The sequence below is a fragment of the Tenrec ecaudatus genome, chromosome 16 (assembly GCF_050624435.1).
Source record: "Tenrec ecaudatus isolate mTenEca1 chromosome 16, mTenEca1.hap1, whole genome shotgun sequence".
Taxonomy (NCBI): domain Eukaryota; kingdom Metazoa; phylum Chordata; class Mammalia; order Afrosoricida; family Tenrecidae; genus Tenrec; species Tenrec ecaudatus.
In genome coordinates this window covers 25600504-25717424 of record NC_134545.1, presented here as the reverse complement: position 1 = coordinate 25717424, position 116921 = coordinate 25600504, and the positions used below count along the sequence as shown (strand labels likewise).

The 116921-nt window shown below is 50.2% G+C and overlaps 4 protein-coding genes and 1 pseudogene across 6 annotated transcripts; 2 read left to right on the top strand and 3 right to left on the bottom strand.

The window, feature by feature from the left end:
• Nucleotides 1-17265: 17265 nt before the first annotated feature.
• Nucleotides 17266-25556, top strand: NEFH (neurofilament heavy chain). Its single transcript, XM_075534059.1, has 4 exons — nucleotides 17266-18145; nucleotides 19534-19733; nucleotides 21456-21580; nucleotides 23037-25556. Exons 1-4 carry the CDS (start codon nucleotides 17266-17268, stop codon nucleotides 25123-25125), a joined length of 3294 nt encoding a protein of 1097 aa, XP_075390174.1. The 3' UTR covers nucleotides 25126-25556.
• Nucleotides 25557-35195: 9639 nt separating this feature from the next.
• On the top strand, nucleotides 35196-35654 carry LOC142428724 (small ribosomal subunit protein uS8). The gene has a single exon (XM_075533506.1). The coding sequence runs from the start codon at nucleotides 35224-35226 to the stop codon at nucleotides 35614-35616; it is 393 nt and encodes a 130-aa protein (XP_075389621.1). The 5' UTR covers nucleotides 35196-35223; the 3' UTR covers nucleotides 35617-35654.
• A 15009-nt stretch (nucleotides 35655-50663) lies between these two features.
• On the bottom strand, nucleotides 50664-89461 carry THOC5 (THO complex subunit 5). 3 transcript variants are annotated; one of them, XM_075534071.1, is made up of 21 exons: nucleotides 89392-89461; nucleotides 86980-87147; nucleotides 85417-85482; nucleotides 84632-84775; nucleotides 77741-77854; nucleotides 77512-77609; nucleotides 74314-74460; nucleotides 72498-72612; nucleotides 69918-70050; nucleotides 66649-66726; nucleotides 65849-65889; nucleotides 65590-65689; nucleotides 63721-63829; nucleotides 59874-59975; nucleotides 59480-59576; nucleotides 58931-59045; nucleotides 57571-57674; nucleotides 57358-57445; nucleotides 54384-54499; nucleotides 53331-53521; nucleotides 50664-50774 (listed from the first exon to the last, which is right to left on the bottom strand). In XM_075534071.1, exons 2-21 carry the CDS (start codon nucleotides 87073-87075, stop codon nucleotides 50711-50713), a joined length of 2118 nt encoding a protein of 705 aa, XP_075390186.1. In that variant the 5' UTR covers nucleotides 87076-87147; nucleotides 89392-89461; the 3' UTR covers nucleotides 50664-50710. The 3 variants fall into 3 exon arrangements, with proteins under 3 accessions (XP_075390186.1, XP_075390187.1, XP_075390188.1); XM_075534072.1 differs by having other exon boundaries at nucleotides 86980-87152; nucleotides 89392-89437; XM_075534073.1 differs by lacking the exon at nucleotides 85417-85482.
• LOC142429089 (large ribosomal subunit protein eL13 pseudogene) lies at nucleotides 54508-57286 on the bottom strand (annotated as a pseudogene).
• A 1319-nt stretch (nucleotides 89462-90780) lies between the features above and the next one.
• On the bottom strand, nucleotides 90781-109766 carry NIPSNAP1 (nipsnap homolog 1). The gene is made up of 10 exons (XM_075534109.1): nucleotides 109617-109766; nucleotides 97604-97731; nucleotides 97443-97488; nucleotides 97122-97216; nucleotides 95684-95754; nucleotides 95433-95573; nucleotides 95173-95204; nucleotides 94748-94842; nucleotides 93611-93694; nucleotides 90781-91810 (listed from the first exon to the last, which is right to left on the bottom strand). Exons 1-10 carry the CDS (start codon nucleotides 109712-109714, stop codon nucleotides 91746-91748), a joined length of 855 nt encoding a protein of 284 aa, XP_075390224.1. The 5' UTR covers nucleotides 109715-109766; the 3' UTR covers nucleotides 90781-91745.
• Between the last annotated feature and the right edge of the window lie 7155 nt (nucleotides 109767-116921).

Sequence of the window (116921 nt, the reverse complement as noted above, 5' to 3'; positions counted from 1 at the left end):
TGCCCAGAGCCAGGCAGCTGCAGCACACTTGTCCTTAGCTTCCAAGTGCACTTCCAGGGCTGGGTTCCTCACCCCCTCACCCAAACCTATTCTTCCTGTGGCCTCTGAAAAACATGGGACTTGAGTCTGGATCTTTAAAAATTTGTAGGAGATTCACGGTCACGATCATTAAACAAGAGGCTCTCTTACACACACAAGACACAACTGTGCACAAAACTTTACCATCCATTTCTACCAGGTCGAGACCCTCTTGGCTTCCCCTTCCGCAGTCACAGTCTCATATGGTTAATGGTAAAAACAGACAATAAAACAAGTTGCTGAAGAGAATGCCTAGAATGGATAATGTAATGTCATCCTTTTGAAAAGTCAGTGTCAACACATCCAGACTTGCTTCTGCCCAGAAAATCTGGAGGAACATATAGACCCTGTGGGGACAGAGTGGGATCTCAGGGACAGCCATGCACATGTCAGACTTTTTGCTTGGTGAAGTATTTATATGTTTTAAATAATCATGTGTTTTTAGAGACCCTCCTCCTCCCCCTATTTAAATTGTGATCCTTGAAAGACCCTGACCATTAGTCACCCTTTAGGTCTGAAATCGAACTCACTCTGTGTTAGAATCATCAACCATTTAAAATCAGGACAAAGCTTGTCTGTATTCAGTCAATGCTCGTTACCCAAGGGCCAAGTTCAGAGGGTTAGGAAGGGAGGGGGAGGAAGGGGGATAAGTGACCGTGCACTGAAGGATGGCAATGGATGAGCTGAAATAAAATGCGTGTAAACTATTGAATGTCAAACTGGTGGTCTGCTCTGTAAACCACCAGATTCACAATTAAAAAGTTAAATATATATATATATATATATATATATATATATATATATATATTAGCTCTCTAATGTTATCACCAAGGATCTCAAATCTCCCAGTGATGCAGGATGTAATCAGGACTTGGGAGATAGGCCAATGGGATTTGAGCCAGGACTGGACACTTACCACTGGGTAACTATGAGCAATAGAGTTAACTCATGAGCTCTCTGTTTACCTTGAAAATTGGGCTAATGGTAGTTCCTATCCCTTAACTAACTGCCCTTGAGTCAATGCCAATTCATAGTGACCCCAGAGGGCAGGGTAGAACTGTCGCTTTGAGTTTCTGAGACTGTAACTGTTCATGGGAGTAGAAAGCATCCGTCTTTCTCCTTCCGACCCCTTAGAGGGGATCTTATTTTAGTAAAAAAATAATTATTATTATGAAAGCTTTTTTCTTTTTAAGACTCTTGAGGAAGAAAGACGACTGGGTCTCACTGATGGTGCCTGGTCTTCAAACCCCTTTCACTGGTTCCAGCCTACTTCTTTCTGGCTGCTGGGTCTCATAATAGACCCTAGAAGACCCTCCCAGGGCCAGAAGCCCAGAGAACAGTGTGGCTAATGGAGTCTGGCCTGGTCGCTTGTGTCTGGCATCAGTTCAGCGATAGGGATATAAAAAACCCAGACATCACCTCATCGCTGTCTCATCACAAAAGGAGACTTTCTACTGCATATCTCTGCAGAGGATAAATTCCTGCCGGGTGTGGCCTGGGAGGGAGCAGGAAGGGCAGAGGAAGGAACCTGGGTGGGGGTAGGGGGTGAGGTTCTCCCTTTCTCAAGGTCAGAGGGCAGCTGGGGTGATCAGAATAGTCCTGGGACTGTCCTCTTGGTAACCATGACTACATCAGTTCCCAGGCACTGTGTGGGCACCTGACAAGCATAGTGTCCTCCTTCCCTCATCACAGGGCTGGGAGAGAAGTGTTGGCTTCCCTTTCTAGCAAGAAGCAGCACACTGTGTGGCATGTAGGTATTTGTCCAAGGTCACTGACTACATCTGGGATTGGATCAGTTTTCAATCTGACTTCAGAGACACTTCTCTTAGACTCCTCCAGAAGGCGAAGGCCCAGCTCTCCTCCACGGTGACCCCGTGGCTACACGTTTAGCTGCTAACCAAAAGTTGGTGGTTCCAATCCCCCCAGCAGCTCCATGGAAGAAAACCCTGATGAGCCGTGTCCCTAAAGATTTCAGCCAAGGCAACCCTAGGGGGGCTGCCCTCCTAGGCCAGGACCGGCAGGCACCGGATGCCCCGGGGGCAGAGTGGGTACTCAGGCCCTGCTCACCAGCAGGCTAGCCGCTGGGAACCAGCGCTGATCCGTGGGAGGAGGAGGGTCTTTCTATGCCCACCGAGACTTACAGCCTCCGGAATCCACAAGGCAGTTAGTTCTCCCCTTTCCTAGAGAGTCTCTAGATGGGAACCAACTAGATGACAGTGAGCTGTGTTTGTGTGTTTTCTTTTGTTGGTAACAACAAACTAGTGATTTGATATGTGACCACAGACCGGTTCTCCAACCTTCCTCTGCTCTGCTCAGCAGCCCCAGGGACTGGCCCTCGCAAACCACACTTCCCAAGCTCCCTTGTAGATAATAGCTGTGGGTTGGGTGCAGCCGATGGAAGGAGCCATAAAGAGATTAGGGAATGGGAAGAGGCTAGCGTCTCCCCACATGCTGTGGCGTAGCTGGGTCTCCTCTGGAAGTCTGGTTCTCCACAAACAGTTCGTTCTTCTGTGGCTCTAGGTCACAGGATCAGTTACTCCCCTCCTCCTGCTAGCCTCCTGCTATTGTTAATCTCTGGACTGCCTCTCTGACCTCTGCTTGTCTTTTGAGCCTTTGAAGTGGTCCCTATTCAAATCCTCTAAACCCCCCCCCCCCAAAGGCTGAACCAAGATGGTATGGTGAGCCACATCAGCTTGGGGCTGCCAGCTTTTGCCCTCTGCTTTCCACCCTGCCATGCATTTCTCATCCTGAGCCGCCCAGACCTCCTTAATGCTCACAATCACCTCCGTCTCTCAGACGTGCCAGCTAGGGCCCAGCATAGCCATAGACAGAGACTTCAGCATCCCAACCCAGAGCTCTGTCCTGAAACCCATCCAGATTCCTCTTAGCTGCAAGTGAACCCAAACGCTGGTGACTATCATCAAATCTATGCACCCATCACTGTTGCCCTCGCCCACGCCACCCGAGGGTAAATGCCAGTTGTTGGTCTCTCCCACACAGTAGTGGGTGGGGAGGTCCTGAATCTTACCTGAGGTCTCTATACCTAAGGGATTCCCCTGACAGCAGGGGGGCACCGAATACAAGCCCTACCAACAACAGCAACAATAACCATACCACCTCGTCTTTACGTTGGCATTCCTGGGAGCACAGGTGGGCAAATGCTCAGCAATCGCCATAAGGTTGCATGTTTGAACCTACCCCGAAGAGCCTCCGAAGACAGGCCTGGCTTCCCAAACCTTAAAAACCCTGCAGAGAAATTTTAATCGGCCCCCATGCGTGGCCATGAATTGACTGAGTGGTAGCCAATAGCAATAGCACAGTGGTTCTCTTTTTAGGCCTTTTATTGTGAACGAGTGAAGGTTTACAGAACAAGTCGGTCTTCCAGGCAGCCGCTCTTACCCATGTTGTTCTGTGTCATTGATGGCCAGCCCTCGGTGGATCCTCCCTCGTATGTCCTCCTCCCCGGGTTTCCCGCTTCCATTTCTCCTTATTCCTAATCCTTCTGACCTTAGTCCTTGGGAAAATGCCACTCTTTTGCTCTCTCACACTTGGTTATTCTAAGACGAACCCGCTTCACTAGCGTTCCCTTTCCTTGACAGTCCCATCTACTGTTGGCTGAGAATTGAGCTTCCGGGGTGAATTCATTTCCAGACCTGCAGGATGACTGAGGGCCATAGTCACAGGGCTCTTACCAATCTCTGTCTGACAATAAGCCTGCTCCCACTCTGCCCAGGCTCCTCCTGATGCAGTCCCTCTTGCAGCCGGTAGTGGTAGTCGGGCACCATCTGGTCCTACTGGTCTCAGAGTTGTGGTGACTGACTGCATGGTCTGTGCCAGGACTCAGCAAACTTTTGAGCTAGTGGAGCCAAGCCTGCCCCTCACAACAGTTTAAAAATTATTTGAGAACTCTAAGTATAGTGTTCTTTCTTTTTGAGTATAGTTTTCATATGTACTAATTGATGTATGGATCTTTATAAGAGCTGTTAGAGTCCCCAGTAAAATGATTTATAGATTTTAAAGTATATTTTTACAAAAAGGAAAATTTTAAGTAAAATTAAAAATGAAACTATGATAGTTTATTTTCATTTGCAAGTTTACTTCAGAGCCACATGTATGGACTGAAAGAGCCACAGGTGGCTGGTGAGGTGCAGTTTGCCGACCACTGCTTTATGCCATTGAGATAATTACATAATCTTGTGTCAACTTTAGAGCTAAAGGGTGGAATTTAGCTTGTCAATCAAGTCACAGCTTGATGACCTCATATGGAGGTGCCACAGAAATAAATCGCTCACTGGAGGCCAGATACAAAACACTCCCTGCAAGTCACATGGAGCTAGGCTGATGGCATCCACATCCCTGGAGCTGGAGGAGCCACGTGGAGACCCACCCAGCACTGAAATGCTTCCACTGCAACTGGATCCACAAGACCTCCCACCCACTGGCCTGTGATCTTCCTGCACTCAGCGTCATTGCATGTGTTGCGTGAGTCTGAAGAGGAATTTACAGACTGGTATCGGCTATATGGGCTAATATCAGATTTATGATCTTGATCTGGACTGGGCTGGGATGTTTTCTTAATGTACAATTACGCTCGACTTAAAGTTCTTTCCTACACACATATGAGTGTCTATGAATTTGTTTCTCTAGTCTACCCTGACTAACGCAGCCATTAAGTCAATTCTGACTCAGAGAATCCCTGAAGGACAGAGTAGAGCTGCCCTTGTGGATTTCTGAGACTGTAACTCTTCACAACCCAACCAAAGTCACTGCCGTTGACTCGATGCTGACTCACAGCTACAGGGCACGGTAGAACCGCCCCTGTGAGATCCTGGGATGGTCACTGGTTGCGGGAGTAGGAAGCCCTGTCTCTCCCTCGGAGGGACTACTGGTTGCAAACTGTTGACCTTGCAATTACCAGCCCAATTTGCAACCACTATGCCACCAGTTCTGCCCTCTCCTTTGGGTCGCTGTGAGGGGAGCTGACTCAGTGGCAGGGAGTCTGGTTCGGGTTGATGAGTCTGTGGGACTCACTGCTTCCATGGCTCGTTGGTTTGCTTCCCTCTTCTTCCACCTGGACAGGGAGCAAACTGTGGCTGCATCTCAGCTTACTGCTCATGAGCTCTTAGAGTCCAGTCAAAGCAGGACGTAGACTATTACCTTTGGGGACTGCGTTTTATGAGTGGGCCTGGGGGTCCCCCAAGACCATGGTCCTGAACTCCTAGGCCCAGAACAGCTCAGGATGGCCTCATGCTTCAAAATGTGCCAAGGGCGGTCCTGTGCACATGCACCAATAGCCCTGCCTTCTGGCCTTCGGGGCTCAGAGAGAAAGAAGATTGAGGGGTGGGGATGAAGCAACCTACTTAGCTATCCCAGGAGCCCCGAGGGCTCAACAGTGTAGTGCTTGGCTGATAACCAAAAGGTAGGCGCTTCGAGCCAACCCAGACCCTTGACGTGAGGAGCTGGTGGCCTGGCCCTGCAAAGACGGCATCTGGGACACTCTCCACGGCAGTGCCACACCACGCGGTCACATGAGCTACAAGGAGTTGGACAGACTCTGAGGCACTCCACCTCGCAGCTGGCGTTTAGAGACCCCACAGCATTTATGTCCTGCCTCTCTGAGCCTCCTGGTGGCTCTGGGGAAACAAAACCCAGGGGAGAACCCCCGGGGGACCCTGGTGCTTCTACAGCAGGAAGGGGTGGAGCTGGTCCTCAAAAACGGTGGCACCACGGACACCCCGAACGCCCTCCCACACCACCCGCCTCCCAGACGGCCCAGAGCCCACTCTCTCACAGGCTGGCCTTCACCCAAGCTGCATATCCAGGCTGGGCCACCTGTCCGAGAGAAACAAAGAGGGGCTCAGACCGGCCGGCAGAGGACAGGGCTCTGCTGGGCAGGGCACTGAGCTGGAGACCAGGCGCTGCCGCAGCCTGAGGTATGGGGGGCAGACAGACAGCTCAGGCATGGCTCAGTGGGAAGTGGGGCCCTGGTTAGGGAGGCGCCTGGAATGGTGGGGAAAGGCCATCAGTAGCCTATACACCTGCCCTGCCCTGGGTGGCCGGCCATCTCACAGACCTGTGCTTGCCTCACTCCGACCAGCACGCATGGGTTTGTCTGTGAACACAGGGACCTGCTTGGAGTGGCTGGTGGCTTTGAACTGCTGACCTTGCATTTAGTGGCCCAACCTGTAACCCCTCATGCCACTAGGGCTCCTTAAGGAGAAGCAGGTCTGGAAAGGTCACAGCAAGCACTGGAAGCTGCAGGAGCGAAGGCCCAGAGGTGTGAGACCCAGCGGACTGTCCCAGAAAGAGCAGCACAGGGGCTAAGTCTCGAGGACAGGAAGTCAGTGAGGTGGACTTCAGGGGACGGCCTGGTTTCAGTCGTAGCCCTGTCACTTACCAGCTGAGTGTCCTTGGGCAAGTTACTGAACCTCTCTGTCCCAGATGAGGCCAGCAGTGCTTGGCCCACAGTGCCCCTAAGAGGCAAGTCAGAGAATACAGGGAAAAGTGCTTATTCATGGCCGGCACCTTCCACACACGGGAATGCTTCTGCCAGCTGCCTTTTCCACACTGGACAGCCGAGAGCCCTAGGAATCAGGCTGGGGGCTGGGCCGGGCCTCCAAGTGGATGTTAAACTCAATGTTAACAGTTCAAAGCTACCGGCAGCTCCTAGGGAGAAAGACGAGGCTGTCTACTCCAGTAAAGAGCTGCAGCCTGGGAAACCACTGGGCAGTTCTACCCGGTCCTCTGGGGGCGCCGCGTCAGATTGAGTGGATGGCAGTGGGGGTGCCATAGACAGGAAGGGTTCCATCTCCTGGGACTCAGGTTTGACTTGTTTCTGAAGGAGACAGAAGTTGGGGGTGGAAGTGAGGTGGGGGGTGAGTCACAGAACTGGCCGAGGGTCAGGGGGATGTCCTACCCAAAGTCACGGGCTCTGCACCGCACCCTTCGTCCACTGGACCTACTCTCACCTGCTTGTGGCCTGATTACCCAGGTCCCCTCTCCGACTCATCAGACCCAGTTCTGCGGTGAAAGACAGAACTACAGCCAGAATGGAGCAAAGGGTAGCAGGGGGTGGGAGGGTGGGGGCTGGAGGTCAGGTGGGGAGTCCAAAGCCACTGGAGATAACACCTTCCACCAAGTGGGTCCAGCAGTTACTCTAGGCTGCCAGCAGGGCTGGGATGGGACCCAGTCCTTGTTCTGCCCTACTATCTGAGATGCCTGGATAGGGGGTGCACCACAGGAGGAGTGGTCTGCAGGGAGTTTTGCGTCAGGCAGCAGCGCTGCTCTGCAGGCCCCCTGCCCACCACAGGATACTGCTGGCACCGTGGCCACTGCGGCCCTGGCTGAGGCCCCAGCTGGCTGTGGCTGCAGGTCTGTGCTGGGAAGAGGACATGCTGAGTCAGGCTCCCCTGCTGTTGCTGGGAGACTCTGCTACAGAGTGGCTCTGTGGGGTGGCCTGATAACCTGACCCTGCAGCTGGAGGAAAGGGGCCTGCAGGCCGGGGGCTCGGGCCAGGGCAAGGAGGAGCCCAGAGCAATGTAGAAGGAGCATCTTTCACCCCCAGAACAGAGCCGGAGGAGAGGGATGTGGAGGAGCTGGGGGGAGGGTGCCAGGAGGGGGAGAAGCCGGTCTAGAATGGGGCAGAATGCTGACACAATTCACAGCATGACAAGATGGCTGAGCTGAGGGGACAGAGGTGCCTGACAGTCAAGTGGGGTAATGACTTTGAGTCGTAGGTAAAGACACTGTGACAGTAGTAGTCACTGGGCCTTGGGCACAGCTCCACAAGCAAGTAGAGATGGGTCTGACCCTGAATTGCCCAGAGGGGACCAAGGGCAGCACTTGGAAACTACCATTTGCTCTGTGGGAGAAAGTTGGGGTTTTACTCAAGGGGCATTTGAGTCAAGACCTTATACCCTGTCCTATAGGGTCACTACGAGTGGGCATGGGTGCGAGGGCACTGAGTTTGGTTTGGGCTTTGGGTCTGACGCACCAGGCACACAGCATCTCATGGAATTCAGCGACATCTGGGGCCTGGGAACAGCTTTACCGAAATACAGTTCACATAACTTACAAATCAGTGTTTTCCAAATACATTTCACAGGTTTGTTTGTATTATGATTGCTACTTTTTAATCATGACCTCAGTGAAAGCTGACAGGGCACATCCATTTTCCATTCAGGAGTCCACGCACCTTTCGTTTCGTGACACGGGCCGCCGCCTTTACAATGCGCTCCTCCCCACTTCCGGCCCCTTCCCACGTCTGAGCTTCACACCGGGCCAAACGCGGCTTCTTGGGGCTCCTCTGACTGACTGTTTTCAGGAGTCCATACTGCACAAGCGCGGCCCCTGGCCCTGCTTGGCGCTCCCGCAGTTCCCGGACTCACCCCTCTACCACCACGTAGGCAACTAGACCCTTACCTGTTGGTGTTCCTGGGGGGTGCTGTGTGCAGGGCTAGACCAAAACAGGCCTCAGTCGGTGCTTGTTGAATGAATCATAGGATGGGAAGAAAGGCAGGGTGGAGTTTGGGGAGGGGGGCATCCACAGTCATGTACTATCAACGCAGTGGCTGAGGCCAGCACCCCACACCTGCAGGGTGCTCAGTCCATTTAGACTGGAGTCTCGGGTCGGATGAGTGGCTGATGTGCGCTCTGCTGACTGGCAGGTGGGAGGAGCGCGTCCACCCAGTGTTTCCTTGGAAGAAAGGCCTGGTGACCTCTCTCTGAAAGCACAGCTTCTGGAGGCCCTCTGGAACAGGGCTCGCTCGGACCGAAGAGCCAGCCAACACGATGGCAAACTCATATAATTACAAAAAAAGGAGCAACTTTCGGGGTTATCAGTGGTGCACTGTGTGACCTGATATGTCACTTTTAAAGGGATCTCACTCTTCTTTGAGCCTCAGCTTCCCCTTTGGTAAAATGAGAGGCTTCAATAGGAACTCCCTGTGGATTATCCAAACCTAACTCTCTGCCCTCCAGGCCATGCTGACTCATGACAACCCTGGAGGACAAGGGGGGAACTGCCTCTGGGGGTTCCTAGACTGTACCTCTTTTTTTCTTTTCCCTAGACTGTAACTCTTGACAGGAGCAGAAAGCCTCATCTTTCTCTGCCAGTGAGGCTGATGGCTTCAAACTGCCGACCTTGTGGCTAGCAGTCCAATGGGTGCCCCTGTGTTCCACTAGGGCTCCTCCACGGATTATAAATCCTGCTAAAAAGAAGAAAAAGACTCGTTATGCCTGTACGGGACAGAATAGACCCTCAACCATTTCCCGAGGATCTGGGGGGTCCAATGGGCTGCTAGCGGCAAAGTCAACCATTTGAAACCAAGGGAGAAAGACGAAGCTTTCTACTCCTATAGAGTGGCAGCCGGAAACCCACAGGAGGTCTGCCCTGTCCTGTAGGGTCATGTGAGTTGGTCTCGGCTGGATGGCAGTGAGTTTGGTGTGTTCTACACGCTTCCCATTTGTCAAGTGCAGAGACTGAGGTCTGGGGGGGTGGGGTATGGGACTGCCCAAGGGCACATGGTGGCCAGGATACAGGCTGACGGCTTCTTGCATCCTGTGCTAGCTGGTGGGAATGTTCCCAGGGAAGACCCCTCTCCAGTAACCCCTTCTTGTCTGCCCACACCTGAGCCTCTCTCAGGCTCAGCCCCAGCCTCCTTGTGACCCCTGAGTCGAGCACCTCGCCTGCCAGGCAATACAATGAAGAGATCCATCTCGGTTGAGGCTACTACCACCTTTCCAGGGTCCTCATAGATGCCCCTGGGCCTCGGGGGAGGTCAGGTCACAGCTGAAGGTAGAGCGCCCCACCTGTCTGAGCTTGGGACTTCAGGAGGGCACTGGGCAATCTTTGTGTACTTCCGGGGAGGCGAAGGGGCGGGGCTGGCATGGCCCGCGAGCTAGCCCAGTTCTGGAATCCAGGACCCATTTCCACCTCGGGGAAATAAGTACAGGAATAATGCCCACTTGTGAGGCCCCAAGAGGGCCTGAGACGTTTGCAAAAGAGATCGGGAGACACAGATTGATGAATAATAAAATGTTTAAATTTCGTCCATCTGTAAACAGGGAATGATGGCACCTTCCCCCTGTGGATACTGTGAGGACTGCAAACGTGTGGGGACACGGTAAAGGGCTTGGCATAGGCCTGGTACTTGGTGAATGGCAAGGATCGTGACAGTGAGCTAAGTGCCTGGCCCGGCCAGGGAACAACGTTCAAGTCTTGGTTCCTGTCCTAACGGGAACACCACAAACCCCACTGCGAGACAACGGCCAACTGCGGCAGAAACCTGGCACGGACCACTCGGCCCGACTTCCCCTCTGTATAAACAATGACCTCTCAGCCCGCTGAAGGAGTCCTACATGTTGGGCGGCTCATGGCACGGTCAGCAGTTCAAAACCACCAGGCACTCCTCAGGAGAGAGTGCTTTCTACTCCTGTAAAATATTGTCTCAGAAACCCGCAGGGGCAGTTCTGCCCTGTCCTAGAGTCAGTGGGCATTGCCTCGATGGCAGTGAGCGTGTTTTTATTGGTTCTAGAAGGCCCACTGAGCCGGGCTTTCTTGGGCTCCAGCGAGTGGAAGGCCACCCTGGGAGGACCAGATGCCCATCATGGAACAACAGTCTATGGGAAGTCACTGCCCACTGGCATTTACTCCTGTCACACTGCACCTGGCAGCTCTGGGTCCAGCCCTGCGGGTGCAACACGGAGGAGCCAGCTTTTCCCTTGTGAGCAGATCACATCCCTTTAGGAGACAGATGGAGTGCTGGTTAGGTCACAGCGTCGGTGCTAGACAGCTGGAGGGCCAGGGGAGAGGATATCAAGAGATTGGAGGTGGGGGAAGCTCCCTGGAAACGCCATTCTCCTGGAATTGTTGAAGGATAAGGAATTACATGAGTGCGGGCAGGGTTCCAGGCAGAGGACATTCCAGGGTGGGAATGAGCGTGTCAGAACCACAGGCATCCCATGGACGAGCCCGGATTAAACAGAAGGGGGTTGCGCAGAGAGCAAAGTGGGCAAGGCCAGACACCAGCCTCCTCAGCCATTGCGTCCAGCCCTGCCTTCTCCTGAGCCACCACCAGGGGGCTCGATTGCGTCCTCTGTCTGACTCCAGTGTCCACGACTTGGGCCATGTGTTCACCCGCTGCCCTGGGCCCCCGACCTTCAGGTTCCCACGCCCAGGAGCCTCTCTTGTTAGCCTTTCATTGTTTCTTTAAAGTTATTTTCACTTGTCCTAACTTGAATCGTGCTGTGTAACCATCCCCCGAAGCCACTGCTTCGTATCTGCCTCACTGGCACACCGAGGGCAAAGCGGGCCTGCCCCATAGGATTTCTTGTTTGGAGTCTGACTTGGGTCTATGTAACCTGGATCATGGCAACCAGGACTTTTAGATCTTAGGTAGCTCTTTTTGGTAGGCGCCCTGATAGTGTAGTGCTACACACTGGGCTGCAATCGCAAGGTCAGGAGTTTGAAGTCACCAGGCGCTCTGTGGAAGAAAGGTGGGATTTTCTACTCCCACAGTCTTACAATCTCAGAAGTGCACAGGGGCAGCTCTACCCTGTCCTAGAGAGTCACTATGTAGGTTGGTTTGTTTTGGGGTAGATTCCCCAGTTCCCCGTGCAAGCCTGAGGGCAAAAGCAGGCTTTATGGAGTTGTCATCTTCTTTCAAACACACTCCCCTTTGAGCAAAGCTGCCCCTCCCTAGTTTGCTGGGTACGTGTGAGCATGATTCACCAGTGTTGTGGGTGTAACGGTTCGGAAAGAACTCAGGTCAAAACTGGAAATGGAGCTAGGGCGCCCCTGCAGGCACCACAGCCTCTGCGGCTTGGTTTAGGGCAGAAACACGAATACATCAATGATCATTCCACACTGCTTTCGTTTTGTCCCTGGAGGCTCTGGGAGTCCATTCCATTTTCAGACTCCACTTTCCAGGAAGACAGTGCCACTTTCCAGCTCACCCTGAGAAACAGAGGAACCTGGGGTTTCCAGAGCCACTTTCAACTCTCCCTGCTTCTGCCCATGTGTCAGCAGGAAGGGGAGGATGGGAGATGGGGGTGGGGAGCCCGAAGCCAGAATGATGGGACAGGGACAGAGCTGAGTCCTGGTGGACTGTGGTGTCCTGGGGGCATGTAAGAGGAAGTGTCCCAGGGGGTGGTTGAGGCCCCGCTCCCACCTGACATGAGCATTTGCTTCCATTTTGCTACTTAGTCTCTTGTGCTAGGTAACTAGTGGTACCAGCTGGACTCTTGTGACTCACAAGCCCCACCCAGTCACCCAGTGAGGGTCCAGGAGTGACCGATGAGCCCACTCATTCCTATGTCTCCAGAATCCAAGAACCATCCACCCAAGATTGCCAGCAACTATACTGGGCATGGGGCAGGATGTGGCGCCGCCCACCAACCTCGAGCCAGCTCTCCCGCCAGCACAGGCCTCTGCTGTTCCTCAGCTGCAGGGAGCACCCCTAGTAGTGAAGGCATTGGGGGAATCCCGGACCCTCCTTAACTCTGTTTGTCCTGTTCACCATAGAATGACAGCAGGGACAGGGAGGCTGCTGCCCTGCACTTGAAATTCTATTTGAGCCCAGCCAAAAATAGGGCACCTCCGCAGAGGGGGAGGAAGGGGGGAGGAGAGAACAAAGGAGGGCAGGAGAAACCGGAGGGAAAGTGGGAGGAACAGAATAGAGGGAGGAGGGCAGGTGAGAGGCGATGTGGGGCCAGGTGGACACCAAAGGAGAACAAGAGGAAGAAATGATCAAGGCTTTATCACTCAGGCTAATTTCAATTCCCTGGGACCCGCTCGGTGGGTTTCCAAGAGTGTACATTTCTATGGGAGTAGAAAACCTTGTCTCTCTCCCGAAGAGCAGCTGGCAGGTTCAAACTGCTGACGTTGCAGCTAGCAGCCCACACGCTGCCACAGACACACTCAGACCATTTCTGGATGTAAAGGGGGAATTTTAAAATGGGGAGAGCTGGTCCTAGGCAACACTTCGGGAGGGAAGGCGCAGGATGTGAGCTTCAGGCACAGGTGCCCACATGATTGGCACTGGAAGACTGAGGGGCCACACGTTCGCGCCCACCCTCTGCAGTCCGCGGGCAGGCTCCCCAGACAAGTGTGGGTCCTGAAATGGCTAGTAGACTTAGTTTGCTGCTAAGCATCTGCCAGCCGCCCCAGCCACGCACTGGATAGTCTTGCCATTTTTTATAGAAAAGACAATAAGCCCTGCCCCTCAGGAGCTTGCATTCCAGTGGAAGTAGACCCATCAGAACTTATGTGCTACGGGGAGAAACAAATTGGGGAAAGAGAATGTGGAGTTTAGCAAATGCACCCCAAACCACAGCCACTGGCTATTCCTGCCATAGTGAACCAATGATGTGGGAGGTCCATGACAGGGCCAGGGGGGTGGGCCCAGGTAAAGGATGTGCTGACACTAGGTCAAGGGTCACAAGGACTCAGCTGGGCGACCTGCCAGGGGCCAGATCCCAAGTTCTGCCCCAGAAAGCTGTCTGTGCTCTCTTTGGGGACCTCTCCTCCCCCACTTTCAGGCCATCCGCACCTCTATTCCATAAGAGAAATGGAGCGTCCACCCTGAGACTCCTCACCTGCTCACACCTGGAAGGCTTGAGAAACTGGACTCCTCTTTGCTCTGTGACTGAGTCAACGCCACCCCCCCTTCCTCACTGTACCTCCCTTTACACAGCTAGGGACAATGGTCCTTGCCCAGTGGACAAGGCTTGAGGCACACCAAGGACAAAGTGATGGCTGAGTTCTTGCTCTTGGGCACCTCCCTCATGAGAGCCTCGTCCTTCCCTTCATGATAGCCCCCAGTGCTCACACAGGGTCTAACCCAGGAGAGACTGATAGAATAGACTGAGTGACAATGGCTGACCATCACAGGGAACTTGACCTTTCACTCTGAAGATATGTTCCTTAAGAGTCTTGGGGCCCACTGCACCCCTCAGGGCAGCCCAGGCTTGTTGCTGGGTGGCCCAGGATGACCAGGGCCATCAATCTCCCAGCTTGGGCCACTGGACCCTTCCTTGCCTGGGAAGACAGAGCAAGAAAGGCACACAGGACCCTACGCATAGCTGGATCCAGGAAGGTCCGTCGAGAAGCCCTGTTGGACTCCTATGACCCCGGAAGTTCCTCTTCTCCTGTCCTTTGAGGAGGAACAACTAGGGCCATCCAGAGGAAGGTGCCTTTGGGCACGCTGGACTGGAATTTGAGGAGGGTTTAAAAACCCCACTGAGACCGTCTGGGGGCTTATGGAACCGTGGTGGGATCTCAGGTTGCTAATAACAAGGTCAGCAGGCTTTCTACTGTAGAGTTAGTCACCCAAAACCAGAGGAGCAGTTCCCCTCCATCTTATAGGGTCACTGTGAGTCAGCATCGACTAGATGACAGTGAGTTTTTATGGAATTCTGGAATTCCAATGTCTAACACGTGCCTACATTTGATGGACGAATTCGAGGGATGCATGAGCAAATGGGTTGTCCCACTCATTTTCCAAATGCAAACACCATAGAAACAGAGAGGGGAAAGAGACTCAAGCCCCCAGGCTTTGGGGCCGAATCTAGATGACAAGTCAGGCTGGAGAACGAATGGAATTTCTTTATCTGTTCATTCACCCAGTGCCAGCAGAATGGAGGGTGGGATGCTGGGTATTAGAACTGGGGGTCATGGCCACCACAGGAGGAGTCGGCTCACTAAACAGGGGGCCAAAAGAGGCCAGGGAGGGGTCTTGAAGGTGAGCCTTCAGGATGCGCAGGTCCCCATCCTCCAGCTGCAGCCATCATCCTTGGGGCTTCTTGGGACCCACAGGCAGACAGAATCCAATGACTGTGGCCCTTGCTCTCAACAGAATCCGCATTGGCTCCCTCTCCTGTTACCCAGATCCCTCCCACCTCTCCCCCTCCCTGGCAACAGCTTGTCAGTTTCCCCAAGACCCACAGATGCAGGATCTGCATTCTTAACAGACCCAAGGGAACAGAGCTCTAATGGCAAACTTCCAGACAGAATGACAGCTATTTAGAGAGAGTTCTGGGAGAGCCCAGGACCCTGCCCAAGCCCCACACATGCCACTCAGGCATCTCAGGCCCAGCACTCACCTCCAATTGCCCCTCTGCCTCCTGCAAAGTGGACCATAACAGGATCTTTAAATGGATAGAAAAACTGCTTCATCATGTTCTGCTTCTCCATGCAAAACCAGAAACTCCCTGCCCCCTCTCCCCATCTCCCCAGAGCTCTCTCCATCCAGTAAACTCCCGTTAAAGGGACAGTACCCGAGCTGCTGCAGAGGCTCCAGCTCTGAGAGGTCCCTTAGACCAGGGGCGGCGAGATTAGGCAAAGTGCAAAAGAGACTGGCTCTGGTGGAGGGCTCTCCTGAAGGACCCCTCTGGTCCCATTCTAGGGATCCCACCAAAAGAAAACTACCATACACTGGGGGTGCAGTTGAGAGAACTTCCCAGGGCAGACTCATCTGGAGGGGGGCATCTACATGGACCTGGAGGGGTCTCAGGAACCCAGCATCTCCAGGGGTCCTTTCAGCTCCCACACCCAGAGCCTCCCTTTGTGTGTTGGGCAGCTTCAGCTGAAAGTCCAAGGGCCATGGCACCCAGTCCTCTTCAGTTCTCCATCTGCATAATACCAGGTCAGGTCTGCCTGCTGGGAGAACTAGGCAATCCCCTCACTCCCAAGGTGAGCCGGAGATTCACTCCTACCTTCCCAACAAGAGGCAGGCGCTGTCCCCAGTGCTGAAGCGTTACTGCAGAAAGAACTGAAAGACAGCCAAGGTTTCAACCTCTCCCTCCCCTCTCCGCGAAATGCCAGGGCTGGTCTCTATTAGGGCTCCGGGGATTGAGGGGACTTTGGTACCCACAAAGCATCCTACGACTGACCTGGGCGGCCATCCACTTATCTGTGGTGGGCTGGGGTGGAAGCTAGCAGATGATGCAGGGGAGGGGGAAGGGTTCTGAGTTTGGAGGAGACAGCGTCTGCTCCACAAGCAAGCATCTGAGTTCCCCTCGCCCCCACAATGCTTCAGTTAGACACCTCCAAATCCGAAACTGTTGGGGCATCGCAGCCCGTCTGCCAGGGCAAGACCCCCTCGTTGTCCAGATGAAACCCCCTGGGGGGGAGGGAGAAAGGACACGACTTGTCCAAGGTCACCCAACTGCAAAGCTGCCTGTATGTGTCCAGGCCGGGCCCGAGTGACTTCCAGCTCCTCACCCAGGGCTCAGCAAGGACTTTCCAAGTGCAGGTCCGACTTCCTGCTCAGTGGGGGCTGCAGTGCCCCCACTCCGGGTTCTCTGCCCTCCAGCCCCCATTCCCCCACCCCACCCCACCCTCTCACAACCCTCTGTCCTGTCAGTCCTGTCACTCTCGAGGGCCAGTTGGAGGGTATCCCCCAATCCCCTGGGGACCGATGTGGACCATTAGGGTAATGCTGTGGGGGCTCCCCCCCATCCTCTGCAGTTATCACCCACATTTCCATTCTGGGTGGCCTTGTCCCTTGTCATCTTCTCCATCCCTATGTCCCCCAACTCTGTTCCCAAGGCAGCTGCAGTTTCTCCTAAGCAGAGTACCCTTTAACTATTAGGGGAACCCTGTACTTCCCTCCAGGGGTGTCTGTCTCCATCCACTGTGCTGTCCACCATCCTGCAGTCAGGGGTGCTTGTCCCCCAGGTGCAGTGTCCTCTCTCTTTCTCTCTCTCTCTGGCTACAGCTGAAACCCACCGGGATCTGTCCTAAGCAGGGGTCCCCCTCCCACTGACTGCATTCTTCCATCCCACATACCAAGGGGACCCTTGCTCTTATCCCCATATTGATCCCCGGAGCTTCTCCCCATTTGGGGTCCCTCCCTGCCCTAAAGGACACTGCAGTAGGGTCTGCCCTGCAGGGGTTTGCGCTAGCCAACTCACGTCCTCCGCTGTCCTCTGCCACTCCCACAGTTCCCCTTCACTCTGGGGTCCCCCTGCCCCGCCCTTCTCACTGCAGCGGGCCAGGCCAGGGTGAGGGGGAGGAGCGGGAGGGCGGCGCCCAGCCTCCCTACACCCCCCACTGCCGAGGGGCCGGCCCGAGTTGGGCCGGCGGCTATAAAAGGGCTGGCGTCCCGGTGCTGCCGCAGTGCAGTCGGGTCTGGCCTGGCCCAGCTCTCTGGTCCTCCCGCCGGCCCGCCCGCACCTGCTCCGGCCATGATGAGCTTCGGCGGCGCGGATGCGCTGCTGGGCGCCCCGTTCGCGCCGCTGCCGGGCAGCGGCGGCTTCTTCTACTCAGCGGGCCGCAAGGGCGGCGCGCGCTCGGCGGCCGGCTCGTCCAGCGGCTTCCACTCGTGGACGCGGACGTCGGCCAGCTCCGTGTCCGCCTCGCCGAGCCGCTTCCGCGGCGGCACCGCCGCCGCCTCGAGCACCGACTCGCTGGACACCCTGAGCAACGGGCTGGAGGGCTGCGTGGTGGTGGCGGCGACGGCGGCGCGCAGCGAGAAGGAGCAGCTGCAGGTGCTGAACGACCGCTTCGCCGGCTACATCGACAAAGTGCGGCAGCTCGAGGCGCACAACCGCAGCCTGGAGGGCGAGGCGGCGGCGCTGCGGCAGCAGCAGGCGGGCCGCGCCGCCATGGGCGAGCTGTACGAGCGCGAGGTGCGTGAGATGCGCGGCGCCGTGCTGCGCCTGGGCGCGGCGCGCGGCCAGCTGCGGCTGGAGCAGGAGCACCTGCTGGAGGACATAGCGCACGTGCGCCAGCGGCTGGACGACGAGGCCCGGCTGCGCGAGGAGGCCGAGGCGGCGGCGCGCGCGCTGACGCGCTTCGCGCAGGAGGCCGAGGCGGCGCGCGCCGAGCTGCAGAAGAAGGCGCAGGCGCTGCAGGAGGAGTGCGGCTACCTGCGGCGCCGCCACCAAGAGGAGGTGGGCGAGCTGCTCGGCCAGGTCCAGGGCTGCGGCGCCGCGCAGGCGCAGGCGCAGGCCGAAGCGCGCGACGCGCTCAAGTGCGACGTGACGTCGGCCCTGCGGGAGATCCGCGCGCAACTTGAAGGCCACACGGTGCACAGCACGCTGCAGTCGGAGGAGTGGTTCCGAGGTGCCCTGCCTTTGATCCGGGAGGGGCGCGGCCGGAGGCGGGGGTGCTGGGGAGAGGGGAGCGGGCGGGGGAGAGAGGGTGGGGAGAGGGGCTGCTCTGTGTCCCCTGCAAAGCCCTCTTAGGAAGACCCAACCTTCAGCTCTAAAAGAATCCCGGTTAAGAATCCGCAGGTGCTGTGGACTCTGACCTCTGCAAAGTGGTTTGCCTTTGTGGCCCAAGGCTGCCCATCCCCCTTTCTTGCACACTGTGGGGGGCGGGGGGACCCAGTGCTCATCATCGCCAGTCCGGTGTAGGACATGGCAGTGACTGAGGCTACCGTTACTGATCTCTCCCTTCTTCCGGAAGCTGGAAGCTTCCCCAAGCCCCGAGCCTCCTGGTAGCTGCATGGGAGCTTTCCTCAGCAGCTGCAATGTGACCTTGAGCAGCGCTGGCCTCCCCTGCCATCATTCTGTGGGAGTTAAGAGAGAGGAGGAGTGAACTGGCCCTCTTCAATGGAGTTCATGCCCACCCTGGAAACTGTTTGGGAAAACTTTGTGCATTTGCACTTTTCAAACGGTTCCATGACCCCAAATCCTCCCAAGACTCCTCCCCTAGCTAGATGGTGCCTCAGCAGGGAGGCACCTGGGGGGGGGGGCCGAAAAACTAGGGCTTCCCATTCTCTTTCCATCCATAGCAGTATCACCCCGCTCCCCCGCCCCACTCCCACAGGCAGGAAGCCTCCTCCCAGATTTGTCCTTTATACAGGACTCCTGGCCACCAAGCTGTCCCCTGCCCTGCCCCCCCCAAGACTCAGAACCTTGACCATTGTCCAGTGATGCACTCCTCTGGGGGCCAGGAGCCCCTTGCTGGCTGAGGAGGTTAGGAGGGTTGACCTCGGTGGGCTCAGGAGCTCTTACACTAAAGACTGTGTAGCCAGGTGTAGGATGGGGCCAGAGGGACGGGCCACATAAGCTCCTGACTCTGCTGTGACCTTGGATTCTGCACAGAAACCTTCAGGGCAGGGGCTGTGACCACTTGGTGACCTGATGGCTTGAGATATCCATATCTGTAGAGGTCACAAGCCATGGATCAGGAACCATGGCACTGCCAGGCCTTGCTGGGGGCTGCTGAGCAGGCAGAACGGGGCATCCTCTGCCCAGCAAGGCTTATACATCCTGAGGTTGGGGAGGGGAAGCAGACACTTGTATTTAGAGTAAGACAGACCCGAGATTTCAATCCACCTCTGACACTTACTAGCTGGGTGGCCCTGGGCAGCAATCATATGCTTGTCATAGAAGGTGTGGTGAGTTAAGCACACAGCCCAAGGAGGGCACCTTCTGGCTCTGGGGGTTGGCACCCACATCCAGGTGAGTCTGATCCTGGGCCGCCTTGCCGCAATCTTCCCGCAGTGCGCCTGGACCGACTGTCAGAGGCAGCCAAGGTGAACACAGATGCCATGCGCTCTGCGCAGGAGGAGATCATCGAGTACCGGCGGCAGCTGCAGTCCAGGACCACGGAGCTGGAGGCCCTCAAAGGCACCAAGGACTCCCTGGAGAGGCAGCGCTCGGAGCTGGAGGATCGGCACCAGGCTGACATTGTGTCCTATCAGGTGCGTGGGACAGAGCAGAGGGCCAAACTGCTTCTGCTGGCTGGGTAGTCCTGGGCCAGTCACTGCCCTCTCTGAGCATGGGCCTTGGAATCAGATTTACCAGGGTTATTTTCTAGCTGTGTGACCCCAGGAAAGGTCTTCGCCTCTTGGAATTAGTTGCTTTCTCAGCATTAAAAACCAATCAGGAAAAGACTGCCTGCTGCGCAGGACCCTGAAGATGAAAGGGAGAAGTCCGCAAGTGTCAATGAGACGTCACTGTGGCACCTGTGTGCCAGGCAGTTCCCGAGAGGAAATGCCGCGTACAGAGAACCACTTCAAGTAAGATGCAGTGATTCCAGGTTACACGTTGGGCTGCTAACCAACCGCAAGGTCCGCAGTTCGAGACCACCAGTCCCTCCATGGGAGAAACACCAGGCTTGCTATTTCCATAGAGCTGCAGTCACAGAGACTCAACAGGGGCAGTTCTGCCTTGTCCTATAGGGCGGCTATGAGTCGGCATCGACTCCATGGCAGGAAAAATTTTTTAATTTCCAGCACCATTAGGGAAAGAAGAAAATTAAAATCACCTTCCTGGTTACAATGGCCTAATGGAGTGGGGAGGGGGTAGAAGTTTTCACTTGTGTGTGACATACTTTTAAAAATGGATTTAAAAAATGTTTTGTGTGGTTGGGGAGAAAATATACAAAGCAATTTCATTTTCCACCCACCAATTTATACACATGTTATTTTATAACATTGCTTACAATACCCTTAGTGTGACAGCACCCTCCCCACTTCCGCCCTGATTCCCGATTTCCCTCTCGCCTTCTGTCCCCGCCTTCCTGTCTTCTGAGCTCTGTGTGTGGGCAGTGGCTGCCCTTTGGGTCTCGTATGGTTGATGGTTCTGAGATGTACGGCCCTCGCAGGTATGACTGCTCACTTTCGAGGCCCGTCTGTTGTTTGGCTGCAAGCTGACCCCTGGGAGTGGGTGCAGCTCCAAGTTTGAAGGGGTTTTATGGGCCTCAGTCTCAGGGGTTCCACCAGACCAGTAAGCCTGGTCTTAAAACAAAATGATGTTGACTTTTGAGTATAACAGGCCTTTGTGTGTTGTCGCAGTCACCACCACCAAATACCATGCGACAGGCAGGCACGTTGGAGCATTGAGGGAACAGTGGGGAGCAATGGAAGGTGAGTTCCTGCTCCCCAAGAGCTTAACTTGGTTACTGACCATGTAAGAGATGGGTAAACAAAACAAAAACAAACCACAGTCATCACACCACCGCCCAGGGCGTCTGATTGTCAGCCTGTCTTTCTCCCGGTTGGGATTCTCTATAAAGGGCTTCACAGCCATTTGCAGAAAACTAGACAAGATCATGGAAGTTTTTCCCCAGGAACTTTTTGAAACCCTTCCCTCTTCACAGGAGCCCTTTCTTATCCCAAGTGGTTTCTGTGTCCCAAGTGGTTTCTGTGTCCCAAGTGGTTTCTGTGTCTGCAAATGAGAACCTGCTTCTGTGGCACCTTTGGCACCTGAATTCGCTCATGAAGTCCTTCCAACAGTTGGACGGTGGGCTACTGTTCCTTCCCCAGCGAAACAGGTGCTCTGAGAGCTAGGAGACTCAGGGACAGTGGCTCTGGCGAGCCCTGGCTGGGCACGACTGCGCTGGGCGTGCCCCTCCCACACCACCTTCCTCGTGCCGTGCCCAGGCTGTGGCTGCGTGTGATTTTCAAGTGCCTTCTCTGCAGGAAGCCGCCCAGCAGCTGGACTCGGAGCTGAGGAACACCAAGTGGGAGATGGCCGCACAGCTGCGGGAGTACCAGGACCTGCTCAACGTCAAGATGGCGCTGGACATCGAGATCGCCGCGTACAGGTACAGTGGGGTCCGGGGCCTCCGAGCCCTTAGAAGGAGCTTAGGCTTCTGATTTCAAGCCCAAGCAGCTTCTTGTTTTAGAGACAAAAATCTTGAAAGTGACTGATTTTCACCCTGACAGTGACCTTAGAGGACTAAGACCACCCACCCCACCCCCAGATTCTGTCAGCTAGAGGCCGGGTTTCGAGGGAAAGGAAGCCCATGCAGAGTCAGGCACCTCTGGAGCTGCTCAGCTCCCTGAGCAATTATTTCCCAAGGAGATAACAGGGGTGATTGGGAGGATCTTTCTGAGCTAATTTAGATCACAAAGGTACCACTGGACTGCCACTGAGAGCCATTGGGGCCACGCCCAAGGATGAGCCCTCCCAGTTTAGCTGCTTCCTGCCCGAGTGATTCAGCATTGACCCTTCACCCCTGACCCCTTGGCTGTAGTCTTGCTCTTTAAAGTTGGATTCCTGAACCAGCAGCACCTGGGAAAGGCAGACTCTCAAGCCCCACCTCACAGTCATTGGATCGGAACCAGAATCTGCATAAGGAGATCCCTGGTCACTAAACTTGGGAAGCACCGGTCTAGGGGTGACATCCTGACACAGCCTCAGGAAGATACTGCCAAGTCTCTTTGGTTCATTACCACTCCTAAACAGCCCTAGGTGGTAGGGCAGGAGCTGACACGTTGTGCTGCTAACTCCAAGGTCAGCAGCTGGAAACCACTAGCTGCTCTGTGTCAGAAGATAAGATGTTTAACTCCCGTAAAGACTGACAGTGTGGGAAACCCACCGGGCCAGTTCTAGTCTGTCCTGTAGGGTCGCAGTGAGTTGGAATCTATTCCAAGGCAGTGAGTTTGGAGTTTTTTTTTGGGGGGGGGGAGTGTTATGAGGTAGGAGAGCTTGTATGACCTTTCCCCAGTGAAGAATTTGAGTCGCTTGACCCCGATCCCCCATCTAGCGGCAGCAAAATTGCTACCACCATCCTCTTCCTGAAACCCCAAAAGGTGAGAAAATAAGGTAGCAGGAGGCCCTTGGCATTGAAATGAGAACATTGTAAAACCTCTTTAATCCAGACGGATAAGGGTGGAATTGCTTGCTGAGCCATCCAGCAGTCTCACGAAGCCCATCTCAACTGAGGAGCAACACAGTCAGTTTTGTTAATGCAGGAGCTCTCTCGTGCGGGTCATTGTTCAAGCGGGGTGTGTAGGGGTGAGTGTGTGTTGATTGGTTAATGAGTTGTAGCCTTAGTTGCATTAGACAGGACCACATCCATTGGGGTAAAGATTTTCGGTAGTCTGGGATTATCTGCTGTTCTCTAACCCCAAAGTGTCAACCATTCACATGAGTTCCTCAACCAATAGCCATATCATTGGACCCCATGGGCCTTCATGGTAATGTACTAAGACTCCAAAGTGACGATAAAATCTACAATGAGTTAACAGTAATGCCTTTCATTATCCTTTCTGCAGAAAACTCCTGGAGGGAGAAGAGTGCCGGATTGGCTTTGGACCCAGTCCTTTCTCCCTTTCGGAAGGACTCCCCAAAGTTCCCTCCATAGCTACCCACATAAAAGTCAAAAGTGAAGAGAAAATCAAGGTGGTAGAGAAGTCAGAGAAGGAAACTGTGATTGTAGAAGAACAGACAGAGGAGATCCAAGTAACTGAAGAAATGACCGAAGAAGAAGAAGAAAAAGAGGCCAAAGAGGAGGAAGGCAAGGAGGAAGAGGAGGAGGAAGAAGAAGCAGAAGGGGCAGATGAAGCTGTATCTCCAGAGAAGGAGGTTAAGTCCCCTGTGAAGGAAGACACACAATCGCCTGCTGAAGACAAATCCTCAGAAAAGGAAGAGGCCAGGTCGCCAGCTGAGGCTAAATCCCCAGAGAAGGCCAAGTCTCCTGGGAAGGAAGAAGCAACATCTCCAGTTGAGGTCAAGTCCCCAGAAAAACCCAAGTCTCCAGTGAAAGAAGAAGCCAAATCTCCAGCTGAAGTCAAGTCCCCAGTGGAGATCAAGTCCCCAGAGAAGGCTAAGTCCCCTGTGGAGATCAAGTCCCCAGAGAAGGCTAAGTCCCCAGTGGAGATCAAGTCCCCAGAGAAGGCTAAGTCCCCAGTGGAGATCAAGTCCCCGGAGAAGACTAAGTCCCCAGTGGAGATCAAGTCCCCAGAGAAGGCTAAGTCCCCTGTGGAGATCAAGTCCCCAGAGAAGGCTAAGTCCCCAGTGGAGATCAAGTCTCCGGAGAAGGCTAAGTCCCCAGTGGAAATCAAGTCCCCGGAGAAGGCTAAGTCCCCAGTGAAGGAAGAGGCCAAATCTCCAGCTGAGGTCAAGTCCCCAATGAAGGAGGAGGCCAAATCTCCAGCTGAGGTCAAGTCCCCAGTGAAGGCGGAGGCCAAATCTCCAGCTGAGGTCAAGTCCCCCGAGAAGGCCAAGTCCCCAATGAAGGAGGAGGCCAAATCTCCAGCTGAGGTCAAGTCCCCAGTGAAGGTGGAGGCCAAATCTCCAGCTGAGGTCAAGTCCCCCGAGAAGGCCAAGTCCCCAATGAAGGAAGAGGCCAAATCTCCAGCTGAAGTCAAGTCCCCAGTGAAGGCGGAGGCCAAATCTCCAGCTGAGGTCAAGTCCCCCGAGAAGGCCAAGTCCCCAATGAAGGAGGAGGCCAAATCTCCAGCTGAGGTCAAGTCCCCAGTGAAGGAGGCCAAATCTCCAGCTGAGGTCAAGTCCCCCGAGAAGGCCAAGTCCCCAGTGAAGGAGGAGGTCAAGTCCCCTGACAAGACCAAGACCCTTGAGGTGAAATCCTCAGAAGCCAAGACACCTATAAAGGAGGAAGTACGGTCTCCTGCAGATGTCAAGTCCCCCGAAAAGGCCAAAACTCCTATTAAGGAGGAGGTCAAGTCCCCAGAAAAGGTCAAGTCTCCTGAGAAGGAGATCCCAAAGAAAGAAGAGGTGAAGTCCCCCATGAAAGAGGAGGAAAAGCCCCAGGAGGTTAGAGGCAAAGAGCCCCCGAAGAAGGTGGAGGAAGAGAAAGCACCAGCTGCCCCCAAAACTGAGGAGAAGGACAGCAAGAAAGAGGGGCTCAAGAAGGAGACTGCAAAGCCTGAGGCTGAGGAGAAGGGACTTCTCCCAAAGAAGGAAGAGATGGAAGGAAAGAAAGAAGCGGCAGCCCCAGAGAAGGAAGCTCCTGCCAAGGTGGAGGTGAAGGAAGAGGCCCAGCCCAAAGAGAAGACTGACGTGGCCAAGAAGGAGCCGGGTGATGCCAAGGCCAAAGAGCCCAGCAAACCAGTAGAGAAGGAACCGGAGAAGCCAACAAAGGAGGAGGCACCAGCCGCACCGGAGAAAAAGCAGCCCAAGGAGGAGAAGACCCCAGAGGCCAAGAAGCCTGAGGAGAAACCCAAACTGGAGACCCCAGCCAAGGAGGAGGAGAAGACTGTGGACAAAGAGCCCAGCAAGGAGGCCCCCAAGCCCAGCAAACCCAAGACGGAAAAGGTCGAAAAGTCTTCCAGCACAGACCCAAAAGACAGCAGGCCTCCGGAGAAGTCCCCGGAGGAGAAAGCTGCCAAGGGGGAGAAGTAAGTCAAAAGGAGGAATGTTCTGGAGCAGCCAAAGAAACTCAGGAGGGGCAGGCGGGAGCTTGTGGGTCCGTGTAACGAGTTGTCATGTGAACTTGCTTTTCTTTACATCCCAAGACCCTCTGCTTAGATGGCGGGGCCCTCCGTCACCAAACGGGAATTTCTGTTAGCAATATGTTCCACAAGAAAGGGGACCCCCCAGCCCACCCTGAAAGCCTAGGCGACAGACAATTATGATAGCTTATGTAGCGAATGTGATCTTTGCCCCCTCCTTTCCAAATAAGTGCATTTATTATCCTGTATGTGCAACTGACAGCTGAGCGCAATCACGAAGGAGCAGTTAGAAACGCATTATGCTTGAGATGTCTTAACCTATTCCCGAATGCCTTCTGTTTTTTCCAAAGGAGTGGTTAGCCCGTGCCCAGAACGCTCCATCCCGGAAAAGCTGGAGCAGGCGGGGCCGGGCGCTGACCATTGAATCATGGCAGGGCGCACTTTTCCACTGAAGTCTACTTCCAATTGCTTCCGTGCAATAAAACCAAGTGCTTACAAAATGCACGTGCTGCCGGTGTGGTCTCTGCTCTTCCTCCGGGAAGGCTGGGGGTGAGGGGCTGGGGGAGGGGGTGCACATGTCAGACTCAAGGCTGCACCCGAAGGAGAATGCCAAGACTTCGCGGCAAGCAGACACTGTGGTTGCCTCAGACCCACAGTTGCATGACCTCTCTGGTGCCATTTCCCGGGCACAGATCAAGGCACTGGCCATGCCCTGGGTGCTTTGATCTCACGGCCTCCTGAAAGCAAACCTAGGGCATGGTTCCTGAGGTTCCAACCTCACATCACCTGTGAGCCCCAATAGTTCCACCCCAGCAACAAGAGTTGCCTGGGAAGCCGAGGGTTTTACCAACTCCCAGCTGGTTCTAATACACGGGTGAGGTGTGGGGGTGGGACTTTGTGTAATATGCTTTGGGCTCTGGGTATATCCTCGTGCCGAACAGGAAGGAGCCCCATGTAGCTGGTTACCCTGTACTGGAGACTACCAAAAACTCAACCCAAGCCACTGCATCCAGTCGATGTGCTCCCAGGAACCCTCCGTGACGGTAGACCTGTCCCCAGGGGTTTCTGAGGCTAAATCTTTATGGGAGCAGACAGTGTCCTCTCTCAGAGCAGCTGGTGGATTCCAACGGCTGACCTTGTGGCTAGCAGCTCAGGTTGCTATAGCACCAGCGTTCCCTAAGGAAGACTACACCGCCCACTATTAGGAAAACGTCAACTGTCACTCACGTGCTCTGGATGTGGGTTTGAAAGCTGCGGTTTGCTCCTGGATTTACTTGGAACCGACTGTAGTAAAGTCCTTGGTCAGTTTCTCACTTCAGCCCATTGACGGCAGCTCTTGTTCGCACCTTCCCCTTCATGGGTTTTGGTGAGGCACTCCATGTTAAAATTGCTCTCTCCATGATCAACAAGGTCAGCGGTTCGAAACCACCAGGAGTTCTTCAGGAAAAAGATGGGGCTTTCTACTCCCATAAACAGTTAGTCTCAGGAACCCTTAGGGATAGTTCTACCCTGGCCTATCAGGTATGGACATTGACTTTACTGCAGTGAATTTGATTTTTTTTTCTTTTATTACTGGCTGAAGAATGGCCGCCTAACTTCAGCCGAGCCACTCAGAGCTGTGTCCTGACGTACGGCCAGAATGTTCCTGAGAAGTGAGGCTAGCCGCGCTTCGTCTCACTACTTTGGACATGTTAGCAGAGGGACCAGTCCCTGGAGAATGACATTGTGTTTGCTCCAGGAGAGCATTAGTGGAAGAGAGGGAACCCTTAACCAGATGGATCGGCACCGTGATGGTACCCGAGAACTCAAGCGTAGCAGTGACTGTGAGGCTGGCGCAGGGCTGGGCGTGCTTCCTCCTGTTGTCCATAGGGTCGCTATGGGCCAGGACTGACCTGACAGCACCTCACAGCAGCATGCCCAACCTCCCAGACCTAATGACTCTGTGAAGCCTAAGCATCCCTTCTCAGCAACTCTCTCCCAGGGTAATTCATCAGGCATCTCTGAGCCCTGGCACAGGGCTGCAACATCTGAGGACCAGAGATCTGTGACCCACGGAAGAAACCTCTCCACAGGTCTGGTGTGAAAAAAAAAAAAAGCTAGAGTTGGCTGAGTTATGCAAATCCCTTATAAGGACAACTGGTTTTTGCTTGTTTTTAATCCTTTTATTGGGGGCTCATACAACTCTTATCACAATCCATACATACATCAATTGTGTAAAGCACATTTGTACATTTGTTACCCTGTTCATTCTCAAAACATTTGCTCTCCATGTAAGCCCCTGGTATCAGCTCCTCATTTTTCCCCTCCCTCTCCGCTCCCCCTTCCCCCATGAACCCTTGATAATTTATAAATTATTATTTTGTCATATCTTGCCCTGTCCAACGTCTCCCTTCACCCACTTTTCTGTTGTCCGTCCCCCAGGGAGGAGGGTATATGTAGATCCCTATAATTGGTTCCCATTTTCTACCCCACCCTCCTTCCACCCTCCTAGTATCGCTACTCTCACCACTGGTTCTAAGGGTAACTGTTATTGTCTGTTGGGATGATCATGTTTTTACTATATTTTTTCTACCGTCCACAAGGGAATTTCCCAAGGTGGTATTCTGATGCTGACTTGAAGTGTGAGATGAACTGTCATAGTCACATAGCTACTAAGTGGTAGGATTTGAACCCACAACGCCTGGAGTCATGACAACTCAGAAGAGGCTGCTCTAGAGCCCTTAAATAATGCAAGGCCCAGTCTACGCACGTCTTTATTTCAAACTTTTGGTCTCCAGAGCAGAGAGACTAAATTTCTGTTGTTTTAAGCCAACAAGTTCGTATTTGTTACAGCAGCCGCAGCGGATGGATGCATTCAGAAATAGTGAATGTGTAGGCCAGGCTGGATCCTGTGGGCATTCGTTCAAACAAAGGCTGAGAATTGAATCTCATTGGATCGTGTGCTGTCATGAAGTGATATTTCATAATATGACTCTTCTACTCAAGCCTCTGTAACTCACTCCAAGTGCCTGGGTGAGACTATGGAACTAGGGCATGTGTAACCCTAAGAGAACTGGTCCATTTTTATTACCAACCGCTGGCAAAAAAGGATAAGCCATCTTTGAAGCAGGAGCAGAGAGAAGAAACCCAGAGGACCTTGGACAATCTCTTTCAAGAGCTCTGTCTGAAGTGGTGGAGGATGCCAAGACCAGATCCGCCAGAGACCGTCATGTGCATGGGACCCCTGGGGAGCAGCACCAAGACTCGGGGGTAACTTCTCCTCATCTGGCCCAGAGCAATGGAACCATGGGACAGCAATAGGAGGGCTGCCTTCCCGGCCCATGGAGGCCAAGGTCAAGGGACCATGTGGCTCAAAGACTGAGGACCAACTAGACTTGTGTGTCCATCATTGCAGTCGCTTCCCCTTGCCCACCTTCCCCCTCCCCTCCTGGTATCCTTACTCCCATTTCTGTTCCTGAGGGGTTTGTCTGACCTGGATTCCATGTAGCAGTGTACATGTCCAGTCTAGCCTGAAGAGAAAGGCAGGACTGGGGTCAAGATAGTAGGGGGTGAGGAATCCTCAAGGAACAAATGGAATATTGTGTGTTTATCAGTGCTATACTGCACCCTGGTTGACTCCTCCCTTCCATGTGATCCTTCTGTGAAGGGATGTCCCATTGTCTACAGATGGACTTTGGGTCTCTGCTCCGAACCCCCTCGTTCTCAACAATGTGTTTAGTTTGTTTGTATGTTTGTGGTCTTCTGATGCCTGTTACCTGATCCCATCAAGTCTTCATGATCCCAAAGGCTGGTGTGCTTCTTCCACGTGGGCATGTTGCTTCTCTGCTAGATGGCCGCTTGTTTAACTTCAAGCCTTTAGGACCCCAGATGCTATAGCTTTTGATAGCCGGGCACCATCAGCTTTCTTCACCACATTTGCTTATGCACCCATTTGTCTTCAGCGATTGTATCATGGAGGTGAGCACACAATGATATGATTTTTTTGTTCTTTGATGCCTGATAACTGATCCCTTCAACACCTTGTGATCACACAGGCTGGTGTGTTTCTTCCATGTGGGTTTTGTTGCTTCTGAGCTAGATGGACGCTTGTTTAACTTCAAGCCTTTAGGACCCCAGACACTGTATCTTTTGATAGCCGGGAACCATCAGATTTCTTCATCACATTTGCTTGTGCACAAAAGGTCAGCTTTACCCAAGGACAAATATCAGAAGGATTAAGAAGGAAGAAAGCATGGAAACAGAATAAACAGGGAGGGAGTAAAATAAGTGGTGCTTCCATTGTGGCGATTGCTATCAAGAACATGAAAGCAAAATGTATTTGACTGTTGAGTGGAAAATTGATCTGCTCTGTAAACGTTCATCTGATTCACAAAACAGATTTAAAAACAGAATGACCGAGGACTTCATAAATGAAATCCAGGATAGGTAAATCTATAGAAACAGTAACTAATTACTAGCTTCTTAGGCTTATCACAAGGGGAGGTTGGGGGAAATGGGGAGCTAATAATAATGGATACAAGAATGAGAAAATGATCTAAAATTGGTCATGGTGATAATTGTACAACTCTTTTTAATAGATCTGAAACACTGAATTTTATGATACACAAATTATTTGTCAATAAAACATTAAGTACTAAAAAATAAATTTTAGTAGATATATAATTGTCAATTTGAGGATTAAGAGTGTATGGGTGAAATCTAGCTTGTCAATCAGTTCATAGCCAATGAGGCCTCTGTGTGGGCATGGCCTTCTCCTGAGAATTCTGGGAAATCCAGCATTTCCTCTTTGGAGGCAGGAGACACTTCTCTCTCTCTGCCACTACCTGGAAGACATTGCAGCTAACAAGACACAGTGGGTAGAAAGTCTTTGCAATGTCTGAAGAGGATTTTATAGATTGGTGTCGGGCATATGGGCTAGTATGGGACTTAGGGACTTGGCCTGGACTGGGTTGGGATGCTTTCTCAATGTTCAATTCCTCTTGTATATAAACCCCTTTTTTATACACATAAGAGTATCTCTATGAATTTGCTTCTCTAGTCTACTGGGACTAACACATAAATAAAACATTAAGTAAAAAAATAGTAAATTTTTCTAAAATATGACTGAGGAAAAAGAAATTTAACTTATAAATTACTTGATAAGATTATCCACATACAAAACTGAATTAAAAACCTATTTATGGAACTATAGGAGAGTGTGGAAAGATTTCAAAGAAAATGTAACTAATTATAAAATGGATAGCATTTATTAGCTTTAGACAAAATGAAAGTTACATATAAAAGCAAATGCCATTATAATACACTACTCAATTCAGCAGAGAATAATATTTATATTATAATAATAACAAAAGCAATGAATGCAGATTACACAAAATTAAGATAAGTATGTGAAAAAGATGAGAAGTGGAGTGTATAATTAATCATAAACATTCATTTCTCATAATGAAATTCTGGAGATAATTTATAATGAAGGTAATAAATTAAAAATCATAAGGAAGACTGAGAAATTATCACAGACTTTTAACTCTTTAACTCCCTGCCAACTCACAGCGACTGTATAGGGCAGAGTGAGTGTCTGAGATTGTAACTCTTTATGAGACCAGATAGCTGCAGCTGTGTCCTGTGGAGCAGCTGGTGGTCTCCTTGCGGATCGCAGCCCAAAGCATAACCACCATGCACCAACGGTGCTCTGACCACAGACTCAATGCCATCCGGTCAGTGCTGACTCATCGTGAGCCCCTGTGGGTTCCCAGACTGTCACTGTTTGGGGAGTGGAGAGCCCAGCCTTCCTGCCACGGAGCTGCTGGTGATTTCCAACTGCCGACCATGCGGATCACAGCCCAACATGTCACCACTACTCTACCATGGCTCCTTTGATTACCCGACTGACTAAATACATTGTGGTTTCAAGTTCTTAGGTTCCCCAAAGTCTGAGCTCTGCCGGTAACCAAAAGGTTGATGATTGTGTCTTAGAGGGGAAAGACCCCGAACTCAAGCATGTTGGGCTGCTTACTCCAAGGTTAGCAATTTGAGGCCACCAGCCCCTGCACGGGAGAAAGGTGAGATCCACACGGGCAGTTCTACCCTGTGCTATAGGGCGACCATAGACTATGAGTCCGAATCAATTTGATGGCAGTGAATGTGGTTAAGTCTTACAGAGGGCAAAACCAAAAACCCAAACTCAGTGCCATTGAGTCAATGCTGACCCATAGTGACACCCCCACCCCAAGGTTGGTTTCCAAAGACTGTAATTGTTTACGAGGATAAAAAGCCCAGTCTCTCTCCCAAGGAGTTGCTGGTGGTTTTGAACTGCCAACCATGAGAATCACCCACCAACATGCAACCACTTACATCACCAGGACTCTTGGGGGCCACAAAAAGACAAAGACAAAGCATCCAAAAGAGGAAGACCATCTGCATACGGTCTAAGGGCTCCGAAGACTGGCTATGTAGTTAATTACAGACAATCGAACACAAAGGAAATGGTCACCAAATCATGATTGGAGGCACATCAATCCATCACTGTTGCAATTGGAACGACAGAAATGGGGAAAGGACCATGATTCGGGCAGGTACAAAACTACAGATTACAAGAGTTTCTGGGCTAAGCTCAGGGGCCCTCTGACTACCTGGCTACTGTATTCAAGTTTAAATTCTAAAGCACTTGGTTTGTGGAAGGTTGAAGTTTACAGGGGTAAGTTTACAGAGTCTTGGCTCAAATCCAGGCCCAATCTGAGTTCATTTTGACCACAAACTGACAATATACAAAGCTTTACCTTCAGACAGAGTGTGTGTGAAAGCAGATTACAATTCCCCTGGGCAGCTCTGGGAATGAAAGCTTCACCCTCAGGGACCTGTCTGGGGGTGTCCTTCATAGAAATTGGGGTGAGTGTCCGTGAGTCATATAAATTCCCCATGTCACAAGACCAAGATGGTTGCAGGTCCCCAGAACCAATCCTGAAAATTTCCTTATTCCATGGTAGTGTCCACACCGAAACACGGTCCCTGTTGCCATTCATGATTTTGTAATGATTTCCTTTGTTTGTCCAGGTTCTGTCATGAGCGATGTGGCCATGAATCTCTTGGACGATGACCACAGGCTGGGGGTCTCCCTCGCTCAACTGATTTCCCTTGTCTCCGGGGTCTTTTTCCTCTAGGATGCTGCTGGATGAGCAGGGGATGACTCGTGCCCTCCAACTTCGAGCTGATAGGCATCTGTAAATCACTCCAGGCATGGCCAAGCAAAGGCCCTGAGGGCAACACTGCTCCTCCCTGGCCTGGCTCGGAATGCAAAAAACTCACTGTCAGTAGCTGAGCCCTCGCTCACTCGCTGCCATGAGTCAATGCTGACTCATAGTGGCCCCAAGTGGGTTTCCCAGGCTGTAATTGTTGGCGGAAGTGGAAAGTCTTTAGGAAGTTCTCCTCTCACACAAGAGGTCTCCTACATCGCAAAGCAAACACGAAAACAAAACCAACCACCACGAAGGCCATCTTCTGTCCCAGAATCCCCTCCAGGACCATGTGAATGGTTAACGTGGGTGGAGGGGTGATGGGTGGACTTTCTGTGTGACCTTTGCAACATTTCTGTAAATCTAAAATCATTTCCGTAGGGAAAAAATTTTTTTTTTAAGAATTATGTATCCCAGTCAGGGTGCAGTGTAGCAACGATGAAACATACAACTTTCCTCTAGTTCCTAAATGCTTCCTCCCCCCCCCACCCCCACTATCATGATCCCAGTTCTACCTTACAAATCCGGATAGACCAGAGGATGCACACTGATACAGATAGGAACTGGAAACACAGGGAATCCAGGGCAGATGATCCCTTCAGGACCAGTGGTGAGAGTGGCAACACCAGAGTGTGGAGGGAAGGTGGGGTAGAGAGGGGGAACCGATTATAAGGATCTACATATATCTTCCTCCCTAGGGGATGGACAACAGGAAAGTGAGTGAAGGGAGGGAGACACCATACAGTATAAGACATGAGAAAATAATAATTTATAAATTATCAAGGGTTCCTGAGGGAGGGGGGAGTGGGGAGGAAGGGGAAAAATGAGGAGCTGATACCAAAGGTTTATGTAGAAAGCAAATGTTATAAGAATGATGAGGACAACAAATGTACAGATATGCTTAACATACAATGGATGGATGGGTGGATTGTGATAAGAGTTGCATGAGCCCCCAATCAAATGATTTTTTTAAAAGAATCATGTATCAAGGATTATATTTGATTTAAAATGCAGAAGTAAATAAATCTACTGTTATTGAGCTGATTATGACTCATATTGACCCAACAGGACAGGATAGAACTTCTCTATAAGGTTTTCTGTAATCTTTACAGAAGCAGACACATAGCTTTTTCCTGTGGAGCCTCTTGGGATTGCAAGTGCCAGGCCTCGCGGTATGAGTTGAGCTATACAGAAGAATAAGGTGTGCTGGTGGCGCTGTCCTGAGTGTTGGTACAAGGTTGGTGGTTCAAACCCAGCAGCTGCTCATGGGGGAGAGATGTACAGCCTCAAAAACCCTGAGTGGGGACACTCTGAGTCTGAATCAACTCTGCGGCAGGAGGCAGTGGGCTCCATAAGAACCAAAGTGAATCCTCTCAGGCAGAGGAAACGAAACAAATTCTCAGTAGGCTTTGCACCAGAGTCAACCCGCTGGGTCCCCAATCAAACAGTCAATAGCAGGAGCCAGTCACCATCCACTCTTTATGGCCTCATGGTAAGTGAGGTCATTCCTGGAGGTGATTAGACCTATAAACTCTTTCATGAGTATTTTTTTATATATACATAAGGAATTTGAAATGTTCTCTTAAAATTGCCAGCAGGCTTTTCCTTATGAAACTTATATAGACTCAATGTTTTTCATCATGGCAAAGACATAACAGATATGTACAAACCATCTGAGAGGTTCTGTCTCAGGGGAGAATATAGGTCATCAGGATGGGCACCACTTAGGAATGTGAAGGAATTCAAAAGAACTAGGTGTTTGGCAGGAGAGGTTCCTGTCGAAGATGCAGGTCAGACCCTCTCTTTTATGTTTACTCTGTATTCTACCCCAGGCAGCCTAGAGGCACCCTCCTCCACACCTCCTGCTTCCTCTCCCTCGCAGCATGCTCCCAGGAAGATCTTCACTCTGGCTGGCTGTGGTAGTTACACAATCTGCTGTCAATTTGAGAGGATTAAGAGAGAAGGGGTGGAGTTTAGCCTGTCAATCAGACCCCAGCTTGATGACCTCATTAGGAGGCGCTAAGGAAATAAATAGCTCACTGGAGGCAGGACGCAGGCTCACTCTCTGGGAGACATTGCAGCTGACAAAACACATGGAGCTACGCTAGTGCCATGAGATGGAGGAGTCACGTGGAGACTCCTGCCAGCACTGAGATGCTTACAATGTCACTGGATCCACAAGACTTTCCACCCCCTGGCCTGTAATCTTCCTGCATTCGGTGTCATTGCATGTGTTTGGTGAGTCTGAAGAGGACTTTATAGACTGGTATCAGACATATGGGCTAATATCAGACTTATGGACTTGATCTGGACTGGGCTGGGATGTTTCCTCAATATTCAATTGTTCTTGTATATAAAGCTCTTTCTTATACACATATGAGACACACATTTATACAATATGGATTTTGTTTCTCTAGTCTACCCAGACTAACACTCTGGCTCAACAAAATATCCATACATTAAGCTATCTGATTAGAAAAATGTTTAAGGGTCTTGTGTTTATTAATCATGATTTTGTACCTGTCAACCAATCAGGATTTTCTTCTTCTAAGCTCTGGCTCCTCTATATTTAAGCTCTGTGAAAATTTCCTTTGGCTACAGGACTTTGATGTGCTGCCCGCTGCTAATTGTTTTCTTCCTTGGATAATCTCTTTCATTTTAGCAGAAGCTCCAGTTTGCTCTTTGACATCGAGTAAATGTCCATGACCAGGCCCTGGCCTAAGCATTTTTTGTCTACAGTCTAAAGGCACCATTCCAACAATAACTTATTAAAGGGGGGCACTTGCTTCCTCTTTCCGCCATCTTTCCATGCCACCATCATGGTGCGCATGAACGTCCTGGCCGACGCTCTCAAGAGCATCAATAATGCCGAGAAGAGAGGCAAGCGCCAGGTTCTCATTAGGCCATGCTCCAAGGTCATTGTCCGGTTTCTTACTGTGATGATGAAGCACGGCTACATTGGTGAATTTGAAATCATTGATGACCACAGAGCTGGGAAAATTGTAGTGAACCTCACGGGCAGATTAAACAAGTGCGGAGTGATCAGCCCTAGATTTGATGTGCAGCTCAAAGATCTAGAAAAGTGGCAGAACAACCTGCTCCCTTCCCGGCAGTTTGGTTTCATCGTGCTGACGACCTCCGCCGGCATCATGGACCACGAGGAAGCCAGGCGGAAACACACAGGAGGGAAAATCCTGGGCTTCTTTTTCTAGGGATGTAATGCATCGAAACAAATAAAACGCCGAATGGACTTCTGGCTTCCCCATCAAAAAAATAAATTAATAAAAATAAAAATAAAGGGGGGCACTACTGAACCTACATGCTTCAATCGAGGAAATCGATGCTCAGAGAAATGAATGACTTGCCCAAGCCTCACAGTCAGGCTTCGCTGAAGCCTGGATTAAAGCTTGGGTCTGAGTGTAGCCTCATGCGTTTCCTTGCTCTGTCCTCTCTTGGGACCTTTCATGTAGCCCCCCTCAAACAAGATGCTGGGAGTATTCGGGATGATAGACGTGCTAGGCTGAGTCAAGCCCTTCTCAGTAATGCCATTCTCATGGTGGCCCCAGGTGGCACAATCAGGGCAAAAGGGGGGTCTGGCCTGGCTCTCCTCTTCCCCCTCCTCCTCTACCCTAAGCAGACATGCTCTAACTGTTCTAGGAATGTGAGCTGACAACTCGCCATCCCAAACTGACTTTAACAATTGGCCCAACCAAGCCATCCTCCCCTGGGAGGAAGCAAACCATCAGGAAAAAACCCAACAGAATAATTTGCCAAGAAATTGCTCGTCCACTATTGGTCGGAGGACTGGGGGCCACAGCCTATATGTGGAAAGGCGCTGACTGGTTTAGGAATGTGTTCTTCCTGCGGTTCCTGTTGGATCAGCGGAAACATTTGGTTCGATGAAAACCATCCATCATTTTTCCCCAAGGGGAACTGTCTCAGAAAGACTCAGGTAGGTTATAAATGCAAACATATGCAACTCATATGGCTGCAAAGTCAACCTTATAAACATTCAAAACTGTCATTCATCAAAAGACTTTCCTTCTCCGCCCACCCCCACCTCCATGCCCCGCCTCCAATCCCCAGCCCCGGGGAAGAGAGTGCAAAGACAAACTGGGGGAATATCTTTGTAAAACACCTGATAAAAATCAAATAACCAAAAATATAGATATTTTCCCCTTTGGTATTTTCCTAGTTGTCTTGAGGATCAGTACAGAAAAATTATACACCATTTGTACATAATTATGTTGCCATTGCTGTTCAGGGACACAGTGGCGGTATCTCTGATATTTGGGGTTAATATTAGGTGTGCGAGGGCGGGCAGTGTGTCTACTCTGCTGCCGTCGGCTGAGGCGTCCTCAAAAATGGACTTAGCGTGGTATCCACAGCCAAGGGCAGAAGAGAGCTCTGCTCCGGATCTCCAGCCTGCTTCAGAAAAATAGAGATAACATTGACAACACCAAGAAGACAAAAGGGGCAAAGGACTTGAATAGACTTTTCGCCAAAGAGGACAATCAAATGACCACCAAACAGAGGAAAAGATGCTTAGCATCATGAGCCACCAGAGAGATGAAGATCAAAAACACAACAAGATGCCATTTTCACTCCCACCACACTAAAAGCAGCAGCAACAAAGACCAAGCAGGAGATAACACATATCGGTGAGGATGTGGGGAAATTGGAGCCCTTATTTATTATTGGTGCGAATATGAAATGGCCCCGCCCTGGTGCAAAACAGCGTGGCAGTTCCTCCAAACACTGAAAGCAGAACACCCACATGAGCCACAGGTACATACCCAAAAGACTCAAACCTGGAGACTCAAGAGAGAGGCACACGGATGTCTACTGCAGCGCCATTCACAATCGCCAAATGGGGCAAACACCGTTAAAGGCCCATCAACAAAGGACTCTGGAAATACAATGTGACACACACATAGCTGTCTCCCACATGTCTTGGCGCAGACAGTGAGGGAGTCCAGTGCTGCGTCAGCTTGCTAGAACATGCCGGGTGGTATTCCGCCAAAAGAGCGTTCACTTCAACGTAGAGTTGACTTTAACGACCTGGATGGAGCGATGCTTTCAGGACCTTTGCTTTGGCATGACTCAGAATGAGAAGAAACAGCTGGCCGCACCCCTAAATGCAGTGTACAGAGTATGAAGCCAGGAAAATGGAGAGTTGTAGAGAATGAAGTAAAACACATAAAGATTGAAATCCTAGACATTAATGAGGTCATTGATAGTGGCCATGACAGGCATATGGCCTACTATATCAGGCATGGCAAGTGGAAGAGAAATTGTGATTAAAAACAAAGAGACGTTTCATGTTCTTCTGTTGAGGATACTATCCATACACCGCCCAGGAAGACTAGTTACTTTGACTAACGTTCTACTCTGTGTACTAACCACTAAGGCCAAAGATGAGAAAGCTGAAGACTTTCCTAATCTCCACTATCTAAAACTGGTCAGCCATGCCCTCAAGATGCATTAGAATTACTGGCAATTCGAATGCAAAAGTTGGAACCCAAGTAAGAAAGATGGTCTTGGTAATGGAGATAACACCAGGCTTGCATAATGGAATTTTGCCAATGACTTCTTTGTTGCAAACACCTTTTTTTAAACAACGTAGATGGTGACTGTAAATGTAGATCTCACTAGATGGGATACACAGGAGTTGTCAACTACATCTGGATGATGGAGAAATCCAGTATCATTAGTCAGAAGGCGGCCCGGGACCGAGTGCTGACCAGAAAGAATTGGTTAATACGCAACCATTTCAGGAGGCCGAATATGATCAAGAACTGATAGCATTGAAGGAAAAGGTCCAAGATGCACTGAAATATTGGCAAAAAATAAGATTCCAGGAAGTGACAGGATACCAACTAGAAAGTTTGCCGAAAACATTAGAAGGAAAATTTGCCAAGAAAATGGAGGACTGTCACCTGGCTGACTGGAAGAGGTCCACATTTGTGCCTGATCCAAAGAAAAGTGATCCAACAGAATCACTGAATAATATCATAAAAAGACAGGAAGGAGATGCTAAGTCCCAGGTGTGGAGAGGCAGGTGGGGAAGGGCTGCAGTCTGGGTTGTGCCTCTGGGTCTCTAACTTGCAGGAAGGCCAAGGTCACCTCCAAATGAATAGGAAGTGGACCTCTCCTTTAGAACCAGTCCCTCTCCCTGAACCTGTCCCTCTCCCCGAACACCACCCCAGGCACAAATGGCTCAGTTCAGTAGCCCAAATGTGCTTGTTTCTCTCTCTCCGGCACCAGGCTTCTTTTGTTCAGCGGTGCTCCTTGCAAGTGGGGAACTCGCTCTGAGGGGTGCTGATGGCCCTCCTGCCAGCCCTCACAAGCTCTGTGCAGGTTTGTCCCTGCTTCTGGAGACCGGAGAGAGAGGAGCTTTTGTGCTGAGTCAGTTTGGCTGCCTTCCAGCCAAGCACAGACTCAGAAGCTGCAGTGCAGAGCCGTTAAAGGAGCTATTTTTAGGTCAAATTTCAATCTTATTCAGCAAGACCTGAAGGTGGCCAGACCAAAGGGAGTGCTGGCAGGGACACAGTCCCGGGAAATAGGACAGGGGAATGGCAAGGAGAGCTCCTTGTGTGGAGAAGCCCCCAGCGGCTCTGCTGTTGCCCCAGGTCCAGAAGGCATGAGAAGAGGGGCGCGGTGGGCAGGGTTCTCAGAGGAGTCGGGAGGAAAAGGAACAGAGGGAGGGAGGGCAGTCTGTTCCAAAGAGACTCATCAAGTAGCATCCAGGAAGCTTGTTAAATAAAAACACACCCTTGGCCCATCCCAAGGCCTCTGGGAATATTGAGAGAAGGGCTTGGGACTTTGTGTCTGACCAGCTCCCACGGTGGGTGTCTTATCTACTCTGTGGTGTTCCAGGACATCAGCCTGTGGGATTGGAGGACGGGGAGTGACACGATCCAATAATGACTAGCGGTCCCCTCCTACCAGCAAGGTTTTATACTGTGAGTCCGAGTGCTCCCAGGATAATCAGCACTAGGAGAATGACCAGTGAGTACTGCACATGCCCTGGGGACCAAAGCTTCAGATACCCTGTGAGCGGCTCAGCCAGGGAACATCAGCAAGTGACTGCAGATAGAGGTAGATGAAAATCGACCAAGGTTTCATTTGTTTTCCCTTTGGGTTCATTCTTAATTTGTTCTATTTTTGTTTTCTGCTTTCTTTTGGATTGAAAAAAAAATGCAATGTCATTGAACAAGAATAGAAAGTATTAAATGAAAACCTAATCTGTTATGTAAGCTTTCATGGAAACAATATAAACAATGAATGCACACATGAAAAACAAACTGTTGGGGGAAATCCAGTTTGGGGTATCTTGAAAAGTAAAGACATATTTCATTTTGTATTCAGCAAGCTTTGAGTTAGAATCAGCAAATAAAAATCAAACAACAGCTTAGCTTCATTAGTTATAAAGGTCTACCTCGAGCAGTGGTTCTCAACCTTCCTAATGCTGTGACCCTTTAATACAGTCCCTCATGTTGTGGTGACCCCTGATATAGTTAAAGTTTATTGTGCCAACCTGGTCAATAAACACATGTGGGGTTAATTGAAGGGCAGAGACATAAATGGCTCAGTGAGCCTCGCCTTTCTAGTTCTTGGGTCTCTTGCTTTGTGATGGTCAGACCAGGGTACAGTTGTCTTAGCCAGTTTCCTGCTTCAGCTGGCAAGGCTCACTTCCTGCAAGACATCCCTGAGAGTAGGGAACCAGTCGAGAGGTCTCGGGGGCCGGCCTCACTCCCAACTACTAAATGGACACCTGCCCCTCCCCCCAGAAGAATTTATTTCAAAGGATGGCATTGAATCTGCAGCTCTGAGAGTGGGATATATCTCATTGGAGCACACAGGAGCAGACGAAGGGGGAGGAGGAGAGAATGGAGCATATCCTGGTCCACCAGGCCGTGAAGGCAATGTTCCCAATGAGAGCAGCCAGTCCACAGAGAGGACCACATGGCCAGTCCCACTAGGAGACATGATGCCTCTCACTGACCCATAGTCCTACAGGGGACAACACTGGAGACACAGTGTGGGAATTGCACCCAATCTGATCCCGCCACACTGAGGCAAAGCACTAAGGGGGTGCAATAGAACAGCAAGGGAATGGAGCAGTGAGGTCCCCAGGGAATGCTGAAGGTGGACTTTGGGGCCAGGGCGTGGTGCCCCAACAGACTGGGCTGGAAAGCACTCCTAAAGGCCAACAAACAATCCTTGAACTAACTACCAAAAAAAAAAAAAAAAGACATCCCTGAGGAGAAGCCACATGGACATACCCCGATGCAGCCCTGGGTGCTGAAGCAGCCATGTGGAGACCCCTGCCAGCGCTGAGATGTTTACAGGTTCACTGATTTGGCTTTCCTCCTGTAGTCGGCATCATTGTGTGTGTTTTGTGAGATGGAGGAGGACTTTGTGGATTGGTGTCGGACATATGGGCTAATGTTGGACTTGTGGGTTTGGGCAGCACTGAGTTGGGATGTTTTCTTGATGCGTACTTACCCTTTATATAAAACTCTCTCTTATACATATGAATTTATGTGGATTTGTTTCTCTAATGTACCCAGACTAACACACACACACCATAAAATTATTTTTTTTGCTACTTCATAACTGTACTTTTGCTACTGTTATGAATCGGGCAACCCATGTGAAAGGTTGTTTGACCCCCAAAGGGGTCACGACCCCCAGGTTGAGAACTGCTGATCTAGAGCATCAGGTTTAAAAATTTTTTTATTTATGCCTACTGCTGTTGAGTTGATTCTGACCCATCACAATCCTATAGGACAGGGCAGAACTGAATCTTAGGGCTTCGGAAATTGCAACTCTTTACAGGAGCAGACAGCCTCACCTTTCTCCCTCAGAGCGGCTGGTGGGTTTGAGTGGCTGGCCTTTCGGTTAGCAGCTCGATGCTTATCCTATTGTGCCGCCTGGGTCCCTGAACTATCTATATGGGGTCAAATTGACAACAGCACCTGGGGTAGGGTAAATATCTTAACAGGGCTCATCCACGCATTGAAAGTACCACGGACTGCTGAAAGGACAAACTGATCTGTCTCAGAAGAAGGACGGCCAGAGTGCTCCTTAGAGGCAAGAATGGCAAGACTTCTGACATACTTCAGGCACATGGGCAAGAGAGGCCAGTCCCTGGGGGAGGGGCAGGGAAAAAGAGAATGGCCCTCAATGAGCTGGACGGACACCGTGGCTGCAGCACTGGGCTCTGGCATAGGGACAGGGACAAGGGTGGCTCAGGGTCTTGGAGTGTTCCGTTCTGTTGTGCATGGAGTCACTATGGGTCGGAACTGATTCGATGGCACCTAACACCCCACCCCCACCTCTCCGTAACTCCCACCAAATGACTGGCCGGAACTCTGCAAATAGAGTACATGTTCCGCTAATAGAGGGGGGTGGTCAATTGTAGTGACCAGTTCCCTGGATAGAAGGATGAGCCATATTTGAAGAAGTAGCAGAGAGCAGCAAGCCATGGCCAGCAGAAGAACACATTCAAGATCGTGTTCTTCTTTGTCTGACGCGGTGAAGGTCAAGACCAGAGGCACAGAAATTACACGGTCAGAGCAAGGAGGCTGAGGCCAGAGGCCAAAGTAAAGAAACACTGAGAGCAGCGTGGAGCAGTATCGAGACTATGGAGCTTCGAGGCAGAGCACAAGGCAGGCTTCTGGGTCTGTCCATGGACTCCATGGCTGGGCAACTTAGGATTGGAGAGAGACTTGGCTACTGGCTGAATAGAGGTGTGGCTGTGAACCAGTGACTGTACCCTTACTGTTTACTGATCTGAGCGGGTCGCCCTCTGTTAACTCCCCTAACACCCACCCCGTCTACTCCCATAACTGTGAATATTGTCTGTAAGACACATGTGCCCGTTGCAGGGAATTGTGTTGTTCAGTGCCATGGAGTTGGTTCGGACTCATGGCGACCCTGGGCCTGCACCAGCCCCACAATTGTTCCTGTGCTTGACGCCATGGTTGCAGCCACAGTTGATCCATGTAATTGAGGGCCTTCCTCTCTTTGGCTGCTCTCCACTTTACCAAGCACGATGTCCTTCTCCAGGGATTGGTCTCTCCTGACAACAAGTCCAAAGTGTGTAATACAAAGCCTCACCATCCTTGCCTCTAGGGAGCACTCTGGTCGTAGTTTTTTCCCAGAACAAATTTATTTGGCCTTTTAGCAGTTCCTGGTACTTCCCACATTCTTCTCCAGCACCGCATCCAAATGCATCGTTTTCCTTGGTCTTCCTTATTCAATGTCCAACTTTCACATGCACATCAGGCAAAGGGAAATACCATGGCTTGGGTCAGGTGCATGTTGTTCCTCAAAGTAACATCCTTGTCCTTCAATTCTCTAAAGAGATCTTGTGCAGATTTACCGAACGCAACTTGTTCTTTGATCTTGACAGTTTCTTTCATGAGCATTGTTTGTGGATCCAAGCAAAATCCTGACAACACCAACATTGTCTCCTTTTATAACGATGCTACCTACTCATCCGGTTGTTGAGGATGTCGGTCTTTACAATGAGTCCTAATCCATAATGACAGCTGCGATCCTTGATCTTCATCAGCAAGTGCTTCAAGTCCTCCTCATTTTCAGTAAGCAAAGTTGTGTCATCTGCATATCGAAGGTCAATAAGTCTTCCCCTAATCCTGATGTCACATTTTCCTTTACATAATCCAGCTACTCTGATTTGCTCAGCAAACAGATTGAATAAGAATGGCAAGAGGATCCAACCCTGATGCACACCTTTCCTGATTTTAAACGATGAAGTATTCCCTGGACTCTTTGAACAACTGCCTCTTGATCCATGTACAAGTTCACATGAGCACCATCAAGTGTTCTGGACTGCCCATTCTCTTCAGTCATCCATGGTTGGTTCTGATCCACACAGTCCAATGCCTTGACATAGTCAATAAACCCCAAGTCAATACCTCAAAATCCATCTGACATCAGCAATGACAGAACCCAGCATAGTAGAGTGGTAAGTCAGGAAATGTTGGATGCAAGAGAGTGTGAGGGAAGGTCTGACCTCTGCCTTGTGGCAATAGGGAGCCAGAGAAGGCCAGCCATGGCCTCCCATGCTGTTTACTGCAGCAACTTGAAAGATCTCGTAGTAAACTGAGGGCAGTGAGGCTCCGTTATTGTGGAAGGACCACTCGGCAAAGGGTGAGAAGGGACGCACACCTCACAGAAGGTCATCACTGCCCTGGCTTCCATGTGCATGGCAGAACTGAGGACCTGCGTGTGATTCCATCAGTACCATTTAATGAAGTTATCATTGCCACTGTGCAAGGACTCTGGAATCAGAAGGAGTTCCTGGGTGGCGTAAATGGACAAGCACTTGATTACTGGTTGAACGACTGCAGGCTTGAATCCAGGCAGGGCTACTTAAGCAGCCTGGAAATCCATTTCTGAAAGTTCACAGCCATTAACCTCCAGGGAGCCAGTCAGTCACTTGGGATCGCCATGAGTTGGAATTGCTTCAATGGCAACTAATGATGGCGACATTCTTTTTTTTTAAATCATTTTACTGGGGGCTCTTACAGCTTTAAAAAAATTATTTCTTTTTAATCAATTTATTAGGGGTCATACAGCTCATCACAATCCATATCACATATACACATCAATTGTGTAAAGCACATTTGTACATTCATTGCTCTCCTCATTCTCAAAACATTTGCTCTCCACCTAAGCCCCCAGCACCAGCTCCTAATTTTTCCCCTTCCTCCTGCTCCTCCTCCCTTTTGGACCCTTGATAAGCTATAAATTATTATTTTGTCATATTTTTACCTGTCCAACTTCTCCCTTCACCCACTTTTCTGCTGTCCATCTCCCAGGGAGGAGGTCACATGTAGATCCTCGTAATCATTTCCCCTTTCCCACCCCACCCTCCCAGTATCATCACTCACACCACTGGTCCTGAAGGCATCATCCATCCTAGATTCCCTGTGGTTCCAGTTCTTATCTGTACCAGTGTACATCCTCTGGTCTAGCCAGATTGGTAAGGTAGAATTGGGATCATGATAGTGGGGGAGGAAGTGCTTAGGAACTAGAGGAAAGTTGTGTTTCATCATTGCTACATCACACCCTGACTGGCTCGTCTCCTCCCCGAGACCCTTCTGTAAGTATAGCGAGTCTTTCAGGACCTACAATTACATGAAGGATTGAAGAAATGGGAGACAATTTTTTGAATCAGCATTTGCAAAACTCCGCAAATAAAACCTTTCCTATTTTTCCTTGGCACTCGATGAAAGTAATGAGGTTCGTGATTCTGCACAACTTCTAATTTTTATTCGTGGGACGAATGACTATTTCAAAGTTGCAAAAGAGCATGCTGCACTGCAAAGCATCAAAGGAACTACAGGAGAGGAGATCTATGAAAAGGTTTGCCAAACTGTGAATGGTCTGGCGCTGGACTGGGCTAAACGAGCCAGTGTGACAACTGATGGCGCTCCTAGCATGGTGGGGTCTAAGAAAGGAGTAACTGCTCCCATTGACCAAGAGATGGACAAACATAACCATTCTCAACCAATAGCCATACACTGCCTCATCCATCAACATGCGCTGTGTAGCCAGTCACTGAAGTGGGACTCTGTTATGAAAACTGTGGTATCTTAGCTCAGAAGCAACAAAGCCCACATGGAAGCAGCACACCAGCCTGTGCGATCACGAGGTGTCAAAGGGATCAGGTATAAGGCATCATCAGAAAAAAAAATCTTACCATAGTGAATGATGGGGGAGTGCTGAGTGGAGACCCAAAACCCATTTGTCGGCCACTGGAGATCCCCTCACAGAGGGGTCTAGAGGAGATGAGTCAGTCAGGGTGTGATGTAGCACCGATGAAGAATACAACTTTCCTCCAGTTCCTAAATGCTTCCTCCCCCACCACTACCATGATCCGAATTCTACCTTGCAAGTCTGGATAGAGCAGAGGATGTACACTGGTGCAGATAGGAGCTGGAGGCACAGGGAATCCAGGGCAGATGATACCTTCATGACCAGGGGTGTGAGGGGCGATACTGGGAGGGTAGAAGGTGAGTGGGTTGGAAAGAGGGAACCAATTACAAGGATCTACATGTGACCTCCTCCCTGGGAGACGGACAACAGAAAAGGGGGTGAAGGAAGACGTCGGACAGGGCAAGATATGACAAAATAATAATTTATAAATTATCAAGGGCGCATGAGGGAGGGGGGAGCAGGGAGGGAAGGGAAAAAAAAGAGGAGCTGATGCCAGGGGCTTAAGTGGAGAGCAAATGCTTTGAAAACTATGAGGGCAAAGAATGTACAGATGTGCTTTACACAATTGATGTATGGATTGTGATAAGAGTTGTATGAGCCCCTAATAAAACATTAAAAAAAAAAAAGGAAAACTGTGGTATCTCGTGTTAACTTCATCAGAGCTAATGCACTAAACCACAGACAATTTCGGGAATTTCTGACTGAGCTAAATGTTGCCCAGGAAGATGCTCTGTACCACACAGAAGGCCGTTGGCTGAGTCGAGGGAGAGTTTTGAAACATTTCTATGACTTCCTTCACAGATGACAGCTTTTCTGCTTTCAAAAAACAGAGAAGTCCCAGAGCTCAATGATGCAGCCTGGAAATGGCACCGTGCCTTTCTGACAGACGTAACAGAGCTACTCAGCAGGTTCAATGTGCAACTTCAGGGAAAGGGGAAGCTCATCTGGGATACGCAATCACACGTGAAAGCATTTGAGTAAAATTAGCTCCTCATCAAACAAGTGAAGGAGGACAATTTCGGCCATCTCCCCACAACTCAAAACTGTTAGCGGAAAAACCGTTGGTTGCGTTCCCAAACAAAACGTGTGGATTCGCTGGGAAAGTTGCAAAAGGAGTTCCAATTTAGATTTGGAGAGCTTCATCTCCATGAGCAGGACATATAGCCTTTCCGTAACCCGTTTTCTATTGACATTGAAAATGTGGATACCATTTACCAAATGGAACTGGCTGAACTGCAGAATTGTGACTCTGAGAGACGCACTCAAGTCAAACAGCCTTCCTGATTTCTATGCATCCCTCCCCTCTGAGACACGTCCTCATCTCAGCAACCATGCTCGCAAAATGGCACCATCTCGGGCAGCACTGATGTCTGAGAACAGACATTTTCCAGAATGAAACATCTGAAATCTCCAACCAGACCGAGACTGACTGATGCACACTTGCATCGCTGGTTGGACTAGCAGGGACAAACATGGGACCGGACATCGAGCATCTCATTAGCAAAAAGCAGGCCCATAGTTCCCACTGAAATACTGGTAAGTTTGCTGATTTAACTTGTTCTTCATTTTAAACATTGTATTTGTTCCCGTTTTGGTGTTTTACTTCAAAATAAAATATGTGCAGTGTGCATAGGAATTTGTTCATAGTTTTTTAAAAAAACTATAGTCCGGCCCTGCGATGGTCTGAAGGACAGTGAGCTGGCCCCTTATTTTAAAAGTTTGAGGAGCCCTGTGTGAAAGGCTTGAACAAGCCTTAACAAGTGGCCATTACAAGTGGTGTTAAAGGCTTGAGGTTAACAAGTGGAAAAGCAACAGAGCCCCCGTGGAAGCACACCAGCCTGTGTGATCACGAGGTGTTGACAGGATCAGGCATCAGAAGACCCAAAACAAGCCATCATATTGATGCAAATGAGGGGGCTCTGAGTGGAGACCCAAAGTCCATCTGTAGACAGGTGGACATGCTCTCACAGAAGAGTCACAAGCAAGAGACGAGCCAGCCAGGGTGCAGTATAGCACCAACGAAATACCCAATATTCCTTTAGTTCAGTGGTTCTCAACCTTCCTAATGCCGTGACCCTTTGTGGAATACCGAAAGAATTCTCCCAAGTTGTCTTCCCCAAATACATGCCAAACCCAAGACACTCCTTGATGCACATGATAAATGACTATGCTCTAGGTCAAAGTAGGTCAATCAAGTAGGTCAGAGGTTATTCTCCTTAAGAGTATCTACAGCAAACTCCCTTCAGATATCCTTCCCTTGAAGGGTGCTCAGAGGCAAGCCCAGGACCACTCAAGGGTGACTAAGGTTAGGCTACTATATTGAGTCTGGGGTCCACCCATCTTGCCATGTGTACCCCTATTCCCTCCTTTTACTATTGCGTGTACATCCCTAGGTCATCCCCCTGCTATTGCTTGTATTGCCTGCTATAACCTATGACATTGATTGGTATCTGTAATCAGAGGACTTGCATGCCCCAAAGATATATAAGTCTTGGTTAGAAATAAATCTCCTGCTCCTGCCCTGACTGCCCAAGCTGTGCGCAGACCTGGCTGTTGAGATCATGGGCGTCCAGGAGGTGAGCATATTTTACTCTCTCTCTACCATCTCTCCCTATACTCCATGACTTTACTAAAACCTTTAAATATCTTAACCATACAATTGTGCCTACCAAACCCGTGATTAGTTGTGGGGGGCTGGCTACCCCTATACCCTTTAATACAGTTCCTCATGTTGTGGTGATCCCCAACCATAAAATTATTTCCGTTGCTACTTCATAACTGTAATGTTGCTAGTTATGAATCGTCATGTAAATACCTGATATGCAGGATGTATTTTCATTGTTACAAATTGAACACAATTAAAGCATAGTGACTAATCACAAAACAATATGTAATTATATATCGTGAAATATTATTTCTAATTACAAATAAATGAAATTTTGTCTCGAAGATGGTGTCGCATGGGTAAGTCTTCACTCCGCGTACTCATATGCAGGCCTATCTTCAATGTGGGTAGACCCGCCTGGAGACGGATAGAGGAGTGGTGTCTCGGCTCCTAAGACCATCGGAAATATGTTTTCCAATGGTCTTAGGCGATCCACAGGTTAAGAACCACTGCTCTAGTTCATTAATGCTTCCTCTCTCCCACTATCATGACCCCAGTTCTACCTTACAAACCGGGCTAGACTGGAGCATGTACACTGATACAGGTAAGAGCTCTCAACACACAGAATCCAGGAGAGAGAAACCCCTCAGGTACAATAATGAGAATAGCGATACCATGAGGTTAGAGGGAAGGTGGGGGGAGAAGGGGGAGAAAGGGGGAGCTGATTGCAATGTATAACCACTCCCCTCTCCTCACACCCAGGGGGACGAACAATAGAAACTGGGGTGAAGGGAGACAGTGGATGGTGTAAGATATGAAAATAGTAATAATTCACTGGGCATCCCCTTACGGAAGAGGAAGAGTCGTGGGGAGGAGCCGAGCCAGTCAGGGTACAGTGTATCAACGATGAAACATACAACTTTCCTTTAGTTCCTAAATGCTTCCTCCCCATCCACTATCATGATCCCAATTCTACCTTACTAATCTGGCTAGACCAGAGGATGTACAGATAGGAACTGGAAACACAGGGAATCCAGGACGTATGATCCCTTTAGGACCAGTGGTGCGAGTGGCAATACCGGGAGGGTGGAGTAGAGAGGGGGAACTGATTACACAAATCTATATATACCTCCTCCCTGGGGGGTGGACAACAGAAAAGTGGGTGAAGGGAGATGTCGATAGCTAAAAATATGACAAAATAATTTATAAACTATCAAGAGTTCATAAGGGAGGGAGCGGGGAAGCAGGTGGGGAAATGAGGGGTTTATGTGGAAAGCAAATGTTTTGGGAATGATGAGGATAACGAACGTATAAATGTGATGAGTTGTATGAGCTCCCAATAAAATGATTTAAAAAAATAAAATCAGGAAAAAAACCAACAAAGAGAAAATAATAATTTATCAAGGGTTCACAAGGGTGGGAAGGTGAGGGGGGGGCGGAAAAAGGAGCTGATACCAAGGGTTCAGTAGAAAGAAAATGTTTTGGAAATGGTGGTGGCAACATATGTGCAAATGTGCTTGATACAATTGATGTAAGTATTGTTTCAGAGCTGTAATAAGAGCCCCCAACAAAATGATTAATGAATAAGTACTCTTTGAATCTGCGGAGCAGGGCTGGAGGCTTCCTAATGAAATTGAGAGTGAAATTAAGTGACTGCCCTTAACAATTGCGCAGGTACACAGTCCCTGGTGCATCTTTCCTACCCTTTTCTCACTCGTGCAGTTCCCGTTTGTCAGGTGTCTTCCTGTGGAAGCCCTCCGGACCGTCCTGTGTTCTCTGAGGAAATCTATCAAAGACAACTCCTCTGGACGCCCAAGGATGAGTCCCCTGACCTTGGAAGCTAACCTCGCTGCCTTGAGTTTAGCTGGCCCAGCAGATCCTCTCAGAGGCCAGTTTTAAATGTCATTTTGAAGGTTTCTCAAAGAAACTTGTGTGCTTACTGAACTTGTCTGCAGCCATCAACTCCAACCCACAGCGACAGAACGAAGCACTGCCCGGTCCTGCATCATCCTTGCGATCGTTGCTGTGCCTGAGACCATTGCTGCAGTCGCTGCTAATCTCCTGGAGGGCCTTCCTCTTTCACGGCCCCTCCACTTTACCCAGCACGGTCTTCTCCAGGGCCTGGTCTCTCCTAACAGTAAGTCCAAAGTACGCAAGACAAAGTCTCGCCATCTTTGCCTCTAAGGAGCAGTCCAGCCGTACTTCTTTCAAGACGGGTCGGTGTGTCCCTTTAGCTGCCCTAGTGCTTTGAATATTCTTCTCCAGCACTAGTCCCAATGCATCCGTTCTTTTTCAGTCTTCCTTATTCACATGAGGTACATGAGTGTGAGGTGATGGAAAATACCAGGGCTGGGGTCAGGTGCACCTCAGACCTCAAAGTAACATCTGAAACCCACTCATTCATGTGTGAACAGCAACTCTTGGACTTACCCTATTTCCACGTTTTCTTAAAATGAACTGAGAATTGAGTACTGCTTTTTTCCCTGGGGGTGGGGGTGGGCATATAATTTGTGCACCCGGTGCCATCCTTCATCTTGATGGCCTTTTGCAGAAGTATCACCCAGGATAGGACGTCATCAACACCCCCACCACGGCTTCAGCGATTGAGACAGGCGATCAAAGGCTGGCATGGGCTGAGACAGACAGCATGTGGAGATCCACACGGAGTCTCTCTGTGCTGGGCTGGCTCTGGTTTTGCCTGCAGTCTCGGAATCACAGGGACTAGCACAACCATAGCTGTGTCCTCTGCTTGTAGCCCCCCCAGGCCAGTTCACACACCGCGCATGCTCCCCCTGCCCTCTGGAAGAACCGGTCCCTCCCCCAAGTAGCAGCAAGACAACGCCCTTTGGTCAGGTGACACTTTAATAGGCTAGACACATAAAAGCTACCCCGCCCTGCCCCCACACTCCCCTCCCACCCAGCACCTCGGTGCCACCCATAAGGGGTCAGCGATGGCTGAAGAATCCTTGAGGGTGGTTGTATTTGAAAGGCTTCATCCTACTGGGGCCCCTAGAGAAACAGGAGGAAGGAACGCAGTTAGCAGCAAGCCCTCTTGGCTGATCAACTAGCTCACCATTTGTCCACCCAAGAGAACATTACAGAGTTGTTAGACAAACAAGTAGGTAGAATCACGCGTCACAGAGCCTTGTACGACAGGTGGGCTGCAGATGTGCCATGCCACCTTCGTCAAGTGGCTCCACACACCCCTAGAAGGGGCCTCGTGGGCAGAGGGCACGGGCTGGGCACCCTCACTCTGCAAGAGTCACTGTGGCTCAGAAGCTCGGCAACAGCACGTTTCATTTTTGTGTGACAACCTCTCATGCGGGCAGAGTCTAGGGCTGCCTCTCAGGGGCTGTGTGCGGCTGCCTTCCTTATTCCGAAGAGGCGAATGATCCCGCAGGCTGACAGGTCCAACAGCAGAGGACGCAGGCTCAGGCAGGCTGGCAGACTGCCCAAGTCCAAGGCCAGGTCTGAGGGGGGCGGGGTGAGTGAGGGCAGCAAGGTGCCTGAAGCCTCCCTGAGAAGATGCGGTGTCAACTCTGGGTCCCCAAGAAGAAACCCTTCCCCGCAAGACCACCTCCAGTCCGCACCCAATGAAAAAGGGTCCCTGCCCTGCCTGCTGGCCTGGGGTGGAACAAGAAACATCCTGGGTCTTTGTCCACGGGGGTATGTGCATGTAGATGGACACAGTGCAAGCATGTTTACATGTGTGTATGCACGTGTGGCTATCCCATCTATGTGTGTTTGTGATCTGGGGATGCTTTTGTGCGTGTATTTGTAGCTCACATGGTAACTATGGGTGGTTATCCCTTACTCACTGCCATCAAGTGGATGTCAACAACTCACACTGACTGTAGGACAGGGGAGAATTGCCCCTGTGAGCTCCTGAGACGTTCAGTGTTAATGGGAGTAGAAAGCCCTTTTTCTGGAGGAGTAGGCTGGTGGTTTCAAACTGCTGACCTTGCAAGTCACAGCCCAACACGTAACCACTGTGCCGCCAGGGCTCCTGCAAGTACATGTGTTTCTCAATGGGTACATGGGATGGGAGGCAGAGCATGTAAGTGGCTGCTCTGCTGGCACTTCATACTCACTTCCACTCGGCACCGCCCGCGGAAAGTGCTGCGTGCAGATGGAAACCTGCAAACTCTAGGCAAACAGACCCTAAGCTCTTAGGCAGGACATGGAGGAGCTGGAACAGGAACCCAGGTCTGTAGCCTGTACGGCCCTGAAGCCCTTGCTCTTGACCAGAGCCACCGAGGCCTCCGAGCACCAGAAGATGCCGAGCCGTCTGGACCAGTCAGGCCGCCCCAGTACACTCCAGGTCATGGCCTCCCTTCTCACACCAAAGGGCTGACGTGGCTGAGTCACTGACACACACCTTCCGCTGGGCAACAGGTAAGAATCCTTCAGGAATTGAGCCCGGTGGGACCCATCAGAGGCTGGGAACTACCACCCACCAGCAGGCTCGAGCAGCTGGGAGGGTGGAGAGAGCTAGTGGCAGAGGGAGCAAGAGCTAGATGGGACCAGCAGCCAGGCCCAGCTCTGCCTCTAAGCAGCCAGAACTCACTGGGGATTATGGGATACCATGAATCAGGCCAGCTAGAGGTGCTAGACCAGTGGTTCTCAACTGGTGGGTTGTGACCCCTTTGGGGGGGTGGTCAAACAACCCTTTCACAGGGGTCGCCCAATTCATCACAGTAGCAAAGTGACAGTTATGAAGTAGCAACGAAAATAATTTTATGGTTGGGGGGGTCACCACAACATGAGGAACTGTATTAAAGGGTCACGTCACTAGGAAGGTCGAGAACCTGTGCTAGACGGAGGTGGGAGGAGGCTGAGACAGCTTCTAGGACCAGGAACTTGATGAAGGGGAGGGAAGAGAGAGAACCAGGGGCTGGCCTGCTGAGGGACCTATTAGAACCACCGTCCCCCAAACAAAAGCAAACAAAACACTGCCGCTCCAAGCCCTGGTCTAGAAGAGAATCTGCGCAGGGCTCCTGTGCGTTTGAAATGGACTCTTGACAAACAGGTCTGTGAGACAAGGCGGGAAAGGACCCCCTACCAAACAGCTAGGATTTTCTGAGCTCCTTGTGCCGGGAACCACGCCGGCACTTGAGAGGATGCTTTCTAACTCCCCCATGAGCTACAAGCCACCACCTCACTTCAGCTTTGAGGAAGCAGGCGAGGAGCTGCGGGGAAGTGCCTCTCGGCCTGCCTTTCTGAGCTGCTCCTCCTTCCATCCCGACTCAGCCACCTGGCCGCCTGTAGCTGCCCTTCCCCTCAGAGAGCCCGCCGAGTCTGGGGGATCAGTGGGGTGAACAGTTTGAAAAGGCACAGTGGGTTCTAAAAGCAAATAGAACCCCACTGGTTTCCATAGAAGCACTGGTGCTGCTGTGAGCTCAGCCCGTGTCTGAGAACAGCTGAGCCAGGCTGGGAAGAAACAGGTGCCTGGGGAAGTTTCAGGAAAGAGGGACCAAGTGCTTAGGGAATCCGGGAGCAGAATGGCCATTTCTACTGGGAACTGACAAAGGCCCCCGGGAATGGACGTGCCGGGATCAGTCGCACCTGAAAAGCCGCAGGCACATCTTCTCCTGGGGGAACTCCTTGGGCCCCTCCACACTGTCGTCGTGGCTCTCCGTCTCCAGGTAGACGTCTAGCAACACGCACAGGCGCTGCAGCTGGTTGGTCAAGAGCTGGTGGCCAGGCCGGGCGCCACACAGCTCCTTGTAGCACACGTTGACCTCACTCTCCATGGCCTGTGTGGGCGGGAAAGCCTGCAACTCAGGACTGCCCTCAGTGGGTGTTGACCACACTGGCCAGGCCTCCTCCCCAGAGGTGGGGCCACACCAGATTAAGCTGGACGGGCTCTTCACACCTGGAATGGAACCCAGCCCCGGGGATTAGCTCTCAGCCAAAAGGCAGATCGGCCATCAGAGTGGCCACTCACCACCAGAAAGGAGCATACTCCTCAGGATAGTCAATCCCCCGGGGCCAGATGCTCTGCAGGCAGGAAGGGACTCCAAACAAAGAGGGCAAATGGGAGGAGGCACCCTGGGCCTGGGAGGAGGGAAGAGTGCTGTTCCACGGAGGGGATGCAGCCAATGTCAAGGAAAATGTGTGTAAGTCGTTAGAGAGACCCCACTTGTCCTGTAAATGTTGACCCCACACAGTGAAACATTAAGGGAAAAAAAGACCTGGGCCTCCCTGATTCTGGCCCCCAGTTTTCTCTCAAGCCTAGATGGGGGTGTAGACAGGACGGGACCTTAAGGCCAGATCCAAGTCCGATGGTGCTTCACACCATGGCTGCCAAATCAAACCAACCTGCGTGGTGACAGCCGCCAGCTGGAAGACCTGCGTCAAGCTCTTCCAGGGCTTTGGGAACCCTTCTGACGTCATCCCCATTGCACCTTTCTGCAGAAGCTCAAGACTTTTCAGCCCTATTTAGAATGGGGGATCTGTGGACCCCATGCTAGAGGCGGAGGCGGGTCTCGGTTCTTCCCATTATACCACCAAGTAGCCTCATCCAGCAAATTCTACAAATGCCCACGAGCCTCTGTCCACACCTCAGTGGTGGCAGGTTCTGTCCCGCCAGCCCCTGCTCCTCCCAACTGGTCTTACCCGAATGTTGTCATCGTTGCTGCTGCTCTTCTCTCCCTTCCAGTTGAGACAGAGCTGGAAAATGGGGGGGATGGAGGAGTAGCCGGGGCTCAGCACCACAGCTGCCTGGAGCTTGGCTAGGAGAGAGAGGGGAGGGGAACCCAGTTCTGAGACCCAGCTGGTGGGGACACACAGCCTGCCCCCTGGGTCCACAGACTAGCACAAATGCTGGACATTAATCAGACGGCTGCTGAGCCCATTCTGTCCTGACTGACTTGTTCTGGAGTCACTGGTGTCGATGTTCGCATAATGTGACTGCGCGCGCGCGCGCGCACACACACACACACACACACACACACACACTTCTAGACGCTGGTCAGTTTACTTGTGCTGGCACCCCAGAGTCCAGGCCACGCTGGGCTGGCCCAAGGTCTCTGCGTAGACTTGGACAGAGGTTGGTCGTGTATGGCATTTCCTTACTTGCTAGAAAGGTGTAGGGATTTTCTCCTGGGAAGGTTAATTATCTTCTGACTTTTATTTATTTATTTTTGTTTTCGCCGTGTGTGGGGAGAGTTTATTAAAGGCCCTGGCAACATTACTTCTTCTCCACATCCTGCTCTGCAGCCTCCTTGGCCCTTTTCGCTCGGATACCAACGAGCCAGGCATTGGCACGGGCCATGCGGAGACTGGTGAAGGCCTTGAAGTCCTTCTCTTCTTGCGTGATAACCCGGGCTTTCTCCTTCTTGTAGACGTTTCGGATGGGCATCACAGGTCCAGTAAGCTGCGTGGCTAGTTTGAGTTCCTCTGCAGAGCGGTCTCCCTTCTTGGGGGCCGAGGGCTTCCTGGGGAAGAGGATGAGCTTGGAGCGGTACTCCTTCAGCCGCTGCACACTGACCTGCAAGGACTCGGTGGACTTGTTCCGCCTCCTGGGGTCCACGGAGATGCCAATGGTGCGGGCCACCTTCTTGTGGATGCCAGCCACCCTCAGCTCTTCCAGGCTGAAGCCTCGGCCTGCACGGACTTTGGTGTGATAGCACACGATGGGCCGGATGGGGCCGGACGCGGGCCGCGGGGCGATGCAGCGGGCTTTAGCTTGACCTTGCGCCTGTGTATCTTCCGCGCCGGCTGGTTGAACCACGTGGACACACGCCGCTGCCAGTCCTTATGGAAGTGGGGCTTCAGGATCATGCCATTCCGGCTGGGCGCCATGGTTGCCTACGGCCCTCCTACGGGCAAGCGGAAAGAGAGCGCGCCCGCAGTCTCTTCTGACTTTTCTTACCAGCCCTGTCGAGCACAGACTATGACATCGGCCCACTACACTCGGCCTCCTGTCCCTCTCAGCTCTGGATGCTTGGTGGTAGGAAACGCTGCTGTGAATGGCCAGCCCTTGCTGGCGGTTCACTGTATTTCCAGCATGCACCTGACGCTTCCGTTCCCATTTTCTTCCTTCCCGACAACGATCCTGGGATGGCCCAGCGTTATCACCTCACTTTACACAGGGGAGGAGCTGAGGCTCTGATGGAAACCTTCCTATGAGCACAAGGCTGCCTGCCTGCTGTCAGAGGAGTGGTCGCCCATGATCGGGAGATGAACTACTTCTGTGTTTGTTCAACATGTATCATTTTCTCAGGCGGCAGCCTTCCCCTCTTCAGCTCTCCTCCACTGCGCAAGGATACCATTCCTCTTCGGGTATTCACGAAGGAGGGGATAAAGTTAACGCACTGACCCATCAGCCACTGACAGAACACAAGACTAAGGCTATTCTTCCCTGAAGGTCACAACGGCTCTCTGACTGGGGGCTGTCTCTGTCATCATCAAACCATACCAGTGCCATGGAGTCGATTCCAATGCGGAGTGACCCAATGCAGGGTGTCCAAGGCGTAGCCCACCTCATGTTTCTCCTGCAAAGTAGCTAGTGCGTTGGAACCACTGACCTTGAGACTAGTCGTTCAACAAGTACCCCAAAGCACCACCTACCCTAAGTCTGCATCTATTTCTGGATGTGCAGCTCTTGATCAATTTTATTTTAAAAAGTTGCCACCACAGTAAGTTTTCCAGTTGGTCCTTTGAAAAATGATGGTAGAATTAGATATTTGGGATTGCTGCCACTTGTTCACCTACATTTCCTTCATAGTGTTTCGAATTCCCTCGTGCATCACTTGATTATTTAAATGAAGATTATTTCATTCTACATGTTATTCTAGAACACCTGTCATCGGTCCCAACCCCAACCAACAACTCAACCTGAAGCCGAAGGGGCTGCCTGGTGACCGCCCGCCTAGGCATTTCTTGGACTGGCCGCCCCGACCCTTTACCACCAGTGCCCTGAGATACGATGGCAGAGGCCAGATGTTTTGATAAGGCGAGGGTGAGACTCGGGTGCACAGACACCACTGAGTGGCCACAGGGTGGAAGGTGTGAAGTAAGTCAAAGGGCTCCACCTTTATCTGAAACCGTCCCTTTCTTCAGAAAGGGGGGAGAACAGAGAGCGGGAGGCGAGAGCACAACTACAGGGACCAGGTCAGAGCCCACCGCCTTCCCTTCCGCCCTGTCCTGGCACCACTCAGGGCTCCTATCTGCGGGCAGTGCCAGGCCTGGCGAGGCTGTGGCGGCCTGCAGCACTATGAACCCAGGCCAAGAGCAGGCGCTTACTGAACAACCTTTCCTGCTTCCTGGCGGAGCTGCTGAAGGCCGGGTAAGAACAAGTGCGCTAGGTGACGGCCTGCAGCTCTGCCTGGAACATGGCTGCGTCCAGCAGCTGCGAGGAATCGGAGCGTCCTCGCTCGGAGAACAAGGAGCGGGGTAAAGCCAGAGGCGGGGGGCTCGGAGAGCATGCCTGGGTTTGACGGGCATGCCGGCGCCTGCATCATGTATCTGTGCCCCTGGACAGCAGCTGTAACAGCGGCAACCTTGCAGCTGTGACGGGATCTTCCACTGGGGTGGGCCAACTCTCAGGCTATCGGCCTGGAAGCACTGGGAGCAGCAGGGCAGTTACCTGTGCCCCGTTCGATGAGGGCCATGTAGTAGAAACTGGTGTCCTCCGCCAGGCCCGCTTCCACAACTTCTTTGGTGAAATGCAGCTCCTAGGAGAGTCGCCAGGGAGGTGGAGTGAGCGGGTCAAAGGTGCAGGGGCAGGAGCAGAAAGAAAGGTAATACGGGTCTGCAGCCCCCCAGGGCAGTCAGGCTAACAGGCCCCTCTGCTACATACCATGTAATCCTCGTGGGCCATTGTCACCCACTTCACCAGGCGAGAGACCACCTTCGCCGGGCAGAGGTACTGGCAATCGCTGGTAACGGGCACAATGCCGTGTTCTAAAAAGAACAAGACAGATGCTGTCACAGGGAGCAAGCAGGTGGCAAGACTGGGGTGGTGGATGGCCCTGCCTACTGTCCCAGTTCGCCAGCTCAGGAGACACTCAGGTCGGCACGTGCTAGGAACATTGGGTGGGGAAGGTGTTGGGTGAAGGTCGGGTTTGCATTGGGTTTGCACGTGGCATTGGGTGAAGGTCAGGCTTGCATGTCTGCTTCTGGCTTGATCCTGAATCCAACAGCCAGCCAGACACAAAGGCCCTGCAGCCAGAGCTAGTGCCCGGCTTGGGCAGCCGCTGCTGTTAATTAGATCAATAGCCATGAGGGCTGCGTGCTCCAGGCTGACCTAGTATATGACTAAGTGCTAGCTCCTCTGCTGGGGAGGGGGCTGGAGAGCCACTCTGGAGCCGCTAGCAATATGCTAACTCCAGAGATGCTGACCAGCCCCCAACCCCAAATCCAGGGCAAAACAAACTCCAAAAACGCTGGGCCGGGGCGGGGCCTCCAAGCAGCTCCAGGAGACAGCACAAAGGGGTCAGAGACAGGATCTGAGGCTGGCAATCTGCACGGGGAGCAGCCAGCCTTGCCGTGAGCTCTCTAGTGCGTACCCAACAGCCACTGCGGCTCCTGGGTTAAAACCAACCAACCAGGTGACCTCGAGTAGGACCTGACCCATGATGACCCCTCGGCCGGAGGAGAACCGCCCCAAGGGGTTTTCAAGGCCGTTGACCTTTGGGAAATACTGCCAAGTCCATCTTCCGTGAAACTTCTTGGTGGGTTCCCATGGCCAACTTCCAGGTAGCCATCGAGAGTTGTGCACCCAAGGAATTCTTGTACGTGGTATGTACTTGATAAACGTTGAGTGAATGAGCCGACTCAAAGCAGCCCATGTGGCCACTGCCTACACCAGCGGCTCATCGGAATCACCTGGGTGCTTAGAGAGGGGCCCAGTGGGCCTGCGAGGCAGAGGCCCCACCACTGGTCCCTGGTTCTTTGCTGGCAGACTCTGAGTCCCTGTCTGGCTTCTATCAGACCACATTGGAAAAGCTCAGGTACACGGACCTAGGACGGTCCTGACCGACCCGCTAACAGTGTCCGCTCCGAGGGTCCCGAGAGGCGGTGGATGGGAATGGCCCCTCCCAGGACCCCTGCCCCCTCAGCACCAGGACCCCTGCCTCCTTTGGCTTGAGTTCAGGTTCCCAAGCTGTGAGAGAAAGGCTCCATCACTCTTTAGACTCTCGAGCTGTGGCCCTGCTTACCAAGGGACGCAAACTGCTTGTGGAGGGCCAGGCGGGCCTGCACTCTGCTCTTCAGCAGCTTCATGGTAGTCTCCATGTGGCTAGCACTCAGCGAGTGGTCTGCCATCACTGTGTACTGTGGAGGACATGGGAGTGGCACACCTGGCCAGGGCTGCCCTCCCTCCCAACAGGCCCCCTCCCACTCCCAAGACCGCCTGCCTGGACCACCCACGCCCTGAAAGGGGGCCTAAGAGCTGGGAGAGGCCCAGGAGGAACACACAACCACTGTCAAAGAGAGGCTGTGGCAGGTGGAAAGGAAGGGGCCTGAAGAAGGCCTCAGGGCTTCTGCCTATCCGGCACGCTTGGTACCAGTTGCCTCTGATTCAGAGGGTAACAGGCTCGAAACATGTGGAGGCTCAGACGGTTCTGAGGAGGGGTCTCCCGGGCCCCACATTCCCTGGGGCTCATGGGGGAACCAAGCACTGCCCCAACATGAAGCACTCTGCTGGCCCCAATCCCCCGAAGCCCACAGGATGGCAACTCCATGGAGGGCCAGGTTAGTGCACCCACCTGTGGCTGCTCCTTGGGGAAGTGGAGGCCGCCCAGCTTCTGAACCCACAGGTAAGGGTGACCCAGGTCAAGCACATAGTCTCTCAAAGTCAGGATGCTGCAGGAAGGAACAAAGTACACGACGGCTTGACTCACATTTGTTTAATTCTGGAGAGACTTGGTAGACAGATGTTTTCATTGTATCTCAGGTGCTCACCATCTTCCCCAGGTGTCGACCTGTCTGCCCACACCATGCCTTCCCTCTGGCTTGTTAAGTCACTTACTCCCGCCTTCCTAGGGGCCTTCCTCCCTTCGGGGAAGCCTCTGCCTGAACAGGCCTGCAGCTTTGGGCTACCGCTCCACAAGACTCGCCCCACTGGAGAGCCTGGGACCTGGGGAAACCGTGCCAACTCACCCAACTTTGTCAAACTGGTACTGATTGGCGGGATTTGGCGTTTTCTTCCCATGATCCCCAGGATACAAACAGCTCAGGACTGAGTCAGGAGACAGCAGGTCCCTGGAAAAGAGAAGAGCCTGCGTGAGGAGGCCAGCCAGCATCTTACCTCGGAGGGGGGCGGGGGAGGGGAGCTGGGACACCGGTGGCAGAGTGGCAATGGCCACTGATGACCAGTGATCTTCACAGATTGATCATTAATGGCCAATGCTACCATTCATGGAGGGCTTCCGGGTGGCAGGGAGGGGCTGAGATGCTTCTGTGTGGGAAACTGACACTGAGGGAAATATGACTAAGACTATATTCCTTAATGTACAACAGAGGGAATCTGGAAAGCTATTATTCCACGGTAGGAAAGCCTCCTCTTTGCTAAGTTAGAGATAGAGTCCAAGTACATTATCCTGCTTTAAATATCATTCGCAGATTCTCCCCTAACAGCTAGGCTGCCTTAAAGTGAGCACATGGTTGGTTATATCTCCCCATAGAGCAGCGGTTCTCAACCTTCCCAAGGCCGCGACTCTTTCATACAGCACCTCATGTGGTGGTGGCCTCCAACCACAAAATGATTTTTCGTTGCTATTTCATCACTGTAATTTTGCTACTGTTATGAATCGCCCAACCCCCAAAGGGGTCGAGACCCCCAGGTTGAGAACCGCTGCTATGGAAGCAGACATACTTTTGTTATCTCCTCCCGCTGCGTCCCCCAGCCCCCCTCCTACCTTCCCCCAATGCAGGCACCTGTGACATATGTAACTAATGAATATGCATGTCTTATGGCTCCCTATAAAAATCCCAAGATAGTAAAGATGCCCTCTCTCCTTTCTCTCTTCTCCCACCTCCACGTGGACCACCACGAGGGGCTGAGTTGCACATGCGACCATGAAATGTGTCTGCCTCCTTTATAGTACCTTCTCTCCTATCTTCTATGACTTTACTATAACCTTTACATCTTATCGCCGTACAATTGTGCCCACGAACCCTTCAGTGCCCAGAGGCTGGTTTCCAGACACTTCTGTTTGAGAACATCAGATTCCCACGGGAGCGTTGTCATCTCTATCATCGAGGGCGCACTGAAAGCCGTGGCTTGTATGAGGTCACAATGCTCGTGCGGACTAGAGCCAGGGCTTACCCAGTCTACTCAAAGACAAAACTGAGGCACACGACTGAAAAGAAACAGAACACACAGCCCTCTAAGAGCTCCCAGGGGAGGAGTCCTGGCGGCACAGTGGCTATGGATTGGGTGCCAACCTCAGAGAGCTCCTGGAGGCCATGGTCTTACCCAAGGCAGTTCTCCTGGAAGCAGAATAAACTCTCGTCTGGCCCGATGAGAACAAGCAGGCAGCTCTGGTGCAGCGGCAGCTTGAACTGACCAACCCTCATGCTAATCACAGAAAAGGATCCACCACGCTCCTGCAGAAAGTCATCGTCACAGCGACTGGAGTCAAGGTGACCCAGTGCTGCTCGCCAGGTGAGGCCACTGGCACGGGAGGGGAATGACCAGGAAGCGTCAGTAAGGCGCAGCCCTGCAACGGCGCCCGGGAGTATGTGCGCACATTACATCTGCAAACAAAAGCCATGCTATTCTTCTGCCGTCTTTCCAAAGATGCCACAGGAGCAGCTGAGGAGGAGCACAGCTCGGGCTGTGCTGCAGTGGCCTGGTGGCCCCAAGCATTCCTTTGGGGACTTGACCCCAAGACAGTAGTCACTGACTCCTCCCTGGTCTCTGTCTCACCCAGTGTCCCCATGCCTCCAAGGTCTTTGCCTTTCACTGTTTCACAAGGAGAACGGGCTAAAAATAGGGGAGCCTTTTGGGGCTTTATCCCAATGATCAGTGACTATTACTGGTAGGAAGAATTAACAGCATCTTAAACCTGATGAGACCTGCTAAGGGATTAGCAGTCGGTGTCTCGGGAACAGAGTCCGGGCAAAATACTGGCCCTAAAAGGGTAGGCTATATATAAAATGATGATACCACAACCTCGCTGCTGGTCAAACCTCTGTTGTGAAATTTTAATGGAAAAGATAGGATTAAAAAACCTGGGGAAATAAAAATGGAAAAGGATGAAAATGGTTTACGGCTTCATGAGAAACTGGTTCATGAATTAAATTGGACTAGCGATCATTCTGGAAAAGAACTTTTCAAGGAAAAGTCAGCCATGTTGGTAGGATTCTGATGAAAACTCATATTAAAAATACCACAAATGGTATTTTTTTAGATGGAGTTAGGATAAAGCTTAATATATTATCCTTTGGTTCCCCTTTCGATCCACTTAAATTTCTTCTAGCTTCTAATATCCTCTGCTTTCTTTCGGATGGAGGTTTATCTGTCTTGTTACTATTGTTAGGTTTTTATTTTATGTTTTCTGTATCTGAGACCCAGGAGGGGTAAACCTATTGAGAGAGGAACGAAACGAATGGCTCCTTGGGGGTGGCCGGGGAGGGGGATGGGAGCTAACAAGGATGGGCACAAGAGCGAAGGGAGCGGACTGTGGTGATGACTGCACATCTCTTCCTGATGTCACGGGGCTACTGGATTGTATGACATGTGTGCTACATGCCGATAAAAGGCGACAAACCAAATAGGCACATGAAAAACCCACTAGTAAGTGAACAGATCCAGAGAAGAGACAGCCTGCGCCTCCTGAAAGGAAAGGCCCCAAGAGCACCCACGTCTCTTCTGCCCCAAATCGAACGAATCTGATCAAGCCTCTATGCTCACTGGTGATTTGATCAAGCTTCTATCCCTAACCAGTAATGTCCCAAACCCAGGGGGAGAGATTGCACTGTAGAGATGCAACCCGTTAAAATCCAGTCTGGAAAAATCCATAGAGTGAGCCAGCCACATCCCTCACCATCACTGAGTAAAGGGAGGGATGAAAAGAGATGGAGACGGGGGATGGACAGCAGAAGAGTGGGTGAAGGGAGATGTTGGACAATGCAAGATATGACAAAATAGTAATTTATAAATTATCAAGGGTTCATGAGAGAGGGGGGAACAGGGAGGGAGGGGAAAAATGAGGAGCTGATGCCAGGGGCTTAGGTGGAGAGCAAATGTTTTGAGAATGACGAGGGCAATGAATGTACAAATGTGCTTTACACAATTTATGTGTGTATGGATTGTGATAAGAGTTGTATGAGCCCCTAATAAAATGATTTAAAAAATAAATCAAATCATATTTAAAAAAAGAACTATATGACCCTCCAATAAAACGATTAAAAAAGAAAAATTAATTAATTACTAATACAACCAGCCAGCCCTGAGCTCCCTCTGCTGGGGCCGAGCTGGCACAGGCATGGTGGCCTGAAGAGGCAGGCGCCTCCTGGTGTAGGCTCCAACACCCCCCCCCCCCCCACCAGGGCAACAGGAAGAGTCCCGCCCCAGCAGGCGCTGCCTCCGAGAGCCTCAGTGGCAGCATCCGGCCAAGGCTGACATAGGGCTCAGCCAGGAGCTGTCACTTCTGTACCTCTGCTCACCTACCTAAAAACACCTAGGGGACCCAGCAGAGTCCCTCCTCCTGCTGCCCGTGTAACCTGGCTGAAGCCCAACATTTGGGACAGAAAGATAAAAGGGAAAGGGCAGCCTGAATTCGTCACCCTAACATGGCCTTGTGCAGGTACTCTGTCCCATCTACATGGTCTGCAAACACTCTTTGGTCCCTCTATCACCTGCTCCAAGTGTGGGTGGGTGTGGGGGGCTACAGAAGTTAAAGCCAGTAAGTGCTTTAGAAACACCAGTGAGGCCAGGCCCACCAGAGTCTCCTCAAAGCCCATCCTCCCTTGCAGAGCCACCCCCACAGCCCCAGCATACCCTGCACTGATGGGGGTGATGAGCTCTGTGGCAGTGGTCACTTTGGCTTTTACTGTCATGATGTTGAGGTTCATGAGGTAGAAGAAGGTCAGGTGAAGCACACTCTCATCTGGAGGGGGAGGGGAGGCAAGAAGAAAGAGAGAATTTATGATCATAATGCTTAGACCAGTGGCGACAACACTATAGGAAAGAAACGTAGGGCAGCTTTGCAAATCTACCATGAAAACAGAAACAATGGCAAATAATGCCAAGTAAATAAAAACAAATCAAAGTCCCTGATGCTTGCCCTCCGAGCCTCGTTCACTGCCACTGAGCTGATTCGGACTCACAGAGACTCATAGGATGGGGTAGAACAGCCCCTGTGGGTTTCTAGGGCTGTCGCTCGTTACAAGAGTGGAAAGTCTTCTCTTTCTTCCATGGAGCAGCTGGTAGTTTCGAACTGCTGGCCTTGAGTTAGCAGCCCAAAGTGTCATCACTCTACCACCCAGGTGTACCTCTGCCAAGAGGTAGGGGGGCTTAATTACCACCCTGAGTGTGGACAAGGAGCTTTGACCACACGGTTAAGTAAGCTCTGGACAGCTAACTGCAGGGTGGGCAGTTCAAACCCATCAGCTGCTCCCTGAGAGCAAGACGAGGCTGTCGGCACCTAAAAAGAGTAATGGTCTTAGAAACACTCTACAGGGTCTCTACAAGTCAAACCAACTCAATGGCGGTGGGCTGGGTTCAATGTTCACTGGAGCTTGGAGACACCAAGCAGGCTCCGCCTGAGCCACCTCATCAAGGTGAATGCCACCGGTGATCAGATACTGGCATCATATACGTGATGTGATGTGATGATCTGTGTACAAAATAAGCAGGGACCCCTGAAATTAAGCTAGAAGCGTCCATGTGTATACAGCTTAACATGAATGAAGACCCCCCTTAAATAAACACAAAAATCTTACTGCCATTGAGTCAAAAGCAACACTACAGGGTAGGGTACAACTGTCCCTGTGAGTTTCTGAGCCTGAAACTCTATCCAAGAGCAGATAGCCCTGTCTTTCTCCCGTGGAGCAGCTGGTGGTTTCGAACCGCTGACTTGAAGCTCGCAGCCCAGTGAGTGTTGACTCTGACGTCAAGCATCTGGGGCTCCTTGTCCTGACTTTGAAATAAAACAAGGAGTAACCAAGGGCGGGGAGATAAACACTCACTTGTACAGAAAACGTTTAAATGCACAAAATCCGAGAGGACATCAAAAAGTTCATAGAAAAATGGAATACAAAGATAATAAAAAATGTCCACAAACTGGCACATAATTTACATATCATACAATTCAATAGTTCAATCGCCCATGACCTTTTTGAAGCCCTGTCCTAATAGTAGGAGGGAAAAAAACTAGGAAATCTCACACAATGGTTGTCCTGGGAGAGAAGAAGGTGGAGAAGTAGGGTCTGGGAATACAGGTTTAGGGAAACTGAAATTTCACTGCTGACGACGCGCAGCCAGCAGGATATTTGATCGCGTACATACTACTTTTTCTGTCCACAAAAACAGTAGTAAAGCCTAGCTCTCTTCTTCACAGAGCAGGAAGCTCTGCGCATGTTTACTCAGCCAAGCACAAGGCTGCTTGCACCGGAGCTGCGCGTGTTTCCTGGTGCCGTGTGCCTGAGCGAGGGGAGTGGGGACGGTGTGAAGGAGTCCAAGGGGAAAAGTCTGGAACTGATCGTGGAAGTAAATGGACAATTCTGCTGGACGCGATTGAACTGTGGAATGGTATGTGCATTAATTCCCAATTAATATGTGTTTTTTTGTTTAAGGGAAAAAAATTCAGAGGCGTGTCCTTTTTACCAGGCTTCCCTTATGTCCCCCAGGGCAAACTGGGTGCCAAACCTTTGCACTTCAGGGCAAGCACGACAGACAGTGGGTGCCTCTTCAGCATCTCCTTGCGTTTGTCGTCCAGCTGAACTCCCAGGGTGGGCCGCCGGCGTTTCTGGACAGAGGGAGCGACTCGTCAAAGTGGACTGTCCTGCCCGGCCCCCACCCGCCACGTCTGCTTCTGCTCTCGGGGCTGCAGGCTCCCCAGCTCCTTAAGGACGGAGCCCTTCCTGGTGCTCGGGGCGGCGCCCCTGGGAGAGGAAGCGGCTCTCACCGTGGTCTGCTCCTCTTCAGCATCCGAGTCGCTCTCATCCTCTGCAGGCAGAGAGAAGGAGGGGTTAGGAACGAGGGGGCGCCAGTACGCGCCCCACGCACTCGGTGCCGGGGCTGGAGGGGCTTTACCGGTGCTGCGTGGCTCACCAGTGGGCTTCTTCAGAACAAGAGTGAGGAAGCTCACTGTTTCTTAGACAGACAACCGAGTAAGGTAGATAAGCCACAATCCTACGGCTCATTTGTGAAATAATACCGTACTGTGGTTTCGGTGGAAGTTGGCACAGTTAGGCGCCCTTTTAGCCATCCCTCCACTCTGACACTGATGACACTTTCCACAGGGCCCCAAGGTTCTCACTCATTTCCTTCAAGGTGACTCGGTTTCCCTGTCCCTTCCGCTGGCATCTCGACCTCCGAGGAACTGCTAACCCGCCCCCTGGGTTTGAAAACCGGTCTTGGAGGTTATTTCTATGGACCGCAAACCAGCAGCCAGCAGCAGCTCACGTAGTCTGAGGGGCTGCTATGTGCCACGGCAGAAACCAGAGGCCTGGCGAGGATGACCCCGCTCCATCCAGACAATAATTCCACATTCTCTTTTTACAGATGAGTAATCTGCAGAGCAGAACGGTACCTCCACCCCGAAGGTTATGAGGCTAGCAAGGGGCTGGGCGACAATCCGGGGCGGCATCGAACTTGAGACACTTAGCTTCCTCCTGCCAGCTCAGAGATCGATGACAATACAGCAGTACCACCCTTTCACTGCTGCTGGGGAGGGTGATGCCTTTGTGCCCAACACCACAGTACCTTGGGAGTCCTCCGGAGGCTTGAACAGGGCCTTGGCTTCGTCCACACTGCCTTCAATGGCCACAGACAATGTCTTATCTGGGGGCAAGAAAAGGCAGGGTCAGGAAAGCCATCGAGGGAAGGAGCAGGCCAGCAAGGGGCCTGAGCAGCGACTGCTTTGCCACAGGTCTGCCAAAACTAAGAGTGGGCGGCACAGGTGAGACCCCCGTGTCCATCGTTTCCCGAGAATTAAACCCACAGTTCAGGTACCTGGACAGGCATCACTTAAGACTAGCGGTGAGCCCTCTCCTTTCAGGCTTACACCACGGGGCACACTCACACCTGGGGCCTCATGCCACAGGAAAACTGTCAGTTGTTGGCCTGAACGGCTCTTACTCAGACGCTCCCAGAAAGGACACCTGCACCTGAGGGCCTGTTCAACACAACATACATGCCTGGCACTGCCGCACTTACCCGCGAGGCACAGGACAGTTGAGAGGCACTTGGACCCTTGTATTCCAGTCTACAGCCTGCGTCCCTGCCCCTCCAATTCCCAACCACACAACCTGGAAAAAACAGGGCCTCACTTTCCACGTTCATGAAATGGGAAACTTACCGTATATACTCCTGTATAAGCTGATTTTTTTCAGCACATTTTTAATGCAGTTTTTGTAGTAAAATTAAGTGCCTCGGCTGATATTTGGGTCGGCTTATACTTGAGTATATATGGTAACCTCAGTGACAGTCCTGTTGGGTGGTGAGAACGGAGTGAGTTGGTGCTCCTGATTTTAACTGGGAAATGCTTTTGAAATATTTTTGTTTCCATGAGGTGCTGTTGAGTTAAATCCAACTCAGAGACTCTGTGAACAACAGAATACACACCACCTTGTCCTGTGCCATCCTCTTAATTGGCCCTATGTTTTGAGCCCAATGTTTGACCCCCGTGCCAATCTACCTTGTTAATTACGGGCCTTCCTCTTTTTTCTGCCCCTCTACTTGACCAAGTACGATGTCCTTCTCCCAGGACTGGCCTTTCCTGATAACATGTCCGAAGTATGAGAGCCAAAACCTCGCCATCTTGCTTCTAAGGGGTACTGTGGCCACACTTCTTCCAAGATAGAGCTGTCTGTTCTTCTGGCACTCCGTGGACTTTCAATAGCCTTTGCCAGCATCACAATTCAAATGCACCAATTCTCAGTATTCCTCACTCGGTGCCCAACTTTCCCATGCATATGAGGCAACTGGAAATACACACCTTAGTCCCCAGAGGAACCTCCTTGCTTTCCAACACCCTAGAGTGGTTTGAATAGATTCACCCAATGCAATGTGCTGTTTGATCTCTTGACTTCTGCTTTAAGGTAAGACAAAATCCTTGACAACTTCAGTCTTTTCTCTGTTTATCATGATGTTACCTACTGGTCCAGTTGTGATGATTCTTGTTTCTTTACACTGAGCTTTAATCCACACTAAAGGCTGCAACCTTTATCAACGAGTGCTTTAAGTCTTGCTCACTCTCAGTAAGCAAGGTTGTATCATTATCGCAGATTGTTCATCAGCCTTCCTCCAATGCTGAGACCACATTCTTCTTCATACAGCCCAGCTTTTCTGATTTGTCAAATACAAATTAACTATGTAGGGTGAAAGGATACAACCCTGATGCTTACCTTTCCTGATTTAACATGGTTTAACACGCTGTATTCCCGTATCTTTTCCCCACAACTGCTTCTTGATCGCTGTACAAATTCTGCACGAGTACAGTAAGTGTTCTGGAACTCCCGTTCTTCGTAAGGCACAGAGTTGAATGCCTTGGCACAGTCAGTAACACACAAGTATGCGCTGGGTATTAACAAGGTCAACAGTTCGAAACCATCAGGCGCTCCATGGAAGCAAGACGAGGCTTTCTACTCCTGTAAACAGTTATGGTCACAGAAACCCACAGGTGCTGTTTTACTGTCCTACAGGGTCACTATGAGTTAGAATCACTTGATGATAATGAGCTTGGTTCTTGAAAGTATCTTTCTGGTGTTCACTACTTCCAATCAAGGTCCACCTGACATCAGCAATGATATCCCTTGTTTAATGTGCTCTATCCTAGCAACTCCCTGTCCATGTGCTACAACTGTTGTTGAATGATCGTCAGCAAATGTTTACTATATGTGTTATCAATCATATTGTTCCATAATTGGCACATACTTTGGAATGGGCACAGATGTGGATCTTTTCAGTCAGTTGAAAAACTGTTATCCTCACATAATCCTGTGAAAAATGATACTACATTTACAGTCACTTATAGATGAGAAAGTTAAGGCTTGGAGAAGTTAAGACATCGAAGCCAGGAATTCAAGACCAGGTCTCTTCAACTTGAGCTGGCACTCCCAAGCATTCAGCTCAAAGGCCTGACACGTCAGAGGTACTGCCGTGGGGCTGCCCTTCAAGCCCTTGTAGAATTCCGTGGGGTTTAGGTTGGGGACGGCAGACTCGCCACCTTCCCTTTCAGCTCTGGAGATAAGGTTATGGAGAGTCCTAAGAGCCTGGAAGGGTTTGCCCAACTTTACCGGGGAGCAATGGCCAACTTGCCCCAGGGATACTGAGACAGTATCTCTGGGTGCTCAACCCCTCCTTGGCTCTGACAACCCTACACTTCGTGAGCCATTGCACACCACACCACACCACACCAAAGCCGGTTGATTCCATCAACCAGTGGCAAATGCCCAACTACTTTTTACAGCTTACTCCTACAATAAAATATGACTGGAAACCAGCTGCTTTTGAATAGAAAAGACAAAAAGTTGCTCATCCTGCCTAGGGGTCCCTGGGGGCTGGGAGAAGAGTCTAGGTGCTGGGTTAAAACTGCTTTAGAGCAATGGGCAGGGGACCAAACCCCTCCTCACAGCCCCAGCAGAGTCATAGGCTTCCTTTAGCTTACTGAGGGCACACCCACTAAGGTGGCATTTCACCCTAACAGCACACACTCTGGAGTAATGGAAAAAGCCTGGAAGACTTGGCTGACCTGTGTTCACCAAATCCTCTTCCTGACACTGGGCAATAGGTGCTTAATCCATCTACCGCGAGGGCCTGATTCTCTACCCAATGGCCAGGTTGATGAAAGGCCCAACGCCTCCCATGCTGACACACTGAAGCCAGCTGGTCAGGACAGCCAGGCTGGGCGGTGCAGAGGGAGGAAGTGACTGTCATCTACGGACTTCAGAGCAAGTGGCAGGATGTGGCACAGCAGGCAGGGCTTAGACGGGAATCCTGTGCCAGCCTCCTGCTCCCGTGCCCATACTCACCACAGGCCTGCCCATAGGCAGTGGCCTGGACAAAGAGGACGTAGAGAGGCGGTGGCAGATGTCTGGCTGTCTCATACTGCTTGTGGGCCTGGTCGAACGGCATGAACAAGTATTCCTGCACTGGGACGGATGCCTGCATGCGACAAAAGGACGGCGTTTGTTTTTCCCTTTTGAAGGCAATCAGCACAGGAATACAGTCATGTGTTTATAACAATGAAACATTAGAAACCAACAGAAAAGCAGACAAAAGGTCAACATGACAAAAGTAATTGTTTTTCTTTTCTTTTTTTTAAAGTAATTGTTTTTCTTTATGCAGTAAAACCTTCAAATAAAAAAAATCCTTCGAATATTAGAATCTGTGTTAAGGCGGAAATCTGTCAAGAGTAGGAAAAGTCAAATACTTTCTGTTAAAAGAAAGGATAAGCTGATGGTGCCCAGCTATCGAAAGAGATAGTGTCTGGGGGCTTAAAGGCTTGAAGGTGAACAAGCGGCCATCTAGCTCAGAAGCAATAAAGCCCACATGGAAGAAGCACACCAGTCGGTGTGATCACGAGGTGCCAAAGGGACCAGGTATAAGGCATCATGCAAAAAAAAAAAAAAGAATGTGTGTGTGTGTGTGTGTATATATATATATATATATATATATATATATATATATATATACACATACACATATACACCATAGTGAAGGAGGGGGAAGTGCAGAGTGGAGACCCGAGGCCCAAGTGTCGGCCACTGGAGATCCCCTCACAGAGGGGTTTAGGAGAGCAGATGAGTCAGTTAGGGTGCGATGTAGTACCGATGTAGAACACAGCTTTTCCCCAGATCCTGGATGCTTCCTCCCCCCAACTACCATGATCCGAATTCTACCTTGCAGGGCTGGATAGGGCAGAGGTTGTACACTGGTTCATATGAGGGCTGGAGGCACAGGGAATCCAGGGTGGACGATACCTTCAGGACCAGGGGTGTGAGGGGCGATGCTGGGAAAAAGTAGAGGGTGAGTGGGTTGGAAAGGGGGAACTGATTACAAGGATCCACATGTGACCTCCTCCCTGGGAGAGGGACGGCAGAGAAGGGGGGGGAACGGAGACTCCAGATAGGGCAAGATAGGACAAAATAACAATCTGTGGATTATCAAGGGCTCATGAAGGAGGGGGGAGCGGGGAGGGAGGGGAAAAAACAAGAGGACCTGATGCAAAGGGCTTAGGTGGAGAGCAAATGCTTTGAGAGTGATTAGGGCAAAGAATGTACGGATGTGCTTTATACAATTGATGTATGTATATGTGTGTATTGAGATAAGAGTTGTATGAGCCCCTAATAAAATGTAAAAAAAGAAAAGAAAAAAGAAAGAAAATGATGAGGGCAAAGAATGTACAGATATGCTTTATACAATTGATGTATGTATATGCATGGATTGTGATAAGAGTTGAATGAGCCCCGAATAAAATGTTTAAAAAAAAATTATACTCGGGTTATAAGGGCAAAACTCACAGTTTTCAGTATCAGAGGAAACTGCTTTGGTTTAGTATGAATACAGACTATTTTTACCATCTACATGACTCATGTGTGTATGTATACATACAGACACTTTGTTAAATACAGCACAAAAATGAGATCATGTGATGTTTCTTCCACAACTGACATTTGTTCAGTAATGATTGGCTTTTTTCCGTCCAATTATTCTACCTGTAATTTCCATCTACGCAGTCTGCTACATCTGTCTCCCTTAGAGTGGCTGGCGGGCTTGAACTACCATCCTTTAGGTTACTAGTTGAGAGCTTACTGTGCCATCAGAGCGACACTAATTAATTTAATTGTACCCTATTTACAAACATTTACAGAGCTTTCTAGCTAAGAGAAAACTAACCATTTTGAGTAACCAAACAAAATACTTGTCCTATTATGAAACGCTACTGACAAATACTTCTGTGAACAAACGCTACTACCTCCCCTGGAGATGACGGGAGGAAATGTCGACTTTTGCCTAGAAACGTGGATTTATGATTGTCCACGGGTTCTTTACAAAGTTCCTCCCAGGAAGTCATTTTATCCAGCTTCATCAAACTACGAGAGTTGGCTTCATCAGCACACGAAGTAGGTCACCTCCACTGAAAGACTCTGTGGGGAATGGAGACTTTCCCCTCTAAGGTATCTTGGCTTCCAGATATGAGTGACGTTTCTGGAGTAAGGGATCGGCTCAGGCCCCGGCAGACGTCTAAAGACTGCTGGGCCCTGGGAGAGCATGCTGTTAGGTGCCACGGTGATCTTATGTTCTGTGCCCATTCTCCCTGAGGCCTCTAGCTGGCTGCGGGTCATCAGTGGGCTAAAACAACACAGTCTAAGAGGAGGCTGGGTGATGAAAACACTCGCGGTAAATGTGTGCATACGCCCTGGGCCCACCGGGCCATCTTCTTCCCCCCGGCACACAGCTTTACTGGACCACATGCATTACCCTGTACTCTATCTGTTACTAGGGTAACAGACATGGCCAGATGTGAAGGTGCTGTGGCTGCTGGCAATGGTTGGTCAGCAAGGTTTCACTGGCTGGTGAAGACACACCAAAAAGCTGGGGGGCCTCACCTGCATGATGCTGTTGAGGCGGGGCTGAAGGCTGCTCAGGTACTCCTTCTTCACCTCGATCTCCTTGAGAATCTTCTCCTTGTTGGACAGACTCTCTCTGTACTTCTCTGCCAGCCTGTTGTGAGGACAGAAAGTTGCCTGTCACCTAATGTGCCCAGGGATGCCCTGGCATGTCTGCTCACTGTCAGATCCCACCTAATCGAAGCAACCACGATTATCTACTATAGTCTACTGAGCATTGACTAAATGCAGGATTTTTGGTGAGCTCTTTGCAAGCATTATTGCCTTAAATTCATATCAGAATCCTGGAAGGTAGGGATCATTCTTCTAAGGAGCCCTGGTGGCCTGGTGGTTAACGGGCTGAGCTGCTAACCACAAGATGAGCGATTCAAAACCACCAGCTGCTCCTGAGAAGACAAAACTTTCTCCTACTATAAAGTCCCAGAAACCCAGAGGGGCAGTGTGACCATGTCCTATTGGGTTAGCAGCGACTGAGTGAGAGAGCATTCTTATGCCTGAAGAAAGACACTAAGTCTAAAGGTGGTAGGTAATTGCACAAAGCCATCCAGTAACGATAAACAATAATGGGAAGAGCAAATGCATGGCTGGGCTTTGAATCTGCGCAGACTCCAGAAGCTCCACCTGCAACCCAGGTGTGTGTACCCGTGTCGTTACCTGTTCCTTAGCTTGGCTTGCCTATGGCGCTGTACCCAACACTTTCACAAAGATGTGGACACAGTAATTACATGAGCCAAACAAAATCCCCAACTGGCCAGAGTGAGGCTGAGGTGGGTGGGGATTCCAGGCCACTCGCAGCTCAGGCTGGACGGCAGTGATAGGCCAGGATGTGCTGAAAAACTGACATCAATTCCCTATGAACTGAAGTCAGGGCTTATTCAGTTAGTAACGTGGACCAATAGCACAGGATACATCCTCACCAACAGAACCTGGTAAAGGATAGAAACAGCTACTCCCCGACATTAAACAGAGTGGAAGCCTCACTAAAACCGTGAATGCACGTACAAACATGAAAGGTGAGAGCTGCAATCACGAAAAGTCCAGTATGGGGGAAAAACTCTACCCAGTGCACTATATTCTTAAGCAGCCCCGAGGGGAAAACAAAAAGGGGCTTGATGGTGCAGTGGTTTCCAAGTTGGCCAGAGGTCAGCAATGAGGACCCACCAGCCGCTCCAAGGGGAAAAGATGAGGCTGTCTGCTCCTGCAGATTGACAGCCTGGGAAACCCAAGGGAACAGTTCTGCTCTGTCCCAGAGGGTCACTTGATAGCAGTGGGTATACACTACCTTCTAAGAAACCTGGATTACACTAGCAACAATATGCATTCCACTTAGACGTAGTAAGTAAGAAGTCTTATATGGAAAAGCATATTCCTTGAAGAATTATCTGTGAGAGCAAGAAACAGAGACAACCTAAAAGTCCAAAGGGGGTATGAATAATTGGGTGAATTATAAATTGTCTATATAATACTATGTCACACAGGCCTCTAAAATGTTTGTCAGACTATAATATCACAGGGATATGCTTACACGCCAAGGGAAAGGCAACATACCAAAGTATCAGATTTGTGGCACAAGATAGTTAGGTCTCAGGCATTCATATTCTAAAGGGAAGTTATTCAACTTTCTGTCAACAGCTGTCAGCAAGTCCAATGGTACCCTTAATGAAGTTGACCAGATGCGACTTCTTCTTGCAGACTCTTCTGCTGATTCCCGGACTGTGACAAACAGCCCTCTCCCGCCACGATCGAGCACCCACTGTTCACCCAGGTTGACAAGGCCCAGGGAAGAAAACACTACCTTTTCCGCTGCTCCAGCTCCCAGTCTAGACGCGCCAGCGTTTGCTGGTGAGGGTCTCCCATGGTGACTTCGACCTTGCTGATATCTGGAGGGGCCTCCTGATAAAATTCCTCCAAACTGACCAGATCAATTTCTTCATGCTTCGACCTGCGGGCAGAAACTAGATGTCAAGTTGCCCTTCTCAGGAAGTAAACTATGGCTTAAGTGAGTCCCTGGGACCACCCACTACTCCACCGATGCTGAGCCCCGAGCGAAAGCTCCTTCTGAACCTAATCCAGACTCCACAAATGCACAAGAGTGAAGTTTCCGTAGGAAGGAGGTCCTACCCTCCGGGACACCCCAGAGGATTCTTACCCATGCTGCCCAACCTTTTCTTCTACACATTAGCTAAAGGCCAAGACGGTGCTCATCAAACTGATCGACGTCTCCACATGGAGCATGAGAATTAACAGCCAAAAGTGAAAAAAAAAAAAAACACAACCAAAAAACCACAACAGCCTCGCCAAAGATGACAGTCAAATGGCCAACGAACACATGAAGAACTGCTCACGACCAATAGCTACTTAAGAGATGCACATCAAAACAGAGAAGAGAGAGATACCACCTTATACCGACACTGACAGCTAAGTTCAATAAAGCAGAAAATAGCAAATGCTGGAGGCTGCAGAGAGATGGGAACCCTCATACACTGCAGGTGGGTCTGTAAATTTGTACAAAAACTGTGAGAGTGGTCTGGTGCCACCCGAAACAACCAGAATAGAATTCCACTAATCTTAGAGTGATATACCGTGAAGAAGAGTCATAGCACAAACAGAGAGCTGCACACTCATGTTCAGCACAGCAGTGTTCCCAACAGCAGCCGATGGAAACACCTAAATACCTAAATACCCATCAGTAGAAGAATGGGTAAGGCACTCTGACACATACACACAATCGATGCTATCACTGCTTTAAAACAAAAAAAGACAAAATCATGGAGCATCTCGGGACATGGAACACCATGCTGAGTGAAATTATTCCAACACAAAAAGATAAATACTGCATGAATTCACTGTTAGACGGAGCAAACAAAAAAAGATAGAGACATTCATAGCAAAGGGAACAGCCTTTGAGACTGCCAAGCGCTGGATGGCAAAGGCGGGAAGAGGAAGCAATGGGCTGGTGACCCGTGTTAACTTGGGTGCACAGGATGACAGTTACCATGAGCGGGAGGAGCGGCTATTAGTTTAAAGCATTGAATACAAAACTGATGACCGGAAATAATAACCCACATAATTTGCAATAAAAAGGTGTATATGTGTGTATGTGTGTGTGTGGTGGTGGTGGTGGTGTTTAGATAGCATTAAAACAAAACAAAAAAATCCAACAGCCTAGGCCTTGGCTGTCAAGAGAAACCAAGAGACGTCACGCACCACGAATGGCTCTACTGGACTATACTTCAGTTGAAAACATGGACCGTGTAAGCGCCGGTGCAGCAGAACCAGGCGTGAAGATCAGGAGGCTTGCCTGGCTGTACATGTGTAAAGTGCCCTGTATGTGCCAAGGAAGGGAAACCAAAGCCTTTGCTGCACTGGCAGAGCAGAGGGCTCGGCCAGGTCAAATAGTGGCTACTGCAGCAGCAGCTGTTCACCAGACCCTCCGGGAGCCCTGGTGCCACAACGGTTAACAGCTCTCTGGGAACCTAAGTACTGGTGGCTCGATCCTACCAACGGCCCCCCAGAAGAAAAGGCCTGGTGATCTGCTCCTAGGAAGATGAAGGCTAAGCAACCCTACGGAGCACACATGTAAACAATGAGTCCAAGTGACTACTGGACCACGCAAACACCAGTCTCCAGACGCCAGAGACCAGAAGAACCAGACGGCGCCTTGCCACCACACCACCCACTGCTCTGAAAGGATCATGTTAGAAGGTCTGAGGTAGACAGGGAGAAAAATGTGGTATGGAACTCACAATCATAAAAGCCATCAGGCTTTACTGGTTGGATGGGAACTGGTGGGACCCCCAACACTACGACCCTTAGTTACCCTTCATGTCTGGAACTGAACGCACTCCTGTGGTAAGACAATCACCTGTTTAAGACCTAAAAGGCACCCCCTTACAGAAGGATCGCGTGGAGGAGAGGAGCCAGTCAGCGGGCAGAATAGCAACAATAAAACATGAAACTTTCCTCTAGTTCCTAAATGCTTCCTCCACCCCACTCTCATGATCCCAATTCTACCTTACAAATCTGGCTAGACGAGAAGATGTACACTGGTACAGATAGGAACTGGAAACACAGGGAATCCAGGGCGGATGATCCCTTCAGGACCAGTGGTGAGAGTGGCGATACCGGGAGGGTGGAGGGAAGGTGGGGTGGAAAGGGGGAACCAATACAAGGATCTACATATAACCTCCTCCCTGGGGGATGGACAACAGAAAACTGGGTGAAGGGAGACGTCGGACAGTGGAAGACATGGCAAAATAATAATTTATAGATTATCAAGGATTCATGAGGGAGGGGGGAGCGAGGAGAGAGGGGGAAAAATGAGAAGCTGATACCAAGGGCTTACGTGGAGAGCAAATGTTTTGAGAATGATGAGGGCAACGAATGTACACATGTGCCTGACACAATTGATGTGTGTGTGGATTGTGATAAGAGTTGAATGAGCCACCAATAAAATGATTTAAAAAACAATAACCATGTAATAACAACTGCAGTTAAAAAAATAAAAAAGACCAAAAAGGCAGCATTTTACCAAAGGACAGACGGCTAGGAAGGAAAGAAGAATAGAACACAATGTGTATAAATTGTTACATGAAAAACCGATGATCTGCTCTGTGAACCTTCATCCAATTCACAATAAAATGTCAAAAAATAGAAAGAAAGAAACCAATAGGGTAATCTTACTGGGTCCTAAATTGTCTCTATAAGTTGGAATCAACTCAACATACAGGCCAAACCCCACTGACTTCTCACCATTCTGTGAGGGAAGGATTTCATCTTGATGTTTCAAATAAGAGGCTTTGAGAAGCTAAGTCCTTGCTGAGGCTCAGTGGGCTGCCCACAGCAACAGCTGCTGGGGTTCTATTCACGCTTCTCCCCATTCTGTGGAGTCTCCCAAACTCATCACATTGCTTTGGAAGAGGCCAGCTGATGCTAAGTAGATGGCAGTTTCCCAGGAGACCATCTGTGTCAAGTCCTGTCCTCCACAACTCACTTAAACTCCAGGCATTTGGTGATCTCTTTCTGAAGGTGCATCACCTCGTACAACAGGTTCTGCAGCTGCAGGTGATACGCATCTACTTTTTGCTTGGCCTGAAAAGAGGACAAGGTCAGAGGTGAGCAAGTCAGGCGTGGGGCAGCGAACTCAGGGACGAGGTTAAAGGGACAAAAAACGGGGGTGGGGAAGGCGAAGGAGGAAAACAAGGAACCCTCTGCAGTCTGACCTCATGGGTCTGATCTCGGCCTTTCTTCAGCCGGATGTGAGCTAGCCGGTTGAGCTTCTTGAGGGTCATGAAATGAACACAGCTCTGGATCCGCCTTTCTTCAATTTCAGCTGCCTGCGAGGAGAGAAGACAGGAGGCGGCTTCACTTTCTCACAGCTGCCCATCCTGACCCAGGGCTAAGAACAGACGCAATGGAGTACCAATCACCAAAACCAGAAGCAGGAGAAGAGAAATGCCGAGGGCAGGGGGAGAATGCCTGGAAGGCCTGGGTGAGTTTCTTGGTGAGTTAGGTCATGTGGGCCTTCTCACAGCAGTCTTCACAGCCCTCAGCCAGTGACTGGGTAGTGTTATCAGGCATCAAAGAACAAAGCATCCTGTCATTGGGAATGAGGGGAGACCCCAAACCCAGCTGTAGGCAACTGGACAGCTCCTTACAGAAGGGTCACGGGCCAGGCAGGGTACAGTATAGCACTGATGAAACATACAACTTTCCTCTAGTTCTTTCTGGTTTTTTTTTTAATCATTTTATTGGGGGCTCGTACAACTCATCACAATCCACATATACATCCATTGTGTCAAGCACATTTACACATTTGTTGCCATCACCATCCTCAAAACATGTGCTTTCTACTTAAACAGTTGGTATCAGCTCACTGTTTTTCCACCTCCCTTCCCAGTCCCCACTCCCTCATGAACACTGGATAATTTATAAATTATTATTATTTGTCATATCTTACACTGTCCGATGTCTCCCCTCACCCACTTTTCTGTTGTCCAACCCCCAGGGAGGACGTTATATGTAAATCCTTGCAATCAGTTCCCCCTTTCCACCCCACCCTCCCTACACTCTCCTCTAGTCCTTTAATGTTCCCTCCCCCTCTATCAGGATCCCAAGTCTACCTTACAAATCTGGCTAGACCAGAGGATGAACACTGATACATATAAGAACTGGAAACACAGGAAATCCAGGACAGCTAAACCTCCTCAGGACCAGTAAGGAGAGTAGTGATACCGGGAGGGTAAGGAGAAGGTGGAGGAGAAAGGGGGAACTGATCACAATGATGTACATATCACCCCCTCTTGGGGGACGAACAACAGAAAAGTGGGTGAAGGGAGACATTGGACAGTGTAAGACATGAAAAATTTTTAATAAATTATCAAGGGTTCGTGAGGGAAAGAGGAAGAAAAAAATGTGGAGCTGATACCAAGGGCTCAAGTAGAAAGACAATGCTTTGAGAATGATGGCAACAAATGTACAAATGTGCTTGACACAATGGATGAATGTACGGACTGTGATAAGAGCTGTACAAGCCCCCAATAAAGTGACTTAAAAAACAACAACAAAAAACAAGTGACTGGGTGGTTGGTTGGTGGTGGTAGTGTGTGCTGTCAACTTGGTCCTGACTCAGTGACCTTATGCACAAGTTGCCTGGGTATGAGCCACTGAGTCCTTTATTCCAGCCACTGTGTCAATCCAACTCATTGAGGGTTTCTTTGTTGTTGCCCTTCTCCAGCGACTGGGCAGGACTAGACAAATGTGAGGTGCTCGTGGCCCACCAAAGAGCTTAGTCAGTTTGCTAGTAATGTCAGTAAGGTGCAGGGTACCATTGTTAAGAAAGGGTCCATGCAAATAAGGTATATAGAATCCTAATAAGGAGATTGTTCAATTTGGGTATACCAACTAGGAGCCATCCCAGAAGCAGAAGGCGTGGTCTCGGGACCACCAAGAAGCAGCAGGAGTGGAGTATGTGTCCTTTGGCTTCAGGATCTCTGCTCTGAGAACTTCCTTGAGCCTCCTTTGCCCGGAAGACAGAGAGAGCTGTAACACCTTGCAGATGTGGTGAAAAACAGGAAGACAGTGAGGTGGGCTTCTGGGCCCACAGGGCAAGAATGCGGAGCACCTTTCGGCTGAGACTTGCTGGTAGAGTGGATGCCTCTGGGCATTTATCAGTAGATCTAAAGGACTTTGTAACACTTGACCAAGCAGGACAGAGGCCATGGAATTATGGAGCCCACAGGTCAAAGGCCAGAGAGGTATGCCTGCAGGCACTGCTGAGAAGATGCTGTCCTAAATAAAGGACTATCCTGAGTTGCTTCTGATCCTGAATTGCAACATGTTATCCGCCTCCCCCTCCTCCCCACCCCCACCCCCGCACAAATAACCCTAATTATGATGCAAAGAAATATCAAATCCAGCAGAGAATGCCATGGGAAAGACAGTTGATGTCCAAATTGGTGAAGGTTGGAGAATGGAGGCATGTCTATACTTTGCTTCATAGGAATCAGCCTTGTGTTATATTAATCCTTTGAGGAGATCAGATGCCTTTGCCACATCATTTTTATATCAAGTAAAAAAGCAATTTCTATGAGGGAGGGGGGACCGGGGAGGGAGGGGGGAAAAAGAGGACTTGATGCAAAGGGCTTAAGTGGAGAGCAAATGCTTTGAAAATGATGAGGGCAAAGAACGTACAGAGGTGCTTTATACAATTGATGTAGGTATGGATTGTGATAAGAGCTATATGAGCCCCTAATAAAATGCTTAAAAATAAATAGATAAATTTTTTTTAAAAAAGCAATTTCTGCTTGGAGTGGAATAAGAAGAAATGAAATGTGGAGCAAGTGCAGTCAATACATAATTAATATCTGAGCCTGGGCAGTCTAATTAATTGGCTTAGTGTGCACCTGTTCTACCTCCCACTTTATGGCACAGTGCTTGGGGGCCTTAAAAGCTTGTGAGCAGCCACCTAAAGAATAACAATTGGTCTGCATTTGCTGGGAGCAACAGATGAAGAAAGGACGCGAACTGGTAGAGGAAACAGAATCCAAGCCCATTTGCCCCTATGAACAACTAGCTCCCTTGCTCGAGACCAGAGTTGGAGGGTACCTGGCTATTGTTACTGAATACTGAGCTAACGAATTCTATAGAAGATCCCAATCAAAAAGGAGACCATGAGGAACAGAATTTCAGATTCTCGTGAAATCTAGACTTTCTGGAGCTATTGAGGCTAGATGACTCTCAGAAACTATAACCCTGCTAGGAGGCAAAGGGCATTTATAGAGGTCTAAATACAGCCATGTACATATGTAAATATATTTATATATGACGATGGGGAAATAGATCTATGTGCATATATGTATAGGTTTAGTATTAAGGGGGCAGATGGACATAGGACCTCCACTCAAGTACTCCCTCAATGCAAGAATACTTTGTTATATTAAACTGGCATTCCATGATGTTCACCTTTCCGACAAGATCGCTGAAGACAAAGCGGGTGCATAAGCAAATGTGAAGAAAGTTGATGGAGTCTGGCTATCAAAAAATACAGCGTCTAGGGTCTTAAAGACTTGAAGGTAAACAAGCGGCCATCTAGCTCAGAAGCAAGAAAGCCCACATGGAAGAAGCACACCAGCCTGGGTGATCACGAGGTGTCGAAGGGATCAGGTATAAGGCATCATCAGAACAAAAAATAATTTCATTCTAAATGAGGGGAGTACAGAGTGGGGATCCAAAGCCCATCTATAGGCAACTGGACATCCCCTTACAGAAGGGTCACAGGGAGGAGATGAGCCAGTCAGGGTACAGTGTAGCAACAATGAAACATACAACTTTCTTCTAGTTCCTAAATGCTTCCTCCCCACCAACTATCATGATCCCAATTCTACCTTACAAATCTGGCTAGACCAGAGGATGTACACTGGTACAGATAGGAACTGGAAACACAGGGAATACAAGATAGATGATCCTTTTAGGACTCGTGCTGAGAGTGGCGATACCGGGAGGATGGAAGGAGGATGGGGTGGAAAGGGGAACCAGTTACAAGGGCCTACATATAACCTCCTCTGTGGGGGACGGACAACAGAAAAGTGGGTGAAGGGAGACGTCAGGCAGTTTTGTATGATCGTGTTATTTTCACCAGGAATCAAGGAAAAGTTATTTATCTACTGTGCAGCGCACTAGCTAGTAGTAACAGGGGAACAGCTTATCTGTCCTTCACCTTTTTCTCTGAAATTAGGCCACATGCGGTGAATGCGCTAAGTATGCTTGTTTGGCTCAAAAGAAGGCCAAGAGGTAGCTTTGGGAAAAGTTATAAAGTAGCCTCTTCCAGAAAACTCTCAACCCTGTTTCCTAGCCAGTGAACCATTCTCTAAAATAAAGGGAAAATAAAGACTAAAAAAAAAACTATAACCCCAAAGAAACTTCAAAATCTTAAACTCAAACTATCCACTAAAGCAGTGGTTCTCAACCTTCCTAATGCCGTGACCCTTTAAGACACTTCCTCTGGTTGTGGTGACCCCCCAACCATAAAATTGTTTTCATTGCTACTTTATAACTAATTTTGGTACTGTTACCAATTGGGCGAGACCGGTGTGAAAGGGTGTTGGACCACCATAGAAGTCGAGACCCACAGGTTGAGAACCGCTGCACTATCGCCATCTTTGAACCAATTAAGTTAGCCAAATTAGAAAAGAATGTCTGTGTTAAGCATTGTCATATATTGTACTGTGTCCTCCCCAAACATGTCAATTTGGCCAGGCAAGATTCCCAGTGGTCTGGCAGTTAGGTAAGTATGTAATCTGACAGCTCCAACCACCCCTCATGATGTGATCCGATGTGACCAGCCATCAGTCTTAAAAGGATTAGGAAGGAAGGCAACACCTTTGCTCTGGCCACAGCCCGGGTGCAATGTAAGGTGTTTCCCCGGGCACGAACAGCATCACCTGCTACCTTACGAGAGAAGGGAGCAGAAAGAAGGGAGCCAGACTATCGTCGAGAAAGAAAAGCTGGGACTGGAGCACATAGCTTGTACCCAGGACCCATGTGCTGAGAGAGAACCTCCTAGACCCAGAGGAGACTGATCCCAACATACATGTAAACCTCCAGGGAAGACCAGCCCCCCTGATGTTCAAAGGAGACTAGGACCTTAGACTGCCCTTAGAGCAGGCACCCTAGATTCAGACTCCTGGCCTCCTAAAAGTGGGAATAAATTTCTATTGGTCAAGGTCATCTACGTTGGTACTTCCGTCACAGCAGCACCAGACAACTAAGGTAAGCACTATACTCCTTTCAAAGAATTACCTGTATGTGATCAAATTGATCATCGAAACTCAAAAGGACGGAAAGGAAGAAGTGACTTTGTATGAATGAGGCTAAGTAGTATGAGGAAGATTGTCGAGAAAGGTGGCACATGTAAAGAAGGTAATCTGTGTTGTTATGGTTGCAAATTTGATTCTAAATATTCTTACTCTCCCAAGGACCTCCCCTTTCACCACTACCACACATCCACACACGCGCGCGTGCACGTGTCCCAAGGGATCCTGGATAGAGAGCCTAACAATGATGACATCAGCAATATCATCATTTGACCCCTGATGACATCAGCAATACCATCATTTGACCCTTGTAAATAACATTCGAGAATAATTTAAATAAAACTAACAGAATGATAGTGGCACAAAATTGGCTACAAAATGGAACAGTGGTTCTCAACCTTCCTAATGCCGTGACCCTTTAATACAGTTCCTCATGTGGTGGTGGCCCCCAACCATAAAGTTATTTTTGTTGCTACTTCATAGCTCATTTTGCTAGTTAGGAATCGGGCCCACCCCTGTGAAAGGGTCATCCAACCCCCAAAGGGGCACGACCCACAGGTTGAGAACCACTGAAATAGATTAAATGTGATAGTTGTCACTATATTGGATAGCCTAAGTGAGATTTCTAGGGAAAAAAATCTGTATTATTGTTTCTTAAAATGTATCCATTTACTTTTTAGCTAGAGTTTAGTGTCTCTGCTCTTGAAGCCACTGCATGGCAGTTTCACTGTGAGGCTCTAGGGTTTATTTGTACACATCAGTGCTGACAACAAGGGGCCCTGATGGTGCCGCAGAGAAAGCTTTGGGAGCTAACTACAAGGTCAGTAGTTTAAACCCACCAGCTTCTCTGAGAGAAAAGGTCCTGCCTCTTTTTCAGTATGTTCCTATAAAGATCTAGTCTTGGAAACCTGGTAACTCTAGAGTTTAAGCTTAGATGCTTAAACACGTAGCCCTGGTGATGCAGTGGTTACACACTTGACTGCTAACCCAACACCAGCCGCTCTGCAGGAGAAAAGACGGGGTACTCTGCTCCCATGAAGACATGTGGACCCCACGGAGCAGTTCCACTCAGTGCTATACGGGCAGAACTGGCCTCACAACGGCACGGAATTCTGTATCTATCACCATTTCCTTACACCTAGCAAGAAGTATGGCACTTAATAAAATATTAGTTGATTTTGACCCCTTTTACATTTGTTCTAGTTTTTAAATATTTTCTGCTTTCTTTACAATTGAGGTTTTTCTCTGTGTTACATTGTTATTGTTGTTGGTTTAGGATTTTTGTTGTTGTATGTTTATCTGTACATAAAATCCAGGACAGGCAGACAGATCTATGGAGACAGTCACTGGATGGATGGTTTCTTGCGGATATAGCAAGGGGGGGGGGGGAATGGGGAACTAGTAACGATGAGTACAAGAATGAAGAAAAACTCTCTAAAATTGATTGTGATGATGATGGTCCAACTCTTTTTAATATGAGTAAGTTATTCAATTATATGATATGTGGATTATATGCCTGTTAATAAATTATAAAACTTAAGAAAAAAATATTAGTTGAATGACCAGATTATCATTATGGAAAAAACAGAATTTCCTATGCTTTCGTTACTGTAAGTGGTGGTAAGTGGTACCAACAAATCACGTTGCTAGGCAGGTCTCTGGAGCCTGGGGCTCCATTTCCAGAAACGCAAGATGAGAGAGGGGAGGCCCTGGGGGGCTGCGGAAACTCCTGAGCTAACAATGTCCGGTCCCATGCACGCAGGCTCCCAGGTTTGTTGGCCGGCCAGCCCCACTCCTTACCATGTCCTTGCCCCCTTTGTTCTTCAGGTCCTGGATCTCGGCCATGAGCCTCTGCAGCTCTTGGCAGGTGTGCTTGTACAGCTCATAGTCTCTGCCAGGGTCCCGCAGGTCCACTTCCGCCTCTTCACTGTAGTGTTTACCTTCCTGTGGAGACAGCAGACGGGTCCTGAGTGCGGGGTGAGAGTCTGCCGCTACCAAGGACACTTGGCTGATACCTACGAAGAGTTACCAATGAAGCCTCACCCGAGGCCCTTCAAGGCTCAAATGAAATGGTTTTCTAATTTTGAAAATGGAACATTTTTATCTCTTTCTGAACGCACACTTGGTTGGTATCAGAGAGTCAGAACACAGAGGGATGTATCAAAAAGAAAAGAAAAATTGCCTGTAAGCTCACAGCCTTGAATGCTTACTATTAGGATTACGGAGTAAACACATACAATGGGATCATATTGCCTATGCCGGTTACTGTGATTTCACATCCCAATAAATACTGACCTCCATCAAAACAGCTTCCAACAGCCCAATATTCAGCCAACCAAATCCCTCCTGGAGGGGCGTTGAGGTCCTCAAAACAAGTTTTAACAGAGATTCCAACGCAGGACTTGATATCTGGGCGAGAGCCCGAATCAATGACCCAAACGGATAAGGCTCTGCATTTAAACTTAATTTCCTTATTTTTTGAGGAGAGAATGGCTTTGCATTCAAATTCAATTTATTATAGTTGCCTGTTTGCATAAAACACAAATCTAACAAAGATGTCGCTTAAGGAGTACGACGCAGCTCACCCAAGCCATGTTCTTTTCAGTCGCCTCATGCGTCTGTGGCAGGTGGACACGAAATAAGGGCTGCCTCTGAAGCAAAACATACGGAAAGTTCCACGGACGGATGAAGGTAACCACAATGCCCCTGAGATCAAGGATGAGGAGTCTGTCTTAGACTCTGGACATGTTATCAGGAGAGCCCGGTCCCTGGACAAGGGCATGCTTTGTACAGCCAAGGGTCAGTGGGAAACAAGGAAGACCCTGGATGCGATGGGTGGGGTGGCTGCTGCAACAAGGAGCCCAAACCTAACAATTGTGAGCGAGGTGCTTCATCCCATTGTACACAGGGTCCCTGTGAGCCAGAACGGACTCCACGGCACCTACCGATAACGTGGCCAAGGACACAGCCAATATATCTGAATATTGCCAAGTCGAGGAGGGCAAAGGAAGGAAGATGAAGCTGTGGGCTGGACTGTTGATGGTGTTAGCTAACTCAAGTAAAAAGAATGATTGTGGTGCACAAGAGGGTGAAGGGGAATTTTCTTTGAAATCACTGTATTGGGGGCTCGTACAGCTCTTATCACAATCCATCCATCCATCCATCCATCCATCCATCCATCCATCCATCCATCCATCCATCGTGTCATGCACATTTGTACATCCATCATCATTCTCAAACATTTTCTTTCTACTTGAGCCCTTGGGATCAGCTCATCCCCTCTCCCACTGTTCCCCCTCCTCAACCCTTGATCATTTATAAGTTGTTATTATTTTTTCATGTCTTACACTGACTGATGTCTCCCTAGGTGAAGAGAAATTAAGGAATAAGTGAAGGGTAAACTCGTAAGGGGTTTGATTATTAGTTTAAACTGCTGAATGCAATGCTGACGATCTGAAATGTCAGCCCTTGGCTGATTTACAGTAACAATTGCTGTGAAAAGAGTGTAACCAGGAACATGCGTTTCCCTGACTGGTCAATCGGAATGGATGCTGAGATTATTCACTCAGGGAGACCGTAGCAATGGACTGGAGTTGAAAGGAGTTTGTTGAGAGAAAGAATAAATTCAATTTGAGCATCTGAAAAAAAAAGAGAAATCTAACAAAAAAAATCCATCTGACAACCAGTTAGAACAACTAAAAGAAGAAATTAGCTGGACAGATTCCCTGACAGAAACCTCACTGCCGTCGAGTCTGTTCGGGCTCACAGCAACCCTGCAGGGCAGAGGAGGGCACTCCTGTGGGTTCCAAATGCGGCTATAAATAGTGACCGGAGCAGAGAGCCTCATCTTTCTCCTTGGGAGCAGCTGGTGAGTTCAAACTTCTGGTTCAAACTTGCTGACCTTGTAGTTGGCAAACTCGTAACCATTATGCCAGCAGGGCTCCTAGTTCGGCCTTAACTGCATCTATCACAGGCTTGTCTGTCAGCTCGTGGCATGGGTGCTGCTGCCAAGCTGATGGGGGCACTCCAGGTTTTGTAGAGGGTTCAGGGGTTCCAGGCCGCTGGCCCGGGAGGCTGTCACCCGCTTCATGCCACACTAACTTGCCACAACCCCCCAGCTGGATCTCTCTGTGGCACCACGATCTTACCTGCTCAGTGTCAGTTCGGCTCCGCTTGCCCTCAGCTGGGGCTCCTTCGCTTCGAATCACTTTGGGCTTCCGCTTTTTGCTTGATTCTGATGACATGGCTCTACTGGGAGGTCAGGAAGCAGCGGCAGGGAACTTGGAAGGCAGGCAAGAAAGGTGCTGAAAAATCTTCTGGACTCGAATAGAAGAATTGTTTTTGTAAGACAAGGAATTGAAGTCTAACTAGCAGATGGCTGCTTACACACTTGAAAACTCAAGAAAAGAGTTAGCCCACCAAAGCCTCAGTTTCCTCAAGTGTAAATAGGGGAGCTATCCTGTCACAAATGAACTCCTCCCCTTCCACTTGCACCTCCCTTAAACACACCTATCCCACTGTCCAAAATGGCCTGGCAATCCCTCCCCCAGATCCCCCTTTTCACACTCTCCCACAGCAATGCCCCTTCCTTCGGGTGTCCACCCAGTGCCCCCGGACATCGTGCATCCTCTTCCCCACACGCTCCTCTCTGGAACCACAGGTAAGAACCTCCTGCCTTGCTCAGCACTGCCATCTAAATCTTGTCTCAAAAGACAGCCCCCTGGGGCCTCTGCTGTTTCAAAACCTTTGCTCCCCCTTCATGAAGATAAAGTCCACCTTCAGTAGCCTGGCATAGAGATGTTTCATGGTCTCTCCCAACTCACTTTCCAACCATACTTCTTCACTCCCACTCCCCCTGCCACCCCGCCCTCTGTCCCCCACCCCCACTCCGGGGCCTCTACTTCCAAAGTGCAACTACACACACCGCTCCTTCCCTTTCCAGCTCTGGATCCTTCAAGACACAGCCAAGCTCCCTTGCTCTGAGCAGCCTCTGGGCTCTCCCCAAGGCACTGCCTCCTAACAGTTGTACTATTAGGGGATTTAAATTTTGGCGGCATCCACCTGTCTTCCCTGTCTACGAGACCAGGTAGAACTGTCTTCCTTACCTTACTCTCTCCCCTGTGAGCAAGTCAGAACACCCCTAAAATGCTGATTGAACTGGCATCTAAACACCTCAGCTTGGTATTAGTCCATCCCTGATATTACTAATTGATTATTGTGTGCTGGGTCATGAGTATGTTCTTATTTGTGCCTCATGACAGATCGCTGAGATAAAAACTCATTTCTCTCCATTTTACAGATGAGAAAATAGAAGTTCGGAGAAGTAAAGAGCCTGAACTGTGATTTTCTTTTTTTTTTTTTTTTATTAGGGGCTCTTACAACTCTGATCACAATCCATCCACCCACGCATTATGCCAAGCACATTCGTACATTTGTTGCCATCATCATTCTCAAAACATTTGCTGTCTACTTGAGCCTTTGTTATCAGCTCATTTTTCCCTCTCTCCCCATTCCCCCTCCCTCATGAAACCTTGACAAATTATAAATAATTATTGTCATATCTTGCACTGGTCTGTGATTTTCAATGGCAAACTCTGACTCTCATAAGCTAGCTGCCAACTCTTAGTGACCCTACAGGACAGGGTAGAACTGCCCCTGCAAGTTTTTGAGACTAACTCTCCATGACTGGAAGGCCCGGTCTTTCTTCCTTGGGGCAGTTAGTAGCTGGTGGTTTCAAACTGCTGACAACGTGAGCAGCTAAAAGAAAGTGAATCCCTTTTCAATTGTTTTCAAACCTACCAATTGCTTCAAGGAGAGCATTTCAGGTCACCTAGCTTGTCATTACGATCTAAGAGCACACATCTTCCTGGTAGATAAAATGACTTTTTGAGAGCCTTTGCAACAATGTGGGATAAGCATTGGGCTACTGATGGCAAAGCTGTTGGTTCAAACCCACCAGTCAATCACGGGGAGACAGATGAGGCTGTATGTTCCCCTGAAGATTGACACTAGAGTCTCCATCTCAAAAACCCTTGGGAGCTCTACTCTGTCCATTGGCATCTACTTGATAGCAATGAAATCTTGTGAGAATTTATCCGTGTTCTTAATATGAAATACATTTTAGGTAACATAAAACCTGCTTTTAAGCTTTCAATTTCAAAAAATTGCTGAATTAAAATTTTTTAGTAGCAAGTTGGGCGGATCGGGGTTGTTTTTTTTGACAAAAATCCTCAAAAGCATGACCCACTTTTGACATCACAATACACAGTGCCCAGCGTAAAGGAACGCTCGGTCCATGTGAGCTGCTAACCATGGTCAGCACCATCATCAACATTTTCGATACAAAGCTGCAACGTGGGGCCTCCCGAGTTTGCAAGCAAGCATGTTACAATCGCGGGGACCAGGCGCGGGTGCCGAGTGGGGAGAAAGGGCGAAGAACTCGGGTCGGGTCGGCCCGGCCCGGCCCCAGGGCGCCCTACGGGCTATCAGCCTTTCGGTTCGGGAACCGAACCCAGTTCCACGCCTGTCCCGCGCCCGCCCCGGCCCGGCCCGCTCCTCACCTCACCAACAAGATCCCGGCTTCCTAGCCACTTCCGGCGGAGAACCATAGAGTAGCGGGTGGAAGGAAGGGCCCGCCGGAAGCGAGGCTGGGAGGCCGGAAGCGAAGCGCGGAGACCGGCTCGGCCCCACCCCCCACCTCCGTGACCGCCATCGTGTGATGCCGGTAGTTTGCAGAGGGCCATTGCCCTCACAAAGCAGGCCGCCCGGCAGGAACTGTTTCTTTAGGGCCTGAACATGGTGCCCGTCAACTAGTGTGCATTTCTCAAGGCAATAAGACCGACGATCACACAAAATCGCCGAGATTTAGGCTCCAGTGGGTTATGTGCTGACAAGAGTCAGCAGTTCGAACCCACCAGCCGCACTGGAAATCCAGAGGCAGATCTACACTGTCCTGTAGGGTGACTGAGTCCGAATTGACTCAATGGCACTGTGTTTGGGTTTGTTTGTTGTTTTTTTTTTTGGGGGGGGGTTCCGTCAAAATATGGCTTATGAAAACAAATATATATATATAGATTGTGTGGTGGTTTTCAAGGTCCCAGGGCACACAGTGATGGCATGCTATTAGTTTCTCCATGTGTAGGGCCAGTTTGCCTAGGATCCTGCCACCCCTAAAACAGCATTTAACACCCTCATGTGATTCCTAGCTCTGGCATGAATTTTACATGCAAAGTCCCGGGCTTTGGGTGTACAACCTATTTGTCTAGACTTTAGAGCAGAGGTTCTCAACCTGTGGGTCGCGACCCCTTTGGGGGTTCAAGATGGCTCAGGGATCACCTGATTCGTAACAGTACCAAAATGACAGTGAAGTAGCAATGAAAATAATTCTATGGTTGGGGGTCACCACCACATGAGGAACTGTATTAAAGGGCTGCGGTGTGAGGAAGGTTGAGAACCACTGCTCTAGAGTTTAGGTTCCCAAACTTATTTGGCCTACTGCCCTCTTATCAAATTAAAAAAAAAAAAGACCCAGCACCTTCGTGTCAATTAAAAACGTTTGTACTGTTTCTCCTAATCCAGGACAAAGTGTAGGTATTTTCTTTTGCAGTCCATGCCTCGCCCCCCCGCCCCCCCCATTGTCCCAGCAGGGGTAGGAGAGTTGGAAAGAATCACCCACTTTGGAAAACACTGGTCTGGAGCAACCATGTCCTAAATCCCTGGTTTTGGAAGGCAGTTCCTAAAACCCACTGTCACAGTGTTAGTATAGGATGCATGCACCTTGGACTTGCTCAGATTGTAAATCTTTATGGAGGCAGACAGCGTCACTCTGCCTCCTGGGTAAGCTCAGTGTCCTCAAAGATACTTCAGCCAGAGGAGCCCAGATAGCCCGCCAGCTCTGCTTTGCCTCTGGCATCTGCCAGTTCCTCACAGATGAAGAAAATCCACTCAGCTTTGCAGTAAATATTTAATCAGTGCCATCAGTAACTCTAGCACAAGTCTTTCTGGGAGGCAGAATCAAGCTACCAGAGGGTTCATGAGATGTGAGCTTCCTGGATTCGGGGGCCCCCTGAACTACTGGCCCCTACTCCACACCAGGTGACACAGGAGAATGAGGGTTGGGGAATGGAATGTGGCTTGAGAGATGGAATGCTGGTGTGGGAAATATAGACCCAGCTTTGCCCCTTTGCCTGCAGCAGGGGGAGGGGGGACACACTATCCCCCACAGAAGGGCTGGAATTACATTCAGCCTCAACCCCAAGACTTAGGGAGAACCCAATGATTCTTTCCCTGTCCAACTTGTGTTAGAACCCCTCCTGCCTGGTCTCCGGTCTTCCTCTAGCCTGTCTTCCTAGTGTTGGATTCCAGGCGCTGCAATTGAAACCCAGGTGTTCCTTGTTCTATGCTGTCTCCTGGCCGCGCCCAGTACAATGTCCTGACCTCCTCGTCTTGTGATTGTGAGAGTCTGGGGCAGTTCCAGGCCGTGGCCAGCAGGAGAGACTTGGCTCAGATAGTCTAGCAAGTGTGTGGGCCCAACAGGGGCCAGGAACCTAACCAGTCCTAATCACTGGCTTCCCACTCCATCTCTCACCACTGGACACACTACCCTTTTGTACAACTAAAGTGAACTGGGGGGGCGGGGGGTTCTGTGGTGGTAACCAGGGCTGGGGCGTCATGGGCTGAGGCATCTTAGGGGAAGGTGTGGAAGGCAGAGGGCCAGCTGAAGCTCTTATCAGAGGTCAGGGAGGTCTGTGCAGAGCTGCCAGTCCTCAGACCTGTTGTCCTTCACTGCCCCTTTGCCTGAACTGAGCGCCACCCTCAAACCCCTCCAGGTTGAGGTTAAGGGGTGAGAGCAGGACTGGAAGCTCCTCGGTCTGGGGCTGCCATGGGGGTGAAGGGGAAGGAGGTGGAGGCCGCGTCACTGGAGAGGCGAGATCTTCAAGGGGATCATGATCCGAGACTCCATGTGTCGCACCAAGGGGACTGTGGACAAAGAAGCAGAGGTCACCAAGGGGACTGTGGCAAGCACCCATCCCAACTGGCCTCTGCAGGTAAGGGAGACTCCATATGGGGCTAAGCCAGCAAAGTCTCAGTGTCTTCCTGGAAGGACCCGTGGGAAAAGGCCAGGTTCACCACACTGTGGAACGAGAGGGGCCTGAAGTGGACTGCCGTAGCCCTGGTGGCGTACTGGGTTCCATGTTGGGCTGCTAACTTCAAGGTCAGCAGTTCAAAACCACTCGCTGCCCCACAGGACAACAGTAAGTCTTCCTACTCCGAGAAAGAGTTACCGTTCTCGGAAACCCGCAGGGGCAGTTCTACTTGATGGCAGTGAGTTTGGTGTTTGATGGAGTCGTGGGTCATGTGTTGGGCTGCTCACCTTGAGGTCTTCACTTCAGACCCACCAGCCACTGTGTCGGAGAATGAAGACGCTTTCTGCTCCCATAAAGATTTACAGCCTTGGGAGGGCGAGGGTGGGAAGATGAAGCAACAGACTGGAGGGCTGGCTTGGTGATGGCACTGACTTGGTGACTGGGAGGATTAGGGGTCCATAAGAAGATATGGGGGTGGGGCTGGGGGGAGTGGTGGATAATTGGTGTGAACTATTGAATGCATAGTTGGTGGTCTAAAATGTAAACTCCCCCACCGGATTCACAACAATAATTCTTCCAAAATAAGGAAAGAAAGAAATAGAACTTGCAGCCTTGGAAACCCACAGGGGCAGCTCTGTCCTACAGGGTCTCAGCGGGTCTGAATTGGCTCCATGGCAGTGAGGTGCAGAGGCCCCTGGTGGCCCTGTTGGGTAAGCATTGGACTGGAGTGCAGGGTCAGTGGTTCAAACCCAGGGGCTACTCTGCCAGAGAAGGAGGTTATCAGCTTCCAGGAAGATCGGTGGCTGTGAGTTAGAATCAGCTCAGTGGCAATGAATTTGAGTCGTCTCCATGGTAATGAGAGAAACATTTTTTTAAAAGGAACATTCGGTATTGAATATCTATGTGGAAAAAACAACCAGCCTAGTGATTTCACGGATATGATGAAGAACAAAGATAACGTAGAGGCAAATAACAAGAAAATAAACATGGTGATAGATAGTACGCTGGCCAAGAGGCTGAGGTTTGAAAAACACTGATTCAGTCCAATGGCCTCATGTAACAAATGGGAGAACTGCAGGTCAAGGTCACCTGCAAATGGACGCTACCTCCTACCCAGAGCTGCTCAAACTTGAACACGCCCACAAATCACCAGTCATGTCCAATGTCTCAAAGCTCTTACAGTACAGATTCTGATTCTGTAGGTCTGGGAGGGCCTGGGAGTCTGCACTTCTAATAAGATCCTCCAGAAGGCTGATAGAGTCCGCTGGGGACCACTCTGAGTAGCCAGGCTCCCACTGACTCCAGCAAACACACCAGCTGCCATCGATGTGCTCCTCAAAGGCAGGGAAGGGCTTCGGTTCATTTGTATTCTCCACCCGCCTTCCCACCTCACCGAGGGCTCACTGTCAATGCCTGCCAAGTCCAGGTGGTTCTCAGGGGTCACCAACAAAGTGGCAAACTCCCTAAGCAGAAACAGCAGGCCCTTTTGAGTGGTGCCCTCCCTCCGGACAAGCCCCTGGGCAAAGCCCCATTGTAAATTAGCTGCAGGAAGCTTCCGCCAGCTGAGGGGTCACCCAGGTGGAAGCTCACTAGCTCTGTCTTCCCCATCACTGATCAGTAAGGCTGGACCTCCAGGCAGAAGGGTCCCTGGCAGAGGACCAAGGGCCCACTGACTCCCACAAACAGCCCGCACCTGTGTAGTACACGTTCTCATCCCAGCCTCTCTTCCTCCAGGCAGCGTTTCGAGTCTCCTCCCGGGACTGCAGGTCTTTATAGGCTGTGGACAAGAGGACACAGGCTCATTCCCCTGCCCCCAGCACAAGCCCTGCTCCTACTGCTCCAAACCCGGCCCTGCCAGCTCCTCCTCCCCAAGATGCTTTGGGCCGTTAGCAAGCCCTGTCTCATTTGATAACCACATCTAGCCTGTACAGAGGCTGAGAGCTCCCCAGCTTGTTTCCTGCCCAGACCTCTCCTGCAGGCTCTGCTTGTACAGCTGATGCCCTTTGGTGTCAATGGATGTACCAGCATCTCAAACGAAACCCTTCCTTGGGTCAGTTACACTCTTGGCCCCCAAGCTGCTCCTTCCGCACTCAGCGACAGCAGAATCCACACAGCAGCTCAAGCAGGAGCCTGGGAATTCGGGAAACTCCCTCCCTCTCTTCCGCCCCACACAGCCAATTCATCCACAAGTCCCCTTGGTTCTACTTCCAGGCTAACAAATGGTAATCACTGCCACCAGCTTAGGCCAGGCCACCATCCTCTCTGACCTGGCCTGATCTTACCCTCCTGGCCTTACCATCTTCCTCTCCTGCCCTCCCACACCCCCCTCTGCACACGGCTGCCAGAGGAATCACATCCGAACAGAAATCAGATTATGTTGCGGAGGCTTCAAATACTGCAGCAGCCTTACATTGCAATTGGGGGGGGGGGGGGGACCCTCCTACCATTCCCTCCTGGTCTGTGAGGTCCAGCCTGATTTTCCTTGGGCCCCCAATCCTATCCCAGCACCCTACACTCTTCCCTGCCCTCCACACACTGACCTCCTTTCTCCTCCTCCAAACCCTTTGCAGCTGTTGTTCCTTCCACTTGGAATGCCCTTCCTGCAGCATCTCAGTGCTGGCTCCTTCTCAACCATTAACTCTGTTCTTACATCTCATCCCCTCTTCTCATTTCTTTTCTGTAAGGCCATTTGTAGTCCTCTCAACTAATCTTTCTTAGGAATTCCCACCTGAGGTGGTCTCTCAAGCTAGCAAGTCAGCTCCACGAGGGTACCAGTATCCCCACTGTCCACAGGGACTGTCGAAGGGCTCCCAGAGGGTCCCCAGCCTACCCCAGAGATGGTGTACGACGTAGAGTTCTCCTATCTGCGAGAAGAAGCCACCTACTGCCTCCTGGTTCTCCTGCCGGTACTTGATGGCCCGGGCCCTAGGGATAGCAGCAAAGTCTCTGCAGCGGCCAGGACTCGGGGCAGCCTGGAATCTCGCTGGTGCTCACAGTTCCTTGAAGAGTGTCCCCAGGCTCATGCCTTGCCCCCCCCGGGGGGGGGGATAGCCATGCCCCTGACCCTCCTGGAGCAGCAGGCACCACTGCATGCTCTTCCAGGGCAGGCCTCCACTCAACCAGCAGCCCCCCCCCCCAGCTTAGGACTCTTCCTCCCGGTACCCTGGAGGGCAGAGGATGCTGGGTGCCCTACAACACAGCCCTGGGGAAGGATGATACCATCCCCCTTCCCCAGCCCTCAACACGGCCACTCACCAGTTGTTCCCCCACTCGATCATGGTCCCCGGCTGAAAGAGAGGCAGAGGAGGGGTATAAGTGAGCCCTTGGGCCCTTCCCAGTGTCATCTCTCCATGGGTGCTGCTTAGCCCCACTCCGGCCCTGACTCACCCATAAGGATGTGTATGTGTACATGGGTGAGTACATGAGGGGAGGCCCGAGGACCAGTGGGTGCCTAGGGCCCACCTCAGGGCAACCTGCACCACAGTGCTCCAGCAGGGAAGGTGGGAGGCAGGCACCTTGAGCTTGTAGGTCCTCAGCTCATAGATGTTGGGGCCCGCCCGGGGCTGCGGCTCGTTCCAGAAGCTGAACTCCAGAAGCAGCTGGTTCCTCCGGGACTGCAGCATGTGACTCCGTTCCTTCCGGAACTCCAGGTACTCCTATGAGCAGGGCAGTCAGGAGGTGCCCCCACCAAACCCGGGGGCCTGAGCTGGACCATCATCCAGAGAGGATGACCCAGGGGTGCGGGCCTGGCCGGAGGGCAGCCTACCTTGTTGTTTTTGAGCTTGTTCATGCAGTCCATGAGGGCTGGGTAGCCGCCGGAGAATCGCCATAGGTGCACTGTCAGTGGTTGGGAGGCATGGGTCAGAGCCTGCTGGGACCCCGCCCTGCTCAGCCTAAGGCCAGCTTGCATGTGTGTGTGTGTGTTTGTGTGTGTGCTGTGTATGGTGCCCAGCCTGGCTGAGCGCCCTGTTTTCATGGAAGTCTTGCTGTGACCACAGCAAGAGGATCTGATATTCTCCTGGGAGCAGCAAGCCTGAGGCTGGCTGGGAGGAGGGATGGGTCTAATGGGCGGGCACCCAAGACTCTAGCACAGCGAATTATAGAAACCCAGTGAGCCAACACAGTACCCTGTGCTCTGTGGGCCACCCCAGGTGCTTAAAGGTTGGGCAAGGACATTTCCAGAGATACTCTCATGGTACCGTCTCATGACATAGCACTCAGAGCTCAGCACAGAAGAGGCTTCTGAACAGAGAAGTGAGGGCCATGGGTGGGGAGCTGCTTACTTTTCCTGAAAACGCTCAGCCGGATTTGAATTGTTGTCATCATATCCTTCTAATAAAGCTGCCTTTGAGCCCATTCCGACTCATGGCAGCTCCACAACAGGGTACACAATGTGGCCTGGTCCGGCACCATCCCCACACTGTGTGACCCACTCCCCCCTTTCCAAGCCAATGCAACAGTCAGGATGGTCAAAGATGAGCGAGGCTGGCTTAGTGAGCTCCGTGGGCCCAGCAGTGCCCCGGGACGCTTGGAGGCCTCTCCGGGGCGGTTCCCTGTGCTGTGCTGACAGGCTAACCCAGCGCCAACCAAGATGGCAGCCGATGCTGGGGTTGGTACTTGAAATACACCAGGTTAGTTCTTTCATTTTCCTTTAAATTTCAGTAGGTGTGAGTTGCTATTGGCTGCCGTTTTGACCGATGTACATGCTAAGACCCTTTTGAGTGACTGGGATGCCGGGAGCCAAACAACTTCCTGGGTGGGGTCTGGTAGCCAGCACACACTGAGCTGGGCAGTCCAGAGAGCACTCCTGGAAAGTAGTAAGGAACCAGCTCCAACTAGTGCCCCCATTTATTCCACAAGGGGATGGGGAAGGCCAAGGGGGCAGCCAGGTCTGTGAGCAGGCAGGTCGTGATGGGTACAGGACCAGGGCTGAGAGGAGGCAAGGGCTGCGGTTCTGGGAGAGAAAGACTGTGTAAGCCGAGGAAAGAGCGTGCACACTGGCCTGGAAACAGTGGGTGCAGCTGCTGAGGTGAGAAGCATGAAGTTCTGAGTTGGGGGCCACACAGGGAGCAGGGCAAGGAGGAGCTGAGGTTGGATAGGGCAGGGCTCCTGGGCCTTCCAGGGCCATAGCCAGGGCAGTGGGAGCCATGATGGGTGGGTGGATAAGGAGGGGAGTGAGAGGAGGGGCGAGGCCAGTCCCTCACCTGCCTGGTCCTGCTCCCCGTACCAGGTGTTCCAGTTGCCTACCAGTGAGCACGGGTAGTCCTCATCCAGGTGCAGCTTGGGCAGCACAGCCTCCCTGGAGAGGGGACAGACAGGGGACGCTGGACTCACACCCTGGAGCAGGGCCCCTGGGACAAGGCTGGGCCTTTCTCTGGGTTCATCTTTTAAGATCAGAGGCTTTAGGCCTTCCAGCTCTGGAGCCTGCAGGCCCTCGTTTCTGCAAGGAGCATGGGGCAGAAAGGGGACCCAAGGGGCTGTGGGAGTGAAGGGGCGAAGCAGGGCCAGGGCAGGAGGGCGCTCACGTCAGGCTGTTGTAGGTATCCAGGCACTCAGGCTTCACATTGTGAACTACGAGAGAGCAGAGAAGGGGGCATGAAGCCAAGGCCAGGTATGTCTGTTGGGGACCCTCCCATCTCCCTGCTGGAGTCTCTCGGGCAGGGTCAGCAGCCACGCAGCCACTCACATTGGATCTTATACAGGTTGCTGGTCTCCTTCTTGGACAGCAGGGTCGAGTGGGCATCCTTCCGGGGATCCACCTTATGGACAAAGAGGGAACGGAACCAGCTGCCTTCGCTGTCCTTAGAATAGAAGCTGCAGAACAAAGGAGATCATGCTCTTACGTCTGCTAAGCTGCCTTGCTTCCTGGGGCAGCTGAGCCCCCCATATTGCTAAGAATGAGGCCGAGGCCGCAGGATTCCAAGGTAGTGCCAGTGTGTGAATATCAATGGCATTGGCTGGGCAAACCTGGTCCTTTCCAGGGCCCTTAGCTGTCTTGTCCGCCTTCAAAGTTCTGCAGGGCCTCAGGAGGTCAGGAGAAGTGGCCTACCTCCATCTCTCCCTGGCCTTCCTGCTTCCCCTTCAGCCCCTCCCACAGGGCAGCCTCTACGTGGGATCAGCCCTAGAGCCCTTGAGATCCCAAGTTATCTTGTCAGTCTCCTCTCTGGTACCCGCACCTGTATACCCCGCCTCTCAGGCATGCTCCTCCCCGTACGCACCAGGCTGTTTGATACTGGTCCGAGCTTTCTTTGTAAGTCTGTCCCCTCAGATGACAAGGCTGCCTTTGGCCTGTGCCCTCTCCCAACCACCACACATGGAAGACATAGACAAATAAGCCTTGTCTTTGAGGCGGTCACAGTCCGCTGGGAGAACAGGGCCTTAGAACAAGTGGCAACAGCTGGGGCCATCAGGGCAAGCCCAGGTCAGCAGGGCCTGCACTCAGCCCCTGGTGGTGATGGTCAGGGCCGACTCAAAGGAGAAAGAGGGATTGGCGGGGTCTCCAGAGCTGGTTTTGCATTTCCCCAGGCAGACAGGAGGGAAACACATTGCAAGATGAGATTTACTGGTTCAGACAACATTCTATTGGCAAGCATCCACCCTCCAAGCTCCCTAAGATGCTGCATAGGAATGAATGAATGAATGAGGAACCCTGCTTTTCCCATGGGATCGATGGTGAAGAACAGAGGGGCCTATCACCAGGTGCTCCTAGACCCCCCCAAACTGCTTGTCCCCTCAAAGTCCCAGCAGAGTTGGGCTCATGTTGAAGTTGCCAGAGGCTGTACATCTGTCTCTCAGGTTTCTGGGGCTGTCCACAGCCAAGCTTGATGAACAAGTACCCCCAGAGGGCAAGGCCCAGCCAAGGAACTAGCCATGGAGGGTCTGAGGGTTCACAAATCCTCTTTTTTTTTTTTTTTGGTGGAGATGCCAGGGATCCACAAACCCTCTTTTTAAGCCTTTCTGTGGCTAGAATAAATGCTTTCCAAATAAAAGAATTACTTGTTCCCAGATAGGTAACTGAGGGAGTTTAAAATACACTTTGACCAGAACTAGATGGCACCCAACTGCTCCAAAAAGGCTCATGTTTGGAAGTCTTTGGATAAATAAGAGAGGCCAGGCTAGACCCAGAACAAAATCCATACCCAATGTGAGGGGGGTGGGGGGCATGGAGTGGAGACCCAATGCCCACCTGTAGACAATTGGACATCCCCTCACAGAGGGGTCACAGGGAAGAGATAAGCCAGTCAGGGTGCAGTATAGCACCGATGAAACACACAACTTTCCTCTAGTTCTTGGTGCTTCCTTCGTCCCATCATGACCTCAATTCTGCCTTACAAACTGGATTAGACCAGAACATACACATGGCTACAGATAAGAGCCCACAGCACAGGGAATCCAGGATAGATAACCCCCTTGGGGCCAATAATGAGAGTAGAGATATCAGTAGGATTAGAGGAGGGTGAGGAGAGAAATGGAGAATTGATCACAGGATCAATCTATAACCTCCTCCCAGGGGGATGAATAACAGAAAAGTGGGTGAGGGGTGATGGAGGACGATGTAAGATATAAAAATAATAATCGATAACTTATCAAGGGTTCATGAGGGAGGGCAGGCAGGGGAGGGAGGGTGAAGAAATGGGGAGCTGATATCGGGTTCAAGTGGGGAGAAACTGCTTTGAAGATGATGGTGGTGGCATATGTGCAAATATGCTTGACACACTGGATGAATGTATGGATTGTAAAGAGATGTAAAAGCCCCCAATAAAATGATTTTTAAAAGAAAAAAAAAAAACAGAAATGGCAGATCAGTTATCATTCCTCAAAAAAAAAAAATTTAGCTCCCAATAAAAGAAAAAAAAGAAAGAGCGAGGCCAGGCTTACTGTTCAATAGAGAGTGGTGAAACCCCCAAGACTATGGCCCTTACCTTTCACGTCTGGTCACATCCAAATCAACCCCTGGAGATCAACAGAGCTGCATTTATCCCAGGACATAGGCAAGGAGGAGGAACAGAAACCAGAAATACAGGGAGGAAGTGCAGTAAGAGAGTACATTTGTAGGGCTTGCGATGGATAAGTTGAACCAGGATGTGTAGGGACTGCTCAAATAAAACTATGATGTGTTCTATAAACCTTTATTCAATCTACAAGACGTTGGAAGTTGGAGGCAGGTAAAGAAGGTTTGTGACACTCGGGAGAAGAAACAGGGAGACAAGTTATCTTTCTGCTGTTCGTTTTTGTAAAGCTACAGATTTTTGTTTTATGTACTTCTGAATCCATGAGCCTTTTCTGTTCTGGTGCCTGTACTTGCTCCATTAGCCAAAAGCCAATCTTCATTAGCCAGGCAGTGACTGTGAACAATAAACGAAACACCACCTTGTGGGAAACAGAAAGATTTCTCCCAAGTTGTCTCCCCCAAATATATGCCAAACTTAGCTGCTTGCTACGCATCCCAAATGACTATGCACTTGGAAGTCAACAGAAGTAGGTCAGTGGTTATTCCCTCTATGGGTTATCAGCCATCCAGAGCAAGCAGTCACCACTGTTTAGTCCCACAAGTAGGACCCACTCCCTCCTGATAAGGAGAGCAGTAGATTGTTTCCCTGAAGAAGAGCCCAGGGAGGTCAAGCCCACTCCAGGGTGACCAAGGTTAGGGCACCATCATGAATCTAGGGTCCACCCCTCTTGGCACATGTATACCTTTAGTCCCTCTTCTTCCTGTCATGTGTACACCCCTAGCTCATCCCCTTCCTGTTACGCCTATGCCCGTTGTATATCCCTCTCCTATTGCTTGTAATGCCTATTGTACTGCCCCTTCCTGTGACATGTGGTTACCTGCAATCACGAGCCCCCCTAAGTAGATATAAGCCTTTGTTAGCAATAAATGGGGGTCTCCGCCCCACCTTGCCTCCGCCCATGCTGTGCTGGTAAGATCACGGCCATCCAGGAGGTGAGCATGCTACTATGAAATGTGTCTGACTTATTAATTTGACTCTCTCTTCTATCGCTCATGCTTTCTATGACTTTACTGTAATCTTTATGGATCTTAACCATATGATTGTACCTATCGAGCCCGTGATTAGTTGTGGGGGGGCTGGCCTTTCCCCCACACCACCTGGTCCGGTGCCAGTGACAATTGTTATGATGCTTGCGCCCATCTTGACAGCCACTGTGTCGGTCCATCACATCAAAAGCCTTCCTCTTTTATGCTGCCCTCAACTTCACTCACCACGTTGGAACTATGATAAAGCCATTTTCAAGACAAAACTGGGATTCATGAGTTGAAGAATTGCCCTTCATCACACAGCCAATCATGGACAGAACTGAGGCAACAACCAACCCTTTCCCCTAAAGCATTGGTTCTCAACCTTCCTAAGGCCACCACCCTTTCATACAATTCCTCTTATCGTGGTGACCCCGAACCATAAAATTATTTTCATTGCTACCTCATAACTAATTTTGCTACTGTTATGAATAATAGTGTAAATATATGGTTAATGCAGGATATATTTTCATTGTTACAAATTGAACATAATTAAAGCACAGTGATTAATCAAAAAAACATGTAATTATATCTTATGAAATATTTATTTCTAATGAAAAATAAATGACATCCGGATAGGGCAAGATATGACAAATAACAATCTGTGGATTATCAAGGGCTCCTGAGGGAGGGGGGCGTGGGGAGGGAGGGGAAAAAAAAAGAGGACCTGATGCAGAGGGCTTAAGTGGAGAGCAAATGCTTTGAGAGTGATTAGGGCAAAGAATGTATGGATGTGCTTTATACAATTGATGTATGTATATGTGTGGATTGTGATAAGAGTTGTATGAGCCCCTAATAAAATGTTTAAAAAAAAAAGAAAAAGAAATGACATTTTGTTTTGGAGCCTGGGTAACAGTCTTCACACTGGGTACTCATAGGTGGGTGTATCTGCATGAGGGTGGACCCACCTGGAGACAGATAAAGGAGTGGTGTCTTGGTTCCTAAGACCATCAGAAATATGTTTTCCGATGATCTTAGGCGACCCCTGTGAAAGTGTCGTTCAACCCCCAGGTTGGGAACCTCTGCCCTAACTCATATTGCCAAACTCATATGACCTACCGCCCTCCTTTTCAGGCGATATTACTTGGTGTTCCCACAGCCCAGCCATTGAAACCTGCTGTACTACAGCCTGAAACCCAAGCTAGCGTGATACCTGCTTCTGCAGCCCACCCTGGATTATTCCGGCACCCACCCTGCCCAGGGATGGTACTGCCCACTTTGGGAAACGCCACTCTAAAGCCAGCCCCCACCCCCAGCAGACACAGGGCATACCTTGAGGGTTTTCTATAGCCACTGCCAGCAGGGAGCTGACCTTTGGTTGGAATGTAAGGGGCTGCTCCCCTTAAGGGGGTGGCACCATCGCTGAGAGAGTAGAGCAGCTCCCACTGTTGGTCAACCTGACCTTTGCTCCAGGACAGCATGGAGTCATTTATTAACATTCCAACGGGCCAGAAAAAAACAGGGAAGGTTCTGAAGAGAGCCTGGGGCTGGTGAGCTGGGGTCAGGAGGGAGAGCAGGAGCTTTGATAGGCCCTCACCCCTCCAGGCCTCAGCCTCCCTTGCGGTCACAGAAGTGGCCCATCTCCAGAAAGCTTTCTTACAGGCGAAATCCAAGAAGGGACTTCTCCTAGTCCCCAGGGCAGGGCTTGAACTAGTATCCTAGAATGCACCTTTTCAAGAATTCAAATTTCACATTCTCAGCAAAACCACAAAGCTCTCCCAGCCTTTGAATTTGTCAGCCCTCATCATAGTCTTCATTCTTTCTACCACACCTGCCTCCAGCCGCCCCACCCCACCTCTGCACACACATCCGCCCACACCCACTTCTAACATGATATCTTGATTTTGGGTTCTTTTTTGCTTCTGGTGTGCTTGTCTGTGGCCTGTCTCCCCAGCAGATTTGACCCCAGGAGGACAGGCAGCTTGTGTCTTCTATTGGCTGCTACACCCCAGGGCTTGGCACCATGCCTGGCATAGGTCCCTGCCTATGATGAGAGAGCTGGAAGGTAAGGCAGAGAAAAAAGAGACAGGCCCCGGCCCAGAGTATGGACTTAGCACTCTGGGGCCCTGCTCCAGCACCCCCAGCAGCAGCAGCCGCAGAATGAATGCTCCAGAGCCCAGGCGCTGGAAAAAATTGGGTTTCTAATCCTGGCTCAACCAACCACTACACACTGTGTGCCCCTGGACAACTTCCTTCACATCTCTGAGCCTCGTCTTTCATAACTACAAGATGAGCGCAGTCCAACACGCCTTTTAGGGAAAGGCTTGAACAGTGAATACCTCTATTTCTATCTAACTTTCTGCCAGAAGAACAAACAAATCTGTGTTGGAGACGCACAGCCAGAATGTTCCTTAGAAGCACGGCTATAGACGTCCTTTCACGTATTTTGGACGTGTTGTTGGGGAGGACCAGCCGTCAAAGCAAAGGGAAGGGCCAGCGACATGGAACAAGACCCTCAACAGTGCTCCAACAATGAACTCCACCTGACAACCCTCGCGAGGCGTCACAGCCAGGACTGCATTCTGTTGTGCATGTAGGGTTGCCGTCAGCCAGAACCCACTCCACAGCAGCTCCCAACAACAGCCCAACTTCCTGACTCCCAGCTCTCTCCCGCTCCCCATTTTCCCCAATCGGCTCCGCCTCCTTTGTTAAAAAAACCAAACCAAACTATGAGTCAATGCCGACTCATAGTGACCCTATAGGACAGCGGAGAACTGCCCCGGTGAGATACTGAAACGATAACTCTTTATGGGAATACTCCCACATAGCTAAAAGAAAGTGCTGAAAAAGAACAAGGTAGGAAGACACATACTCCCTGACTTTCAAACATACTATAGAGCTACAGTAATCAAAATAGCCTGTACAGGTATAACAACAGATACACAGACCAGTAAAGTAAAATAGACGATCCAGAAATAAACCCAGACATTTATGGTTAACTGGTTTTTGACAAGGGTACTACATTCATTCAATGGGGAAAAGAATCTTCAAATGAATGGTGCTTGGAAAATTGGATTTCCACATGCAAAAAAATGAAATCAGATCCTCACTTCACGCCATCCATTTATATATACCCCCCCTCCCCGCTTTAATGAATTAAGGACGTAGGTGCAGAAACTGAATCCCAAATCTTAGAAGAACGAACAGGTCAATACTGTCAGGTCTCACTTTCAACAATAGATTATTTGATACAACAAAAGCACAAACCATGAAAGACAAGATAAATAAATAGGACCTTGTGAAAATCAAGAAAAAAACTGTTGTGCATTAAAATACTTTTTAATGACAAAATAATAATTTATAAATTATCAAGAGTTCGTGAGGGAAGGGGGACGGGGAGGGAGGGGGAAAATGAGCTGATACTAAGGGCTGAAGTAGAAAGCAAATTGGAAAGAGGACATTCAAATGGCCACCAAAACCCTGAGAAGATGCTCAGCATCCTTAGCCAGCAGAGAGATGCAAATCAAAACAACAATCAGATTCCCTTCAAACCTGGAACCGAACTCACCCACGGGCTCAACGTTCAGAGAAGCTGACAGAGAACCTAACACCAGGGAGGTGCACACAGACTGGAACAGTCAATCATTCAAGATCCAAAGGGCAGCATTTGCCCCGGGATAAAGCCCAGAAAGCAAGAAAGGATAAGAAAGAAGAGTAGGAATGGGAAAGCCAGAGGGGAAATGTCAAGGATGCTGTTACATCATGGGATTAGAAACAACTTGCTCTGTAAACTTCCTAATCACAATAGGGTTAAAGACACAATGAACGTGAGGCCATTAGACACCCTGTGCATTGTTAGTGTGAGGTGCTGTTGAGCCAGTTTCAACTCGTAGCAACCCATGTACAACAGAATGAAACAGTGCCCGGTCCTGCGCTGCCTTCACCACTGTTCTTAAGTTGGAGCCCATCAATGCAGCCCCACATGGATCCATCCTTACTATGGCTAAGATTTAAAAAAGAAAAAGAAACCAGAAAGCAAGGAATCCTGGTGAGGATGTTGGGAAATTAGACTCCTGATCCATTGCTGATAGAAATGCAGCTGAACTAGCCACTGTGGAGAATGGTGTGGCAGTTAAAAAAAAACCAAAAAAAACTTAAAAATAGAAGTGACATGTAACCCAGCAATTCCACTCCTAGATATACACCAAATGACTTGAAAGCAGATTTTCAGAAAGAGACTTGTAGGCCAATTGTCTTAGTCTGGGTAATTTAGAGAAACAAATCCTCAGCAACTCATGTGTAAAAGAAAGCTTTGTATATAGGTTAAGTGCGCATCAAGAAAACACCCCAACCCAGTGCTGCCCAAGCCCACAAGTCCAACACTAATCCATTAACCCATAGGTCCAACACCAATCCACAAAGTCCTCCTCCATCCCACAAAACACATGCAATGATGCCAACTGCAAGAGGAAAGCCGAGTCGGTGAATGTATAAGCATCTCAGCACTGGCAGGGTTCTGGGCCAGCACCCAGGGCTGCATCGGGGTAGGTCCATGTGGCTTCTCCTTGGGGATGTCTTGCAGGAAGTGAGCCTTGCCAGCTGAAGCAGGGAACTGCTAAGGCAGCTGCACCCTGGTGCGACCATCACAAAGCAAGAGACCTGAGAACTGGAAAGGTGAGGTTCACCGAGCCATGTATCCCTCTGCCCTTCAATTAACCCCACATGTGTTTATCGGCCAGGTTGGCACAATAAGCTCACTACCTCACCAATGTTCATTGCAATGCTATCCACATTGGACCAAAGGGGCAAACAACCTAAGTGGCCACCGACAGGTGAACGAGTAACTATAATGGAGAAATGAAGTCTGACACATGATACAGTACAGACGGTGCTTGAAGACATGCTGAAAGAAGTCAGTCACAAAAGGACAACTAGTGTATGACCTCCCGTATATGAAAAGATAAGAAAAGGCAAATGCACAAAACCCGAATTTCGTAGCATCTACCAGGGGTGGGAGGGAGAAGACAAGAGGCCAGCCATGATTGAAAAAGCACATTGATTCAAGGCAGGGTGTACAGCCGTTTATTGTAATTGCTGTCAGCAAGATGTACAACAAGAGAGTAGCTGCCGAGGCTGCTTATATTCAAGAAACACTTGCTTCCTTGGTTTGGAGATTTAGAGGCATGGTTTCATGGGAAAGCCTGGGAAATTGGCCCAATTGTGTGCTTAGTGTTCCTATGTCCTAGTTCATTGCAAAGTATCCAAGCCTGAAAAACTTGCAAGTGGCCATCCAAGGCACAGTGGTCTCTATCCACCGGAAGCAACAAAGGAAAAGGGAGATTGGGAAGAGGAGGAGGATATGGAATGTGTGGCTAATTGCTTCCCTGAGTAACTGCCTCTTTTGTCATGAGGCCATCAGAACTGATGGTATAGTTACCAGGACTGAACATCTCCATCAAAGATTCCAGTGAAGCATCCTGATCAACAGGGAGAAATGCACAACACAATGTCAAATTCTCTTGGGTTCTAGATTGTACGGAGCCAAGGAAGGTGGATGAACACCTGCAACTCTTGTCTCGGAATCGTCTTTCAACTTGAAAAAAACAAACCAACAAACAACTAAACAAACATCTTCTGAAGTCTTCTTGAAACCACACAATAATTTAGCTTCTTTAAAAAAGAAAAGCCTGCCTTGAGCATTATGATCTTTATTTGTGTGATTAAAACGCAACAGAAACTCAAAAGATTAGAGAGGAACTTAAGGGAGCAGGGAGTTTAGGTGGATGGGGGTGGGGATGGCTTAGAAGAGGAAGGTGAGAATGGTGGTACCTCTTGAAAGACAGAGGTAATGAACCCAGTGAATTGTTCACGTCAAAGCTGTTGAGTTGTTGTATGGTTTGTTGTGTATCTCAACAACAACAAAATAAAGAGAAGAAAAAAAATAAGCTCATCACCTAAGTATTGCAGCCTGACAGGCACTATTTGAAGCACCGATAAGACGCTGAAGGGCACAGAGTTTAAGTTCATGTGAGTAAAACAACTAAAATAGAAATCGTGAAAATGGTGAGGCCATGTCTCCGGTAATTTATGTCTAGAAATTGTGCCATGGGAACACGTCTTGCCCAGTACATCTCCGTCCCCCCCCCTCCATTTTATTGCTTTCTAGGGAGCTCTATAGATATTATAATCATCCATAGTTCAATTAGATCAAGCATGATTGTACAATTGTTGCCACCGTCATTTTCAATTGCCCAGTACATTTTTAATCAAAAATAAAATTATTTCTTAAGGTCCTTGTCCCAGGTGAGAACTTCTCTTTCTCCTTTCAGGTATACTGACTGTAGAGACACATAGGCATCATCACAAGGATGGACAAACAGGTGGGGACATCAGCCAGCACAACGATGGCAGCAATGTGTATGCTGCGGTGCGGGCTCTCTGGGTTTCCTGAGTCACTCTTCTGATTGAAGCCAACTGACTTCAGAACGGAGCCATGTCTCTCCTGACTCTTCCAGAGTGGTGAGTGGGCAACTCTTTGGCTTTGGGCTGCTAACTGTAAGGTCAGAAGTTGAAAACTATCAGTTGCTCCAAGGAAGAAAGATGAGTTATAGTCCCAGAAACTCACAGGGGCAGGTCTACCCTGTCTTATAGAGCTGGAAGCGACTTGTTGGCAGTGGGGTGGGGTTTCTTTTATTAACCAGTTATTTGCCTTTCTATCTAGGATCTTGTTAAAAGTGTAGATTCTGATTCAGTATATTGGGAGAGGGGGGTGCTATGGGGTGATGCAAATTCTCAACAGGGACCTGAACTGGTTCTGAAAGCTCTGGCTGCTAGATAGAAGAACTCAAGCTCTGTCATCAAAGAACAATGCCTGGTGCGGCACTAAACCCATACTGTCAAGCTAATTCCAATTGATAGAAGACCATATTTAGGGTTTCTGAAGCTCTAAGTCTTTCTAGAAACAGAAAATCTTATCTTTCTCCAGAGGGCAGCTGGTGGGTTTGAACTACGGACTTGGCAGTTAGCAGTTCAATGTTTACCCGTTGATGCCACTAGGGCATCTTGGTGCAGTTAGTAGCAGAACACTAAGTAGCAGTTAACTGTTGTTTACCGAACTCCTAACCAAAGCCAATCCTCACAATGTCTTTGACCCACGTAGCTCACACATATTCCAGGACTTAATCATGCCCGGCTAGTCCCTGGCCAAGAGGCGTTCGACCCAGCGCGGTCATTCCAATGTCCAATGTCCAAGTACTATCTCCACCCCAGCAGCCTTGTTGCCTCCAAACATCAATAGCCAGAGGGCCCCTTTAGTGACTCCAGGGAGATTTGGGACAAGTCAGGGATCTGTAGGAGTAGGAAAGGACAGACATTCCCAGGAATCCCACATGGGACCAAGATGTAAATAAATGTATGTTGAAAAGTGAAAGGCCGCCCTTAAGGCATTTGATGATTATGGATCTAGTGCCTTCCTGACAGTCTTGTAAAGACCACCAACCTGCTGTGCAGGATGAGGTCCAGTGACTCATCCAGGATTACAGGGAGAGGATGTGAGGGAAAGCAGCTACTGCTAAGTCCCACACTTTTTAAATGAACATTCTTTTGCAGCTACTCAGCATACAAATAGTTCTCTGACCAACTGATTCTGCAACCCTGGGCGAGTGAAACCAAGCCTTGGTTTCTTCAGGTGGAAACAGGGTGCTCAGAAAAGATGAGCTCCCTCAGCCTACCACAGCCCTGGCAAACCCTATGCCCTTTCTCCTCAATGGCTGGACAATGAGTGTGGGGGACACATGGCTACCTCTTCCCCACTGCCCAGCAGCCTCCGTCCCCTCCTGGGAAGAGAGCTCAGCAGTGGAGCTAGTGGGCAGGAGGGAACTGCTTCCTTCCCTCGGTCAGGAAACAGGTATGCTCACTTCTGGGGAACTGTTCTTTGAATATAGACTGCCCTGTCCCCTGTGCTGGGTAATGAGCTGGTGGACCAGTGGGAGACAGGCAGCAGCCCCCTATGAGTCCTCAAGGAGGTAAATGCAGAGGAGAAGGAAGTGCAGGACCCTGGAGCTTGGAAAAGGAGGGTCCACCCTGGAAGGGCTCAAACAAAGGCCCGCTAGTCTTCTCTCCTCTCCCCTCCCCTCCCCTCCCAGGAGGAGGCTGGGCAAGCTCACAAGGCATCAGGAGACCAGTGCAGCCACAGGGCAGCAGATGGCGTGACCTGGGGCCCCTCCCAGCACCCCGCCCCCTCAGCCTCAGTTGTCCCACCTGCACTATTCAGAGAGGGGAGCGATGGGCCCGTGCAGCCATGGTCCTTGAGTGCCCCCCCTCCCCGACTCCATGGCTACCTTGCCCTCATCTCTTCTCCCCAGGGCTCACCCTTCTAGAACCCTCAGTGCGTTTCCGCTCACAGTCCCGGCAAAGGCCTGGCAGAGCCGCTACTCTTTTGTCAGGGGCTTTTTTCGAGTCTCTGGGACCCCACGGCTTGCCCCACCCCCACCGCCATCCTCCGTGCTCAGCTCAGACGGGGGTCCCCACTAGGTCAAAGACTCTGTCCCTACCTCCTCCATTCTTTGCCCAGATCCCTCCCCAGGTCTAGATTTTGCCCCTGCCCCTAGCCTCCACCCTCACCCCCACCCCCAGGTTCTAGCGGGGTGCCCTCCGCCTCCTAGGCCGGACCCCTACCCGCGCCCCGCATGCTCGCGCTGCCCCTGCCCCACCCGCCTCTCACCGTGCTGCAGCCGCAGCTGCAGTGTCCCCAGCGCGGGCCCCCGGGCCCCCCAGGAGCTTCCGCGCCGCCACCGCGATGCTGCCCAGCCGCGGAGCCATGTTGGAGGCGCAGGTGGGGAGGCCCCGCCCCGAGGAGGCCGGGGGCGGAGGCGGTGCCCGCAACCCCGCCTCTCCCGGGCCCTTGGGCGTCTGTGCCCGCGCACGCCTGCGCCCTTGCAGACTTTCCTGCGCAAACCCCCCTGCCAGCCGCAGGCCTCCGGGTCCACGTGGGGAGAAGGGCGCGTCCGGGGGATGAGCGTCCACTGCGACTCATCCCCATGGGACTGCTCCGTAGGGTTCCGAGGCCACTGTCTGTACAGAAGGAAGCCGGCCGCTCCTTTCCTCCGCAAAAAAGCAAAATAAACTCACTGCCATCGAGTCGATTCCAAGCCATAGCGACCCTGGGCCGGGGTTCCTTCCGAGACCACATCTTTATGGGGGAAGACTGCCTCCACTTTCTCCCAGAGCGTGGCTGGTGGAGGAAAAAGGGCCAGCACAGGGCCCAGTGCGCCCCCAGGGCTCCGGTATCAGAGGTGCTCAGGGGACTAGTACCGAAAACCAAATCCACCACATCTAGTCGGTGCTGACTCATAGGACAGGGCAGCACTAGGCAGCACTGCCCCAGTGGGTTTGCAAGACTGCAACTCTTTACGGAAGTAGGAATGGAAAGCCCATTCGTTCTCCTGGGCAGCGGCTGCTGGTATGGAACTGCTGACCTTGCAGACAGCAGCCCCTAGAGGGTCAATAACCGAAAAAGCCTAACTCAAGGCGATGCGGACACACTGCACTCTACAGGAGCGAGAACTGCCTCTGTGAGTTTCTGAGACAGGCCTTTCTCCTGCAGAGCCCTGTACGTCATCAGGACTCCTGGATGGTCATTAAGGCCCTTGAAATTGTACAAGCTGTGTGCCTCTGAGTGCTTTCCCAGGGAGACCGGGGTCCAGAGGCAGCCTTTAACAAAGGAACAGAATGCCCAGCAATTGAAGAACGTCTAAGCGTCATCGTGGTGTAGCGATTGTGCGTTGGCAGAAGGAAAAGGCTTTCCACTCTTTTTTTTTTAATCATTTTATTGGGGGCTTGTACAATTCTTATCACAATCCATACATACATCCATTGTGTCAAGAACATATGTACATTTGTTGACAGCTTTCCATTCTTGTAAAGAGTTATAGTCTCACAGGTAGAAAACAGATTCAGGAATAGATTTTTGGACTGGCGCTTCATCCTAGCTCCGATCTAAGAATAACTAGTTCTTACACATGGTCCTGTTTGATACTTGCCCTTGAGAAGGAAACACAGAAGATAGGGTGCTAGAGCAAAGTGTGATAAAGAAATTAGATGGTGCCCGGCTATCATAATTTTGGGGCTCTTAAAGACTGGTTTTCAAACAAACAGCCATCTAAGTGATATGTCTCCTATGCACACCAATGTCTGTGATCTAAGGATTGTAAATTACATAATCCAAGTCTGAAGGAGGGAATAATATCTGATCTTAAATTGTAAGATTCTGGTGAGCAGAAGGCTATGAACAGTGGAAGCCCAAAATACATTTTCAGGATCTACACAGGGACTAAGCCTCTGGCGATTTCCCTTTAACCGTAATTAAGGCATGGGAATAACCTGGCGATCAGACAGAGCATATTGCAGAGATTACTATATTAGATTAAGGTGATAACTCTGACTTAAATCATGAAAACCTTGTCAACGGATCTCCTTTTTGATACACTTTGTGCCTGATCTGGTTTTGAATATTTGCTGTGTGGTTTTGTTTTTTCTTTCATATTGGGATCTATATTATATTTTGTCATGGTTGGGAGCTTAGCTGACTCTCTGTTGTGTATTTTTCTATGTTTTTTTTTGTTGGTTGGTTGGTTGGTATATGACACCCAGGATGGATGAATCTATAGAGACCATAACTAGAATAAGGGTTCCTGGGGGTGTATGGCAAGGGAGGTGGGGGTGGGGTACTGGGGAGCTGATATCAAGGAGTATAAGAAGGTAACAAAATGTTTTGAAACTGATTGTGGGAGTGATTATACAACACTACTTGATATGAATGAATTATGGAATGATATGATGTCTGGATTAGGTCCTAATAAAATGGTTTGGGAAAATAAATAAAATAATAATAAGAGGAAAGAATTATAGTCTCAGAACTCCACAGAGGCAATTCTGCCCTGTCTGATAGGGACACTGTGAGTTAGAACTGACGCCATGGCATTGGGTTTGGGTTGAGTTTTGAAGGAGTCCTGGTGGAACAGGGGCTAAGCAGGAGAAAGAGCAGGCCGTCCAGTCCCACAAAGACTGCAGATCTACTCTGTCCTGTAGAGTAACTGTGAGTCAGAATCCTCACAGATAGTGGTTAGGCCATACTGTAAGCCTGGAGGGCACTTCCTGGCCATGTGTTCTTTTTCTGTTACATCTTTCAAAGCCATATGTTCTGGGCCTGCCTGGGGTTACATGCCCTCCTCCCACCCTGCCCAGCTTTTTGGTCTGCCTGTCATAATTACTCCTATCTCAGTTCTCAAACCCCCAGATCACAGCGCTCAGCAGGGCCAGAGAGCCTGCAGAGCCCACACTGGGAGACCCAGAGCTTCATCACTGCCAGAGGTGCAGGTTGCAAGCACAATACCCAAAAGAATGTCCACCCTCCCTGGGGGGTGGGGGACAGGCTTAGATTCCCTGGTTTGTTTAGCACATTTTGAGGGTCAGCCTGGTCGGGTTCTGGGCTAGGCTGTGAGATAGATACTCAAGGTGGGCTGCCCGTCTGCACAGGGCCCTAAGCTGACTCAAAGTGACCCTGTAGAGCAGAGTGGAATGGCTTTACAGGGTTTCTAAGACTGCACATGTTTTTTAAAGGAGCAGATAGCCTCGTTTCTCTTTTGGAGCAGCTGGTGGGTTGACCTTGAGGTTGGCAGCCCAACACTTAACCCATTTTGCCATCAGGATTCAGTTAGATTATGGCTGATTGTAAACCCCCTATTCCCACCTAAACTGTGGCGTTAATGGAGTGGGGCGGGAGTGTGCTGGATAGGGAGTTCTCCAGAGATTATGAGGAAGGAAAGTTTGAACTGTGACGTTTTGTTCTTCTGTTTTCTAAAGTTGCTATAGTGAACTTACCACTCTTTCTAAAGTTGCTACAATGAACAGGTACTCTTTCAAAAGTTGCTACACCTACCGGACTCTTTCTAAAATTGTTACAGTAATCTCAAGTTGCTACAATGAACATGTAGTATTTATGTGATTTATTTAAAAAGGAAACTGTAGCTCATGATAAATAGGAAACAGCCAACTATCATAACATCAGTGCCATGCTGCTATATTGTTGTTAGGTCAAGAATGAGGCTGCTCTCTGTTACCATGAGCCTGGGGTAAGGCATAAGTAGGCCTGTGCTTAGACTTGCTCCTTGGGCTTACCAGAGGGACTGGGAGGGAGGGAGGTCCTTCTTTTGGAAGTCAGTGTCATCCCACAGCGTCCCTACTCATAGCCCCTCAGGAAAAGTCCTGATGGATAGTTGGAGTTGTGGGAAGTGGTGTCACCAGGTGGGAGTGGTCCTTCCTGTAGGGATGGAGTATAGCACGGGGAGGGGAAGTGACGGTCCCCATGGAGGCTCAGCCCGCCTAAGTAGGAGATCTGAGTAGGAGACTTTGGCATGAGAAGGAGAGGCTAAGCAGGTATACAGGACATGAAAGGCATGTGTGGGCACTGGCCAGCATGGCCCTAGGGGTGAGAGATGATGTGCAAGCCGCATCCTGCTCAGTAGAAGGAATCGTTCTGGAATGGGCCACATGCTTGAGGGCATTTGGCAACCAAGCCACAGGAAGTCAAGCTGGGTGAATGCACATGAGTGGGCAAGGTTGGAGAAGGTCTCTCACGACGCTGGTTTTGCTGCCCCCTCACCCCTCTCCGGCCTGGGAGCCTGAGGGAAGACTGGCCTGCAGCCCCTTCCTGCTGGTCTTGCAAGTCCCAGGAGGATTTTCTCACCTTTTTCCACCACGATGGAGGAAAAACAGAAAAACCAAATTCAGGGTTCATGAGGGAGGCGGGGGGGGGGGAGGAGAAAAAAATGAGCTGATACCAAGGGCTCAAATAGAAAGAAAATGTTTCCAAAATGATGATGGCAACATATGTACAAATGTGCTTGACACAATGGATGGATGGATTGTGATCAGAGCCCCCAATAAAATGATTTTTAAAAAGAAGAAAGGAAACCATATTCAATGCCATCAAGTAGATTCTAACTCATAGCAAGCCTATAGGATAAAGAAGAACTGCTCCTTAGAGTTTCCAAGAGTGTAAATGCTCACCGGAGAAGGTAGCCTCATCTCTCTGCTGAGGAGCAGCGGGTATGTCCTCACAGTGTGGCAGCTGACTTCTCCCAGAGCAAGTGACTCAAGAGTGTGTCCGTCTGGGTAGACTAGAGAAGCAAATTCATAGACACACATATGTGTATAAGAAAGAGCTTTATATAATAGAACAATTGTATATTGACAAAACATCCCAGCCTGTGGGGGAAACCAGCTCCTCACAACTATATCTCGGGTTGAATAGGCACAATTGTACGGTTATAATATATAAAGATTATAGTAATGTCATAAAGACTAGGAGAGATAGGAGAGAAGGTAAAATAAAGGAGTCAGACACATTTCATGGTCGCATGCTCACTTCCTGGATGGCCATGATCTCAATAGCCAGGTCTGTGCACAGTGTGGGGAGAGAGGGCAGGAAGAGTCTCTCTTTATTTCTGGCCAAGGTCGATATATACATAGGGACGTGATTACAGGTAACCACACACTGCACAGGAAGGGGCATAAGCATGACAGGAAGGGAATGAGCTAGGGTGTACATGTGACAAGATGGGCGGACCCTAGACTCAATATGGCAGCCTAACCTTGGTCACTCTAGAGTGGGCTTGACCTCCCTGGACTCTCCTTCAGGGAAACAATCTACTATCCTTATTAGAACAATCTACTATCCTATTCAGGGTGGGACAGACTATCCAGTCTGATTGCTCCAGCTGGCTGATAACCCTTGGGGAGAATAACCTGTGACCTGCTTGCGTTGACCTCCAAGTGTACAGTCATTTACCATATGTAGCAAGCAGCGTCTTAGGTTTGGCATGTATTTGGGGGAGACAACTTGGGAGAAATCCCACACCAGCCCAGTTCAGATCAAGTCCATAAGTCTGATATTAGTCCAGATGTCTGATACCAGTCTATAAGTACCTCTTCAGATTCACGCAACACATGCAATGACGCTGAATGCAGAAAGATCACTGGCCAGTGGTGGAAGGTCTTGTGGATCCAGTGGCAGTGGAACCATCTCAGGGCTGGCATGGGTCTCCATGTGGCTCCTTCAGCTTTAGGTCTCTGGCTGCATCAGTGTAGCTCTATCTGGCTTCTCACAGGGAAAGTCTCTGGCCTCCAGTGAGCTATTTAGCTCCATTATGCCTCCAAATGAGGTCATCAAGCTGTGACCTGACTGACAGGCTAAACCCCACCCCTTCACTCTTAATATTCTCAAGTTGACACCAGATTATGTAACTACCACAATCAGCCTCCATAATTCTTAGACCAGAAGAACTAGTTGGTGCCCAATTACCACTACCAACTTCTCTGAAAGGGATCACATTAGGAGATCTTGAATAAAGTGAGGAAAATATAGAGAACTCAAAATCATAAAAGGGACTGGACTTAGTAGTTAGACAAAAGAGGTGGGATTCCCTACAAGAGTATGGCCGTCAATCACCCTTCTTGTCTGGAACTGCACTCACCCCTGGGTTAACATAACCAACCAATTGAGATCAATAACGCAGCATTCATCCAAAAACAGAAGATTAGAAAAGAAGGTGGAATGGAAACAGGAAATACTGGGAGCAAGTCAGATAAGTCATGGTGCATTGAGGCTATTGATATAGATGATGGCCAGCAGAGTCACCAATCCCAACGCCAGGCTGCGCAGCAAAGAAAATGAGTAGATGGCCCATTTTCGAGTTTTATTTGTACTAAATAAAACCATAAATGAAAAAAAAAGACATAGATGAAATAGATGAGTTGAAGCACAAAGTGTATAAATTGTCGCATACAAAACTAATGATCTGCACTGTAAACCTTCAAAATAAAAAGTCAAAAAGGAAAAGAAAGAAATTGCATATCCTTAAAACCCGTATGGAACACAGTTCCACTCTGATATACATTAGGTCGCCATCAGTTCAAATCAGTGACACAGCTAAAAGGAAGGAAAGAAGGAGGTTAAGGGGGCTGGGAGAGGAAGGCAGAGTCTCCAATGACTTTCACGATCTGGCCTCAGAAGTCACACATTGTCATTTCTACTGCAGGCGATTGCCTAGAAAGGTTAGTGCGATGCAGTGTAGGCTGGGACTACACAAAGGTGTGACTATCAGCACGTGTAACTGTGGGGACCCTCAGGGCCACCACAGTGAAATTTTGTACCGTGCTGCCATCCTGTGGGACCCCCAACTCACGTCAACTCCATGGATAACAGAGTAGAATGCTCCATGGAGTTTTCTTGGCAGTCATCATTACTGAAGAGGAGCCCCGCTGGGGCTTCAAGGTCAGTGGTTCCAGCCCACCAGCTGCTTCCCAGGACAGAGATTTGGCCCTCTGCATCCATCAGGAGAAACCCCATGGGGGCAGTTCTACTGTGTTAGTGGGTTGCCATGTAGAATTGGCTTGACAGCCACAGAGTCTTTACGGAAGCAGTTTGCCAAGACATTCTTCTGTAAAATGTACGGGTGGTTTAAATCACCAGTCTTCAGGTTAGCAGCCACTCATAACCTGATTTTGCTACCCAGGTTCCTTAACTTTTGCACTGAACTCAATGAAATATTGGAGCTGGGCTTTACCTCTGGGCCATCTTCAGAGAGCAGGCTTCTTTAGTGTGCTACCTTCGGTTCTAGGGCCAGCCCCCTCTTTCCCCTTCTTCTCTGAGGTCCCTCCCTACCCATCATAGACTTCTCCACCCACCCCCGCCATCCCGCGCCCCAGTCTATCTCCAATCCATACCTTCTTTCTCTGCAGGGACCTAGCCCCTCTGCTTCTCCTCCCTCCCTCCCTCCATCTCCAAAGAAGCCCTCACAGATTCCACCTTCATAACCCTTTGCCTGATCAGTGGAATGAAACAAGAGGAGCCAGAGACAAAGATAGATGAGCAGAGCTGGGTGGAGAGGAGCGAGCAGGTTCATGGGTGTAAAATATAGACAAACCTGTCACCATCTATTCCCTGGGACAAATAGATCATCACCGA

Bases quoted from the DNA above. Each gene is read 5' to 3' on its own strand.
- NEFH (XM_075534059.1), top strand. From the start codon at position 17,266: ATGATGAGCTTCGGCGGCGCGGATGCGCTGCTGGGCGCCCCGTTCGCG. The intron at 19,734-21,455 runs GTGCGTGGGACA...CCTTCTCTGCAG, and splicing joins CTGACATTGTGTCCTATCAG to GAAGCCGCCCAGCAGCTGGA. The intron at 21,581-23,036 runs GTACAGTGGGGT...TCCTTTCTGCAG, and splicing joins ATCGAGATCGCCGCGTACAG to AAAACTCCTGGAGGGAGAAG.
- LOC142428724 (XM_075533506.1), top strand. From the start codon at position 35,224: ATGGTGCGCATGAACGTCCTGGCCGACGCTCTCAAGAGCATCAATAAT.
- THOC5 (XM_075534071.1), bottom strand. From the start codon at position 87,075: ATGTCATCAGAATCAAGCAAAAAGCGGAAGCCCAAAGTGATTCGAAGC. The intron at 59,577-59,873 runs GTGAGTTGGCAC...TCCTTCCTGCAG, and splicing joins TACCAGTTTGACAAAGTTGG to CATCCTGACTTTGAGAGACT. The intron at 57,675-58,930 runs GTAAGCAGGGCC...TGTTCTTTTTAG, and splicing joins CAAGCAGTTTGCGTCCCTTG to AACACGGCATTGTGCCCGTT.
- NIPSNAP1 (XM_075534109.1), bottom strand. From the start codon at position 109,714: ATGGCTCCGCGGCTGGGCAGCATCGCGGTGGCGGCGCGGAAGCTCCTG. The intron at 97,489-97,603 runs GTGAGTGGCTGC...GCTCTCTCGTAG, and splicing joins CAACCTGTATAAGATCCAAT to TTCACAATGTGAAGCCTGAG. The intron at 91,811-93,610 runs GTGCGGGCTGTT...CTTTGTCCACAG, and splicing joins TGAGAACGTGTACTACACAG to TCCCCTTGGTGCGACACATG.